Below are 144,179 nucleotides of genomic sequence, written 5' to 3' on the forward strand. Positions count from 1 at the left end.
CAGATCAAGAAGTCCCTAGTTTAAATCTGGGTGCCCTCTTCTCCAACTGTTTTACCTGTAGAAATAAATTGAAGAAAACATTTACAATCTTAGCATTTTATGTAATGAGCAACACATTTCTACATTTGAAAGACTCCTGACCATCTCCCGAAACATAGGGTAAACACCATGAAACTGTCTAGGATTTCTTCATATGATACAAGCTGTGTTTTACATTCACCCAAGTTCTACTGGTGATATTATCAGTTTGAAATAGTCCATTGGAAGCTCATATGAATGTTATAAAACTGTGGTGGAAACCAAAATTATGCCCTTAATGAAATGTATTAATTTGTACAGCTGACCAGAAGTGCACTGATGTCATTAGTTCTACAAGATCCATACAGTCACCCACTCTATCACCTTTTTAAAAAAGGGCAGTTTTCAGAATTCAAGGGTTTATGTCAGTGGTAGAGCGTACGAGTGCTTTTCAAGAAGTTCCGGTATCATGACCATATACCCTCTTCAATAGATCCTGTTAAAATGTATTTTTTTAACCCAATGCACTGTAAGAAACCATAAGATATATAATAATTTCATATACAAAACAATGAACAATTGGGTTTAACTATGCTCTTAGCACAAAATCAACAAAATGCAGTAGAGAAACAGTTACGTTTTGCAGAATTTGTGCATTGACAAAAGGTTTTTTCCAGGTTCCAAGATCTACATGTGATACGAAATGTATGAATTCTTGCAATGGAAACCTCACTGTATTTTACCAAGGCAGATAAATGACATCTTTTGTACCCCTTATACTTATAAGGAGGGTTTAGTGGCTGAAAATGCATTGCTTTGATGGTGATTGCATGTTGCTTCCACTTTGTACATATTACTGAATAAATAAAGGTGAACATTTAAGAAATTGGGTTATAACTCAGGGGTAGAGCATTTCACTGCAGATCAAGAGGTCCCTAGTTCAAATCTGGGTGCCCCCTTGTCCAACTGTTTTACCTGTAGAAATATTTTTTTAATTAAATAAATTGAAGAAAACATTTACAATCTTAGCATTTTATGTAATGAGCAACACATTTCTACATTTGAAATACTCCTGATCATCACTTGAAACATAGGGTAAACACTATTAAGCTGTTTAGGATTTCTTCATATGATACAAGCTGTGCTTTACATTCACCCAAGTTCTACTGTTGATATGATTAGTTTGAAATAGTCCATTGGAAGCTCATATGAATGTTATAAAACTGTGGTGGAAACCAATAATATGCCCTTAATGAAATGTATTAATTTGTACAGCTGACCAGAAGTGCACTGATGTCATTAGTTCTACAAGTTCCATACAGTCACCCACTCTATCACCTTTTTAAAAAAGGGCAGTTTTCAGCATTCAAGGGTTTAACTCAGTGGTAGAGCGTAGGAGTGCAGTTCAAGAAGTCCCTGTTTCATAACCATATACCCTCGTCAATAGATCCAGTTAAAATGTTTTTCAACCCAATGCACTGTAAGAAACAATAGGATATATCATCATTTCATATAAAAAAAAAATGAACAATTGGGTTTAACTATACTCTTAGCACAAAATTAACAAACTGCAGTAGAGAAGCAGTTACGTTTTGCAGAATTTGTGCATTTGACATAAGATTTTTTTCCATGTTCCAAGATCTACATGTGATACGAAATGTATGAATTCTTGCAATGGAAACCTCACTGTATTTTACCAAGGCAGATAAAGGACATCCTTCGCACCCCATATACTTATAAGGAGGGTTTGGTGGCTGAAAATGCATAGCTTTGATGGTGATTGCATGTTGCTTGCACTTTGTACATATTACTGAATTAATAAAGGTGTACTTTTCAGAGCTTGGGTATAGCTCAGTGGTAGAGCATTTGACTGCAGATCAAGAGGTCCCTAGTTCAAAACTGGGTGCCCCTTTGTTCAACTGATTTACCTGTAGAAATATTTTTTTAAATAAATTGAAGAAAACATTTACAATCTTAGCATTTTATGTAATGGGCAACACATTTCTACATTAGAAATACTCCTGATCATCTCCTGAAACATAGGGTAAACACCATGAAACTGTTTAGGATTTCTTCATATGATACAAGCTGTGTTTTACATTCACCCAAGTTCTACTGGTGATATTATCAGTTTGAAATAGTCCATTGGAAGCTCATATGAATGTTATAAAACTGTGGTGGAAACCAATAATATGCCCTTAATGAAATGTATTAATTTGTACAGCTGACCAGAAGTTCAATGATGTCATTAGTTTGACAAGTTCCATACAGTCACCCACTCTATCACTTTTTTAAAAAAGGGCAGTTTTCAGCATCCAAGGGTTTATGTCAGTGGTAGAGGGTAGGAGTGCAGTTCAAGAAGTCCCTGTTTCATAACCCTATACCCTCTTCAATAGATCCTGTTAAAATGTTTTTGAACCCAATGCACTGTAAGAAACAATAAGATATATCATCATTTCATATACAAAACAATGAACAATTGGGTTTAACTATGCTCTTAGCACAAAATCAACAAACTGCAGTAGAGAAGCAGTTACGTTTTGCAGAATTTGTGCATTTGACAAAAGTTTTTCTTCCATGTTCCAAGATCTACATGTGATACAACATGTATGAATTCTTGCAATGGAAACCTCACTGTATTTTACCAAGGCAGATAAAGGAAATCTTTTGTACCCCTTATACTTATAAGGAGGGTTTGGTGGCTGAAATTGCATTGCTTTGATGGTGATTGCATGTTGCTTCCACTTTGTACATATTACTGAATTAATATAGGGTAATATTTCAGAATTGGGGGTATAGCTCAGTGGTAGAGCATTTGACTGCAGATCAAGAAGTCCCTAGTTTAAATCTTGGTGCCCTCTTCTCCAACTGTTTTACCTGTAGAAATAAATTGAAGAAAACATTTACAATCTTAGCATTTTATGTAATGAGCAACACATTTCTACATTTGAAAGACTCCTGACCATCTCCCGAAACATAGGGTAAACACCATGAAACTGTCTAGGATTTCTTCATATGATACAAGCTGTGTTTTACATTCACCCAAGTTCTACTGGTGATATTATCAGTTTGAAATAGTCCATTGGAAGCTCATATGAATGTTATAAAACTGTGGTGGAAACCAATAATATGCCCTTAATGAAATGTATTAATTTGTACAGCTGACCAGAAGTGCACTGATGTCATTAGTTCTACAAGATCCATACAGTCACCCACTCTATCACCTTTTTAAAAAAGGGCAGTTTTCAGAATTCAAGGGTTTATGTCAGTGGTAGAGCGTACAAGTGCTTTTCAAGAAGTTCCGGTTTCATGACCATATACCCTCTTCAATAGATCCTGTTAAAATGTATTTTTTTAACATAATGCACTGTAAGAAACCATAAGATATATAATAATTTCATATACAAAACAATGAACAATTGGGTTTAACTATGCTCTTAGCACAAAATCAACAAAATGCAGTAGAGAAACAGTTACGTTTTGCAGAATTTGTGCATTGACAAAAGGTTTTTTCCAGGTTCCAAGATCTACATGTGATACGAAATGTATGAATTCTTGCAATGGAAACCTCACTGTATTTTACCAAGGCAGATAAATGACATCTTTTGTACCCCTTATACTTATAAGGAGGGTTTGGTGGCTGAAAATGCATTGCTTTGATGGTGATTGCATGTTGCTTCCACTTTGTACATATTACTGAATAAATAAAGGTGAACATTTCAGAAATTGGGTTATAACTCAGGGGTAGAGCATGTCACTGCAGATCAAGAGGTCCCTAGTTCAAATCTGGGTGCCCCCTTGTCCAACTGTTTTACCTGTAGAAATATTTTTTTAATTAAATAAATTGAAGAAAACATTTACAATCTTAGCATTTTATGTAATGAGCAACACATTTCTACATTTGAAATACTCCTGATCATCACTTGAAACATAGGGTAAACACTATCAAGCTGTTTAGGATTTCTTCATATGATACAAGCTGTGCTTTACATTCACCCAAGTTCTACTGTTGATATGATTATTTTGAAATAGTCCATTGGAAGCTCATATGAATGTTATAAAACTGTGGTGGAAACCAATAATATGCCCTTAATGAAATGTATTAATTTGTACAGCTGACCAGAAGTGCACTGATGTCATTAGTTCTACAAGTTCCATACAGTCACCCACTCTATCACCTTTTTAAAAAAGGGCAGTTTTCAGCATTCAAGGGTTTAACTCAGTGGTAGAGCATAGGAGTGCAGTTCAAGAAGTCCCTGTTTCATAACCATATACCCTCGTCAATAGATCCTGTTAAAATGTTTTTCAACCCAATGCACTGTAAGAAACAATAGGATATATCATCATTTCATATAAAAAAAAATGAACAATTGGGTTTAACTATACTCTTAGCACAAAATTAACAAACGGCAGTAGAGAAGCAGTTACGTTTTGCAGAATTTGTGCATTTGACATAAGATTTTTTTCCATGTTCCAAGATCTACATGTGATACGAAATGTATGAATTCTTGCAATGGAAACCTCACTGTATTTTACCAAGGCAGATAAAGGACATCCTTCGCACCCCATATACTTATAAGGAGGGTTTGGTGGCTGAAAATGCATAGCTTTGATGGTGATTGCATGTTGCTTGCACTTTGTACATATTACTGAATTAATAAAGGTGTACTTTTCAGAGCTTGGGTATAGCTCAGTGGTAGAGCATTTGACTGCAGATCAAGAGGTCCCTAGTTCAAAACTGGGTGCCCCCTTGTCCAACTGTTTTACCTGTAGAAATATTTTTTTAATTAAATAAATTGAAGAAAACATTTACAATCTTAGCATTTTATGTAATGGGCAACACATTTCTACATTAGAAATACTCCTGATCATCTCCTGAAACATAGGGTAAACACCATGAAACTGTTTAGGATTTCTTCATATGATACAAGCTGTGTTTTACATTCACCCAAGTTCTACTGGTGATATTATCAGTTTGAAATAGTCCATTGGAAGCTCATATGAATGTTATAAAACTGTGGTGGAAACCAATAATATGCCCTTAATGAAATGTATTAATTTGTACAGCTGACCAGAAGTTCACTGATGTCATTAGTTTGACAAGTTCCATACAGTCACCCACTCTATCACTTTTTTAAAAAAGGGCAGTTTTCAGCATTCAAGGGTTTATGTCAGTGGTAGAGGGTAGGAGTGCAGTTCAAGAAGTCCCTGTTTCATAACCCTATACCCTCTTCAATAGATCCTGTTAAAATGTTTTTGAACCCAATGCACTGTAAGAAACAATAAGATATATCATCATTTCATATACAAAACAATGAACAATTGGGTTTAACTATGCTCTTAGCACAAAATCAACAAACTGCAGTAGAGAAGCAGTTACGTTTTGCAGAATTTGTGCATTTGACAAAAGTTTTTCTTCCATGTTCCAAGATCTACATGTGATACAACATGTATGAATTCTTGCAATGGAAACCTCACTGTATTTTACCAAGGCAGATAAAGGAAATCTTTTGTACCCCTTATACTTATAAGGAGGGTTTGGTGGCTGAAATTGCATTGCTTTGATGGTGATTGCATGTTGCTTCCACTTTGTACATATTACTGAATTAATATAGGGGAATATTTCAGAATTGGGGGTATAGCTCAGTGGTAGAGCATTTGACTGCAGATCAGGAGGTCCCTAGTTCAAACCTGGGTGCCCCCTTCTCCAACTGTTTTACCTGTAGAAATAAATTGAAGAAAACATTTACAATCTTAGCATTTTATGTAATGAGCAACACATTTCTACATGTGAAAGACTCCTGATCATCTCCTGAAACATAGGGTAAACACCATTAAGCTGTTTAGGATTTCTTCATATGATACAAGCTGTGTTTTACATTCACCCAAGTTCTACTGGTGATATTATCAGTTTGAAATAGTCCATTGAAGGCTCATATGAATGTTATAAACTGTGGTGGAAACCAATAATATGCCCTTAATGAAATGTATTAATTTGTACAGCTGACCAGAAAGTGCACTGATGTCATTAGTTCTACAAGTTCCATACAGTCACCCAATCTATCACCTTTTTTAAAAAGGGCAGTTTTCAGCATTCAAGGGTTTAACTCAGTGGTAGAGTGTAGGAGTGCAGTTCAAGAAGACCCTGTTTCATAATCATATACCCTCTTCAATAGATCCTGTTAAAATGTTTTTTAACCCAATTCACTGTAAGAACCAATAAGATATATCATCATTTCATACACAAAACAATGAACAATTGGGTTTAACTATGCTCTTAGCACAAAATCAACAAACTGCAGTACAGAAGCAGTTACGTTTTGCAGAATTTGTGCATTTGACAAAAGATTTTTTTTCCATGTTCCAAGATCTACATGTGATACGAAATGTATGAATTATTGCAATGGAAACCTCACTGTATTTTACCAAGGCAGATAAAGGACATCCTTCGCAACCCTTATACTTATAAGGAGGGTTTAGTGGCTGAATTTGCATTGCTTTGATGGTGATTGCATGTTGCTTGCACTTTGTACATATTACTGAATAAATAAAGGCGAACATTTCAGAAAGGGGGTATAGCTCAGTTGTAGAGCATTTGACTGCAGATCAAGAAGTCCCTAGTTTAAATCTGGGTGCCCTCTTCTCCAACTGTTTTACCTGTAGAAATAAATTGAAGAAAACATTTACAATCTTAGCATTTTATGTAATGAGCAACACATTTCTACATTTGAAAGACTCCTGACCATCTCCCGAAACATAGGGTAAACACCATGAAACTGTCTAGGATTTCTTCATATGATACAAGCTGTGTTTTACATTCACCCAAGTTCTACTGGTGATATTATCAGTTTGAAATAGTCCATTGGAAGCTCATATGAATGTTATAAAACTGTGGTGGAAACCAATAATATGCCCTTAATGAAATGTATTAATTTCTACAGCTGACCAGAAGTGCACTGATGTCATTAGTTCTACAAGATCCATACAGTCACCCACTCTATCACCTTTTTAAAAAAGGGCAGTTTTCAGAATTCAAGGGTTTATGTCAGTGGTAGAGCGTACGAGTGCTTTTCAAGAAGTTCCGGTTTCATGACCGTATACCCTCTTCAATAGATCCTGTTAAAATGTATTTTTTTAACCCAATGCACTGTAAGAAACCATAAGATATATAATAATTTCATATACAAAACAATGAACAATTGGGTTTAACTATGCTCTTAGCACAAAATCAACAAACTGCAGTAGAGAAGCAGTTACGTTTTGCAGAATTTGTGCATTTGACAAAAGTTTTTCTTCCATGTTCCAAGATCTACATGTGATACAACATGTATGAATTCTTGCAATGGAAACCTCACTGTATTTTACCAAGGCAGATAAAGGAAATCTTTTGTACCCCTTATACTTATAAGGAGGGTTTGGTGGCTGAAATTGCATTGCTTTGATGGTGATTGCATGTTGCTTCCACTTTGTACATATTACTGAATTAATATAGGGGAATATTTCAGAATTGGGGGTATAGCTCAGTGGTAGAGCATTTGACTGCAGATCAAGAAGTCCCTAGTTTAAATCTTGGTGCCCTCTTCTCCAACTGTTTTACTTGTAGAAATAAATTGAAGAAAACATTTACAATCTTAGCATTTTATGTAATGAGCAACACATTTCTACATTTGAAAGACTCCTGACCATCTCCCGAAACATAGGGTAAACACCATGAAACTGTCTAGGATTTCTTCATATGATACAAGCTGTGTTTTACATTCACCCAAGTTCTACTGGTGATATTATCAGTTTGAAATAGTCCATTGGAAGCTCATATGAATGTTATAAAACTGTGGTGGAAACCAATAATATGCCCTTAATGAAATGTATTAATTTGTACAGCTGACCAGAAGTGCACTGATGTCATTAGTTCTACAAGATCCATACAGTCACCCACTCTATCACCTTTTTAAAAAAGGGCAGTTTTCAGAATTCAAGGGTTTATGTCAGTGGTAGAGCGTACAAGTGCTTTTCAAGAAGTTCCGGTTTCATGACCATATACCCTCTTCAATAGATCCTGTTAAAATGTATTTTTTTAACATAATGCACTGTAAGAAACCATAAGATATATAATAATTTCATATACAAAACAATGAACAATTGGGTTTAACTATGCTCTTAGCACAAAATCAACAAAATGCAGTAGAGAAACAGTTACGTTTTGCAGAATTTGTGCATTGACAAAAGGTTTTTTCCAGGTTCCAAGATCTACATGTGATACGAAATGTATGAATTCTTGCAATGGAAACCTCACTGTATTTTACCAAGGCAGATAAATGACATCTTTTGTACCCCTTATACTTATAAGGAGGGTTTGGTGGCTGAAAATGCATTGCTTTGATGGTGATTGCATGTTGCTTCCACTTTGTACATATTACTGAATAAATAAAGGTGAACATTTCAGAAATTGGGTTATAACTCAGGGGTAGAGCATTTCACTGCAGATCAAGAGGTCCCTAGTTCAAATCTGGGTGCCCCCTTGTCCAACTGTTTTACCTGTAGAAATATTTTTTTAATTAAATAAATTGAAGAAAACATTTACAATCTTAGCATTTTATGTAATGAGCAACACATTTCTACATTTGAAATACTCCTGATCATCACTTGAAACATAGGATAAACACTATCAAGCTGTTTAGGATTTCTTCATATGATACAAGCTGTGCTTTACATTCACCCAAGTTCTACTGTTGATATGATTATTTTGAAATAGTCCATTGGAAGCTCATATGAATGTTATAAAACTGTGGTGGAAACCAATAATATGCCCTTAATGAAATGTATTAATTTGTACAGCTGACCAGAAGTGCACTGATGTCATTAGTTCTACAAGTTCCATACAGTCACCCACTCTATCACCTTTTTAAAAAAGGGCAGTTTTCAGCATTCAAGGGTTTAACTCAGTGGTAGAGCATAGGAGTGCAGTTCAAGAAGTCCCTGTTTCATAACCATATACCCTCGTCAATAGATCCTGTTAAAATATTTTTCAACCCAATGCACTGTAAGAAACAATAGGATATATCATCATTTCATATAAAAAAAAATGAACAATTGGGTTTAACTATACTCTTAGCACAAAATTAACAAACGGCAGTAGAGAAGCAGTTACGTTTTGCAGAATTTGTGCATTTGACATAAGATTTTTTTCCATGTTCCAAGATCTACATGTGATACGAAATGTATGAATTCTTGCAATGGAAACCTCACTGTATTTTACCAAGGCAGATAAAGGACATCCTTCGCACCCCATATACTTATAAGGAGGGTTTGGTGGCTGAAAATGCATAGCTTTGATGGTGATTGCATGTTGCTTGCACTTTGTACATATTACTGAATTAATAAAGGTGTACTTTTCAGAGCTTGGGTATAGCTCAGTGGTAGAGCATTTGACTGCAGATCAAGAGGTCCCTAGTTCAAAACTGGGTGCCCCCTTGTCCAACTGTTTTACCTGTAGAAATATTTTTTTAATTAAATAAATTGAAGAAAACATTTACAATCTTAGCATTTTATGTAATGGGCAACACATTTCTACATTAGAAATACTCCTGATCATCTCCTGAAACATAGGGTAAACACCATGAAACTGTTTAGGATTTCTTCATATGATACAAGCTGTGTTTTACATTCACCCAAGTTCTACTGGTGATATTATCAGTTTGAAATAGTCCATTGGAAGCTCATATGAATGTTATAAAACTGTGGTGGAAACCAATAATATGCCCTTAATGAAATGTATTAATTTGTACAGCTGACCAGAAGTTCACTGATGTCATTAGTTTGACAAGTTCCATACAGTCACCCACTCTATCACTTTTTTAAAAAAGGGCAGTTTTCAGCATTCAAGGGTTTATGTCAGTGGTAGAGGGTAGGAGTGCAGTTCAAGAAGTCCCTGTTTCATAACCCTATACCCTCTTCAATAGATCCTGTTAAAATGTTTTTGAACCCAATGCACTGTAAGAAACAATAAGATATATCATCATTTCATATACAAAACAATGAACAATTGGGTTTAACTATGCTCTTAGCACAAAATCAACAAATTGCAGTAGAGAAGCAGTTACGTTTTGCAGAATTTGTGCATTTGACAAAAGTTTTTCTTCCATGTTCCAAGATCTACATGTGATACAACATGTATGAATTCTTGCAATGGAAACCTCACTGTATTTTACCAAGGCAGATAAAGGAAATCTTTTGTACCCCTTATACTTATAAGGAGGGTTTGGTGGCTGAAATTGCATTGCTTTGATGGTGATTGCATGTTGCTTCCACTTTGTACATATTACTGAATTAATATAGGGGAATATTTCAGAATTGGGGGTATAGCTCAGTGGTAGAGCATTTGACTGCAGATCAGGAGGTCCCTAGTTCAAACCTGGGTGCCCCCTTCTCCAACTGTTTTACCTGTAGAAATAAATTGAAGAAAACATTTACAATCTTAGCATTTTATGTAATGAGCAACACATTTCTACATGTGAAAGACTCCTGATCATCTCCTGAAACATAGGGTAAACACCATTAAGCTGTTTAGGATTTCTTCATATGATACAAGCTGTGTTTTACATTCACCCAAGTTCTACTGGTGATATTATCAGTTTGAAATAGTCCATTGAAGGCTCATATGAATGTTATAAACTGTGGTGGAAACCAATAATATGCCCTTAATGAAATGTATTAATTTGTACAGCTGACCAGAAAGTGCACTGATGTCATTAGTTCTACAAGTTCCATACAGTCACCCAATCTATCACCTTTTTTAAAAAGGGCAGTTTTCAGCATTCAAGGGTTTAACTCAGTGGTAGAGTGTAGGAGTGCAGTTCAAGAAGACCCTGTTTCATAATCATATACCCTCTTCAATAGATCCTGTTAAAATGTTTTTTAACCCAATTCACTGTAAGAACCAATAAGATATATCATCATTTCATAAACAAAACAATGAACAATTGGGTTTAACTATGCTCTTAGCACAAAATCAACAAACTGCAGTACAGAAGCAGTTACGTTTTGCAGAATTTGTGCATTTGACAAAAGATTTTTTTTCCATGTTCCAAGATCTACATGTGATACGAAATGTATGAATTATTGCAATGGAAACCTCACTGTATTTTACCAAGGCAGATAAAGGACATCCTTCGCAACCCTTATACTTATAAGGAGGGTTTAGTGGCTGAATTTGCATTGCTTTGATGGTGATTGCATGTTGCTTGCACTTTGTACATATTACTGAATAAATAAAGGCGAACATTTCAGAAAGGGGGTATAGCTCAGTTGTAGAGCATTTGACTGCAGATCAAGAAGTCCCTAGTTTAAATCTGGATGCCCTCTTCTCCAACTGTTTTACCTGTAGAAATAAATTGAAGAAAACATTTACAATCTTAGCATTTTATGTAATGAGCAACACATTTCTACATTTGAAAGACTCCTGACCATCTCCCGAAACATAGGGTAAACACCATGAAACTGTCTAGGATTTCTTCATATGATACAAGCTGTGTTTTACATTCACCCAAGTTCTACTGGTGATATTATCAGTTTGAAATAGTCCATTGGAAGCTCATATGAATGTTATAAAACTGTGGTGGAAACCAATAATATGCCCTTAATGAAATGTATTAATTTGTACAGCTGACCAGAAGTGCACTGATGTCATTAGTTCTACAAGATCCATACAGTCACCCACTCTATCACCTTTTTAAAAAAGGGCAGTTTTCAGAATTCAAGGGTTTATGTCAGTGGTAGAGCGTACGAGTGCTTTTCAAGAAGTTCCGGTTTCATGACCGTATACCCTCTTCAATAGATCCTGTTAAAATGTATTTTTTTAACCCAATGCACTGTAAGAAACCATAAGATATATAATAATTTCATATACAAAACAATGAACAATTGGGTTTAACTATGCTCTTAGCACAAAATCAACAAAATGCAGTAGAGAAACAGTTACGTTTTGCAGAATTTGTGCATTGACAAAAGGTTTTTTCCAGGTTCCAAGATCTACATGTGATACGAAATGTATGAATTCTTGCAATGGAAACCTCACTGTATTTTACCAAGGCAGATAAATGACATCTTTTGTACCCCTTATACTTATAAGGAGGGTTTGGTGGCTGAAAATGCATTGCTTTGATGGTGATTGCATGTTGCTTCCACTTTGTACATATTACTGAATAAATAAAGGTGAACATTTCAGAAATTGGGTTATAACTCAGGGGTAGAGCATTTCACTGCAGATCAAGAGGTCCCTAGTTCAAATCTGGGTGCCCCCTTGTCCAACTGTTTTACCTGTAGAAATATTTTTTTAATTAAATAAATTGAAGAAAACATTTACAATCTTAGCATTTTATGTAATGAGCAACACATTTCTACATTTGAAATACTCCTGATCATCACTTGAAACATAGGGTAAACACTATTAAGCTGTTTAGGATTTCTTCATATGATACAAGCTGTGCTTTACATTCACCCAAGTTCTACTGTTGATATGATTAGTTTGAAATAGTCCATTGGAAGCTCATATGAATGTTATAAAACTGTGGTGGAAACCAATAATATGCCCTTAATGAAATGTATTAATTTGTACAGCTGACCAGAAGTGCACTGATGTCATTAGTTCTACAAGTTCCATACAGTCACCCACTCTATCACCTTTTTAAAAAAGGGCAGTTTTCAGCATTCAAGGGTTTAACTCAGTGGTAGAGCGTAGGAGTGCAGTTCAAGAAGTCCCTGTTTCATAACCATATACCCTCGTCAATAGATCCTGTTAAAATGTTTTTCAACCCAATGCACTGTAAGAAACAATAGGATATATCATCATTTCATATAAAAAAAAAATGAACAATTGGGTTTAACTATACTCTTAGCACAAAATTAACAAACTGCAGTAGAGAAGCAGTTACGTTTTGCAGAATTTGTGCATTTGACATAAGATTTTTTTCCATGTTCCAAGATCTACATGTGATACGAAATGTATGAATTCTTGCAATGGAAACCTCACTGTATTTTACCAAGGCAGATAAAGGACATCCTTCGCACCCCATATACTTATAAGGAGGGTTTGGTGGCTGAAAATGCATAGCTTTGATGGTGATTGCATGTTGCTTGCACTTTGTACATATTACTGAATTAATAAAGGTGTACTTTTCAGAGCTTGGGTATAGCTCAGTGGTAGAGCATTTGACTGCAGATCAAGAGGTCCCTAGTTCAAAACTGGGTGCCCCTTTGTTCAACTGATTTACCTGTAGAAATATTTTTTTAAATAAATTGAAGAAAACATTTACAATCTTAGCATTTTATGTAATGGGCAACACATTTCTACATTAGAAATACTCCTGATCATCTCCTGAAACATAGGGTACACACCATGAAACTGTTTAGGATTTCTTCATATGATACAAGCTGTGTTTTACATTCACCCAAGTTCTACTGGTGATATTATCAGTTTGAAATAGTCCATTGGAAGCTCATATGAATGTTATAAAACTGTGGTGGAAACCAATAATATGCCCTTAATGAAATGTATTAATTTGTACAGCTGACCAGAAGTGCACTGATGTCATTAGTTCTACAAGTTCCATACAGTCACCCACTCTATCACCTTTATAAAAACAGGGCAGTTTTCAGCATTGAAGGGTTTATGTCAGTGGTAGAGCGTAGGAGTGTAGTTCAAGAAGTCCCTGTTTCATAACCATATACCCTCGTCAATAGATCCTGTTAAAATGTTTTTCAACCCAATGCACTTTAAGAAACAGTAGGATATATCATCATTTCATATACAAAACAATGAACAATTGGGTTTAACTATGCTCTTAGCACAAAATCAACAAACTGCAGTAGAGAAGCAGTTACATTTTTCAGAATTTGTGCATTTGACAAAAGATTTTTTTTCCATGTTCCAAGATCTACATGTGATACGAAATGTATGAATTCTTGCAATGGAAACCTCACTGTATTTTACCAAGGCAGATAAAGGACATCCTTCGCACCCCATATACTTATAAGGAGGGTTTGGTGACTGAAAATGCATTACTTTGATGGTGATTGCATGTTGCTTGCACTTTGTACATATTACTGAATTAATAAAGGTGAACTTTTCAGAACTGGGGTATAGCTCAGTGGTAGAGCATTCGACTGCAGATCAAGCGGTCCCTAGTTCAAATCTGGGTGCCCCCCTTGTTCAACTGTGTTACCTGTAGAAATATGTTTTTTATTAAATAAATTGAAGAAAACATTTACAATCTTAGCATTTTATGTAATGAGCAACACATTTCTACATTAGAAATACTCCTGATCATCTCCTGAAACATAGGGTAAACACCATGAAACTGTTTAGGATTTCTTCATATGATACAAGCTGTGTTTTACATTCTCCCAAGTTCTACTGGTGATATTTTCAGTTTGAAATAGTCCATCGGAAGCTCATATGAATGTTATAAAACTGTGGTGGAAACCAATAATATGCTCTTAATGAAATGTATTAATTTGTACAGCTGACCAGAAGTGCACTGATGTCATTAGTTCTACAAGTTCCATACAGTCACCCACTCTATCACCTTTTTAAAAAAGGGCAGTTTTCAGCATTCAAGGGTTTAACTCAGTGGTAGAGCGTAGGAGTGCAGTTCAAGAAGTCCCTGTTTCATAACCATATACCCTCGTCAATAGATCCTGTTAAAATGTTTTTCAACCCAATGCACTGTAAGAAACAATAGGATATATCATCATTTCATATACAAAACAATGAACAATTGGGTTTAACTATGCTCTTAGCACAAAATCAATAAACTGCAGTAGAGAAGCAGTTACATTTTGCAGAATTTGTGCATTTGACATAAGATTTTTTTCCATGTTCCAAGATCTACATGTGATACGAAATGTATGAATTCTTGCAATGGAAACCTCACTGTATTTTACCAAGGCAGATAAAGGACATCCTTCGCACCCCATATACTTATAAGGAGGGTTTGGTGGCTGAAAATGCATAGCTTTGATGGTGATTGCATGTTGCTTGCACTTTGTACATATTACTGAATTAATAAAGGTGAACTTTTCAGAGCTTGGGTGTAGCTCAGTGGTAGAGCATTTGACTGCAGATCAAGAGGTCCCTAGTTCAAAACTGGGTGCCCCTTTGTTCAACTGATTTACCTGTAGAAATATTTTTTTAAATAAATTGAAGAAAACATTTACAATCTTAGCATTTTATGTAATGAGCAACACATTTCTACATTAGAAATACTCCTGATCATCTCCTGAAACATAGGGTAAACACCATGAAACTGTTTAGGATGTCTTCATATGATACAAGCTGTGTTTTACATTCACCCAAGTTCTACTGGTGATATTATCAGTTTGAAATAGTCCATTGGAATCTCATATGAATGTTATAAAACTGTGGTGGAAACCAATAATATGCCCTTAATGAAAGGTATTAATTTGTACAGCTGACCAGAAGTGCACTGATGTCATTAGTTCTACAAGTTCCATACAGTCACCCACTCTATCACCTTTATAAAAAAAAGGGCAGTTTTCAGCATTGACGGGTTTATGTCAGTGGTAGAGCGTAGGAGTGTAGTTCAAGAAGTCCCTGTTTCATAACCATATACCCTCGTCAATAGATCCTGTTAAAATGTTTTTCAACCCAATGCACTTTAAGAAACAGTAGGATATATCATCATTTCATATACAAAACAATGAACAATTGGGTTTAACTATGCTCTTAGCACAAAATCAACAAACTGCAGTAGAGAAGCAGTTACATTTTGCAGAATGTGTGCATTTGACAAAAGATTTTTTTTCCATGTTCCAAGATCTACATGTGATACGAAATGTATGAATTCTTGCAATGGAAACCTCACTGTATTTTACCAAGGCAGATAAAGGACATCCTTCGCACCCCATATACTTATAAGGAGGGTTTGGTGGCTGAAAATGCATTACTTTGATGGTGATTGCATGTTGCTTGCACTTTGTACATATTACTGAATTAATAAAGGTGAACTTTTCAGAACTGGGGTATAGCTCAGTGGTAGAGCATTTGACTGCAGATCAAGCGGTCCCTAGTTCAAATCTGGGTGCCCCCCTTGTTCAACTGTGTTACCAGTAGAAATATTTTTTAATTAAATAAATTGGAGAAAACATTTACAATCTTAGCATTTTATGTAATGAGCAACACATTTCTACTTTAGAAATACTCCTGATCATCTCCTGAAACATAGGGTAAACACCATGAAACTGTTTAGGATGTCTTCATATGATACAAGCTGTGTTTTACATTCACCTAATTTCTACTGGTGATATTATCAGTTTGAAATAGTCCATTGGAATCTCATATGAATGTTATAAAACTGTGGTGGAAACCAATAATATGCCCTTAATGAAATGTATTAATTTGTACAGCTGACCAGAAGTGCACTGATGTCATTAGTTCTACAAGTTCCATAGAGTCACCCACTCTATCACCTTTTTTAAAAAGGGCAGTTTTCAACATTCAAGGGTTTAACTCAGTGGTAGAGCGTAGGAATGCAGTTCAAGAAGTCCCCGTTTCATAATCATATACCCTCTTCAATAGATCCTGTTAAAATGTTTTTCAACCCAATGCACTGTAAGAAACAATAAGATATATCATCATTTCATATACAAAAGAATTAAGAATTGGGTTTAACTATGCTCTTTTTTTTTTTTTTTTTTTAACTTCTTTTTATTGGTTTTACAACATAAAAGGAATGGGAGAGAACAAACAAAACAGAAACAAAAGTCCCCCTCCCATTTTCCTTTCCCCCTTCCCCCCCCTCCCTCTCCCCAAAGGCTGCCGCAGTATGTTCGTGGTCCGTTGCCGCCTCGGGGCCGGCGCCGGCCGTTGTCAAGTTCGTAGCGGAGGGGCCAGTCTCCCGGTGGCCTCCCTCCTTTCCCTGGGAATTTCCCTTGGTCTTGTCTTTGCATGTGTTTGCTGGTCTTTCCCAGTTGGAGTTGCACTGTTCAGAGTCTGCGCTGGTCACGACCTCGTCTCTCTCTTCCCGTTAGTTCTCTTCTTCTGAATTATGTAGTGCCTCCCGACGTGGGCGGTTCAATTTCATCGTTTCCTGAGTCACCTGGATCGGTAATGTCAGTCGTATCGTCCTCGCCTCCGCTGCCAAACAGGTCTTGCACCAGGGAGTTCCATGCTTGTAGTCTGGCTCCACTGTCGCTCTCTCCCCCTTGTGTAGCTCTCGCCCAGACTGCCGTCTCTGCTATTGCCCATTTTTGTAGGTCGGCCCACCATCCTTCCTTCGAGGGGCCTTCGCTCTTGTTCCATGCCATCGATATGCGGCGTTTCGCTAGTATTGTCATTAAATCCTTCATTTTTGCCACGTGTGTCATCTACCGGTGCCCCCTTGGGAACAGTCCCAATAGGTATGTTGCTGGCGTTCTTGCTGGCATCTGTATGTCTGCTGTCAACGCCTTTTCTCTCACCGTGTTCCAGAAGTCTGCTATTTGCGGGCACGACCAGAACATGTGCACCATGTCGGCCTGTTCGTCTCCGCACCGCGGGCAGCTCCGGGTTTGTCCTTCTCCCATCTTTGACATTCTCTTGGGGGTTAGATATGCTCTGTGTACTATGTATATCTGCAGTTGTCTGAACCTGGCGTTTCTGGACACCTTTTTTGCGTACATGAGGACTTTGTTCCATTCCTCGTCTTCGAAGGGTTGTTGCAGTTGCTCTTCCCACTTCATCCGTGCTGTTAGTGTTTTTTTGTTGGTGTGTCCCAGTATTTGCTCATAGAGTCTGGACACCGTATGACCTCCTTCGGATATATCGTACCATGCCTCTAGTTCCCCTTCGGTGTCCTCAGGCTCTGGCATAGTGCTCCACCTCTTCTTTATTGTCTGAACTAGGCTATTGTGCAGGATGAATTGGCCCCTGTGTACATCTTGTTCGTCCATCAGGGTCTGGAATTCAACCCACTGTCCATCACGCCACAGGTCCCCAATTTGGGCCACACCTTTGTCTTCCCATTGTGCCCTGTACGTGGTCAGGCTGGCCACTCGGGTGTCCACCAGCCCCGCCAGTGGGATATGTCTTGAGCAGGGGTCTCGTATGCCCTGTGTCTTCCAGGCTCTTTTCCATAGTGTTCGGCCTAGTTGGGCTATTTTGGGTAGGTCTTTGGCTTGGGCGGCATTGACCCATAATAATTCTCTCAGGTGGTACCTCCGGAGTGCTGGCCCAATAATTATTGCATCTATTGAGGTCTCCTCGCCCAGCCATCGCACCACAAATTGGAGTTGTGCTGCCAAATAGTAATATTCAAAATCTGGGAGTTTGATGCCCCCCCACTCATAGCTTCTCTGTAGTGTGCTTAGTGCCACCCTGTTTCGTCCCCCTCCCCATAGGAAGGTTCTCGCCATAGTGTGTAGGCGCTTGAAGAAGGGCCTTGGTATGTTGTATGGGATGTTCGTGAAGTAATATAAGAGTCGGGGTAGGACTGTCATTTTTAGTAGTGCCGCCCGGCCTATCATGCCCAACGGTAGCGTCTGCCAGAATTTCATAGCCTTTTCAATTTTGTCTAAAGCTATTTGTGTGTTACCTGCGTGTGTTTCCCTGGTGTCGTGATAGATCTCCACTCCTAGGTATTTGAAGGTGTTCGGGGCCCACGTGATGCCCAGAGGCGGTAATTGATCTGACGGCACTGCGCGTAGGCCTGCCAGGGGAAACAGCACGGATTTTTCTCTGTTGACCACTATTCCGGATAACCTACCAAACGCGCGCAGCGCCTCTAGTAAGTCCTGCAGGTGGGTGCGTGGGTTCTGTATGTAAAGGAGTATATCGTCTGCGTATATGGATATCTGGTGTGTTTCCCCGTCTATCTCTATGCCCGTGTCTTTGTAATCCGTTCTTAGGAATACTGCGAACGGCTCCAGGGCCAGGATATATAACATTGGGGACAGGGGGCATCCCTGCTTTGTGCCTCGCTCTATGCCCCATTCCCTAGAAACTTGTCTACCCGTCTTGACTCTCGCTCTCGGGTCTTTGTATAGTAGTTCTATCCATCTTGTAAACCCTTGTCCAATCCCATAGTGGGTGAGCGTTCCCAGGAGCCAGTCCCATCCCACCGAATCGAATGCTTTGATTGCATCCAGTGAGGCTACAGCACACTCCCCTCCCTCCTGGTTTGTCCTTTCTATAACATAGTGGAGTCTGCGCAGGTTCCAGGACGTGTTCCGTTCTGGCACGTACCCTGTCTGGTCCGTGTGGATCAGGGTGGGTAGCACTCTTTTCAGGCGGTTGGCTAGTGCCGCCGTCAGGATCTTGGAGTCCTGGTTTATTAGGGAAATCGGTCTATAGGAACCGCATTCGAGGGGGGGCTTGTCCGGTTTAAGGATCGGGATTATTATAGATTCTGACATACTACTCGGGAGTCTTCCTTTCTCGTATGCTTCCTCTAGTGTTTCTAGCAGTCTCGGGGCTATGTCATTTTTATATTGTTTGTAAAATTCCCCCGGGAGCCCATCTGGCCCCGGAGATTTCCCTGTCGGGAGCTGGGCGATTACCTCCGTTAGTTCCTCTACAGTGAGAGGGGCGTCTAATATTTGGGCCTGTTCCTCCGTCAATTGTGGGAGTCTAATTTCCGCGAGGGCTTCCTTCAGGTCCCCCTCCTCTGCCTCCTGGACCCTGGAGTATAAGTCCTCGTAAAACTGCGAGAACACCTCGTTTATTCCCTCTTGGGACCTTATCACCTCTCCTTTGCTGTTCTGAATTTCATTGATTGGCTCCCGCTTAGTCTCCTGCTTGGTTAGCCAGGCCAGGAGTCTGCTAGGCTTGTCCCCCTCAGCATGTAGTTTCTGTATATATTTCCCGTAGTCTAGTCGTCCCAATCTTTCCCAGGTCTCCACGCACTGTTGTCGCAGGGTGGTGAGGTTCTCTTGTTCCGCCCCCTTCTCCCCCGCTTGTCTCTCAGCCTTCTCGATTTTCCTTTCTAACTCATCTAGTTGTGCTAGGGTTTCTCGTCTGAGACCTCCCATTTTCCCCATCGCCTCCCCTCTGACTACCACCTTGAAGGCCTCCCAGACCGTTCCTGTGCTTTCCACACTACCCTCATTATGTTCAAAATAGTCTTCTATTACGCTTTGGATGTGTTCCTGGAAGCCCGCGTCCAATAATGCCTCTGCCCTCAACCTCCATGTTGGTATAGGGGCTCTCCTGTGTGTGTGCGCCCATGTGATCGTCTGGGGGGCGTGGTCAGATAGGGTTCGCGCGTGTATGTATGCCTCAGTGAATTCCCCCAGTGTCTCCTTGCCCGTAAACAGGTAGTCTATCCGTGTGAATGTCTTGTGTGGGGCACTATAATGCGTGTATCCCCTCTCTTCCCCATGTACCTTCCTCCAGACGTCCTCGAGTCCGAGCTGGTCTAGTATCTGTTGTAGTGCTCTCGCTGGCGGCGCCGCTCTCTTGTGCTTATTATCCGACCTGTCCAGCCGGGGGTCCAGTGTGCAATTATGGTCGCCTGCCCAAATCATCGTTGCATTCCTGTACGGGGCCAGCCGGGGCGGGAGCGTTCTGAAGAAGGCCGTAGCGTCGTGATTAGGGGCATAGGTGTTCACGAGGCATATCTCCCGATTTTCTAGCATCCCATGGACTACCAGGATTCTCCCTTCCGTGTCTTTCTCTTGGTTGATGAGCTGGAATGGGACGCCCGGGGCGACCCAGGTTATGACTCCTCTGGCGTAGTTGGAGTATGTTGCACTATACATCTGGCCTCCCCATTTTTTCTTTATTTTGGCCTGTTTTTCCGCCGTCAGGTGCGTCTCTTGCAACAGTGCAATGTGGGTCCTTGTTTTATTTAACCAGGTATAAATCCTTAGCCTCTTGACGTATGCGTTCATCCCCCTGACATTCCACATGACAATTCTTAAGACATCTCGGTCCTTGTGGGGACTAGCGCTTGCGGCCTGTTCTTTCCCATGGGCTCGCTCGGTGTCTTATTCTCTCGGTGTGTTCCTGCCGGGGATCTGTGTCCCTTCTTCTGGCTGTTGAGTTTTGAATCGTCCGTTCGTTTTCTCTCTCGGGTCGGTTCTCTCTCTGTTGGCCGCTCTTTGTTGTGGGCGGTCTTGCCTCGTGCTTCCCGCCAGCTTTTTGTTTGTGGGTACTGTCCCCTGAATTTGTTTTCCTTGCCGATTCTTTGTGTGTGACAACTGTTATTTCCTCTTCCGCTCTCCTCCTCTCTTTGCGGGCTTTGCCTTAACTTCCCAACTGTTATAACTGTTAACCCAAATAACGTCAACAAACGCCCAGCCTCCCCTCCTCTGCTCGGGCTCCACCGCTTTCCAGGTGCCGCTTTTTCCTCCTCGGCCTTGCCTGTCGCGGCGTAGTGTCTTGAAACTGACACTATAAACATTGTTTTTACTGGGGCTTCTCTGTGGGTCTTGGCGGTTCCCTCTCCCCGAGTCTTGTGCTCCCTTTGTAAGTCTCTTTACTGTGGGCTTTTCAACTTGGTGGCTGTCGGTTGCTCCTTTTCGTTACTTCCCGGTAGGGCATCTCTACCGTCTTGTTCTTGCTCCTGTAGCGTTGGGTATACTTGTCGTGCCCGGTTCTAGTCTCTATTTTGCTGGGGGTGGTTTCTGTTTCGCTCGTTCCTCTCTGCCGACTGTGGAATCCCACGCTGGTCCATCCACTCCTGGGCGTCGGTCGTTGTCTCGAAGATCTGTGTTTTTCCGTCATGCAGTATTTTTAGTTTGGCTGGATACAGCAGCATGAATTTCACCCCTGCCGCTCGAAGGCGCTCTTTGGTCTGCCAGAACTGGGCTCTCTGCTTTTGCACAAGTACCGTATAGTCTGGATATATCGTTATCCTGGCCCCGTTCCTTGTGATGTTCCCTCCTTCTCTCGAGAAAGTCAGGATTTTTTCCCTATCCTTAAAGTTCATAATTTTTGCGATCATTGGTCTTGGTGGTGCTCCTGGGCGCGGTCTTCTAGTCAGCGCCCGGTGTGCCCTTTCTACCACGAAGCCTTGGGATAGGGTCTCTGCTCCCACTTCTTGGATCAGGAGGTTCTCTATGTAGTTCGTGGGGTCCCTTCCTTCCTCCCCCTCTGGCAGCCCCACTATTCGTACGTTGTTGCGCCGGGCCCTGCCTTCTGCGTCTTCAGCTCTGCGTTCTAGTATATTAATTCTTTCCAGTGCTTCCGACATTTGTGTTCGCGAGGCGGACACTTCCACTGAGTTACTCTGTGCTTGTTGTTCCACTGTTGTCATCCTTTCCGCCAGGTTTCTCGTATCTTGTCTAAGAAGTCCCACAACTACCATCACTGCGTCTAACTTGCCTTCTATCGACGTCTTTAACGCCCCTATGGCTTCCAGTATGCTGCTTTCCACTTGCCTGATCTCTCCTTGCGTGGCGTATGACTCCGGCGTGTCTTTCTCCCCAGCCCCTGGCTGCTGGTCGTCGTTCTTCCGGGTGAATGTCTCCATGACTGTTTGTCTCCCTCTGCCGCTTTTAGGCTTGTCTGGCATGTTAGTACCCACTGCTCTTGGCCTGTAGTTGGGCCCTATTCAGTCTGGTTTCGTTTGTGCTTCAGTGGGTCCTTGCTCAATTCCCACACTCGCTTCCACTCTTCCTGCGTGTGTTACCTTTTCATTAAGCGATTTCTCTCTGTGTCTTTACCCTCTTTGTCCGTTTGCCGTGTCTCTCTCCGGTGTTCTCTTCCCTCTCGCTTTTGGGTGGTTGGAGTCTGTGCCTTGCGTGAGGCGGCTCTTCCCCCAGCTTCTGCCTGTGTGGGGGGGGGTCTGTTTGTGCTGGGTGGATTTGTGGTTTGTAGTGACTGTTACGTTCTCTCCCCCGCTTGCTGGTTATCTGTGAGGCAGCTGGTTGGGGTGGTGTCCGGGTCTATATGTAATTCTTTTGCTCTCCTCGTTACTACGGCGGCTACCTTCTTCTCTTATGTCGTCTCTGTTAGGTCTCGGGTTTCCTGACCCGCCCCGCGGTATGTCTCTTGTTCCCTGGGCCTGGTTCCTGTGTCTCGGCGTTACCTCCCTGCTCGGGATCTCCCGCTGCTTTGCCGGCTCTGCTAGTCACCTCTGCGGCAGGGAAGGGCTCTTCTTCGGTTCGATCTGTGGGCCGCTTCCTGTCCGTGGGTCTCGGCGCCTTCTTCCTTCCCCGTTTGGTGTCGCGCTGTTTCTGTAGTGCTGTCTCGGGCTTCTCTTCCTGTTGCTGCCGTCGGTGCCTTGTCTCGCTGCCGGTCGGGTGATGCTCCGATCCTGCTTGGGCTGGGCGTTGATCTGCTGTCTCCCTCGGTTCCGCTCCGGACTGGCAGGTTAGGGCTCTTCTTCAACGATCCGATCTGTGGGCTGCCTCGTATTCTTCCCTGCTTCTCCTATCGGGTTCCGCTGCTGCTGCTACGCACCTCCGCGTTGGCAGGGGGAGGGTTGTTTTGGGTCTAGTCTGTGGGCCGCCTCTCGTTCTCCGCTGTCTCTCCTCTCGAGGTCCCTCGTTGCACTGCTGGGTCTCCGTCGTTGCTGCTCACTTCCGTGTCGGTCGGGAGAGGCTCTTCTGCGGTCCGGCCTATGGATCGCTCTTCGCTCTCCGTTTCTTCTCGTTGTGGGATCCCTCGTTGCTCTGCTGCTGCTCACCTCCGCTTCGACGCGAGGGAATCTGCCTCGGTTCAGTCTGTAGGCCGCTTTCGATCCGTTCTGCCTCGCCTTCCGGGCTCTCCGGTTGTTCTGATGGGCCTCCGCCGCTTCTACACTCCTCCGCGTCAGGGGAGGGCTCTCTTGGTCCGGTCCACGGGTCGTCTCCCAGTCTCCGCCGCCTCGTCTCTCGGGGTCCTGCGTCGCTCTGTTGGCTCTCCGCCGTTGACGCTCACCTCCGCTCTTCTGGGGCTCGGTCTGTGGGTCGCCCCTCGCCTCCGCTGCCTCACCGCTCAGGTTCTTTCGTTGTTCCGCTAGGCCCCCGCTGCCGCTGCTCGTCTCCGCATCGGCTGGGGAAAGCTGTTCTCCAGCTCCGGTCCGTGGGCCGCTTCCTGTTCTTGAGCCGCGCCGTCTTCACCTTCTCCGGGTCGGTGTCGCGCGGCTATCTCTGCAGTTGGCGTCTCGGATTTCTGCCACTCTGGTGGTATTTCGGTCCTGCCTGCGCTGGATGTTAATCAGCTATCTCGCCCGGTTCTACTCCTTCCCTTCGGCCTTCTTCGTGTGTTGAGACGCGGGTCTCTTTTTCAGCGCTGCGCGCCCGCCATTTTGTTGGTGGTGCCGCGCGTCTCTGTCTCTTCTCGTTTTCGCTCTTCTGGCCTCCGTTTTTCGTCGGGTCTTCTCCCGTGTGTGCCTTGGGTCTTCCGACGCCTTTCCCTGGCGTTTGTTTGGGTTTTTTTTTTCCTAATATACGCCTTTCTCAGGATCTTTGGTCGGATCTGGTGGGAGCCTCTCGGAGTCTGCTCACTCTCGCATGGCCGCCAAGCCACGCCCCCGGGTTTAACTATGCTCTTAGCACAAAATCAACAAACTGCAGTAGAGAAGCAGTTACATTTTGCAGAATTTGTGCATTTGACAAAAGATTTTTTTTCCATGTTCCAAGACCTACATGTGATACGAAATGTATGAATTCTTGCAATGGAAACCTCACTGTATTTTACCAAGGCAGATAAAGGACATCCTTTGCACCCCATATACTTATAAGGAGGGTTTGGTGGCTGAAAATGCTTTGCTTTGATGGTGATTGCATGTTGCTTCCACTTTGTACATATTACTGAATAAATAAAGGTGAACATTTCAAAAATGGGGGTATAGCTCAGGGGTAGTGCATTTCACTGCAGATCAAAAGGTCCCTAGATCAAATCTGGGTGCCCCCTTGTCCAACTGTTTTACCTGTAGAAATATGTTTTTAATTAAATAAATGGAAGTAAACATTTACAATCTTAGCATTTTATGTAATGAGCAACACATTCCTACATTTGAAATACTCCTGATCATCTCCTGAAACATAGGGTAAACACTCTTAAGCTGTTTAGGATTTCTTCATATGATACAAGCTGTGTTATACATTCACCCAAGTTCTACTGGTGATATTATCAGTTTGCAATAGTCCATTGGAAGCTCATATGAATGCTATAAAACTGTGGTGGAAACCAATAATATGCCCTTAATGAAATGTATTAATTTGTACAGCTGACCAGAAGTGCACTGATGTCATTAGTTCTACAAGTTCCATAGAGTCACCCACTCTATCACCTTTTTTAAAAAGGGCAGTTTTCAACATTCAAGGGTTTATGTCAGTGGTAGAGCGTAGGAGTGTAGTTCAAGAAGTCCCTGTTTCATAACCATATACTCTCTTCAATAGATCCTGTTAAATGTTTTTCAACCGAATGCACTGTAAGAAACAATAAAATATATCATCATTTCATATACAAAACAATGAACAATTGGGTTTAACTATGCTCTTAGCACAAAATCAACAAAATGCAGTAGAGAAACAGTTACGTTTTGCAGAATTTGTGCATTTGACAAAGTTTTTTTTCCATGTTCCAAGATCTACATGTGATACGAAATGTATGAATTCTTGCAATGAAAACCTCACTGTATTTTACCAAGGCAGATAAAGGACATCTTTTGTACCCCTTATACTTATAAGGAGGGTTTGGTGGCTGAAAATGCATTGATTTGATGGTGATTGCATGTTGCTTCCACTTTGTACATATTACTGAATAAATAAAGGTAAACATTTCAGAAATGGGGGTATAGCTCAGGGGTAGTGCATTTCACTGCAAATCAAAAGGTCCCCAGTTCAAATCTAGGTGCCCCCTTGTCCAACTGTTTTACCTGTAGAAATATTTTTTTAATTAAATAAATGGAAGTAAACATTTACAATCTTAGCATTTTATGTAATGAGCAACACATTTCTACATTTGAAATACTCCTGATGATCGCCTGAAACATAGGGTAAACACCATTAAGCTGTTTAGGATTTCTTCATATGATACAAGCTGTGTTATACATTCACCCAAGTTCTACTGGTGATATTATCAGTTTGCAATAGTCCATTGGAAGCTCATATGAATGCTATAAAACTGTGGTGGAAACCAATAATATGCCCTTAATGAAATGTATTAATTTGGACAGCTGACCAGAAGTGCACTGATGTCATTAGTTCTACAAGTTCCATAGAGTCACCCACTCTATCACCTTTTTTAAAAAGGGCAGTTTTCAACATTCAAGGGTTTATGTCAGTGGTAGAGCGTAGGAGTGTAGTTCAAGAAGTCCCTGTTTCATAACCATATACTCTCTTCAATAGATCCTGTTAAATGTTTTTCAACCCAATGCACTGTAAGAAACAATAAGATATATCATCATTTCATATACAAAACAATGAACAATTGGGTTTAACTATGCTCTTAGCACAAAATCAACAAAATGCAGTAGAGAAACAGTTACGTTTTGCAGAATTTGTGCATTTGACAAAGTTTTTTTTCCATGTTCCAAGATCTACATGTGATACGAAATGTATGAATTCTTGCAATGAAAACCTCACTGTATTTTACCAAGGCAGATAAAGGACATCTTTTGTACCCCTTATACTTATAAGGAGGGTTTGGTGGCTGAAAATGCATTGATTTGATGGTGATTGCATGTTGCTTCCACTTTGTACATATTACTGAATAAATAAAGGTAAACATTTCAGAAATGGGGGTATAGCTCAGGGGTAGTGCATTTCACTGCAAATCAAAAGGTCCCCAGTTCAAATCTAGGTGCCCCCTTGTCCAACTGTTTTACCTGTAGAAATATTTTTTTAATTAAATAAATGGAAGTAAACATTTACAATCTTAGCATTTTATGTAATGAGCAACACATTTCTACATTTGAAATACTCCTGATGATCGCCTGAAACATAGGGTAAACACCATTAAGCTGTTTAGGATTTCTTCATATGATACAAGCTGTGTTATACATTCACCCAAGTTCTACTGGTGATATTATCAGTTTGCAATAGTCCATTGGAAGCTCATATGAATGCTATAAAACTGTGGTGGAAACCAATAATATGCCCTTAATGAAATGTATTAATTTGTACAGCTGACCAGAAGTGCACTGATGTCATTAGTTCTACAAGTTCCATAGAGTCACCCACTCTATCACCTTTTTTAAAAAGGGCAGTTTTCAACATTCAAGGGTTTATGTCAGTGGTAGAGCGTAGGAGTGTAGTTCAAGAAGTCCCTGTTTCATAACCATATACTCTCTTCAATAGATCCTGTTAAATGTTTTTCAACCCAATGCACTGTAAGAAACAATAAGATATATCATCATTTCATATACAAAACAATGAACAATTGGGTTTAACTATGCTCTTAGCACAAAATCAACAAAATGCAGTAGAGAAACAGTTACGTTTTGCAGAATTTGTGCATTTGACAAAGTTTTTTTTCCATGTTCCAAGATCTACATGTGATACGAAATGTATGAATTCTTGCAATGAAAACCTCACTGTATTTTACCAAGGCAGATAAAGGACATCTTTTGTACCCCTTATACTTATAAGGAGGGTTTGGTGGCTGAAAATGCATTGCTTTGATGGTGATTGCATGTTGCTTGCACTTTGTACATATTACTGAATTAAATAAAGGGGAATTTTTCAGTAATGGGGGTATAGCTCAGTGGTAGAGCATTTGACTGCAGATCAAGAGGTCCCTAGTTCAAATCTGGGTGCCCCCCTTGTTCAACTGTTTTACCTGTAGAAATATTTTTTTAAATAAATTGAAGAAAACATTTACAATCTTAGCATTTTATGTAATGAGCAACACATTTCTACATTTGAAATACTCCTGATCATCTCCTGAAACATAGGGTAAACACCATTAAGCTGTTTAGGATTTCTTCATATGATACAAGCTGTGTTGTGCATTCACCCAAGTTCTACTGGAGATATTATCAGTTTGAAATAGTCCATTGGAAGCTCATATGAATGTTATAAAACTGTGGTGGAAACCAATAATATGCCCTTAATGAAATGTATTGATTTGTACAGCTGACTAGAAGTGCACTGATGTCATTAGTTCTACAAGCTCCAAACAGTGACCCACTCTATCACCTTTTTAAAAAAGGGCAGTTTTCAGCATTCAATGGTTTAACTCAGTGGTAGAGCGTAGGAGTGCAGTTCAAGAAATCCCTGTTTCATAACCATATACCTTCTTCAATAGATCCTGTTAAAATGTTTTTCAACCCAATGCACTGTAAGAAACAATAAGATATATAATCATTTCATATACAAAACAATGAACAAATGGGTTTAACTATGCTCTTAGCACAAAATCAACAAACTGCAGTGGAGAAGCAGTTCCGTTTTGCAGAATTTGTGCATTTCACAAATGTTTTTTTTCATGTTCCAAGATCTACATGTGATACAAAATGTATGAATTCTTGCAATGGAAACCTCACTGTATTTTACCATGGCAGATAAAGGACATCTTTTCTACCCCTTATTCTTATAAGGAAGGAGGGTTTGGTGGCTGAAATTGCATTGCTTTGATGGTGATTGCATGTTGCTTCCACTTTGTACATATTACTGAATATATAAAGGTGAACATTTCAGAAAGGGGGGTATAGCTCAGTGGTAGAGCATTTTACTGCAGATTAAGAGGTCCCTAGTTCAAATCAGGGTGCCCCCTTATCCAACTGTTTTACCTGTAGAAATAAATTGAAGAAAACATTTACAATCTTAGCATTTTATGTAATGAGCAACACATTTCTACATTTGAAATACTCCTGATCGTCTCCTGAAAGATAGGGTAAACACCATTAAGCTGTTTAGGATTTCTTCATATGATACAAGCTGTGTTTTACATTCACCCAAGTTCTACTGGTGATATTATCAGTTTGAATTAGTCCATTGGAAGCTCATATGAATGTTATAAAACTGTGGTGGAAACCAATAATATGCCCTTAATGAAATGTATTACTTTGTACAGCTGATCAGAAGTGCACTGATGTCATTAGTTCTACAAGTTCCATACAGTCACCCACTCTATCACCTTTTTAAAAAAGGACAGTTTTCAGCATTCAAGGGTTTAACTCAGTGGTAGAGCGTAGTAGTGCAGTTCAAGAAGTCCCTGTTTCATAACCATATACCCTCTTCAATAGATCCTGTTAAAATGTTTTTCAACCTAATGCACTGTAAGAAACAATAGAATATATCATCATTTCATATACAAAACAATGAACAATTGGGTTTAACTATGCTCTTAGCACAAAATCAACAAACTGCAGTAGAGAAGCAGTTACGTTTTGCAGAATTTGTGCATTTGACAAAAGATTTTTTTCCATGTTCCAAGATCTACATGTGATATGAAATGTATGAATTCTTGCAATGGAAACCTCACTGTATTTTAACAAGGCAGATAAAGGACATCTTTTGTACCCCTTATACTTACAAGGAGGGTTTGGTGGCTGAAAATGCATTGCTTTGATGGTGATTGCATGTTGCTTCCACTTTGTACATATTACTGAATAAATAAAGGTGAACATTTCAGAACTGGGGGTATAGCTCAGTGGTAGAGCATTTGACTGCGGGTCAAGAGGTCCCTAGTTCAAATCTGGGTGCCCCTGTGTCCAACTGCTTTACCTGTAGAAAGAAATTGAAGAAAACATGTACAATCTTAGCATTTTATGTAATGAGCAACACATTTCTACATTTGAAATACTCCTGATCATCTCCTGAAACATAGGGTAAACACCATTAAGCTGTTTTGGATTTCTTTGTATGATACAAGTTGTGTATTACATTCACCCAAGTTCTACTGGTGATATTATCAGTTTGAAATAGTCCATTGGAAGCTCATATGAATGTTATAAAACTGTGGTGAAAACCAATAATATGCCCTTAATGAAATGTATTAATTTGTACAGCTGACCAGAAGTGCACTGATGTCATTAGTTCTACAAGTTCCATACAGTCACCCACTCTATCACCTATTTAAAAAAGGGCAGTTTTCAGCATTCAAGGGTTTATGTCAGTGGTAGAGCATAGGAGTGCAGTTCAAGAAGTCCCTGTTTCATAACCATATACCCTCTTCAATAGATCCTGTTAAGAGGTTTTTCAACCCAATGCATTGTAAGAAACAATAAGATATATCATCATTTCATATACAAAACAATGAACAATTGGGTTTAACTATGCTCTTAGCACAAAATCAACAAACTGCAGTAGAGAAGCAGTTACGTTTTGCAGAATTTGTGCATTTGACAAAACTTTTTTTCCATGTTCCCAGATCTACATGTGATACGAAATCTATGAATTCTTGCAATGGAAACCTCACTGTATTTTACCAAGGCAGATAAAGGACATCTTTTGTACCCCTTATACTTACAAGGAGGGTTTGGTGGCTGAAAATGCATTGCTTTGATGGTGATTGCATGTTGCGTGCACTTTGTACTTATTTCTGAATACCTAAAGGAGAACAGTTCGGAAATGGGGCTAAAGCTCAGTTGTAGAGCATTTGACTGCAGATCAAGAGGTCCCTAGTTCAAATCTGGGTGCCCCCTTGCCCAACTGTTTTACCTGTAGAAATAAATTGAAGAAAACATTTACAATCTTAGCATTTTATGTAATGAGCAACACATTTCTACATTTGAAATACTCCTGATCATCTCCTGAAACATAGGGTAAACACCATTAAGCTGTTTAGGATTTCTTCATATGATGCAAGCTGTGTTGTACATTCACCCAAGTTCTACTGGTGATATTATCAGTTTGAAATAGTCCATTGGAAGCTCATATGAATGTTATACAACTGTGGTGGAAACCAATACTATGCCCTTAATGAAATGTATTGATTTGTACAGATGACCAGAAGTGCACTGATGTCATTAGTTCTACAAGTTCCATAAAGTCACCCACTCTATCACCTTTTTAAAAAAGGGCAGTTTTCAGCATTCAAGGGTTTAACTCAGTGGTAGAGCGTAGGAGTGCAGTTCAAGAAGTCCCTGTTTCATAACCATATACCCTCTTCAATAGATCCTGTTAAAATGTTTTTCAACCCAATGCACTGTAAGAAACAATAAGATATATCATCATTTCATATACAAAACAATGAACAATTGGGTTTAACTAAGCTCTTAGCACAAATTCAACAAACTGCAGTAGAGAAGCAGTTACGTTTTGCAGAATTTGTGCATTTGACAAAACTTTTTTTCCATGTTCCCAGATCTACATGTGATACAAAATGTATGAATTCTTGCAATGGAAACCTCACTGTATTTTACCAAGGCAGATAAAGGACATTTTTTCTACCCCTTATTCTTATAAGGAGGGTTTGGTGGCTGAAATTGCATTGCTTTGATGGTGATTGCATGTTGCTTCCACTTTGTACATATTACTGAATAAATAAAGGTGAACATTTCAGAAAGGTGGGTATAGCTCACTGGTAGAGCATTTGACTGCAGATCAAGAAGTCTCTAGTTCAAATCTGGGTGCCCCTTTGTCCAACTGTTTTACCTGTAGAAATAATTTGCAGAAAACATTTACAATCTTAGCATTTTATGTAATGAGCAACACATTTCTACATTTGAAATACTCCTAATCATATCCTGAAACATAGGGTAAACACCATTAAGCTGTTTAGGATTTCTTGTTATGATACAAGCTGTGTTTTACATTCACCCAAGTTCTACTGGTGATATGATCAGTTTGAAATAGTCCATTGGAAGCTCATATGAATGTTATAAAACTGTGGTGGAAACCAATAATATGCCCTTAATGAAATGTATTAATTTGTACAGCTGAACAGAAGTGCACTGATGTCATTAGTTCTACAAGTTCCATAGAGTCACCCACTCTAACACCTTTTTCAAAAAGGGCAGTTTTCAGCATTCCAGGGTTTAACTCAGTGGTAGAGCATAGGAGTGCAGTTCAAGAAGTCCCTGTTTCATAACCATATACCCTCGTCAATAGATCCTGTTAAAATGTTTTTCAACCCAATGCACTGTAAGAAACAATAAAATATATCATCATTTCATATACAAAACAATGAACAATTGGGTTTAACTATACTCTTAGCACAAAATCAACAAACTGCAGTAGAGAAGCAGTTACATTTTGCAGAATTTGTGCATTTGACAAAAGATTTTTTTTCCATGTTCCAAGATCTACATGTGATACGAAATGTATGAATTCTTGCAATGGAAACCTCACTGTATTTTACCAAGGCAGATAAAGGACATCCTTCGCACCCCATATACTTATAAGGAGGGTTTGGTGGCTGAAAATGCATTGCTTTGATGGTGATTGCATGTTGCTTGCACTTTGTACATATTACTGAATTAATAAAGGTGAATTTTTCAGAACTGGGGGTATAGCTCAGTGGTAGAGCATTTGACTGCAGATCAAGAGGTCCCTAGTTCAAATCTGGGTGTCCCCTTGTTCAATTGCTTTACCTGTAGAAATATTTTTTTCATTAAATAAATTGAAGAAAACATTTACAATCTTAGCATTTTATGTAATGAGCAACACATTTCTACATTTGAAATACTCCTGATCATCTCCTGAAACATAGGGTAAACACCATGAAACTGTTTAGGATTTCTTCATATGATACAAGCTGTGTTTTACATTCACCCAAGTTCTACTGGTGATATTATCAGTTTGAAATAGTCCATTGGAAGCTCATATGAATGTTATAAAACTGTGGTGGAAACCAATAATATGCCCTTAATGAACTGTATTAATTTGTACAGCTGACCAGAAGTGCACTGATGTCATTAGTTCTACAAGTTCCATACAGTCACCCACTCTATCACCTTTTTTAAAAAGGGCAGTTTTCAACATTGAAGGGTTTATGTCAGTGGTAGAGCGTAGGAGTGTAGTTCAAGAAGTCCCTGTTTCATAACCATATACCCTCTTCAATAGATCGTGTTAAAATGTTTTTCAACCCAATGCACTGTAAGAAACAATAGGATATATCATCATTTCATATACCAAAAAATGAACAATTGGGTTTAACTATGCTCTTAGCACAAAATCAACAAACTGCAGTAGAGAAGCAGTTACATTTTGCAGAATTTGTGCATTTGACAAAAGATTTTTTTCCATGTTCCAAGATCTACATGTGATACGAAATGTAGGAATTCTTGCAATGGAAACCTCACTGTATTTTACCAAGGCAGATAAAGGACATCCTTCGCACCCCATATACTTATAAGGAGGGTTTGGTGGCTGAAAATGCATTGCTTTGATGGTGATTGCATGTTGCTTGCACTTTGTACATATTACTGAATTAATAAAGATGGACTTTTCAGAACTGGGGGTATAGCTCAGTGGTAGAGCATTTGACTGCAGATCAAGAGGTCCCTAGTTCAAATCTGGGTGTCCCCTTGTTCAACTGTTTTACCTGTAGAAATATTTTTTTATTAAATAAATTGAAAAAAACATTTACAATCTTAGCATTTTATGTAATGAGCAACACATTTCTACATTTGAAATACTCCTGATCATCTCCCGAAACATAGGGTAAACACCATGAAACTGTTTAGGATTTCTTCTTATGATACAAGCTGTGTTTTACATTCACCCAAGTTCTACTGGTGATATGACCAGTTTGAAATAGTCCATTGGAAGCTCATATGAATGTTATAAAACTGTGGTGGAAACCAATAATATACCCTTTATGAAATGTATTAGTTTGTACAGCTGACCAGAAGTGCATTGATGTCATTAGTTCTACAGGTTCCATACAGTCACCCACTCTATCACCTTTTTAAAAAAGGGCAGTTTTCAGCATTCAAGGGTTTAACTCAGTGGTAGAGCATAGGAGTGCAGTTCAAGAAGTCCCTGTTTCACAAGCATATACCCTCGTCAATATATCCTGTTAAAATCTTTTTCAACCCAATGCACTGTAAGAAACAATAGGATATATCATCATTTCATATACAAAACAATGAACAATTGGGTTTAACTATGCTCCTAGCACAAAATCAACAAACTGCAGTAGACAAGCATTTACATTTTGCAGAATTTGTGCATTTGACAAAAGATTTTTTTTCCATGTTCCAAGATCTACATGTGATACGAAATGTATGAATTCTTGCAATGGAAACCTCACTGTATTTTACCAATGCAGATAAAGGACATCCTTCGCACCCCATATACTTATAAGGAGGGTTTGGTGGCTGAAAATGCATTGCTTTGATGGTGATTGCATGTTGCTTGCACTTTGTACATATTACTGAATTAATAAAGGTGAATTTTTCAGAACTGGTGGTATAGCTCAGTGGTAGAGCATTTGACTGCAGATCAAGAGGTCCCTAGTTCAAATCTGGGTGCCCCCTTGTTCAACTGTTTTACCTGTAGAAATATTTTTTTAATTAAATAAATTGAAGAAAACATTTACAATCTTAGCATTTTATGTAATGAGCAACACATTTCTACATTTGAAATACTCCTGATCATATCCTGAAACATAGGGTAAACACCATGAAACTGTTTAGGATTTCTTCATATGATACAAGCTGTGTTTTACATTCACCCAAGTTCTACTGGTGATATTATCAGTTTGAAATAGTCCATTGGAAGCTCAAATGAATGTTATAAAACTGTGGTGGAAACCAATAATATGCCCTTAATGAACTGTATTAATTTGTACAGCTGACCAGAAGTGCACTGATGTCATTAGTTCTACAAGTTCCATACAGTCACCCACTCTATCACCTTTTTAAAAAAGGGCAGTTTTCAACATTGAAGGGTTTATGTCAGTGGTAGAGCGTAGGAGTGTAGTTCAAGACGTCCCTGTTTCATAACCATATACCCTTTTCAATAGATCCTGTTTAAATGTTTTTCAACCCAATGCACTGTAAGAAACAATAGGATATATCATCATTTCATATACAAAAAAATGAACAATTGGGTTTAACTATGCTCTTAGCACAAAATCAACAAACTGCAGTAGAGAGGCAGTTACATTTTGCAGAATTTGTGTATTTGACAAAAGATTTTTTTTCCATGTTCCAAGATCTACATGTGATACGAAATGTATGAATTCTTGCAATGGAAACCTCACTGTATTTTACCAAGGCAGATAAAGGACATCCTTCGCACCCCATATACTTATAAGGAGGGTTTGGTGGCTGAAAATGCATTGCTTTGATGGTGATTGCATGTTGCTTGCACTTTGTACATATTACTGAATTAATAAAGGTGGACTTTTCAGAACTGGGGGTATAGCTCAGTGGTAGAGCATTTGACTGCAGATCAAGAGATCCCTAGTTCAAATCTGGGTGTCCCCTTGTTCAACTGTTTTACCTGTAGAAATATTTTTTTATTAAATAAATTGAAAAAAACATTTACAATCTTAGCATTTTATGTAATGAAGCAACACATTTCTACATTTGAAATACTCCTGATCATCACCTGAAACATAGGGTAAACACCATTAAGCTGTTTAGGATTTCTTCATATGATACAAGCTGTGTTTTACATTCACCCAATTTCTACTGGTGATATGATCAGTTTAAAATAGTCCATTGGAAGCTCATATGAATGTTATAAAACTGTGGTGGAAACCAATAATATGCCCTTAATGAAATGGATTAATTTGTACAGCTGACCAGAAGTGCACTGATGTCATTAGTTCCACAAGTTCCATAGAGTCACCCACTCTATCACCTTTTTAAAAAAGGGCAGTTTTCAACATTCAAGGGTTTATGTCAGTGGTAGAGCGTAGGAGTGTAGTTCAAGAAGTCCCTGTTTCATAACCATATACCCTCTTCAATAGATCCTGTTAAAATGTTTTTCAACCCAATGCACTGTAAGAAACAATAGGATATATCATCATTTCATATACAAAACAATGAACAATTGGGTTTAACTATGCTCTTAGCACAAAATCAACAAACTGCAGTAGACAAGCATTTACATTTTGCAGAATTTGTGCATTTGACAAAAGATTTTTTTTCCATGTTCCAAGATCTACATGTGATACAAAATGTATGAATTCTTGCAATGGAAACCTCACTGTATTTTACCAAGGCAGATAAAGACATCCTTCGCACCCCATATACTTATAAGGAGGGGTTGGTGGCTGAAAATGCATTGCTTTGATGGTGATTGCATGTTGCTTGCACTTTGTACATATTACTGATTTAATAAAGGTGAACTTTTCATAACTGGAGGTATAGCTCAGTGGTAGAGCATTTGACTGCAGATCAAGAGGTCCCTAGTTCAAATATGGGTGCCCCCTTGTTCAACTGTTTTACCTGTAGAAATATTTTTTTAATGAAATAAATTGAAGAAAACATTTACAATCTTAGCATTTTATGTAATGAGCAACACATTTCTACATTTGAAATACTCCTGATCATCTCCTGAAACATAGGGTAAACACCATTAAGCTGTTTAGGATTTCTTCATATGATACACGCTGTGTTTTACATTCACCCAAGTTCTACTGGTGATATGATCAGTTTAAAATAGTCCATTGGAAGCTCATATGAATGTTATAAAACTGTGGTGGAAACCAATAATATGCCCTTAATGAAATGTATTAATTTGTACAGCTGACCAGAAGTGCACTGATGTCATTAGTTCTACAAGTTCCATACAGTCACCCCCTCTATCACCTTTTTAAAAAAGGGCAGTTTTCAGCATTCAAGGGTTTATGTCAGTGGTAGAGCGTAGGAGTGTAGTTCAAGAAGTCCCTGTTTCATAACCATATACCCTCTTCAATAGATCCTGTTAAAATGTTTTTCAACCCAATGCACTCTAAGAAACAATAGGATATATCATCATTTCATATACAAAACAATGAACAATTGGGTTTAACTATGCTCTTAGCACAAAATCAACAAACTGCAGTAGACAAGCATTTACATTTTGCAGAATTTGTGCATTTGACAAAAGATTTTTTTTCCATGTTCCAAGATCTACATGTGATACCAAATGTATGAATTCTTGCAATGGAAACCTCACTGTATTTTACCAAGGCAGATAAAGGACATCCTTCGCACCCCATATACTTATAATGAGGGTTTGGTGGCTGAAAATGCATTGCTTTGATGGTGATTGCATGTTGCTTGCACTTTGTACATATTACTGAATTAATAAAGGTGAACTTTTCAGAACTGGGGGTATAGCTCAGTGGTAGAGCATTTGACTGTAGATCAAGAGGTCCCTAGTTCAAATCTGGGTGCCCCCTTGTTCAACTGTTTTACCTGTAGAAATATTTTTTTAATTAAATACATTGAAGAAAACATTTACAATCTTAGCATTTTATGTAATGAGCAACACATTTCTACATTTGAAATACTCCTGATCATCTCCTGAAACATAGGGTAAACACCATGAAACTGTTTAGGATTTCTTCATATGATACAAGCTGTGTTTTACATTCACCCAAGTTCTACTGGTGATATTATCAGTTTGAAATAGTCCATTGGAAGCTCATATGAATGTTATAAAACTGTGGTGGAAACCAATAATATGCCCTTAATGAACTGTATTAATTTGTACAGCTGACCAGAAGTGCACTGATGTCATTAGTTCTACAAGTTCCATACAGTCACCCACTCTATCACCTTTTTAAAAAAGGGCAGTTTTCAATATTGAAGGGTTTATGTCAGTGGTAGAGCGTAGGAGTGTAGTTCAAGAAGTCCCTGTTTCATAACCATATACCCTCTTCAATAGATCCTGTTAAAATGTTTTTCAACCCAACGCACTGTAAGAAACAATAGGATATATCATCATTTCATATACAAAAAAATGAACAATTGGGTTTAACTATGCTCTTAGCACAAAATCAACAAACTGCAGTAGAGAAGCAGTTACATTTTGCAGAATTTGTGCATTTGACAAAAGATTTTTTTTCCATGTTCCAAGATCTACATGTGATATGAAATGTATGAATTCTTGCAATGGAAACCTCACTGTATTTTACCAAGGCAGATAAAGGACATCCTTCGCACCCCATATACTTATAAGGAGGGTTTGGTGGCTGAAAATGCATTGCTTTGATGGTGATTGCATGTTGCTTGTACTTTGTACATATTACTGAATTAATAAAGGTGAATTTTTCAGAACTGGGGGTATAGCTCAGTGGTAGAGCATTTGACTACAAATCAAGAGGTCCCTAGTTCAAATCTGGGTGCCCCCTTGTTCAACTGTTTTACCTGTAGAAATATTTTTTTAAATAAATTGAAGAAAACATTTACAATCTTAGCATTTAATGTAATGAGCAACACATTTCTACATTTGAAATACTCCTGATCATCTCCTGAAACATAGGGTAAACACCATGAAAATGTTTAGGATTTCTTCATATGATGCAAGCTGTGTTTTACATTCACCCAAGTTCTACTGGTGATATTATCAGTTTGAAATAGTCCATTGGAAGCTCATATGAATGTTATAAAACTGTGGTGGAAACCAATAATATGCCCTTAATGAACTGTATTAATTTGTACAGCTGACCAGAAGTGCACTGATGTCATTAGTTCTACAAGTTCCATACAGTCACCCACTCTATCACCTTTTTAAAAAAGGGCAGTTTTCAGCATTCAAGGGTTTAACTCAGTGGTAGAGCATAGGAGTGTAGTTCAAGAAGTCCCTGTTTCATAACCATATACCCTCTTCAATAGATCCTGTTAAAATGTTTTTCAACCCAATGCACTGTAAGAAACAATAGGATATATCATCATTTCATATACAAAACAATGAACAATTGGGTTTAACTATGCTCTTAGCACAAAATCAACAAACTGCAGTAGAGAAGCAGTAACATTTTGCAGAATTTGTGCATTTGACAAAAGATTTTTTTCCATGTTCCAAGATCTACATGTGATACGAAATGTATGAATGCTTGCAATGGAAACCTCACTGTATTTTACCAAGGCAGATAAAGGATATCCTTCGCACCCCATTTATAAGGATGGTTTGGTGGCTGAAAATGCATTGCTTTGATGGTGATTGCATGTTGCTTGCACTTTGTACATATTACTGAATTAATAAAGGTGAACTTTTCCGAACTGGGGGTATAACTCAGTGGTAGAGCATTTGACTGCAGCTCAAGAGGTCCCTAGTTCAAATCTGGGTGTCCCCTTGTTCAACTGTTTTACCTGTAGAAATATTTATTTTATTAAATAAATTGAAGAAAACATTTACAATGTTACCATTCTATGTAATGAGCAACACATTTCTACATTTGAAATACTCCTGATCATCACCTGAAACATAGGGTAAACACCATTAAGCTGTTTAGGATTTCTTCATATGATACAAGCTGGGTTTTACATTCACCCAAGTTCTACTGGTGATATGATCAGTTTGAAATAGTCCATTGGAAGCTCATATGAATGTTATAAAACTGTGGTGGAAACCAATAATATGCCCTTAATGAAATGTATTAATTTGTACAGCTGACCAGAAGTGCACTGATGTCATTAGTTCTACAAGTTCCATAGAGTCACCCACTCTATCACCTTTTTAAAAAGGGCAGTTTTCAACATTCAAGGGTTTATGTCAGTGGTAGAGCGTAGGAGTGCAGTTCAAGAAGTCCCTGTTTCATAACCATATACCCTCTTCAATAGATCCTGTTAAATGTTTTTCAACCCAATGCACTGTAAGAAACAATAGGATATATCATCATTTCATATACAAAACAATGAACAATTGGGTTTAACTATGCTCTTAGCACAAAATCAACAAACTGCAGTAGAGAAGCAGTTACATTTTGCAGAATTTGTGCATTTGACAAAAGATTTTTTTTCCATGTTCCAAGATCTACATGTGATACGAAATGTATGAATGCTTGCAATGGAAACCTCACTGTATTTTACCAAGGCAGATAAAGGATATCCTTCGCACCCCATTTATAAGGATGGTTTGGTGGCTGAAAATGCATTGCTTTGATGGTGATTGCATGTTGCTTGCACTTTGTACATATTACTGAATTAATAAAGGTGAACTTTTCCAAACTGGGGGTATAGCTCAGTGGTAGAGCATTTGACTGCAGATCAAGAAGTCCTTAGATCAAATCTGGGTGCCCCCTTGTTCAACTGTTTTACCTGTAGGAAAAAAACATTTACAATCTTAGCATTTTATGTAATGAGCAACACATTTCTACATTTGAAATACTCCTGATCATCTCCTGAAACATAAGGTAAACACCATGAAACTGTTTAGGATTTCTTCATATGATACAAGCTGTGTTTTACATTCACCCAAGTTCTACTGGTGATATTATCAGTTTGAAATAGTCCATTGGAAGCTCATATGAATGTTATAAAACTGTGGTGGAAACCAATAATATGCCCTTAATGAACTGTATTAATTTGTACAGCTGACCAGAAGTGCACTGATGTCATTAGTTCTACAAGTTCCATACAGTCACCCACTCTATCACCTTTTTAAAAAAGGGCCGTTTTCAGCATTGAAGGGTTTAACTCAGTGGTAGAGCGTAGGGATGCAGTTCAAGAAGTCACTGTTTCATAACCATATACCCTCTTCAATAGATCCTGTTAAAATGTTTTTCAACCCAATGCACTGTAAGAAACAATAAAATATATCATCATTTCATATACAAAACAATGAACAATTGGGTTTAACTATACTCTTAGCACAAAATCAACAAACTGCAGTAGAGAAGCAGTTACATTTTGCAGAATTTGTGCATTTGACAAAAGATTTTCTTTCCATGTTCCAAGATCTACATGTGATACGAAATGTATGAATTCTTGCAATGGAAACCTCACTGTATTTTACCAAGGCAGATAAAGGACATCCTTCGCACCCCATATACTTATAAGGAGGGTTTGGTGGGTGAAAATGCATTGCTTTGATGGTAATTGCATGTTGCTTGCACTTTGTACATATTACTGAATTAATAAAGGTGAATTTTTCAGAACTGGGGGTATAGCTCAGTGGTAGAGCATTTGACTGTAGATCAAGAGGTCCCTAGTTCAAATCAGGGTGCCCCCTTGTTCAACTGTTTTACCTGTAGAAATATTTTTTTAATTAAATAAATTGAAGAAAACATTTACAATCTTAGCATTTTATGTAATGAGCAACACATTTCTACATTTGAAATACTCCTGATCATATCCTGAAACATAGGGTAAACACCATGAAACTGTTTAGGATTTCTTCATATGATACAAGCTGTGTTTTACATTCACCCAAGTTCTACTGGTGATATTATCAGTTTGAAATAGTCCATTGGAAGCTCATATGAATGTTATAAAACTGTGGTGGAAACCAATAATATGCCCTTAATGAACTGTATTAATTTGTACAGCTGACCAGAAGTGCACTGATGTCATTAGTTCTACAAGTTCCATACAGTCACCCACTCTATCACCTTTTTAAAAAAGGGCAGTTTTCAATATTGAAGGGTTTATGTCAGTGGTAGAGCGTAGGAGTGTAGTTCAAGAAGTCCCTGTTTCATAACCATATACCCTCTTCAATAGATCCTGTTAAAATGTTTTTCAACCCAACGCACTGTAAGAAACAATAGGATATATCATCATTTCATATACAAAAAAATGAACAATTGGGTTTAACTATGCTCTTAGCACAAAATCAACAAACTGCAGTAGAGAAGCAGTTACATTTTGCAGAATTTGTGCATTTGACAAAAGATTTTTTTTCCATGTTCCAAGATCTACATGTGATACGAAATGTATGAATTCTTGCAATGGAAACCTCACTGTATTTTACCAAGGCAGATAAAGGACATCCTTCGCACCCCATATACTTATAAGGAGGGTTTGGTGGCTGAAAATGCATTGCTTTGATGGTGATTGCATGTTGCTTGTACTTTGTACATATTACTGAATTAATAAAGGTGAATTTTTCAGAACTGGGGGTATAGCTCAGTGGTAGAGCATTTGACTACAAATCAAGAGGTCCCTAGTTCAAATCTGGGTGCCCCCTTGTTCAACTGTTCTACCTGTAGAAATATTTTTTTAAATAAATTGAAGAAAACATTTACAATCTTAGCATTTAATGTAATGAGCAACACATTTCTACATTTGAAATACTCCTGATCATCTCCTGAAACATAGGGTAAACACCATGAAAATATTTAGGATTTCTTCATATGATGCAAGCTGTGTTTTACATTCACCCAAGTTCTACTGGTGATATTATCAGTTTGAAATAGTCCATTGGAAGCTCATATGAATGTTATAAAACTGTGGTGGAAACCAATAATATGCCCTTAATGAACTGTATTAATTTGTACAGCTGACCAGAAGTGCACTGATGTCATTAGTTCTACAAGTTCCATACAGTCACCCACTCTATCACCTTTTTAAAAAAGGGCAGTTTTCAGCATTCAAGGGTTTAACTCAGTGGTAGAGCATAGGAGTGTAGTTCAAGAAGTCCCTGTTTCATAACCATATACCCTCTTCAATAGATCCTGTTAAAATGTTTTTCAACCCAATGCACTGTAAGAAACAATAGGATATATCATCATTTCATATACAAAACAATGAACAATTGGGTTTAACTATGCTCTTAGCACAAAATCAACAAACTGCAGTAGAGAAGCAGTAACATTTTGCAGAATTTGTGCATTTGACAAAAGATTTTTTTCCATGTTCCAAGATCTACATGTGATACGAAATGTATGAATGCTTGCAATGGAAACCTCACTGTATTTTACCAAGGCAGATAAAGGATATCCTTCGCACCCCATTTATAAGGATGGTTTGGTGGCTGAAAATGCATTGCTTTGATGGTGATTGCATGTTGCTTGCACTTTGTACATATTACTGAATTAATAAAGGTGAACTTTTCCAAACTGGGGGTATAGCTCAGTGGTAGAGCATTTGACTGCAGCTCAAGAGGTCCCTAGTTCAAATCTGGGTGTCCCCTTGTTCAACTGTTTTACCTGTAGAAATATTTATTTTATTAAATAAATTGAAGAAAACATTTACAATGTTACCATTTTATGTAATGAGCAACACATTTCTACATTTGAAATACTCCTGATCATCACCTGAAACATAGGGTAAACACCATTAAGCTGTTTAGGATTTCTTCATATGATACAAGCTGGGTTTTACATTCACCCAAGTTCTACTGGTGATATGATCAGTTTGAAATAGTCCATTGGAAGCTCATATGAATGTTATAAAACTGTGGTGGAAACCAATAATATGCCCTTAATGAAATGTATTAATTTGTAGAGCTGACCAGAAGTGCACTGATGTCATTAGTTCTACAAGTTCCATACAGTCACCCACTCTATCACCTTTTTAAAAAAAGGGCAGTTTTCAGCATTCAAGGGTTTAACTCAGTGGTAGAGCATAGGAGTGCAGATCAAGAAGTCCCTGTTTCATAAGCATATACCCTCGTCAATAGATCATGTTAAAATGTTTTTCAACCCAATGCACTGTAAGAAACAATAGGATATATCATCATTTCATATAAAAAACAATGAACAATTGGGTTTAACTATACTCTTAGCACAAAATCAACAAACTGCAATAGAGAAGCAGTTACGTTTTGCAGAATTTGTGCATTTGACAAACGTTTTTTTTCCATGTTCCAAGATCTACATGTGATACGAAATTTATGAATTCTTGCAATGGAAACCTCACTGTATTTTACCAAGGCAGATAAAGGACATTTTTGTACCCCTTATACTTATAAGGAGGGTTTGGTGGCCGAAAATGCATTGCTTTGATGTTGATTGCATGTTGCTTGCATTTTGTACATATTACTGAATTAATAACGATGAACTTTTCAGAACTGGGGGTATAGCTCAGTAGTAGAGCATTTGACTGCAGATCAAGAGGTCCCTAGTTCAACTCTGGGTGCCCCTTGTTCAACTGTTTTACCTGTAGAAATATTTATTTTATTAAATAAATTGAAGAAAACATTTACAATCTTAGCATTTTATGTAATGAGCAACACATTTCTACATTTGAAATACTCCTGATCATATCCTGAAACATAGGGTAAACACCATGAAACTGTTTAGGATTTCTTCATATGATACAAGCTGTGTTTTACATTCACCCAAGTTCTACTGGTGATATTATCAGTTTGAAATAGTCCATTGGAAGCTCATATGAATGTTATAAAACTGTGGTGGAAACCAATAATATGCCCTTAATGAACTGTATTAATTTGTACAGCTGACCAGAAGTGCACTGATGTCATTAGTTCTACAAGTTCCATACAGTCACCCACTCTATCATCTTTTTAAAAAAGGGCAGTTTTCAATATTGAAGGGTTTATGTCAGTGGTAGAGCGTAGGAGTGTAGTTCAAGAAGTCCCTGTTTCATAACCATATACCCTCTTCAATAGATCCTGTTAAAATGTTTTTCAACCCAACGCACTGTAAGAAACAATAGGATATATCATCATTTCATATACAAAAAAATGAACAATTGGGTTTAACTATGCTCTTAGCACAAAATCAACAAACTGCAGTAGAGAAGCAGTTACATTTTGCAGAATTTGTGCATTTGACAAAAGATTTTTTTTCCATGTTCCAAGATCTACATGTGATACGAAATGTATGAATTCTTGCAATGGAAACCTCACTGTATTTTACCAAGGCAGATAAAGGACATCTTTTGTACCCCTTATACTTATAAGGAGGGTTTGGTGGCTGAAAATGCTTTGCTTTGATGGTGATTGCATGTTGCTTGCACTTTGTACATATTACTGAATTAATAAAGGTGAACTTTTCCAAACTGGGGGTATAGCTCAGTGGTAGAGCATTTGACTGCAGCTCAAGAGGTCCCTAGTTCAAATCTGTGTGCCCCCTTGTTCAACTGTTTTACCTGTAGAAATATTTTTTTAAATAAATTGAAGAAAACATTTACAATCTTAGCATTTAATGTAATGAGCAACACATTTCTACATTTGAAATACTCCTGATCATCTCCTGAAACATAGGGTAAACACCATGAAAATGTTTAGGATTTCTTCATATGATGCAAGCTGTGTTTTACATTCACCCAAGTTCTACTGGTGATATTATCAGTTTGAAATAGTCCATTGGAAGCTCATATGAATGTTATAAAACTGTGGTGGAAACCAATAATATGCCCTTAATGAACTGTATTAATTTGTACAGCTGACCAGAAGTGCACTGATGTCATTAGTTCTACAAGTTCCATACAGTCACCCACTCTATCACCTTTTTAAAAAAGGGCAGTTTTCAGCATTCAAGGGTTTAACTCAGTGGTAGAGCATAGGAGTGTAGTTCAAGAAGTCCCTGTTTCATAACCATATACCCTCTTCAATAGATCCTGTTAAAATGTTTTTCAACCCAATGCACTGTAAGAAACAATAGGATATATCATCATTTCATATACAAAACAATGAACAATTGGGTTTAACTATGCTCTTAGCACAAAATCAACAAACTGCAGTAGAGAAGCAGTAACATTTTGCAGAATTTGTGCATTTGACAAAAGATTTTTTTCCATGTTCCAAGATCTACATGTGATACGAAATGTATGAATGCTTGCAATGGAAACCTCACTGTATTTTACCAAGGCAGATAAAGGATATCCTTCGCACCCCATTTATAAGGATGGTTTGGTGGCTGAAAATGCATTGCTTTGATGGTGATTGCATGTTGCTTGCACTTTGTACATATTACTGAATTAATAAAGGTGAACTTTTCCAAACTGGGGGTATAGCTCAGTGGTAGAGCATTTGACTGCAGCTCAAGAGGTCCCTAGTTCAAATCTGGGTGTCCCCTTGTTCAACTGTTTTACCTGTAGAAATATTTATTTTATTAAATAAATTGAAGAAAACATTTACAATGTTACCATTTTATGTAATGAGCAACACATTTCTACATTTGAAATACTCCTGATCATCACCTGAAACATAGGGTAAACACCATTAAGCTGTTTAGGATTTCTTCATATGATACAAGCTGGGTTTTACATTCACCCAAGTTCTACTGGTGATATGATCAGTTTGAAATAGTCCATTGGAAGCTCATATGAATGTTATAAAACTGTGGTGGAAACCAATAATATGCCCTTAATGAAATGTATTAATTTGTAGAGCTGACCAGAAGTGCACTGATGTCATTAGTTCTACAAGTTCCATACAGTCACCCACTCTATCACCTTTTTAAAAAAAGGGCAGTTTTCAGCATTCAAGGGTTTAACTCAGTGGTAGAGCATAGGAGTGCAGATCAAGAAGTCCCTGTTTCATAAGCATATACCCTCGTCAATAGATCATGTTAAAATGTTTTTCAACCCAATGCACTGTAAGAAACAATAGGATATATCATCATTTCATATAAAAAACAATGAACAATTGGGTTTAACTATACTCTTAGCACAAAATCAACAAACTGCAATAGAGAAGCAGTTACGTTTTGCAGAATTTGTGCATTTGACAAACGTTTTTTTTCCATGTTCCAAGATCTACATGTGATACGAAATTTATGAATTCTTGCAATGGAAACCTCACTGTATTTTACCAAGGCAGATAAAGGACATTTTTGTACCCCTTATACTTATAAGGAGGGTTTGGTGGCCGAAAATGCATTGCTTTGATGTTGATTGCATGTTGCTTGCATTTTGTACATATTACTGAATTAATAACGATGAACTTTTCAGAACTGGGGGTATAGCTCAGTAGTAGAGCATTTGACTGCAGATCAAGAGGTCCCTAGTTCAACTCTGGGTGCCCCTTGTTCAACTGTTTTACCTTTAGAAATATTTATTTTATTAAATAAATTGAAGAAAACATTTACAATCTTAGCATTTTATGTAATGAGCAACACATTTCTACATTTGAAATACTCCTGATCATATCCTGAAAATAGGGTAAACACCATGAAACTGTTTAGGATTTCTTCATATGATACAAGCTGTGTTTTACATTCACCCAAGTTCTACTGGTGATATTATCAGTTTGAAATAGTCCATTGGAAGCTCATATGAATGTTATAAAACTGTGGTGGAAACCAATAATATGCCCTTAATGAACTGTATTAATTTGTACAGCTGACCAGAAGTGCACTGATGTCATTAGTTCTACAAGTTCCATACAGTCACCCACTCTATCATCTTTTTAAAAAAGGGCAGTTTTCAATATTGAAGGGTTTATGTCAGTGGTAGAGCGTAGGAGTGTAGTTCAAGAAGTCCCTGTTTCATAACCATATACCCTCTTCAATAGATCCTGTTAAAATGTTTTTCAACCCAATGCACTGTAAGAAACAATAGGATATATCATCATTTCATATACAAAACAATTGGGTTTAACTATGCTCTTAGCACAAAATCAACAAACTGCAGTAGAGAAGCAGTTACATTTTGCAGAATTTGTGCATTTGACAAAAGATTTTTTTTCCATGTTCCAAGATCTACATGTGATACGAAATGTATGAATTCTTGCAATGGAAACCTCACTGTATTTTACCAAGGCAGATAAAGGACATCCTTCGCACCCCATATACTTATAAGGAGGGTTTGGTGGCTGAAAATGCATTGCTTTGATGGTGATTGCATGTTGCTTCCACTTTGTACATATTACTGAATTAATAAAGGTGAACTTTTCCAAACTGGGGGTATAGCTCAGTGGTAGAGCATTTGACTGCAGCTCAAGAGGTCCCTAGTTCAAATCTGGGTGTCCCCTTGTTCAACTGTTTTACCTGTAGAAATATCTTTTTAATTAAATAAATTGAAGAAAACATTTACAATCTTAGCATTTTATATAATGAGCAACACATTTCTACATTTGAAATACTCCTGATCATATCCTGAAACATAGGGTAAACACCATGAAACTGTTTAGGATTTCTTCATATGATACAAGCTGTGTTTTACATTCACCCAAGTTCTACTGGTGATATTATCAGTTTGAAATAGTCCATTGGAAGCTCATATGAATGTTATAAAACTGTGGTGGAAACCAATATTATACCCTTAATGAACTGTATTAATTTGTACAGCTGACCAGAAGTGCACTGATGTCATTAGTTCTACAAGTTCCATACAGTCACCCACTCTATCACCTTTTTAAAAAAGGGCAGTTTTCAACATTGAAGGGTTTATATCAGTGGTAGAGCGTAGGAGTGTAGTTCAAGAAGTCCCTGTTTCATAACCATATACCGTCTTCAATAGATCCTGTTAAAATGTTTTTCAACCCAATGCACTGTAAGAAACAATAGGATATATCATCATTTCATATACAAAAAAATGAACAATTGGGTTTAACTATGCTCTTAGCACAAAATCAACAAACTGCAGTAGAGAAGCAGTTACATTTTGCAGAATTTGTGTATTTGACAAAAGATTTTTTTTCCATGTTCCAAGATCTACATGTGATACGAAATGTAGGAATTCTTGCAATGGAAACCTCACTGTATTTTACCAAGGCAGATAAAGGACATCCTTCGCACCCCATATACTTATAAGGAGGGTTTGGTGGCTGAAAATGCTTTGCTTTGATGGTGATTGCATGTTGCTTGCACTTTGTACATATTACTGAATTAATAAAGGTGAACTTTTCCAAACTGGGGGTATAGCTCAGTGGTAGAGCATTTGACTGCAGCTTAAGAGGTCCCTAGTTCAAATCTGGGTGTCCCCTTGTTCAACTGTTTTACCTGTAGAAATATTTATTTTATTAAATAAATTGAAGAAAACATTTACAATGTTACCATTTTATGTAATGAGCAACAAATTTCTACATTTGAAATACTCCTGATCATCACCTGAAACATAGGGTAAACACCATTAAGCTGTTTAGGATTTCTTCATATGATACAAGCTGTGTTTTACATTCACCCAAGTTCTACTGGTGATATGATCAGTTTGAAATAGTCCATTGGAAGCTCATATGAATGTTATAAAACTGTGGTGGAAACCAATAATATGCCCTTAATGAAATGTATTTAATTTGTAGAGCTGACCAGAAGTGCACTGATGTCATTAGTTCTACAAGTTCCATACAGTCACCCACTCTATCACCTTTTTAAAAAAAAAGGGCAGTTTTCAGCATTCAAGGGTTTAACTCAGTGGTGGAGCATAGGAGTGCAGTTCAAGAAGTCCCTGTTTCATAAGCATATACCCTCGTCAATAGATCCTGTTAAAATGTTTTTCAACCCAATGCACTGTAAGAAACAATAGGATATATCATCATTTCATAAAAAAAACAATGACCAATTGGGTTTAACTATACTCTTAGCACAAAATCAACAAACTGCAATAGAGAAGCAGTTACGTTTTGCAGAATTTGTGCATTTCACAAACGTTTTTTTTCCATGTTCCAAGATCTACATGTGATACGAAATTTATGAATTCTTGCAATGGAAACCTCACAGTATTTTACCAAGGCAGATAAAGGACATTTTTGTACCCCTTATACTTATAAGAAGGGTTTGGTGGCCGAAAATGCATTGCTTTGAAGGTGATTGCATGTTGCTTGCATTTTGTACATATTACTGAATTAATAAAGATGGACTTTTCTGAACTGGGGGTATAGCTCAGTGGTAGAGCATTTGACTGCAGATCAAGAGGTCCCTAGTTCAAATCTGGGGGTCCCCTTGTTCAACTGTTTTACCTGTAGAAATATTTTTTTATTAAATAAATTGAAGAAAACATTTACAATGTTACCATTTTATGTAATGAGCAACAAATTTCTACATTTGAAATACTCCTGATCATCTCCTGAAACATAGGGTAAACACCATGAAACTGTTTAGGATTTCTTCATATGATACAAGCTGTGTTTTACATTCACCCAAGTTCTACTGGTGATATTATCAGTTTGAAATAGTCCATTGGAAGCTCATATGAATGTTATAAAACTGTGGTGGAAACCAATAATATGCCCTTAATGAACTGTATTAATTTGTACAGCTGACCAGAAGTGCACTGATGTCATTAGTTCTACAAGTTCCATACAGTCACCCACTCTATCACCTTTTTAAAAAAGGGCAGTTTTCAACATTGAAGGGTTTATGTCAGTGGTAGAGCGTAGGAGTGTAGTTCAAGAAGTCCCTGTTTCATAACCATATACCCTCTTCAATAGATCCTGTTAAAATGTTTTTCAACCCAATGCACTGTAAGAAACAATAGGATATATCATCATTTCATATACAAAAAAATGAACAATTGGGTTTAACTATGCTCTTAGCACAAAATCATCAAACTGCAGTAGAGAAGCAGTTACATTTTGCAGAATTTGTGCATTTGACAAAAGATTTTTTTTCCATGTTCCAAGATCTACATGTGATACGAAATGTAGGAATTCTTGCAATGGAAACCTCACTGTATTTTACCAAGGCAGATAAAGGACATCCTTCGCACCCCATATACTTATAAGGAGGGTTTGGTGGCTGAAAATGCATTGCTTTGATGGTGATTGCATGTTGCTTGCACTTTGTACATATTACTGAATTAATAAAGATGGACTTTTCAGAACTGGGGGTATAGCTCAGTGGTAGAGCATTTGACTGTAGATCAAGAGGTCCCTAGTTCAAATCTGGGTGTCCCCTTGTTCAACTGTTTTACCTGTAGAAATATTTTTTTATTAAATAAATTGAAAAAAACATTTACAATCTTAGCATTTTATGTAATGAGCAACACATTTCTACATTTGAAATACTCCTGATCATCTCCTGAAACATAGGGTAAACACCATGAAACTGTTTAGGATTTCTTCATATGATACAAGCTGTGTTTTACATTCACCCAAGTTCTACTGGTGATATGACCAGTTTGAAATAGTCCATTGGAAGCTCATATGAATGTTATAAAACTGTGGTGGAAACCAATAATATACCCTTTATGAAATGTATTAATTTGTACAGCTGACCAGAAGTGCATTGATGTCATTAGTTCTACAAGTTCCATACAGTCACCCACTCTATCACCTTTTTAAAAAAGGGCAGTTTTCAGCATTCAAGGGTTTAACTCAGTGGTAGAGCATAGGAGTGCAGTTCAAGAAGTCCCTGTTTCATAAGCATATACCCTCGTCAATATATCCTGTTAAAATGTTTTTCAACCCAATGCACTGTAAGAAACAATAGGATATATCATCATTTCATATACAAAACAATGAACAATTGGGTTTAACTATGCTCCTAGCACAAAATCAACAAACTGCAGTAGACAAGCATTTACATTTTGCAGAATTTGTGCATTTGACAAAAGATTTTTTTTCCATGTTCCAAGATCTACATGTGATACGAAATGTATGAATTCTTGCAATGGAAACCTCACTGTATTTTACCAAGGCAGATAAAGGACATCCTTCGCACCCCATATACTTATAAGGAGGGTTTGGTGGCTGAAAATGCATTGCTTTGATGGTGATTGCATGTTGCTTCCACTTTGTACATATTACTGAATTAATAAAGGTGGACTTTTCAAAACTGGGGGTATAGCTCAGTGGTAGAGCATTTGACTGCAGATCAAGAGGTCCCTAGTTCAAATCTGGGTGTCCCCTTGTTCAACTGTTTTACCTGTAGAAATATTTTTTTAATTAAATAAATTGAAGAAAACATTTACAATCTTAGCATTTTATATAATGAGCAACACATTTCTACATTTGAAATACTCCTGATCATATCCTGAAACATAGGGTAAACACCATGAAACTGTTTAGGATTTCTTCATATGATACAAGCTGTGTTTTACATTCACCCAAGTTCTACTGGTGATATTATCAGTTTGAAATAGTCCATTGGAATCTCATATGAATGTTATAAAACTGTGGTGGAAACCAATATTATACCCTTAATGAACTGTATTAATTTGTACAGCTGACCAGAAGTGCACTGATGTCATTAGTTCTACAAGTTCCATACAGTCACCCACTCTATCACCTTTTTAAAAAAGGGCAGTTTTCAACATTGAAGGGTTTATGTCAGTGGTAGAGCGTAGGAGTGTAGTTCAAGAAGTCCCTGTTTCATAACCATATACCCTCTTCAATAGATCCTGTTAAAATGTTTTTCAACCCAATGCACTGTAAGAAACAATAGGATATATCATCATTTCATATACAAAAAAATGAACAATTGGGTTTAACTATGCTCTTAGCACAAAATCAACAAACTGCAGTAGAGAAGCAGTTACATTTTGCAGAATTTGTGTATTTGACAAAAGATTTTTTTTCCATGTTCCAAGATCTACATGTGATACGAAATGTAGGAATTCTTGCAATGGAAACCTCACTGTATTTTACCAAGGCAGATAAAGGACATCCTTCGCACCCCATATACTTATAAGGAGGGTTTGGTGGCTGAAAATGCATTGCTTTGATGGTGATTGCATGTTGCTTGCACTTTGTACATATTACTGAATTAATAAAGGTGAATTTTTCAGAACTGGCGGTATAGCTCAGTGGTAGAGCATTTGACTGCAGATCAAAAGGTACCTAGTTCAAATCTGGGTGCCCCCTTGTTCAACTGTTTTACCTGTAGAAATATTTTTTTAATTAAATAAATTGAAGAAAACATTTACAATCTTAGCATTTTATGTAATGAGCAACACATTTCTACATTTGAAATACTCCTGATCATATCCTGAAACATAGGGTAAACACCATGAAACTGTTTAGGATTTCTTCATATGATACAAGCTGTGTTTTACATTCACCCAAGTTCTACTGGTGATATTATCAGTTTGAAATAGTCCATTGGAAGCTCATATGAATGTTATAAAACTGTGGTTGAAACCAATAATATGCCCTTAATGAACTGTATTAATTTGTACAGCTGACCAGAAGTGCACTGATGTCATTAGTTCTACAAGTTCCATACAGTCACCCACTCTATCACCTTTTTAAAAAAGGGCAGTGTTCAACATTGAAGGGTTTATGTCAGTGGTAGAGCGTAGGAGTATAGTTCAAGAAGTCCCTGTTTCATAACCATATACCCTCTTCAATAGATCCTGTTAAAATGTTTTTCAACCCAATGCACTGTAAGAAACAATAGGATATATCATCATTTCATATACAAAAAAATGAACAATTGGGTTTAACTATGCTCTTAGCACAAAATCAACAAACTGCAGTAGAGAAGCAGTTACATTTTGCAGAATTTGTGCATTTGACAAAAGATTTTTTTTCCATGTTCCAAGATCTACATGTGATAGGAAATGTATGAATTCTTGCAATGGAAACCTCACTGTATTTTACCAAGGCAGATAAAGGACATCCTTCGCACCCCACATACTTCTAAGGAGGGTTTGGTGGCTGAACATGCATTGCTTTGATGGTGATTGCATGTTGCTTGCACTTTGTACATATTACTGAATTAATAAAGGTGGACTTTTCAAAACTGGGGGTATAGCTCAGTGGTAGAGCATTTGACTGCCGATCAAGAGGTCCCTAGTTCAAATCTGGGTGTTCCCTTTTTCAACTGTTTTACCTGTAGAAATATTTTTTTAATTAAATAAATTGAAGAAAACATTTACAATCTTAGCATTTTATGTAATGAGCAACACATTTCTACATTTGAAATACTCCTGATCATATCCTGAAACATAGGGTTAACACCATGAAACTGTTTAGGATTTCTTCATATTATACAAGCTGTGTTTTACATTCACCCAAGTTCTACTGGTGATATTTTCAGTTTGAAATAGTCCATTGGAAGCTCATATGAATGTTATAAAACTGTGGTGGAAACCAATAATATACCCTTTATGAAATGTATTAATTTGTACAGCTGACCAGAAGTGCATTGATGTCATTAGTTCTACAAGTTCCATACAGTCACCCACTCTATCACCTTTTTAAAAAAGGGCAGTTTTCAACATTGAAGGGTTTATGTCAGTGGTAGAGCGTAGGAGTGTAGTTCAAGAAGTCCCTGTTTCATAACCATATACCCTCTTCAATAGATCATGTTAAAATGTTTTTCAACCCAATGCACTGTAAGAAACAATAGGATATATCATCATTTCATATACAAAAAAATGAACAATTGGGTTTAACTATGCTCTTAGCACAAAATCAACAAACTGCAGTAGAGAAGCAGTTACATTTTGCAAAATTTGTGGATTTGACAAAAGATTTTTTTTCCATGTTCCAAGATCTACATGTGATACGAAATGTATGAATTCTTGCAATGGAAACCTCACTGTATTTTACCAAGGCAGATAAAGGACATTTTTGTACCCTTTATACTTATAAGGAGGGTTTGGTGGCCGAAAATGCATTGCTTTGATGGTGATTGCATGTTGCTTGCATTTTGTACATATTACTGAATTAATAACGATGAACTTTTCAGAACTGGGGGTATAGCTCAGTAGTAGAGCATTTGACTGCAGATCAAGAGGTCCCTAGTTCAACTCTGGGTGCCCCTTGTTCAACTGTTTTACCTGTAGAAATATTTATTTTATTAAATAAATTGAAGAAAACATTTACAATGTTACCATTTTATGTAATGAGCAACACATTTCTACATTTGAAATACTCCTGATCATCTCCTGAAACATAGGGTAAACACCATGAAACTGTTTAGGATTTCTTCATATGATGCAAGCTGTGTTTTACATTCACCCAAGTTCTACTGGTGATATTATCAGTTTGAAATAGTCCATTGGAAGCTCATATGAATGTTATAAAACTGTGGTGGAAACCAATAATATGCCCTTAATGAACTGTATTAATTTGTACAGCTGACCAGAAGTGCACTGATGTCATTACTTCTACAAGTTCCATACAGTCACCCACTCTATCACCTTTTTAAAAAAGGGCAGTTTTCAACATTGAAGGGTTTATGTCAGTGGTAGAGCGTAGGAGTGTAGTTCAAGAAGTCCCTGTTTCATAACCATATACGCTCTTCAATAGATCCTGTTAAAATGTTTTTCAACCCAATGCACTGTAAGAAACAATAAAATATATCATAATTTCATATACAAAACAATGAACAATTGGGTTTAACTATACTCTTAGCACAAAATCAACAAACTGCAGTAGAGAAGCAGTTACATTTTGCAGAATTTGTGCATTTGACAAAAGATTTTTTTTCCATGTTCCAAGATCTACATGTGATACGAAATGTATGAATTCTTGCAATGGAAACCTCACTGTATTTTACCAAGGCAGATAAAGGACATCCTTCGCACCCCATATACTTATAAGGAGGGTTTGGTGGCTGAAAATGCATTGCTTTGATGGTGATTGCATGTTGCTTGCACTTTGTACATATTACTGAATTAATAAAGATGGACTTTTCAGAACTGGGGGTATAGCTCAGTGGTAGAGCATTTGACTGCAGATCAAGAGGTCCCTAGTTCAAATCTGGGTGTCCCCTTGTTCAACTGTTTTACCTGTAGAAATATTTTTTTATTAAATAAATTGAAGAAAACATTTACAATGTTACCATTTTATGTAATGAGCAACACATTTCTACATTTGAAATACTCCTGATCATCTCCTGAAACATAGGGTAAACACCATGAAACTGTTTAGGATTTCTTCATATGATACAAGCTGTGTTTTACATTCACCCAAGTTCTACTGGTGATATTATCAGTTTGAAATAGTCCATTGGAAGCTCATATGAATGTTATAAAACTGTGGTGGAAACCAATAATATGCCCTTAATGAACTGTATTAATTTGTACAGCTGACCAGAAGTGCACTGATGTCATTAGTTCTACAAGTTCCATACAGTCACCCACTCTATCACCTTTTTAAAAAAGGGCAGTTTTCAACATTGAATGGTTTATGTCAGTGGTAGAGCGTAGGAGTGTAGTTCAAGAAGTCCCTGTTTCATAACCATATACCCTCTTCAATAGATCCTGTTAAAATGTTTTTCAACCCAATGCACTGTAAGAAACAATAGGATATATCATCATTTCATATACAAAAAAATGAACAATTGGGTTTAACTATGCTCTTAGCACAAAATCAACAAACTGCAGTAGAGAAGCAGTTACATTTTCCAGAATTTGTGCATTTGACAAAAGATTTTTTTTCCATGTTCCAAGATCTACATGTGATACGAAATGTAGGAATTCTTGCAATGGAAACCTCACTGTATTTTACCAAGGCAGATAAAGGACATCCTTCGCACCCCATATACTTATAAGGAGGGTTTGGTGGCTGAAAATGCATTGCTTTGATGGTGATTGCATGTTGCTTGCACTTTGTACATATTACTGAATTAATAAAGATGGACTTTTCAGAACTGGGGGTATAGCTCAGTGGTAGAGCATTTGACTGTAGATCAAGAGGTCCCTAGTTCAAATCTGGGTGTCCCCTTGTTCAACTGTTTTACCTGTAGAAATATGTTTTATTAAATAAATTGAAAAAAACATTTACAATCTTAGCATTTTATGTAATGAGCAACACATTTCTACATTTGAAATACTCCTGATCATCTCCTGAAACATAGGGTAAACACCATGAAACTGTTTAGGATTTCTTCATATGATACAAGCTGTGTTTTACATTCACCCAAGTTCTACTGGTGATATGACCAGTTTGAAATAGTCCATTGGAAGCTCATATGAATGTTATAAAACTGTGGTGGAAACCAATAATATACCCTTTATGAAATGTATTAATTTGTACAGCTGACCAGAAGTGCATTGATGTCATTAGTTCTACAAGTTCCATACAGTCACCCACTCTATCACCTTTTTAAAAAAGGGCAGTTTTCAGCATTCAAGGGTTTAACTCAGTGGTAGAGCATAGGAGTGCAGTTCAAGAAGTCCCTGTTTCATAAGCATATACCCTCGTCAATATATCCTGTTAAAATGTTTTTCAACCCAATTCACTGTAAGAAACAATAGGATATATCATCATTTCATATACAAAACAATGAACAATTGGGTTTAACTATGCTCCTAGCACAAAATCAACAAACTGCAGTAGACAAGCATTTACATTTTGCAGAATTTGTGCATTTGACAAAAGATTTTTTTTCCATGTTCCAAGATCTACATGTGATACGAAATGTATGAATTCTTGCAATGGAAACCTCACTGTATTTTACCAAGGCAGATAAAGGACATCCTTCGCACCCCATATACTTATAAGGAGGGTTTGGTGGCTGAAAATGCATTGCTTTGATGGTGATTGCATGTTGCTTGCACTTTGTACATATTACTGAATTAATAAAGGTGAATTTTTCAGAACTGGCGGTATAGCTCAGTGGTAGAGTGTTTGACTGCAGATCAAGAGGTCCCTAGTTCAAATCTGGGTGTCCCCTTTTTCAACTGTTTTACCTGTAGAAATATTTTTTTAATTAAATAAATTGAAGAAAACATTTACAATCTTAGCATTTTATGTAATGAGCAACACATTTCTACATTTGAAATACTCCTGATCATATCTTGAAACATAGGGTAAACACCATGAAACTGTTTAGGATTTCTTCATATGATACAAGCTGTGTTTTACATTCACCCAAGTTCTACTGGTGATATTATCAGTTTGAAATAGTCAATTGGAAGCTCATATGAATGTTATAAAACTGTGGTGGAAACCAATAATATGCCCTTAATGAACTGTATTAATTTGTACCGCTGACCAGAAGTGCACTGATGTCATTAGTTGTACAAGTTCCATACAGTCACCCACTCTATCACCTTTTTAAAAAAGGGCAGTTTTCAACATTGAAGGGTTTATGTCAGTGGTAGAGCGTAGGAGTGTAGTTCAAGAAGTCCCTGTTTCATAACCATGTACCCTCTTCAATAGATCATGTTAAAATGTTTTTCAACCCAATGCACTGTAAGAAACAATAGGATATATCATCATTTCATATACAAAAAAATGAACAATTGGGTTTAACTATGCTCTTAGCACAAAATCAACAAACTGCAGTAGAGAAACAGTTACATTTTGCAGAATTTGTGCATTTGACAAAAGATTTTTTTTCCATGTTCCAAGATCTACATGTGATACGAAATGTATGAATTCTTGCAATGGAAACCTCACTGTATTTTACCAAGGCAGATAAAGGACATCCTTCGCACCCCATATACTTATAAGGAGGGTTTGGTGGCTGAAAATGCATTGCTTTGATGGTGATTGCATGTTGCTTGCACTTTGTACATATTACTGAATTAATAAAGGTGGACTTTTCAAAACTGGGGGTATAGCTCAGTGGTAGAGCATTTGACTGCAGATCAAGAGGTCCCTGGTTCAAATCCAGGTGTCCCCTTGTTCAACTGTTTTACCTGTAGAAATATTTTTTTAATTAAATAAATTGAAGAAAACATTTACAATCTTAGCATTTTATGTAATGAGCAACACATTTCTACATTTGAAATACTCCTGATCATATCCTGAAACATAGGGTTAACACCATGAAACTGTTTAGGATTTCTTCATATGATACAAGCTGTGTTTTACATTCACCCAAGTTCTACTGGTGATGTTATCAGTTTGAAATAGTCCATTGGAAGCTCATATGAATGTTATAAAACTGTGGTGGAAACCAATAATATGCCTTTAATGAACTGTATTAATTTGTACAGCTGACCAGAAGTGCACTGATGTCATTAGTTCTACAAGTTCCATACAGTCACCCACTCTATCACCTTTTTAAAAAAGGGCAGTTTTCAACATTGAAGGGTTTATGTCAGTGGTAGAGCGTAGGAGTGTAGTTCAAGAAGTCCCTGTTTCATAACTATATACCCTCTTCAATAGATCCTGTTAAAATGTTTTTCAACCCAATGCACTGTAAGAAACAATAGGATATATCATCATTTCATATACAAAAAAATGAACGATTGGGTTTAACTATGCTCTTAGCACAAAATCAACAAACTGCAGTAGAGAAGCAGTTACATTTTGCAGAATTTGTGCATTTGACAAAAGATTTTTTTTCCATGTTCCAAGATCTACATGTGATACGAAATGTATGAATTCTTGCAATGGAAACCTCACTGTATTTTACCAAGGCAGATAAAGGACATCCTTCGCACCCCATATACTTATAAGGAGGGTTTGGTGGCTGAAAATGCATTGCTTTGATGGTGATTGCATGTTGCTTGCACTTTGTACATATTACTGAATTAATAAAGATGGACTTTTCAAAACTGGTGGTATAGCTCAGTGGTAGAGCATTTGACTGCAGATCAAGAGGACCGTAGTTCAAATCTGGGTGTCCCCTTGTTCAACTGTTTTACCTGTAGAAATATTTTTTTATTAAATAAATTGAAAAAAACATTTACAATCTTAGCATTTTATGTAATGAGCAACACATTTCTACATTTGAAATACTCCTGATCTTCTCCTGAAACATAGGGTAAACACCATGAAACTGTTTAGGATTTCTTCATATGATACAAGCTGTGTTTTACATTCACCCAAGTTCTACTGGTTATATGACCAGTTTGAAATAGTCCATTGGAAGCTCATATGAATGTTATAAAACTGTGGTGGAAACCAATAATATGCCCTTTATGAAATGTATTAATTTGTACAGCTGACCAGAAGTGCATTGATGTCATTAGTTCTACAAGTTCCATACAGTCACCCACTCTATCACCTTTTTAAAAAAGGGCAGTTTTCAGCATTCAAGGGTTTAACTCAGTGGTAGAGCATAGGAGTGCAGTTCAAGAAGTCCCTGTTTCATAAGCATATACCCTCTTCGATAGATCCTGTTAAAATGTTTTTCAACCCAATGCACTGTAAGAAACAATAGGATATATCATCATTTCATATACAAAAAAAATGAACAATTGGGTTTAACTATGCTCTTAGCACAAAATCAACAAACTGCAGTAGAGAAGCAGTTACATTTTGCAGAATTTGTGCATTTGACAAAAGATTTTTTTTTTCATGTTCCAAGATCTACATGTGATACGAAATGTATGAATTCTTGCAATGGAAACCTCACTGTATTTTACCAAGGCAGATAAAGGACATCCTTTGCACCCCATATACTTATAAGTAGGGTTTGGTGGCTGAAAATGCATTGCTTTGATGGTGATTGCATGTTGCTTCCACTTTGTACATATTACTGAATTAATAAAGGTGAACATTTTAGAAATGGGGGTATAGATCAGGGGTAGAGCATTTCACTGCAGGACAAAAGGTTCCTAGTTCAAATCTGGGTGCCCCCTTGTCCAACTGTTTTACCTGTAGAAATATTTTTTTAATTAAATAAATTGAAGTAAACATTTAGAATCTTAGCATTTTATGTAATGAGCAACACATTTCTACATTTGAAATACTCCTGATCATCACCTGAAATATAGGGTAAACACCACTAAGCTGTTTAGGATTTCTTCATATGATAAAAGCTGTGTTTTACATTCACCCAGGTTCTACTGGTGATATGATCAGTTTGAAATAGTCCACTGGAAGCTCATATGAATGTTATAAAACTGTGGTGGAAACCAATAATATGCCCTTAATGAAATGTATTAATTTGTACAGCTGACCAGAAGTGCACTGATGTCATTAGTTCTACAAGTTCCATAGAGTCACCCACTCTATCACCTTTTTTAAAAAGGGCAGTTTTCAACATTGAAGGGTTTATGTCAGTGGTAGAGCATAGGAGTGTAGTTCAAGAAGTCCCTGTTTCAGAACCATATACCCTCTTCAATAGATCCTGTTAAAATGTTTTCCAACCCAATGCAATGTAAGAAACAATAGGATATATCATCATTTCTTATAAAAAACAATGAAGTATTGGGTTTAACTATGCTCTTAGCACAAAATCGACAAACTGCAGTAGAGAAGCAGTTACATTTTCCAGAATGTGTGCATTTGACAAAAGATTTTTTTCCATGTTCCAAGATCTACATGTGATACGAAATGTATGAATTCTCGCAATGGAAACCTCACTGTATTTTACCAAGGCAGATAAAGGACATCCTTCGCACCCCATATACTTATAAGGAGGGTTTGGTGGCTGAAAATGCATTGCTTTGATGGTGATTGCATGTTGCTTGCACTTTGTACATATTACTGAATTAATAAAGGGGAAAAACTTCAGAACTGGGGGTATAGCTCAGTGGTAGAGCTTTTGACTGCAGATCAAGAGGTCCCTAGTTCAAATCTGGGTGCCCCCTTGATCAACTGTTTTACCTGTAGAAATATTTTTTTAACTAAATAAATTGAAGAAAACATTTACAATCTTAGAATGTTATGTAATGAGCAACACATTTCTACATTTGAAATACTCCTGATCATCTCCTGAAACATAGGGTAAACACCATGAAACTGTTTAGGATTTCTTCATATTATACAAGCTGTGTTTTACATTCACCCAAGTTCTACTGGTGATATTATCAGTTTGAAATAGTCCATTGGAAGCTCATATGAATGTTATAAAACTGTGGTGGAAACCAATATTATGCCCTTAATGAAATGTATTAATTTGTACAGCTGACCAGAAGTGCACTGATGTCATTAGTTCTACAAGTTCCATACAGTCACCCACTCTATCACCTTTTTAAAAAAGGGCAGTTTTCAGCATTCAAGGGTTTAACTCAGTGTTAGAGCATAGGAGTGCAGTTGAAGAAGTCCCTGTTTCATAACCATATACCCTCGTCAATAGATCCTGTTAAAATGTTTTTCAACCCAATGCACTGTAAGAAACAATAGGATATATCATCATTTCATATAAAAAAACAATGAACAATTGGGTTTAACTATACTCTTAGCACAAAATCAACAAACTGCAGTAGAGAAGCAGTTACATTTTGCAGAATTTGTGCATTTGACAAAATATTTTTTTTCCATGTTCCAAGATCTACATGTGATACGAAATGTATGAATTCTTGCAATGGAAACCTCACTGTATTTTACCAAGGCAGATAAAGGACATCTTTTGTACCCCTTATACTTATAACGAGGGTTTGGTGGCTGAAAATGCATTGCTTTGATGGTAATTGCATGTTGCTTTCACTTTGTACATATTACTGAATAAATAAAGGTGAACATTTCAGAAATGGGGGTATAGCTCAGGGGTAGAGCATTTCACTGCAGATCAAAATGTCCCTAGTTCAAATGTGGGTGCCCCCTTGTCCAACTGTTTTACCTGTAGAAATATTTTTTTAATTGAATAAATTGAAGTAAACATTTACAATCTTAGCATTTTATGTAATGAGCAACACATTTCTACATTTGAAATACTCCTGATCATCACCTGAAACATAGGGTAAACACCATTAAGCTGTTTAGGATTTCTTCATATGATACAAGCTGTGTTTTACATTCACCCAAGTTCTACTGGCGATATGATCAGTTTAAAATAGTCCATTGGAAGCTCATATGAATGTTATAAAACTGTGGTGGAAACCAATAATATGCCCTTAATGAAATGGATTAATTTGTACAGCTGACCAGAGGTGCATTGATGTCATTAGTTCCACAAGTTCCATAGAGTCACCCACTCTATCACCTTTTTAAAAAAGGGCAGTTTTCAACATTCAAGGGTTTATGTCAGTGGTAGAGCGTAGGAGTGTAGTTCAAGAAGTCCCTGTTTCATAACCATATACCCTCTTCAATAGATCCTGTTAAAATGTTTTTCAACCCAATGCACTGTAAGAAACAATAGGATATATCATAATTTCATATACAAAACAATGAACAATTGGGTTTAACTATGCTCTTAGCACAAAATCAACAAACTGCAGTAGACAAGCATTTACATTTTGCAGAATTTGTGCATTTGACAAAAGATTTTTTTTCCATGTTCCAAGATCTACATGTGATACGAAATGTATGAATTCTTGCAATGGAAACCTCACTGTATTTTACCAAGGCAGGTAAAGGACATTCTTCGCACCCCATATACTTATAAGGCGGGTTTGGTGGCTGAAAATGCATTGCTTTGATGGTGATTGCATGTTGCTTGGGCTTTGTACATATTACTGAATAAATAAAGGTGAACATTTCAGAAATGGGGGTATAGCTCAGGGGTAGAGCATTTCACTGCAGATCAAAATGTCCCTAGTTCAAATGTGGGTGCCCCCTTGCCCAACTGTTTTACCTGTAGAAATATTTTTTTATTAAATAAATTGAAAAAAACATTTACAATCTTAGCATTTTATGTAATGAGCAACACATGTCTACATTTGAAATACTCCTGATCATCTCCTGAAACATAGGGTAAACACCATGAAACTGTTTAGGATTTCTTCATATGATACAAGCTGTGTTTTACATTCACCCAAGTTCTACTGGTGATATGACCAGTTTGAAATAGTCCATTGGAAGCTCATATGAATGTTATAAAACTGTGGTGGAAATCAATAATATGCCCTTTATGAAATGTATTAATTTGTACAGCTGACCAGAAGTGCATTGATGTCATTAGTTCTACAAGTTCCATACAGTCACCCACTCTATCACCTTTTTAAAAAAGGGCAGTTTTCAGCATTCAAGGGTTTAACTCAGTGGTAGAGCATAGGAGTGCAGTTCAAGAAGTCCCTGTTTCATAAGCATATACCCTCGTCAATATATCCTGTTAAAATGTTTTTCAACCCAATGCACTGTAAGAAACAATAGGATATATCATCATTTCATATACAAAACAATGAACAATTGGGTTTAACTATGCTCCTAGCACAAAATCAACAAACTGCAGTAGACAAGCATTTACATTTTGCAGAATTTGTGCATTTGACAATAGATTTTTTTTCCATGTTCCAAGATCTACATGTGATACGAAATGTATGAATTCTTGCAATGGAAACCTCACTGTATTTTACCAAAGCAGATAAAGGACATCCTTCGCAACCCATATACTTATAAGGAGGGTTTGGTGGCTAAAAATGCATTGCTTTGATGGTGATTGCATGTTGCTTGCACTTTGTACATATTACTGAATTAATAAAGGTGAATTTTTCAGAACTGGGGGTATAGCTCAGTGGTAGAGCATTTGACTGCAGATCAAGAGGTCCCTAGTTCAAATCTGGGTGCCCCCTTGTTCAACTGTTTTACCTGTAGAAATATTTTTTTAATTAAATAAATTGAAGAAAACATTTACAATCTTAGCATTTTATGTAATGAGCAACACATTTCTACATTTGAAATACTCCTGATCATATCCTGAAACATAGGGTAAACACCATGAAACTGTTTAGGATTTCTTCATATGATACAAGCTGTGTTTTACATTCACCCAAGTTCTACTGGTGATATTATCAGTTTGAAATAGTCCATTGGAAGCTCATATGAATGTTATAAAACTGTGGTGGAAACCAATAATATGCCCTTAATGAACTGTATTAATTTGTACAGCTGACCAGAAGTGCACTGATGTCATTAGTTCTACAAGTTCCATACAGTCACCCACTCTATCACCTTTTTAAAAAAGGGCAGTTTTCAACATTGAAGGGTTTATGTCAGTGGTAGAGCGTAGGAGTGTAGTTCAAGAAGTCCCTGTTTCATAACCATATACCCTCTTCAATAGATCCTGTTAAAATGTTTTTCAACCCAATGCACTGTAAGAAATAATAGGATATATCATCATTTCATATACAAAAAAATGAACAATTGGGTTTAACTATGCTCTTAGCACAAAATCAACAAACTGCAGTAGAGAAGCAGTTACATTTTGCAGAATTTGTGCATTTGACAAAAGATTTTTTTTCCATGTTCCAAGATCTACATGTGATACGAAATGTATGAATTCTTGCAATGGAAACCTCACTGTATTTTACCAAGGCAGATAAAGACATCCTTCGCACCCCACATACTTATAAGGAGGGTTTGGTGGCTGAAAATGCATTGCTTTGATGGTGATTGCATGTTGCTTGCACTTTGTACATATTACTGAATTAATAAAGGTGAACTTTTCAGAACTGGGGGTATAGCTCAGTGGTAGAGCATTTGACTGCATATCAAGAGGTCCCTAGTTCAAATCTGGGTGCCCCCTTCTTCAACTGTTTTACCTGTAGAAATATTTTTTTAATTAAATAAATTGAAGAAAACATTTACAATCTTAGCATTTTATGTAACGAGCAACACATTTCTACATTTGAAATACTCCTGATCATCTCCTGAAACATAGGGTAAACACCATGAAACTGTTTAGGATTTCTTCATATGATACAAGCTGTGTTTTACATTCACCCAAGTTCTACTGGTGATATTATCAGTTTGAAATAGTCCATTGGAAGCTCATATGAATGTTATAAAACGGTGGTGGAAACCAATAATATGCCCTTAATGAAATGTATTAATTTGTACAGCTGACCAGAAGTGCACTGATGTCATTACTTCTACAAGTTCCATACAGTCACCCACTCTATCACCTTTTTAAAAAAGGGCAGTTTTCAACATTGAAGGGTTTATGTCAGTGGTAGAGCGTAGGAGTGTAGTTCAAGAAGTCCCTGTTTCATAACCATATACCCTCTTCAATAGATCCTGTTAAAATGTTTTTCAACACAATGCACTGTAAGAAACAATAGGATATATCATCATTTCCTATACAAAACAATGAACAATTGGGTTTAACTATGCTCTTAGCACAAAATCAACAAACTGCAGTAGACAAGCATTTACATTTTGCAGAATTTGTGCATTTGACAAAAGATTTTTTTTCCATGTTCCAAGATCTACATGTGATACGAAATGTATGAATTCTTGCAATGGAAACCTCACTGTATTTTACCAAGGCAGATAAAGGACATCCTTCGCACCCCATATACTTATAAGGAGGGTTTGGTGGCTGAAAATGCATTGCTTTGATGGTGATTGCATGTTGCTTGCACTTTGTACATATTAATGAATTAATAAAGGTGAATTTTTCAGAACTGGGGGTATAGCTCAGTGGTAGAGCATTTGACTGCAGATCAAGAGGTCCCTAGTTCAAATCTGGGTGCCCCCTTGTTCAACTGTTTTACCTGTACAAATATTTTTTTAATTAAGTAAATTGAAGAAAACATTTACAATCTTAGCATTTTACGTAATGAGCAACACATTTCTACATTTGAAATACTCCTGATCATCTCCTGAAACATAGGGTAAACACCATGAAACTGTTTAGGATTTCTTCATATGATACAAGCTGTGTTTTACATTCACCCAAGTTCTACTGGTGATATGATCAGTTTGAAATAGTCCATTGGAAGCTCATATGAATGTTATAAAACTGTGGTGGAAACCAATAATATGCCCTTAATGAAATGAATTAATTTGTACAGCTGACCAGAAGTGCATTGATGTCATTAGTTCTACAAGTTCCATACAGTCACCCACTCTATCACCTTTTTAAAAAAGGGCAGTTTTCAGCATTCAAGGGTTTAACTCAGTGGTAGAGCATAGGAGTGCAGTTCAAGAAGTCCCTGTTTCATAAGCATATACCCTCGTCAATATATCCTGTTAAAATATTTTTCAACCCAATGCACTGTAACAAACAATAGGATATATCATCACTTCATATACAAAACAATGAACAATTGGGTTTAACTATGCTCTTAGCACAAAATCAACAAACTGCAGTAGACAAGCATTTACATTTTGCAGAATTTGTGCATTTGACAAAAGATTTTTTTCCATGTTCCAAGATCTACATGTGATACGAAATGTATGAATTCTTGCAATGGAAACCTCACTGTATTTTACCAAAAAAGATTAAGGACATCTTTTGTACCCCTTATACTTATAAGGAGGGTTTGGTGGCTGAAATGCTTTGCTTTGATGGCGATTGCATGTTGCTTGCACTTTGTACATATTACTGAATTAATAAAGGTGAACTTTTCAGAAATGGGGGTATAGCTCAGTGGTAGAGCATTTGACTGCAGATCAAGAGGTCCCTAGTTCAAATCTGGGTGTCCCCTTGTTCAACTATTTTACCTGTAGAAATATTTTTTTAATTAAATAAATTGAAGTAAACATTTACAATCTTAGCATTTTATGTAATGAGCAACACATTTCTACATTTGAAATACTCCTGATCATCACCTGAAACATAGGGTAAACACTATTAAGCTGTTTAGGATTTCTTCAAATGATACAACCTGTGTTTTACATTCACCCAAGTTCTGATGGTGATATTATCAGTTTGAAATAGTCCATTGGAAGCTCATATGAATGTTATAAAACTGTGGTGGAAACCAATAATATGCCCTTAATGAAATGCATTAATTTGTACAGCTGACCAGAAGTGCACTGATGTCATTAGTTCTACAAGTTCCATACAGTCACCCACTCTATCACCTTTTTAAAAAAGGGCAGTTTTCAGCATTCAAGGGTTTAACTCAGTGGTAGAGCATAGGAGTGCAGTTCAAGAAGTCCCTGTTTCATAAACATATACCCTCTTCAATAGATCCTGTTAAAATGTTTTTCAACCCAATGCCTTGTAAGAAACAATAGGATATATCATCATTTCATATACAAAACAATGAACAATTGGGTTTAACTATGCTCTTAGCACAAAATCAACAAACTGCAGTAGAGAAGCAGTTACATTTTGCAGAATTTGTGCATTTGACAAAAGATTTTTTTTCCATGTTCCAAGATCTACATGTGATACGAAATGTATGAATTCTTGCAATGGAAACCTCACTGTATTTTACCAAGGCAGATAAAGGACATTCTTCGCACCCCTTATACTTATAAGGAGGGTTTGGTGGCTGAACATGCATTGCTTTGATGGTGATTGCATGTTGCTTCCACTTTGTACATATTACTGAATAAATAAAGGTGAATATTTCAGAAATGGGGGTATAGCTCAGGGGTAGAGCATTTCACTGCAGATCAAGAGGTTCCTAGTTCAAATCTGGGTGCCCCCTTGTTCAACTGTTTTACCTGTAGAAATATTTTTTTTATTAAATAAATTGAAGAAAACATTTACAATCTTAGCATTTTATGTAATGAGCAACACTTTTCTACATTTGAAATACTCTTGATCATCTCCTGAAACATAGGGTAAACACCATGAAACTGTTTAGGATTTCTTCATATGATACAAGCTGTGTTTTACATTCGCCCAAGTTCTACTGGTGATATTATCAGTTTGAAATAGTCCATTGGAAGCTCAAATGAATGTTATAAAACTGTGGTGGAAACCAATAATATGCCCTTAATGAACGGTATTAATTTGTACAGCTGTCCAGATGTGCACTGATGTCATTAGTTCTACAAGTTCCATACAGTCACCCACTCTATCACCTTTTTAGAAAAGGGCAGTTTTCAGCATTCAAGGGTTGAACTCAGTGGTAGAGCGTAGGAATGCAGTTAAAAAGGTCACTGTTTCATAACCATATACCCTCTTCAATAGATCCTGTTAAAATGTTTTTCAACCCAATACACTGTAAGAAACAATAAGATATATCATCATTTCATATACAAAACAATGAACAATTGGGTTTAACTATGCTCTTAGCACAAAATCAACAAACCGCAGTAGAGAAGCAGTTACATTTTGCAGAATTTATGCATTTGACAAAAGATTTTTTTTCCATGTTCCAAGATCTACATGTGATACCAAATGTATGAATTCTTGCAATGGAAACCTCACTGCATTTTACCAAGGCAGAAAAAGGACATCCTTCGCACCCCATATACTTATAAGGAGGGTTTGGTGGTTGAAAATGCATTGCTTTGATGGTGATTGCATGTTGCTTGCACTTTGTACATATTACTGAATTAATAAAGGAGAACTTTTCAGAACTGGCCGTATAGCTCAGTAGTAGAGCATTTGACTGCAGATCAAGAGGTCCCTAGTTCAACTCTGGGTGCCCTTTGTTCAACTGTTTTACCTGTAGAAATATTTTTTTTATTAAATAAATTGAAGAAAACATTTACAATGTTAGCATTTTATGTAATGAGCAACACATTTCTACATTTGAAATACTCCTGATCATCACCTGAAACATAGGGTAAACACCATTAAGCCGTTTAGGATTTCTTTGTATGATACAAGCTGTGTTTTACATTCACCCAAGTTCTACTGGTGATATGATCAGTTTGAAATAGTCCATTGGAAGCTCATATGAATGTTATAAAACTGTGGTGGAAACCAATAATATGCCCTTAATGAAATGTATTAATTTGTACAGCTGACCAGAAGTGCACTGATGTCATTAGTTCTACAAGTTCCATACAGTCACCCACTCTATCACCTTTTTAAAAAAGGGCAGTTTTCAGCATTCAAGGGTTTAACTCAGTGGTAGTGCATAGGAGTGCAGTTCAAGAAGTCCCTGTTTCATAAGCATATACCCTCGTCAATAGATCCTGTTAAAATGTTTTTCAACCCAATGCACTGTAAGAAACAATAGGATATATCATCATTTCATATAAAAAACAATGGAACATTGGGTTTAATTATACTCTTAGCACAAAATCAACAAACTGCAGTAGAGAAGCAGTTACGTTTTGCAGAATTTGTGCATTTGTCAAACGTTTTTTTTTCATGTTCCAAGATCTACATGTGATACGAGATGTATGAATTCTTGCAATGGAAACCTCACTGTATTTTGCCAAGGCAGATAAAGGACATTTTTGTACCCCTTATACTTATAAGGAGGGTTTGGTGGTTGAAAATGCATTGCTTTGATGGTGATTGCATGTTGCTTGCACTTTGTACATATTACTGAATTAATAAAGATGGACTTTTCAGAGCTGGCCGTATAGCTCAGTAGTAGAGCATTTGACTGCAGATCAAGAGGTCCCTAGTTCAACTCTGGGTGCCCTTTGTTCAACTGTTTTACCTGTAGAAATATTTTTTTATTAAATAAATTGAAGAAAACATTTACAATGTTAGCATTTCATGTAATTAGCAACACATTTCTACATTTGAAATACTCCTGATCATCTCCTGAAACATAGGGTAAACACCATGAAACTGTTTAGGATTTCTTCAAATGATACAAGCTGTGTTTTACATTCACCCAAGTTCTACTGGTGATATTATCAGTTTGAAATAGTCCATTGGAAGCTCATATGAATGTTATAAAACTGTGGTGGAAACCAATAATATGCCCTTAATGAAATGTATTAATTTGTACAGCTGACCAGAAGTGCACTGATGTCATTAGTTCTACAAGTTTCATACAGTCACACACTCTATCACCTTTTTAAAAAAGGGCAGTTTTCAACATTCAAGGGTTTATGTCAGTGGTAGAGCGTAGGAGTGTAGTTCAAGAAGTCCCTGTTTCATAACCATATACCCTCTTCAATAGATCCTGTTAAAATGTTTTTCAACCCAATGCACAGTAAGAAACAATAAGATATATCATCATTTCATATAAAAAACAATGGAACATTGGGTTTAACTATGCTCTTAGCACAAAATCAACAAACTGCAGTAGAGAAGCAGTTACATTTTGCAGAATTTGTGCATTTGACAAAAGATTGTTTTTCCATGTTCCAAGATCTACATGTGATACGAAATGTATGAATTCTTGCAATGGAAACCTCACTGTATTTTACCAAGGCAGATAAAGGACATCTTTTGTACCCCTTATACTTATAAGGAGGGTTTGGTGGCTGGAAATGCATTGCTTTGATGGTGATTGCATGTTGCTTTCACTTTGTACATATTACTGAATAAATAAATGTAAACATTTCAGAAATGGGGCTATAGCTCAGGGGTAGAGCATTTCACTGTGGATCAAAAGGTCCCTAGTTCAAATCTAGGTGCCCCCTTGTCCAACTGTTTTACCTGTAGAAATGTGTTTTTAATTAAATAAATTGAAGTAAACATTTGCAATCTTAGCATTTTATGTAATGAGCAACACATTTCTACATTTGAAATACTCCTCATCATCACCTGAAACATAGGGTAAGCATTAAGCTGTTTAGGATTTCTTCATATGATACAAGCTGTGTTTTACATTCACCCAAGTTCTACTGGTGATATTATCAGTTTGACATAGTCCATTGGAAGCTCATATGAATGTTATAAAACTGTGGTGGAAACCAATAATATGCCCTTAATGAAATGTATTAATTTGTACAGCTGACCAGAAGTGCACTGATGTCATTAATTCTACAAGTTCCATACAGTCACCCACTCTAACACCTTTTTTTAAAAAGGGCAGTTTTCAGCATTTAAGGGTTTAACTCAGTGGTAGAGCATAGGAGTGGAGTTCAAGAAGTCCCTGTTTCATAACCATATACCCTCTTCAATAGATCCTGTTAAAATGTTTTTCAACCCAATGCACTGTAAGAAACAATAGGATATATCATCATTTCATATACAAAACAATGAACAATTGGGTTTAACTATGCTCTTAGCACAAAATCAACAAACTGCAGTAGAGAAGCAGTTACATTTTGCAGAATTTGTGCATTTGACAAAAGATTTTTTTTCCATGTTCCAAGATCTACATGTGATACGAAATGTATGAATTCTTGCAATGGAAACCTCACTGTATTTTACCAAGGCAGATAAAGGCCATTCTTCGCACCCCTTATACTTATAAGGAGGGTTTGGTGGCTGAACATGCATTGCTTTGATGGTGATTGCATGTCGCTTCCACTTTGTACATATTACTGAATAAATAAAGGTGAATATTTCAGAGATGGGGATATAGCTCAGGGGTACAGCATTTCACTGCAGATCAAAAGGTCCCTAGTTCAAATCTGGTTGCCCCCTTGTCCAACTGTTTTACCTGTAGAAATATTTTTTTAATTAAATAAATTGAAGTAAACATTTACAATCTTAGCATTTTATGTAATGAGCAACACATTTCTACATTTGAAATACCCCTGATCATCAACTGAAACATAGGGTAAACACCATTAAGCTGTTTAGGATTTCTTCATATGATACAAGCTGTGTTTTACATTCACCCAAGTTCTACTAGTGATATTACCAGTTTGAAATAGTCCATTGGAAGCTCATATGAATGTTATAAAACTGTGGTGGAAACCAATAATATGCCCTTAATGAAATGTATTAATTTGTACAGCTGACCAGAAGTGCACTGATGTCATTAGTTCTACAAGTTCCATACAGTCACCCACTCTATTACCTTTTTAAAAAAGGGCAGTTTTCAGCATTCAAGGGTTTAACTCAGTGGTAGAGCATAGGAGTGCAGTTCAAGAAGTCCCTGTTTCATAAGCATATACCCTCGTCAATAGATCCTCTTAAAATGTTTTTCAACCCAATGCACTGTAAGAAACAATAGGATATATCATAATTTCATATAAAAACAATGAAAAATTGGGTTTAACTATACTCTTAGCACAAAATCAACAAACTGCAGTAGAGAAGCAGTTACGTTTTGCAGAATTTGTGCATTTGACAAACGTTTATTTTCCATGTTCCAAGATCTAGATGTGATACGAAATTTATGAATTCTTGCAATGGAAACCTCACTGTATTTTACCAAGGCAGATAAAGGACATCCTTTGCACCCCATATACTTATAAGGAGGGTTTGGTGGCTGAAAATGCATTGCTTTGATGGTGATTGCATGTTGCTTCCACTTTGTACATATTTCTGAATAAATAAAGGTGAATATTTCAGAAATGGGGGTGTAGCTCAGGGGTAGAGCATTTCACTGCAGTTCAAAAGGTCCCTAGTTCAAATCTGGGTGCCCCTTGTTCAACTGTTTTACCTGTAGAAATATTTTTTTTATTAAATAAATTGAAGAAAACATTTACAATCTTAGCATTTTATGTAATGAGCAACACATTTCTACATTTGAAATACTCCTGATCATCTCCTGAAACATAGGGTAAACACCATTAAGCTGTTTAGGATTTCTTCATATGATACAAGCTGTGTTTTACATTCACCCAAGTTCTACTGGTGATATTATCAGTATGAAATAGTCCATTGGAAGCTCATATGAATGTTATAAAACTGTGTTGGAAACCAATAATATGCCCTTAATGAACTGCATTAATTTGTAGAGCTGTCCAGAAGTGCACTGATGTCATTAGTTCTACAAGTTCCATACAGTCACCCACTCTATCACCTTTTTAAAAAAGGGCAGTTTTCAACATTCAAGGGTTCAACTCAGTGGTAGAGCGTAGGAATGCAGTTCAAAAAGTCCCTGTTTCATAACCATATACCCTCTTCAATAGATCCTGTTAAAATGTTTTTCAACCCAATGCACTGTAAGAAACAATAAGATATATCATCATTTCATATACAAAACAATGAACAATTGGGTTTAACTATGCTCTTAGCACAAAATCAACAAACTGTAGTAGAGAAGCAGTTACATTTTGCAGAATTTATGCATTTGACAAAAGATTTTTTTTCCATGTTCCAAGATCTACATGTGATACGAAATGTATGAATTCTTGCAATGGAAACCTCACTGTATTTTACCAAGGCAGATAAAGGACATTTTTGTACCCCTTATACTTATAAGGAGGGTTTGGTGGCTGAAAATGCATTGCTTTGAGGTGATTGCCTGTTGCTTGCACTTTGTATATATTACTGAATTAATAAAGGTGAACATTTCAGAACTGGGGGTATAGCTCAGTGGTAGAGCATTTGACTGCAGATCAAGAAGTTCCCTAGTCCAAATCTGGGTGCCCACTTGTTCAACTGTTTTACCTGTAGAACATTTTTTTTAATTAAATAAATCGAAGAAATCATTTACAATCTTAGCATTTTATGTAATGAGCAACACATTTCTACATTTGAAATATTCCTGATTATCTCCTGAAACATAGGGTAAACACCATGAAACTGTTTAGGATTTCTTCATATGATACAAGCTGTGTTTTACATTCACCCAGGCACTACTGGTGATATTATCAGTTTGAAATAGTCCATTGGAAGCTCATTTGAATGTTATAAAACTCTGGTGGAAACCAATAATATTCCCTTAATTAAATGTATTAATTTGTACAGCTGACCAGAAGTGCACTGATGTCATTAGTTCTACAAGTTCCATACAGTCACCCACTCTATCACCTTTTTAAAAAAGCGCAGTTTTCAGCATTCAAGGGTTTAACTCAGTGGTAGAGCATAGGAGGGCAGTGCAATAAGTCCCTGTTTCATAAGCATATGCCCTCGTCAATAGATCCTGTTAAAATGTTTTTCAACCCAATGCACTGTAAGAAACAATAGGATATATCATCATTTCATATAAAAAACAATGAACAATTGGGTTTAACTATACTCTTAGCACAAAATCCACAAACTGCAGTAGAGAAGCAGTTACGTTTTGCAGAATTTGTGCATTGGACAAACGTTTTTTTTCCATGTTCCAAGATCTACATGTGATACGAAAGGTATGAATTCTTGCAATGGAAACCTCACTGTATTTTACCAAGGCAGATAAAGGACATTTTTGTACCCCTTATACTTATAAGGAGGGTTTGGTGGCTGAAAATGCATTGCTTTGATGGTGATTGCATGTTGCTTGCACTTTGTACATATTACTGAATTAATAAAGGTGGACTTTTCAGAACTGTGGGTATAGCTCAGTAGTAGAGCATTTGACTGCAGATCAAGAGGTCCCTAGTTCAACTCTGGGCGCCCCCTTGTCCAACTGTTTTACCTGTAGAAATATTTTTTTTATTAAATAAATTGAAAAAAACATTTACAATGTTAGCATTTTATGTAATGAGCAACAAATTTCTACATTTGAAATACTCCTGATCATCTCCTGAAACATAGGGTAAACACCATTAAACTGTTTAGGATTTCTTCATATGATATAAGCTGTGTTTTACATTCACCCAAGTTCTACTGGTGATATTATCAGTTTGAAATAGTCCATTGGAAGCTCATATGAATGTTATAAAACTGTGGTGGAAACCAATAATATGCCCTTAATGAAATGTATTAATTTGTAGAGCTGACCAGAAGTGCACTGATGTCATTAGTTCTACAAGTTCCATACAGTCACCCACTCTATCACCTTTTTAAAAAAGGGCAGTTTTCAGCATTCAAGGGTTTAACTCAGTGGTAGAGCATAGGAGTGCAGTTCAAGAAGTCCCTGTTTCACAACCATATACCCTCGTCAATAGATCCTGTTAAAATGTTTTTCAACCCAATGCACTCTAAGAAACAATAGGATATATCATCATTTCATATAAAAAACAATGAACAATTGGGTTTAACTATGCTCTTAGCACAAAATCAACAAACTTCAGTAGAGAAGCAGTTACATTTTGCAGAATGTGAGCATTTGACAAAAGATTTTTTTTCCATGTTCCAAGATCTACATGTGATACGAAATGTATGAATTCTTGCAATGGAAACCTCACTGTATTTTACCAAGGTAGATAAAGGACATCCGTTGCACCCCTTATACTTATAAGGAGGGTTTGGTGGCTGAACATGCATTGCTTTGATGGTGATTGCATGTTGCTTCCACTTTGTACATATTACTGAATAAATAAAGGTGAACATTTCAGAAATGGGGGTATAATTTAGGGGTAGAGCATTTCACTGCAGATCAAAAGGTCGCTAGTTTAAATCTGGGTGCACCCTTGTCCAACTGTTTTACCTGTAGAAATATTTTTTTATTAAATAAATTGAAGAAAACATTTACAATGTTAGCATTTTATGTAATGAGCAACACATTTCTACATTTGAAATACTCCTGATCATCTCCTGAAACATAGGGTAAACAACATGAAACTGTTTAGGATTTCTTCATATGATACAAGCTGTGTTTTACATTCACCCAAATTCTACTGGTGATATGATCAGTTTGAAATAGTCCATTGGAAGCTCATATGAATGTTATAAAACTGTGGTGGAAACCAATAATATGCCCTTAATGAAATGTATTAATTTGTAAAGCTGACCAGAAGTGCACTGATGTCATTAGTTCTACAAGTTCCATACAGTCACCCACTCTATCACCTTTTTAAAAAAGGGCAGTTTTCAGCATTCAAGGGTTTAACTCAGTGGTAGAGCATAGGAGTGCAGTTCAAGAAGTCCCTGTTTCATAACCATATACCCTCGTCAATAGATCCTGTTAAAATGTTTTTCAACCCAATGCACTGTAAGAAACAATAGGATATATCATCATTTCATATAAAAAACAATGAACAATTGGGTTTAACTATACTCTTAGCACAAAATCAACAAACTGCAGTAGAGAAGCAGTTACATTTTGCAGAATTTGTGCATTTGACAAAAGATTTTTTTTCCATGTTCCAAGATCTACATGTGATACGAAATGTATGAATTCTTGCAATGGAAACCTCACTGTATTTTACCAAGGCAGATAAAGGACATCCTTCGCACCCCATATACTTATATGAGGGTTTGGTGGCTGAAAATGCATTGCTTTGAGGTGATTGCCTGTTGCTTGCACTTTGTATATATTACTGAATTAATAAAGGTGAACATTTCGGAACTGGGGGTATAGCTCAGTGGTAGAGCATTTGACTGCAGATCAAGAAGTTTCCTAATTCAAATCTGGGTGCCCACTTTTTCAACTGTTTTACCTGTAGAACATTTTTTTTAATTAAATAAATCGAAGAAAACATTTACAATCTTATCATTTTATGTAATGAGCAACACATTTCTACATTTGAAATATTCCTGATCATCTCCTGAAACATAGGGTAAACACCATGAAACTGTTTAGGATTTCTTCATATGATACAAGCTGTGTTTTACATTCACCCAGGTTCTACTGGTGATATTATCAGTTTGAAATAGTCCATTGGAAGCTCATATGAATGTTATAAAACTCTGGTGGAAACCAATAATATTCCCTTAATGAAATGTATTAATTTGTACAGCTGACCAGAAGTGCACTGATGTCATTAGTTCTACAAGTTCCATACAGTCACCCACTCTATCACCTTTTTAAAAAAGGGCAGTTTTCAGCATTCAAGGGTTTAACTCAGTGGTAGAGCGTAGGAGTGCAGTTCAAGAAGTCCCTGTTTCATAACCATATACCCTCGTCAATAGATCCTGTTAAAATGTTTTTCAACCCAATGCACTGTAAGAAACAATAGGATATATCATCATTTCATATAAAAAACAATGAACAATTGGATTTAACTATGCTCTTAGCACAAAATCATCAAACTGCAGTAGAGAAGCAGTTACGTTTTGCAGAATTTGTGCATTTGACAAAAGTTTTTTTTCCATGTTCCAAGATCTACATGTGATACGAAATGTATGAATTCTTGCAATGGAAACCTCACTGTATTTTACCAAGGCAGATAAAGGACATCCTTCGCACCCCATATAATTATAAGGAGGGTTTGGTGGCTGAAACTGCATTGCTTTGATGGTGATTGCATGTTGCTTGCACTTTGTACATATTACTGAATTAATAAAGGTGAACATGTCAGAAGTGGGGGTATAGCTCAGTGGTATAGCATTTGACTGCTGATCAAGAGGTCAACTAGTTCAAATGTGGGTGCCCCCTTGTTCAACTGTTTTACGTGTAGAAATATTTTTTAAATTAGATAAATTGAAGAAAACATTTACAATCTTAGCATTTTATGTAATGAGCAACACATTTCTACATTTGAAATACTCCTCATCATCTCCTAAAACATAGGGTAAACACCATGAAACTGTTTAGGATTTCTTCGTATGATACAAGCTGTGTTTTACATTCACCCAAGTTCTATTGGTGATATTATCAGTTTGAAATAGTCCATTGGAAGCTCATATGAATGTTATAAAACAGTGGTGGAAACCAATAATTTGCCCTTAATGAAATGTATTAATTTGTACAGCTGACCAGAAGTGCACGGATGTCATTGTACTACAAGTTCCCTACAGTCACCCACTCTCTCACCTTTTTAAAAAAGGGCAGTTTTCAACATTCAAGGGTGTATGTCAGTGGTAGAGCGTAGGAGTGTAGCTCAAGAAGTCCCTGTTTCATAACCATATACCCTCTTCAATAGATCCTGTTAAAATGTTTTTCAACCCAATGCACTGTAAGAAACAATAGGATATATCATCATTTCATATACAAAACAATGAACAATTGGGTTTAACTATGATCTTAGCACAAAATCAACAAACTGCAGTAGAGAAGCAGTTACATTTTGCAGAATTTGTGCATTTGACAAAAGATTTTTTTTCCATGTTCCAAGATCTACATGTGTTACGAAATGTATGAATTCTTGCAAAGGAAACCTCACTGTATTTTACCAAGGCAGATAAAGGACATCCTTCGCACCCCATATACATATATGAGGGTTTGGGTGCTGAAAATGCATTGCTTTGATGGTGATTGCCTGTTGCTTGCACTTTGTATATATTACTGAATTAATAAAGGTGAATATTTCAGAACTGGGGGTATAGCTCAGTGGTAGAGCATTTGACTGCAGATCAAGCGGTACCCTAGTTCAAATCTGGGTGCCTGCTTGTTCAGCTGTTTTACCTGTAGAAAAATGTTTTTAATTAAATAAATTGAAGAAAACATTTACAATCTTAGCATTTTATGTAAAGAGTAACACATTTCTACATTTGAAATATTCCTGATCATCTCCTGAAACATAGGGTAAACACCATGAAACTGTTTAGGATTTCTTCATATGATACAAGCTGTGTTTTACATTTACCAAAGTTCTACTGGTGATATTATCAGTTTGAAATAGTCCATTGGAAGGTCATGTGAATGTTATAAAACTGTGGTGGAAACCAATAATATGCCCTAAATGAAATGTATTAATTTGTACAGCTGACCAGAAGTGCACTGATGTCATTAGTTCTACAAGTTCCATACAGTCACCCACTCTATCACCTTTTTAAAAAAGGGCAGTTTTCAGCATTCAAGGGTTTAACTCAGTGGTAGAGCGTAGGAGTGCAGTTCAAGAAGTCCCTTTTTCATAACCACATACCCTCGTCAATAGATACTGTTAAAATGTTTTTCAACCCAATGCACTGTAAGAAACAATAGGATATATCATCATTTCATATAAAAAACAATGAAAAATTGGGTTTAACTATGCTCTTAGCACAAAATCAACAAACTTCAGTAGAGAAGCAGTTACATTTTGCAGAATTTGTGCATTTGACAAAAGATTTGTTTTCCATGTTCCAAGATCTACATGTGACACGAAATGTATGAATTCTTGCAATGGAAACCTCACTGTATTTTACCAAGGCAGATAAAGGACATCCTTCGCACCCCATATACTTATAAGGAGGGTTTGGTGGCTGAAAATGCATTGCTTTGATGGTGATTGCATGTTGCTTGCACTTTGTACATATTACTGAATTAATAAAGGTACACATTTCAGAACTAGGGGTATAGCTCAGTGGTAGAGCATTTGACTGCAGTTCAAGAGGTCCCTAGTTCGAATTTGGGTGCCCCCTTGTCCAACTGTTTTACCTGTAGAAATATTTTTTTAATTAAATAAATTGAAGAAAACATTTACAATCTTAGCATTTTATGTAATGAGCAACACATTTCTACATTTGAAATATTCCTGATCATCTCCTGAAACATAGGGTAAACACCATGAAACTGTTTAGGATTTCTTCATATGATACAAGGTGTGTTTTACATTCACCCAAGTTCTACTGGTGATATTATCAGTTTGAAATAGTCCATTGGAAGCTCATATGAATGTTATAAAACTGTGGTGGAAACCAATAATATGCCCTAAATGAAATGTATTAATTTGTACAGCTGACCAGAAGTGCACTGATGTCATTAGTTCTACAAGTTCCATACAGTCACCCACTCTATCACCTTTTTAAAAAAGGGCAGTTTTCAGCATTCAAGGGTTTAACTCAGTGGTAGAGCGTAGGAGTGCAGTTCAAGAAGTCCCTGTTTCATAACTATATACCCTCGTCAATAGATCCTGTTAAAATGTTTTTCAACCCAATGCACTGTTAGAAACAATAGGATATATCATCATTTCATATACAAAACAATTAACAATTGGGTTTAACTATGCTCTTAGCACAAAATCAACAAACTGCAGTAGAGAAGCAGTTACATTTTGCAGAATTTGTGCATTTGACAAAAGATTTTTTTTCCATGTTCCAAGATCTACATGTGTTACGAAATGTATGAATTCTTGCAATGGAAACCTCACTGTATTTTACCAAGGCAGATAAAGGACATCTTGTGTACCCCTTATAGTTATAAGGAATGTTTGGTGGCTGAAAATGTATTGCTTTGATGGTGATTGCATGTTGCTTCCACTTTGTACATATTACTGAATTAAAATAGGTGAACATTTCAGAATTGGGGGTATAGCTAGTGGTAGAGCACTTGACTGTAGATCATGAGGTCCTTAGTTCAAATCTGGCTGCCCCCATGTCCAACCTTAAATTGAAGAAAATATTTGCAATCTTATCATTTTATGTAATGAGCAAAACATTTCTACATTTGAAATACTCCTGATCATCTCCTGAAACATAGGGTAAACACCATTATGCTGCATGATTCTATTCAGTATGGACAGTTGTGAGTGACTTCTTCGTATGATACAAGCTGTGTTTTACATTTACCCAAGTTCTACTGGTGATATTATCAGTTTGAAATAGTCCGCTGGAAGCTCATATGAATGTTATAAAACTGTGGTGGAAACCAATAATATGCCCTGTTGGGTATTTTGTGGATATTTGGGGCTTTGCTGTATTTTCTTACCGCCAAAATACCTTTAGCAATAATCACTCTCTGTATTCATATTGGGTCACACATGACAATAATACATTGCATTATTTCAGAATTCAGACCCATTTAGATGATGTGCGCGGTAGTTTGCGTGGTTGGTTGGTAAAGTGGTTGGTTTATTTGTGGCCCCAATATCCAACATCCCTTGTTTTTTATCTAGATTGTTCTTGATCACTAGAGAGACCTCAGGCCTACATTTTAGGGATACCACATTTTCAGTGTTAGTGTTGTGTGGCACCATGGGCTATTGTGGTATTTTTGTGGTAATTTCCACTACCTTGTATATGGTAGGGAACTATGTCCAGAGAGTCTCTCTTCCCGTTGACTCATGTACCTCCAACAGGCTATGCTACAAACAGTCACTCACAACTGTCCATACTGAATAGAATCATGCACACATCTGTTTTAAAATGACAATTGCACTGTTTGAAAATCTACCCACGTTTAAACCTTTTCCCATGCAAAATGAAAGAGAGAAATAATACACACTAGCTATCTGTTTTCAAATATTTTTGTATTATAGAAATTTCTTTTAAACACAGTTTAATTTTTTTTATAGAAATAAATGAAATGGTACAACATTATTTGTGATAAATGAACAGAGAGCTGCGAGAATATATTCAATTGGACTGAGACTCCCTTTAATAAACTGACTGAACAGTTTCGCACACTTTCGCACAGCTCCCACTCGCTTCTATAATTACCTTATCTGTACAGCATGAGTTTTCTCCGGCTATTCTCTTTCTGAATTTGGCTCCCTTGAAAATCAACCCCAGTGAGAACAAGCGTCTGCCGTTCTCAAACCGGGGTTATTGCCTGGAACTCTCAGCTTTTGCAGCAGGAATGCCCCAGCCAGTAAAAGACCCTTCTCCCAGCTCTGCCAGATCTCGATTGTTCTCCCCCTCTCCTCAAGCTTCTCCAGCAAAGTTCTAATCACAGCCTCTAGCATGATACTTGCTATGACGCTGCTCCAATCAGAATCAATCATATCATCTCCTCCCTCACTACACAATGGCTCACTTCTACAGTGGCAATTGTAACAAACTGATTTCCTGTTCCTTCGAGCTCTTTGCTTCCTGTAGTTATGTGGACAGAGCAGCAGAGAAAAAAAAATGAATGTGCGTTTAAAAGTTCACTTTCAGAGTAGGCCTAATTCTGCAGTGGAGACACATTTTTATTAGTGGGTTATGTTAAATGAAGTTTTATTAGTCAGTTAGTTATTAATAAGGTTAGTTATTAATTTTCAAATGTGTCTCTTTCGCCACATAGGCATTTCAGGTGATAAATAGTGTGCATTTTGAATGTGAACATGTGTGCTTTTAACTGTAAAAATAGATTTGCATCTTATATGTAAAAATCGTTTTTGACTGAATAGCCTGTCTTTACTTATATGTCCATGTTACTCTGGCAACACATATAGCAATGCACCACACCCATGTGGTGGTGCTGCATCAAAAAAAATACTACCTGTGCAGTAGTGCTGTACTCTGTGCTGTAACACGCCAAATATCCTTACATACCCTCCTTTTGTTTTTAGAACTTGGCTACGATCCAAGCCAATTCCTAAAAACAACTTGTTCTTTTTTCTTTTAAAATGCATGTGTATTGGGATATCTTTCTCTTCCTGATGTAGCTACTAAAATCAGTAACATTTTCATTTTTACTGATAGCACAATCAACCATCCACCCATGATTAGCACCAGGACAGCCAAACCCACTATTGAGCGTTCCCCCCAGGTTCCCCAATTAAATCTTTCCACTTCTATTATCCCCAGATTACTAATTGTAATATTGTTTTTTTCTCAAATTAATTTTTATAACATGTCTTTTTTTGTGATTCAATAAATATTCCACATCCGGATCTATTGGAAAAGTATCCCTTTGAAAAAATCGATATTTTCCACTTGGCTTTCCCAAACATCATTTGTTACATGAAACAATGTTAACCCCCCAATTGACACAATTGTATCCTTTGGAACCTGTAAATAAAAAACATTATATTTCACCTGTTTAACCACGTATGTTCCATGGTTTAAATGTACTACCGTCATGTTCTTTAAACAGGTGCTGACCAACCATTTACCTCTGACCATCTTAGCCTGTGCCAGTTCTTCACTCCCCATATTACTAATAATCACTTCACATCCTTATGATATACTTTGGTCAGATTTCAAACCACAAACAGCATCTGTGGCATCAGGAACAAACGGTTTACCTGGACACATATAATTTTGTTCTTTAAATTTGACACATGTTTCCAGGTTTGGTATTAAATAAACTTCAGGTTCCCATGACTGAAATGCCACCACTTCTGGAGTCTTAATCTTAATAAATGTGTCCTCTTGCCAAAATCCCACGTTGTGTACCCACTTCGTTTGATAAATAAGTTCAGGAGCTACATATGGGATGCATAGCAAAAATCCGATCTCTAGTCTTTCCAAGTCCACGTATAACGGCATTGCATTACCCATTTCAAATGCAATTTTTACCTGTATTATATCAATTTCCCTCCTGGTCAATCTTTCTATCATTTGACGAATAATATCCTGCGAAACAAAATACAAGGGGATATGTCCTTGAATCAATTGTGAAACTGCAGTTTGAACTTCTCTCATATAATTTGTTAATAGTCTATCAACAGGACTCATTATGTTCAATATTTCATTCAAAGTTCTGTCATGCTTAAGTATTATTTTAGTCCCCCGTTGCATCACATCTGCTTGTTCATTTAGAATGATTGCAGTTTCATTTATGAATCTTACTTGTTCATCCAGTCCCCCTCTAATCCCATCTAATGTTTTTTGTATTATTTATAGGTCAATACTCAGTTGTTGCGCTTTAGTACTCAGTGTTCCTACCGAAATAGAATTGGCTGTTGATATTGTGGTACCTATTATGGCTCCAACTATAGACATTACCAATGATATCGCGCGCATCACTGCACCTCTCTTTCCTCTCCTCTTCTTAATGTCTGCTGAATTCACAAATGTTTTCTCCAACTGCATTAATATATCTCTTATTGACTGCTTTGTGTCCCCTTTTCTTATTTCCAGCCACTCTTTAGTCTGTTCAATCTTAATTCCGGTATTGTTCAAATGTTTTTCAATCAAAATCTCAGGATTCAATGGTATGTAGATATTTTGGAAAATCATCCTTCTATCACTCATGATGAATCCTGGTGCCTCTTCCACCGCGATACCAGATGCTGGTCCAGGTTCAATGACAACCTGTGCTTCTGAATTCTTGAAGATCCCTCCAAATATCATCATCATTAACCATATCATCGGTATCATCTTCAATGCTGATCGCTTTACAGCCTTGGTCTTCACCCCTCTTTGGGGCTTTCCCGGAATCCGTCCATGTGGGCTCCAGGACTCCATTGTCTCCCGTGACCTCCGGTATAAATAGTTAATGTTCTAAACCAAAATAGAAAAGAAACAGATTAAGTATATTGCACAATACTAACTTCACCCTTTTTCCAAAAATAAAACATGCTTGGTAAAAACATTTCGTTTTTTTTTTTTTTTTTTTTCTGAAATTAAACACAAGTTAAAAAGAAAACAAGCATATATAAAACAGCATTCAATATTTAATACATTTTCTCTCTGCACACCAACCATGAGCTTCGATTATATTTATTTATCTATTTATTTATTTATTTATTTATTTATTTATTTATTTTCTTATTTTATATTATATACTTTTACATATATTACAGTGTTTGTGTGCCATTATAACAATCAACTTTTTAACTTCTCTGTCACTGCCTCCTGATTGTATCTGTCGGGGGGAAATCCTGCCGGGGTCGGCCGGGCCGTCCGCAGACCTCCGGGCAGGGAGGCCCTAACTCCTTCCGTATATCCCAGATGAAATAGAGTATGAGACACACACAAGAAGCAAGGTGACTCTGCTGTTTATTAAACAAAAACGGCAGGGGTGGGTCAAGGATCGTACGTGTCCGTCCTGACACACACACAATCGTGGGGCTCGCAGGCCCTTTTTACCTTAGTATGACGCGCTACTTGCGTCACCTTAGAAAGTTAGCAAAAAACCTATCGCCACTCTTAATTGGTTGCTCGAGTGGTAGGGTTAGTATAGCATACGTATAGAGAACAATATTAGTGGACAAGGGTTAGTCAGGTGATATACTGGGTTGTCCCTACAATTAGATACATGAGAATTGTTACATGAAGACTCCTGATGATTGGTCAATGTTAATGGCATCAGTGATAAGAGCCCCATGTTCTGATTGGGGCGCCCGCAAGCTTCCCAGCCTGGGACCATCGCTGTTCCCAGCTCTCGGTGTACCTGTCATTTGCAACAATGTTTCACTATGAGTACGTGCAGACAATGTGAGGACTTATTCATGAGCGAGAAGGCCGACTACTCCCACTGTCGCAGATGTCCATTGAGCCTTTTAAGTGTGTCTGCCTGTGTCTTGTACCGAAGGATCCAGACGCCTTCTTTCTCCTGGGCTTGGCATCCTGTCAAGTTCAGATTGGTCACGTGAGGTGGGACCGTGTTTGAGGCAGACTTCTGCACAATTAATATTGTTTTTCCACTGTGTGCCTGGTTTAATTTGCAGGTGTGACTTTAACGTTGGTGCGCGGCGTGCGAGGTTGCAACATCGTGCCCTTGATGGTCTGCTTTCGGAATGTGGGTTTGCAACATTGCGACCTTGGCTGTCTGCTTTCACCGGGCTCATTCTGCAGGATCAGCAACATGACTCTTGTTCTTTTAACGTCCATGGAAGCTCTTGCTTGCGGCCTACTTAGGCCTGGTGTATAGGTGGAACCGTTTGGTGCACAGGCGCTTTAGGTTATAGTATCATATTGTCTTATAACCAGTATCGTGTCTTCGTTATATTTCTCATTATGGCACCTGGGTTTAGGAGAAGCGTAAGCAAGCTTTTTAGATGAGTTCATGATGCGTCTTGCGTTTTTGCATTTTGAGAGCCTATGTGAAAAATAATAAAGATGCACGTCCGTGAGTATGTCTGTCGCCTACGTCATAGCACTGAGTGTATTCTTCGTGTAGATTGGTGCGGGAGTGTCCAGTGTGTATATTTGCACAGGTGTGCTGACCGTTGGCTAGGTCGTCATGGCATCTCTAACGACGTGTAGGTTTTAATCTAGTTGATCCGTGCCGCAGGTGTCGGCATGGGCAGGGCGTGCTGCTGGGCAGGCAGATGGACACATCCGTATGTTCCTGTACCAGGGTATTTGGTCGTCTGGTAGATGGGCAAACTCTTCTCGTGGCGGGTGCCTGGGCCGTGATCCTTTAGGCCAGGCGCGAGAGGGGAAGGACTGGAGCCTGTTTTTCCATTCTCCCACTTCAGTCCCCCCTCTGGTCGACTTGTCGACCACAAACATATCCTTTTCGTTATCTCCTCTTTCTCTCCATATTTTAGTTATTCCTCCTAAATGTCCATAGTGGTTAACATGATCTTCAAATGACCAGTACATATATTCACATGTTCCTCCAGGAGTACAGTATACCCATTTCCCAATGTAACTCCTGGGGTTTCTTGGGTTCTCGATCTTCACCGATGGTGGGTCCAGGTGGTTGGTGATGATCTGGTTGCGCAATTTCTCTCTCTCTTGTATTATTATGCCTGTGTGTTGGCTGTCATCTGCTGGCATCAAGGGGTGCATACCGACCATTTCAAGCAACTCGTCGGTGGTGCGTGCCTTCCGGGCCTTCCAAAATCTTATTATGATCAGTGTAGCTCCAGCCAAAATAGTACAACCAACTATGATTTTCAGTCCATCTGACAGCCAAGATGGCATCCATGACCATAATAGCGAAAACCAGCTCTCATCCTTTTTTACACCATTACTTTCATCCATCATTTTGGAGTGCATCTGCGCCAATTGTTAAACTGCTTCTGTCAGTGTACCATTGTCAGCATCGTTGGCAGGAATGAACGTGCAGCATGATTGTCCTATCTTTGCGCTGACTCCTCCTTCCATGGCTGTGAGGAGGTCCAATACATATCTGTTCTGGAGTGCTACCATCCTTACAGCTCGCAGCTCCTCTTTTATTGCGTTGAATCCATTTACTGTAGAATTGATGGTCATCATTAGTTCCCATCTAGTTATCTGGAGCCATTTTGCGTTTGCGTAAACCTGCAGTCCCGGATGTATTATTGAGGAGAAGAACATTGCTGCTCTGCCGAATAGTCTGTGTTCTGGCGGAATTGAAGTGAGTGCCGTTTCCGACCTTCCCCATAGGTAATTTCCAGTCAGAGGTTCTCCTTGTCTTTTCCTTCTATTTAGGACGGTATTATTGCCATTGGTCCTGTTCCCTTGCTCCACCTGAGGTGGTGCAGATCTCTTCTTTCTCTTGTCCCCTTCATCCATTTTGGGAAAGTTCGCCACATTCACATGCTTCTTGGGTACCACTAGTGATGGTACATTGACGTGCACCATCGTGCACACACCATTCCACAGAGGGAGCAGTGTGTGGTATGCCTTTTCTCCACAGGCCCAGTAATGGTCCATTATCACTGCTGTTCCTGCTCCCCCCTCAGGTAACTCCATCACGCTTGCACAGTTGGTGTTGTATCCTACGTCCACCTTTCCTTTATGTTGGTAGCATACCTTAGGCGCAGTCTGTTATGGGTCGTCGTTCACCCCCCTCTGTGTGCAAAACCCAGCCACCTGCACCTCTAGCACTTCGACTTCCTAGTGCAACTACCAGAATGAAGGGGAGATTTGTTGCGCTCCCCAAAAGAATTCGGCATTATGCTGCCCCATTTCATGCACGATGGCAGCTGCCGTGGAAGTTAGCAAATCGTAAACTACATTCCCCAGAAAACCTGGCTCCGTACGGTAGTTTGCCGGTAGAGCCTCGCATTGGCTTGCCCCGCCTCTCTCACTGATGTAGTCCATGGAGGCAGCCAGGGCGCCGCTTCTGTTTACAGCTACTCCCGGCATTTAGAAGTTCCATCTTCAATTGCTAAACCTCCTTGTTCTTACGGATTCGACTCGGACTGTTTACTGGACCCTCTATTTTTGGAATACCCTTATTGAACTGCCTTCCCGTGTACCGAACCTGTTTTTGCTTCACGGACCCCGCTAGAAAAAGTTTGTCTTTGTTATTGCCTGCCTGTGTACCGAAAACCGATTTTCTGCTGGACTTCTTTTCTACGCGCTTTTGCCATAGTCCCTGTCCGCTAGTGTACCAGACCTTGCCTCCCTTCGACTTACCTATCTCAGGAATAGCCATCCCGACTGGTTGTTCTGCATCGCACCAGACCTTACCTGCCTTCCACTTACCTTCCCTGGAACTACCATCCCGACTGGTTGTTGTCATCATTCTTCGTTCATCAGTGGTAAGACTTTCTGCTTCACAAACGGAACATTTGGAATGCACCTGTTTAATCCGTGCACTCAAGGACGCTCTGCAGCTGTGCACCATCCCGAATCCAGTGCGACTCTCGTGCCGCCCGGGTATTAGCATCCTACTACTAACATTTCCTTTTTCTTATTTTATCCCTGTCGTTGTGTTCTAAGCTACTCAAATCCTCCATTCATTCTCCACTGGTAAGATCCTGTCCACCTCTTGAATTGTGTCATAGTTTAAGCCAGTTAAATACTAAGTCTTGTTATATTCCTAGGTGATTCCCGGATTGTGCTGTTCTTCTATCCTACACGGGGAAAAAGCCCAGGTATTCCATCAGTTAGTAAGGCTTACAGGGGACAACTGTTACCTTCGTATTACTCACTTGTTGTTCTTCCTTTACAGCCTGGTTCGTGGCGGTGCACTTTCTCCCCGCCCTTCTGGGTGATCAGTCCCCTTGTCTGGTTAAATACAGCAAGTGGTCATATCATTTTGAAGGTCTTATTCCCTCACAGAGAGGAGGCTTGGGTAGAGGCCCTACCCAAAGCTCTTCAAGCAACTTCCTGGGTTTTAGATACTCCCCGGTTCCACGCACTCATCTCACCGGTGAGTAACAAAAACAGAAGCCATGGATGAAGCTGATCCTTTGGCTGCTTTGTTTCGTTTGGTGTCTGAGTTACGATCTGACATGACATTAGCTCATGACGCCATGCATCAAAGGATCGACAGCTTACGGAGTATTCAAACCCCCCCGACACTCGGGGTAGACATGGCGGGTGCGGCCGCTTCAGGTTCTGGTCTACCTTCAGCTTCCGCCTCTGGGTTTTCTGCGACCCCGGTTTTGATGGCCACTCAATTCCCGTTGGCCCCTCCGGAACGCTTTACGGGAGATCCAAAGCAATATCGGACCTTCATGAATCAATGCAAATTGCATTTTTTGTGTCGGCCCACCACCTTTCCAAACTCCACCACCAAGGCAGCCTTTATTCTTTCCCATCTCGGGGGTACAGCGGCTGCGTGGGCCAACCCTTTACTTGAGTCCAACAGCTACGTCCTCTATGACTGTGACAAACTCATATTGGCCATGAATAAGGTTTTTGATAACCGTTACAAATCTCAAGCATCTGACCTGGAGTTGTTGAGTCTACGACAAGGCTCTTCTTCTCTTTTTTATTATCTAACCAGATTCAATCAGCTAGCTGCTGAGACAGACTGGCCTGAAGAGAAGAAATCAGCCGTATTCTACCAGGGGTTGTCCGAAGAATTAAAAGACATCCTAGCCACAGTACCGGTCGTTCCGACCTCCTTCGGTGAATTATTAGACTTGGTGTTGCAAATAGATGCCCGAAGGTCTGAAAGAAGAGGAGAACGTAAAACATCAATCCTTACCCCCATTCCAGCAGATGTAGTTACTCCTCCTGCTCTGACTCCAGAACCCATGCAGATAGGGGCGGTGAGGGGTCCTTTGACTCAGGCCCAACGTGAATATCGACGTTCACATAATTTGTGCATGTATTGTGGTTCTTCAGAACACCAATTGAAAGACTGTCCCAAAAGACCGGTCAAAAAGGCGGGAAACGCCAAATCCCGGCGATAGATAGAGTCCCTACGCCGGGAGTGTCTTCTTTGGACTCACAGGGTTTTTTGTCTGCTCCTGTCAGTCTTCCTGTGTTATTTACCACGGCCGAAGACGCTACGTTCCCCTCCTTGGCTATTATAGATTCCGGAGCTACGGGGAACTATAAGGACTTTGACTACGCTGGAAAAAACAAAGTGTCCATTCTACCAAAGGCTCAACCCGAGAGGGTCCATACTGTGGACGGTACAACTTTGGTATCCGGTTTGCTTACACAGAATACTTCCCTTGTCAGCATGAAGACCGAAGACGGACATGTTGAATCGATGTCATTCGATCTAATCAAAGCTCCTCAATATCAGGTCATATTGGGTATTCCATGGTTGCAACACCACAACCCTGCTATTGATTGGGTAAAGAAAAGTGTTCGATTCCCTTCTTTGGAGTGTAATGAAAACTGTTTTCAGGATACATATGTATGCCCGGAGTCTTCCTGTCAAGCTCTGGTGGCTTCCTTGTCTGTCATAGGTGCCATCGTTCGTGACACTAGTAAAGACATCCCTCCTGAATACGAATCCTTTCGGGATGTGTTCGATAAGGGCAGGGCAGATCGATTGCCGCCTCATAGGCCCTATGATTGTCCAACAGACCTGTTACCTGGGGCCAAGATACCAGCCAGAAGAGTCTATTCCCTTACCTTACCAGTAGACAAGGTTCTGAAAGAATACATAGATAAAGCCTTGGCCACGGGCTTTATTAGGCCTTCCAAATCCCCAGCGGCATCTCCATTATTCTTTGTCCCTAAGAAGGAGGGGGACCTGCGCACTTGTATAGATTACAGGGCATTGAATAATGTTACGGTAAAAAATCAGTACCCTCTTCCGTTGATATCAGTGCTTCTAGATCAACTTGGTTCGTCAGTGATGTTCACTAAACTTGACCTCAGGGGGGCCTATAATCTCGTTCGGATTAGAGCAGGGGACGAGTGGAAGACTGCCTTTAAGACACGTTATGGCTTGTTCGAATACTTAGTGATGCCGTTTGGACTTTGTAATGCCCCGGCCACCTTCCAGGCCTTCATGAATGACATCTTCCATGACTATCTGGATCAATTTGTCATAATTTATCTAGATGATATCCTTATCTACTCATCCTCTATGAAAGATCACTGCGTACATGTGCGTCTTGTGTTACAGAGGTTGAGGGAGAACCACCTGTACGTCAAGGCAGAGAAGTGTGTATTTAATTCCGCCGAGGTGGAATTTCTTGATTATGACTTGACCAGTCGTGGCATTCGTATGAGTCACTCTAAGGTTAGAGCGATTCTGGAATGGCCCGTTCCTGCTTCAGTTAAAGCACTGCAGTCCTTCTTGGGGTTCTCCAATTTTTATCGACGTTTCATCCATTCATTCTCATCGATCTCTTCTCCTTTAATAGCACTGACCAGCTCCAAGAAACCATATGCATGGAATCTGGAGGCACAGCGGGCCTTTGAAATCCTGAAGACCGCCTTTTCGACAGCACCGGTCTTGCAACACCCGGACCCTCTCCTTCCCTTCCTAGTGGAGGCAGACGCCTCTGGTTCAGCTGTTGGGGCAGTGTTGTCACAAGAATGTCCCGATTCAGGAGAAATCCATCCAGTGGCATATTTTTCCAGAAAATTGACCCCTTATGAACGCAATTATCCTATCACAGAACGTGAGTTATTAGCCATCAGAGATGCCTTTGCGGAATGGCGTCATCATCTGTTGGGGGCCCGTCATCAGGTTACTGTTTATTCGGATCATCGTAGCCTCCTTGCCTTCAAATCTATGAAGTGCCTTACGGCCCGACAAGCTCGTTGGCATCTTTTCTTTTCCCAGTTTAACTTTGTCATCACATATAGACCGGCTCGCCTCAATGCCTGTGCTGACGCTCTTTCAAGGTTATTCCACGGTTCCTGTGTTTCTAAGGCTGATCGTCCCCTGCTGTTACCTGAAAGGGTGGTCTGTGCCTGCACTCCTCAGCCTTCGCTCCGTGCCCTTATATCATCTTGGGTGACCTCAAATGATGAGGAATGTGAATCATTAAATCTCGACATCGTACAAGGCTTGCCTTATATCCAGGGTCGTCTCTTTATACCTCCTGGAGAAGCACGTCTTCGAGCTTTAGCCTGGTCACACGATTCCTTGATGGCGGCCCATCCGGGGCAGCAAAAGACGTTGGAGGCACTGCGCCGTTGGGCTTGGTGGCCGTCGATGTCCAGGGATATCATCGATTACGTGGCCTCTTGCTCAGTATGTGCTCAATGCAAAGTCTCGAGATCCAAGTCTGTGGGCCTTTTGCGACCCCTTCCGGTGCCACATAAACCATGGTATATGGTTTCCATGGATTTCATCGTGGATCTGCCTCCTCTAAGCGGTTATGATACCGTCTGGGTTGTCATCGACTACTTCTCCAAGATGGCTCTGTTTGTTCCCTGCTCGGGGTTACCTTCAGCCCCCCTCCTGGCTTCTTTGTTTCTCAAGCATGTCTTTCGTTTCTTTGGACTTCCCTCTATCATAGTTTCGGACCGCGGCCCTCAGTTTACTTCTCGCTTTTGGAGGGCTTTGACTTCTTCACTGCACATTGACGATCGTTTCAGCTCTGCATACCATCCACAAACCGATGGACAGACTGAGAGGGCTAACGCCACTCTGGAACAGTTCCTCCGATGCCTGTGTCTCCAATTTCAGTCTACCTGGTTAGAGACGCTCGCCACTGCCGAATTTGCCTACAATAATTCGGTACACTGTGCCTCGGGTGTATCACCGTTTTTTGCCTTGTATGGATTCCATCCACGTTCTTTGCCCTTGGATCCGGCACTCCCCATTGACAACCCGGCCGCTCAGGCTTGTGTAAGAGAATTGGACTCAGTCCGTAGGGGAGTTCGATCCCATCTTCTACTTGCGCAGGAGAGAGCGAAAAGATACGCTGACCGGCATAGGACTGCAGCTCCTGAATACAAAGTGGGCATGAAGGTTTGGCTGTCTACACGTAATCTACGTATTCCTGGCAGACGTATGCTGCTACCGAAGTTTGTGGGTCCTTTTCCCATTACGAAGGTTTTGAATCCTGTGGCAATGCGTCTTTCTTTGCCAACTTCACGGAAACTGCATCCTGTTTTCCACGTCAGTCTCCTCAAGCCTTGCCTTCCTTCCACGCGCCTACCTACGCGACCTTGCGCTATTCGCGTGGATGGCGAAGATGAATATGAGGTTGCTGATATATTGACTTCCAACTCTGCAGGGGTCGGCCCTTTTATCTGGTCGATTGGAAGGGGTATGGTCCTGAGGATAGGTCTTGGGAACCCTTGTGTAACATCCACTCACCTGTACTCCTGCGTCGTTTCCATGCCCGCAAGGGGTTGCCGCTGTCTTTGGGGGCGGATGCTGTTATGGGTCGTCGTTCACCCCCCTCTGTGTGCAAAACCCAGCCACCTGCACCTCTAGCACTTCGACTTCCTAGTGCAACTACCAGAATGAAGGGGAGATTTGTAGCGCTCCCCAAAAGAATTCGGCATTATGCTGCCCCATTTCATGCACGATGGCAGCTGCCGTGGAAGTTAGCAAATCGGAAACTACATTCCCCAGAAAACCTGGCTCCGTATGGTAGTTTGCCAGTAGAGCCTCGCATTGGCTTGTCCCGCCTCTCTCACTGATGTAGTCCATGGAGGCAGCCAGGGCGCCGCTTCTGTTTACAGCTACTCCGGCATTTAGAAGTTCCATCTTCAATTGCTAAACCTCCTTGTTCTTACGGATTTGACTCGGACTGTTTACTGGACCCTCTATTTTTGGAATACCCTTATTGAACTGCCTTCCCGTGTACCGAACCTGTTTTTGCTTCACGGACCCCGCTAGAAAAAAATTGTCTTTGTTATTGCCTGCCTGTGTACCGAAAACCGATTTTCTGCTGGACTTCTTTTCTACGCGCTTTTGCCATAGTCCATGTCCCCTAGTGTACCAGACCTTGCCTGCCTTCGACTTACCTATCTCAGGAATAGCCATCCCGACTGGTTGTTCTGCATCGCGCCAGACCTTACCTGCCTTCCACTTACCTTCCCTGGAACTACCATCCCGACTGGTTGTTGTCATCATTCTTCGTTCATCAGTGGTAAGACTTTCTGCTTCACAAACGGAACATTTGGAATGCACCTGTTTTATCCGTGCACTCAAGGACGCTCTGCAGCTGTGCACCATCCCGAATCCAGTGCGACTCTCGTGCCGCCCGGGTATTAGCATCCTACTACTAACATTTCCTTTTTCTTATTTTATCCCTGTCGTTGTGTTATAAGCTACTCAAATCCTCCATTCATTCTCCACTGGTAAGATCCTGTCCACCTCTTGAATTGTGTCATAGTTTAAGCCAGTTAGATACTAAGTCTTGTTATATTCCTAGGTGATTCCCGGATTGTACTGTTCTTCTATCCTACGGGGGGAAAAAGCCCAGGTATCCCATCAGTTAGTAAGGCTTACAGGGGACAACTGTTACCTTCGTATTACTCACTTGTTGTTCTTCCTTTACAGCCTGGTTCGTGGCGGTGCGCTTTCTCCCCTCCCTTCTGGGTGATCAGTCCCCTTGTCTGGTTAAATACAGCAAGTGGTCATATCATTTTGAATGTCTTATTCCCTCACAGAGAGGAGGCTTGGGTAGAGGCCCTACCCAAAGCTCTTCAAGCAACTTCCTGGGTTTTGGATACTCCCCGGTTCCACGCACTCATCTCACCGGTGAGTAACACAGTCAGCGGCAGTATTGTTATTGGGTCTTCATCCGTCTCTATCCACGTGAGCATGGGCACGTACTTGATCCAAGTCATCCAACATCTGTGGTTGTGTGCCTTGATAGTTGAGATAGTTTCCTTTGTTACCATGTTGCTGCCAATCACTCCTATCTCCCAATTGTTGTCCAAGTACACCTTCCCCGTTATCGTCACCAGTGGCCTCTCCCAGCATCCTAGTTTACCAGGAGCTTCAGTGGCGTACCAATCACATGGTAAATACTGCAGTGTTACTTTCTTTGTTTCCCCTTTTGCAGGCCCACTTGTTATGTATCTGAATGCTTCAGCATGTAAACTGCTCTTGTGGTAACTCAAATAAGTCTTGAGGAAGTTGTTTTCGTATGGGTATGAGTCTCGTGTTTTCCACACCATATGCACCACTGTCCCTTGAAATCTTCCTTTTGTTTGGAACAGTGCCAAGTATATTATGCATCGTGCTGTCTTTTCATCTATTTCTGCGGCAACAAATGTTCGGGGAGCGCTCATGGCATATGGTATTAATGAGCAAACGTAGCAGCTGTCTTCTGTTGTCTGCTTACCGATGCGGGTCATGTGTTGGTACCATATGTTGTTTGAGACGTGTGCTGAATCTTGTATATAATTATCAATACCTTTATTATCTGAGTATGTGCTGCGTTTAACTCTATTTTGCTTGTGTGTAATATTACTAGTATCACCTGACGTAACACCTGTTGCAGCTGGGGATGGGGGTGTATTAGGTTTGGGTACAGCAATAATATTGATAGCACAGCTGTACTGCCATACAGAGGCAGCCAAGAACCCGGTGATCATCAAAATCCCTATTATTTTTATTACATATGCTAATTTCACCGGCATTTTGCTCTTACCTTGCTGCGGTCCGGCAGCGTATTCTTGCGATGTTAAAGTTGCCCACCTGAAAATTCTCAATATGATGGTTATTAAATGTTAGTTGTTGTTATTTAAGCTCTCCCTATCAAATAGTCATTCAGTGCCCAGGCGAAGAGCTGTTCCCACGCTATTCTAAGCGTTCTATCTCTTAGGACAGGCAAGTATGGGTGGAGGTGGGGCATTGAATATTCTATGGCCAAGAGGAATGCTGTGTAGTAGACACGTACCCTTCTCCTTTTCAGGTACGTTGGCCTTTTTACTTCATATACAAATTGGTGTGACAATTCTTCTGGGTAGTTATCGTCTGAGGGTACCATCTACTCCTGGGCAGTGAATTTGTTAGTTATCTATTTTCTTAGCAGTACAATAATACGCAGTTCCTGCATGTGCGAGAGAAAAGAAAAGAGAGCATTCACGTGTTTACATGTGTACTTGTGCAACAAAATGTTCTTTAGTTCAGTTATTACTTGTAGTGGGGGTAGGGGTCAATGGGCAGGGGGGTTGGGCTCAACTGGCGGAAGTATTTTTACTCTTTGAGCGTGTGACCATGGGGTGGGCAGTATGGGGATCACCCTTTTCTTCTTCAGTTATTGTCTCTGGGGAATCTGGGGATTGACAGGGTATGGGAACACTTGGGTCGTTGGCTGTGGTAGAACTTTCTTCCTCCGTTGGTGATGTTGTTGCTGTTCTCCCAATGGACCTGTCGGTGGTGCTGGGGCGGGTCTGGAGTTTGTAGATCTTTACATCGTGTAGGTGGTTCCAGGCACGCTTGTCCTGTAGCTTTACTGCTCTCGTTGATACCTCCTCTACCAGATGGGGGCCAGTAAATCGTGCACTATTCCATTTCCTATTGAAATTGCGAAGTAGTACGTGGTCACCTTTAGCAACTTTACACAGTCTTTCCTTTTCCAATTCTTTATCCGCGTCTTCTTGTTGATTGCTGTTAGACCCGCCCCGTGTGCGCTCGAGCTGTTGAGACACAAACACTACACTAGTAATCAAAGAAGACACATATTGGTACATTTCATCACCAAGAACACTTGCTGTGCTTTCGTGGTCGGTAAATGCTCTTGATGTTGGCGTTAGGGGAAGGCGCATTTGACGTCCGGTAACCACCTCGTGTGGGGTGAGGTGGTGGTCGGACCCTGGTCTATTCCTTAGCTCAAATAGGGCTAATGGAAGGCAATATAACAACTCTTCTTTGTTGTTTGCTGTATCTTTGCAATTGCCTCCTTTAATAGGCCATTCAGGCGTTCACATACACCGTTGGCCTGTGGGTGGTATGCACATGCAAATTTATGCTTTATGTTCAGCAAGGAGGTGATGTGCTGGAACATTTCATTTGCGAAATGTGGGCCATTGTCTGACCTTAACACTTCGCACACTCCCCACCTTGGGAAGACCTCCCTCACTAGGAATTTAGCTGCTCTAAATGCATCTGGGTGTGAACAGGGCCCTGCTTCAATCCACCTAGAGAATGGGCATACTACTACAATCATATACCTATTTCCTTGACATATGTTGATCATATCAACATAGTCAATATGGAGATGCCGGAAAGGTCCCTCTGGCCGGGGTATAGTACCTCTTACCACCTTTAGAGTATGGCCGGCCTGTTGATATGTGAGACAATTACTGATAAAATTTGACACATGAGAATTTAACTCGGGGCAGAACCAGTCTTCCCTAATTCGTGCTGCAATTACTTCCTTGCCTGTGTGGGCTGGATGATGTAGTTGGCTCAGGGCAGTGTTCAAAAGTGCCAATGGTATTACAACCTTTCCAGTGCCACCCTGGTGCCATAGTGCGTCAGTTGGTGACATTGTGCATCCTCTTTTTACCCATATTTCTTTTTCGGCCATTGGTGCAGCCGCTTGTAGCTCCATAATCTGCGTGGCTGGGAGATGGGTGTACCCTTCTCTTATCAACATCTCCTTAGCCATTCCCCTCCCTCTCCCTCTCTGTGACTCTGGGGGGTTCCATATCTCACCAAAGTATGCAGCATACTTCGCATGTGCGTCTGCTGCTGCATTCCCCTTTGAGACGTGGTCTTCACCATTGGTGTGTGCGGTGCATTTTACTAAAGCTAATTCTTGGGGGTCATTTATTACTTCAATCAGTTCAGCCAATAAGAGAGCATGTTGCACTGGGGTGCCATCAGCTCTCCTAAACCCTCTTCTTCTCCATTTCGACAGCCCTGAGTGGACAGTGGATGTAACATATGCGCTGTCGGAGTATATGGTCACTCGTTTGTCAAAGCTTTCCTTCAATGCCAAGATCAGTGCAACTAATTCCGCTGCTTGAGCGGAGTAATGCTGTGGTAATTGTACACATTTTATTGCCACACACACCGGTACCTCCATCATTTTTACCACTGCTGCCCCGGTTCTCCTTATACCATCCCTTTGATCGATAGTTGATGACCAATCAATAAATAAGAGCTCACCACCCTCCAGTGCGTTTTCTTCAACCTTTCTAGTAAATGAGTACATTTCAGTTATTTCCGTACAGTCATGGGCATAATCTCCCTCCTCAATTACTTCTGCTAGGAACCTTGCAGGGTTGACCGTGCTACATCTAACAATTGATAGTTCAGCTCTGGATAAAATGATCTCATAACCTGATGCCCTCTGCGTGGTTAGGGTGGACTTAGGTTTATTCAATATCGCAAATAGTGCATGTTCCACAAACAGTGTAGTTGGGCACCCCATGGTGATTGCTGATGCCTTTTCCACCGCAAAAGCAGCTGCGGCGAGACCTTGTTCGCAAGGGAAGTGACCTAACATCACAGGATCTAAGTGGCCGCTGTAAAATGCTACTGGTTTGTAGCCCATGCTTGTTTTTTGAGCCAACACTGCTTTCATTACTGCTGAGTCGCAATGTGAAAATATAAAAAATTGTCGCTCATAGTTTGGGGATGCCAGTACTGGAGCAGTTGATATCGCATCTTTCAATTCATCAAAAGCCTCTTTCATTTCCATCGTCCACCCCAGCTTTTTCTCCCCTTTATTAGCTTCCCTTAACGCCTCAAGCAGGGCTCCTATGTACGAACTGTAATCAAATACCCACGCTCTACAGTAGTTGCACAGCCCCAGGAACTGCTGCAGTTCCCTCACAGTTTGTGGCATTGGAGTGTTTGAAATGGCCTGTGCTCTTTGTGGTGCAATCTTTCTTCCATGTTGGGATATAAACTCACCAATGTAAAGTACCTGTTCTTGACAGTACTGTATATTTTCCATGTCTACCTTGTAGCCTTTTTCAGCCAATATTGTCAACATCTTTAAGGAGTCCTCTCTGCATGTTCTTTCGTTTGTACTGCAAATTATTATGTCATCCACATACTGCAACACTGTGCTTTCCACTTCAATGTTACCCAAATCCATCTGTATTACTCTGTTGAAAATTGAGGGTGATTCGCAATACCTTTGTGGCAATCTATTGTGCTTCCACTTTGTGTTTCTGTAAGTGAAGCTCGTCAGATCTTGTGAGTCTGGGTGTAATGGTATTGAGAAAAAAGCATTTTTAAGGTCGATCACTGTAAATGTGATGCCTCTGCTGGAATGCCACACAATATCGTGGCCGGGTTTGCTGCTACAGGATATTCCGCTTCTACTATGTTGTTCAACGGCCTGAGATCCTGTATGAAGCACCAAGACCCCCCTTTAGCCTTGCGCACAGGGTACACAGCCGTGTTACATGGTGATTCCGAGGGGACCAATATCCCATTATTTATAAGGGCCATTATGGTTTCATATATGCCCTCATCTGCCTCTTTTGACAGTGGGTACTGTTTTACTCTGGGGAGTATTGCACCTTTTTTCAATTTTATCCTTACTCCCCCTATACTTTTTATGCACCCCACGTCAGAGGGGCCAGTAGTCCACAATGATTTGGGTACCTTTGACATATCCTCCTTAAAGAAGGGGACTGGGGTGCATGCGGATGCCTCAAGTGCCATTGCAATTTTCTGTGCTACTTGTTTGTAAGCCACTCTTAGCCATATTTCCACACTCATCATAAACACCATTTCACCTTCTTCCTTTTCATCTGAAAACAGCTCCTCATCTGACACCTGGGTGAGCCTACATCCTTCTGCTAATGCTATCACGGCCCTCCATGCTCTTCCTTCTCTGTCTTGGGCATGTACAGCAATGTAATCAGCTGTTGCAATAATGCTCTCAATGTCCATTAGGACCACCTTTCCTTCTGGTTCATTAACAGGTGTTTCTGGTCTGAACAGATAAGCTGCTGGCCTCCTCCATATTTTCCCGTCTATCCCTGGCATCCATGCAATTGCCATATCTGTTCCATACTGGAATAGTTCGCCATCTACTGGCTCCGCCCTAATCGCTGTCTGTCCGCAGTATGCTTGCATAATCTGTCATGCTGTGAGCATGTTAATCCCTGGAGTAGAGCAAATTATGCCGTCCTCAGTATAGGTCATATTCAACCTGTTCATTATGTCCCTCCCCAGTATATTTACTGGTGAGGCACTATAATATAGAAGTGGAACTGACAGATCATAATCTCCAATAGATAAGGGAATGTTATCAGTAAAGGGAACCAACCCTCTAGCCCCAGAGAATCCTTGGGTGTTCATGGCTTCGCCTGACATCTTAAATTTACCTTCCCTTATGCAGGACCGGGTTGCCCCGGTGTCAACAAGGAATGATAATTTTTTGTCACCTATCCTTACCTCTATGCGTGGCTCCTCCGCACTATTAGGTGTTACTGACAGGATGGGACACACCAAGGCCGTCTGTGGGCAGTCCTATTGAGGGTACAATGATTGGCCATTTCCTGTGTAAGGGTTGTGTCCCAAGACCGTCACCCTACCCAGTTGTGTTTGTTGTGCTTGGGGGTGTTGTGTCATCGCTACCTGTTGTTGTGGCAGTGAATATGTCTGTGGCTGTTGTTGTGTTATTTGTTGTTGTTGTTCATTTCCCTGTTGCAACGGCTGCTGTTTTTGTAGGCCCTGCTGTTCCTGTGAGGGCCTTGGTTGTCCCTGTTCACTCCATGATGGTGTTCCTGGTCTAACTCTACACGTGCGTGACATGTGCCCCAATAGTCCACAACTCCAACACACCGGTGGTTCCCTACTCTGCCATGGGAAGCTCCCTGTGTTGTCCTGGTATACTGGTTGCCCTGTGGGGTAGGGATTTCTAAGTCCTCCCCCCTGTTGTTGGGTGTTATATCCGTATCCTCTCCCCCTCATAAATCCTCCTCTCCCCCTGTTATAATTATAATACCCAACTCCCGCCATTGTATGTCCTCCTCCCATGTTGGTCGTGTATGGTAGTTTTGGCGGCGCCTGTTGTGTTACATTCTGTGAAGGTGGTATTTGGGCGGAATCTGGTGCAGCCACTACTTGTGTGGGGCTTTGGGTCATTGTTGTGGGCGTAGTTATTAGTGCCCCTTCCATTGTGTATTTAGTAAGTTTTTTCTGTACTAGTTTAGCCTCTTCCGTTTTCCTGTCCTCTTCCTTTTGTTTCATTTTTCCTTGCCATGTCCTGCAATGATGCACTATAGTCAGTTGTATTTCTGGCCATGGTTTTGCTTCCATTCCCACTACTTTCTTTAGTTGTTTCTGAACTCCTTCTGGGAGCCCTTGTACTAGTATATGATAGAATATTGCTGGTGTTTTATCCCATTGCTCTCTAGTTTCCATGTGCCACTTCTCTTGGATCTCCTGGATATAATCAACAGAGTCTTCATTCTCACGCATCTTGCGTGAGGTAATTGCTCCTATGTCTGATGTGTCTGGGTACTGTACCCTCAGTGCCTGCCATAGTGCATGTCTGCAGTTTGCGAATGGTGCCCCATCATGCAATGTGTTTGTTATTGTTACCCCATGGAATCCCGCTCTCTTCCAAATGTCATCCGCTCTATCCCCTAATATTGATATTAACAGGCCCTTTACATCTCCTACTGCCAGTTTCTGTCCTGCGGTGTGTTTTTCCATTTCATATATCCACTTACCCGCACCTCCACTTAATGATGGGAGCCTGCATTTTATATTTTCTTTATCGCTATGCTTCCAAGGGACATACTGCGGTCTAACCCCTCCTCTCTCTAAAGGTGGCATTAGGTTATGTCTCGTTTCACCCTTTGTGTTCCATAATATCGAGTCCTCACACCCTTCCTCCTCTTCCCTTTCTTCTACATCTTCAATTTCGTCCGTATTTCCCCTGCTCGTAACTCTTTCTTCTCCATCTTTTCCCCTTCTCCCATCTTTTCCTGTATTTAATGTGGGCATGTGTATTCGTCTTTCCTGCCTGCGACTAGGGAGGTCTCTAAGTCGACATGCATAGGGTGTCAGTTCATCTGTGAAGGGCGCGAGTTTTATTTTGCGTAACGAGCGTGAGGTGGTTGAGCATGTAGGGTGCGATGGGGGAGGGCGTGATGGGGATGGGGATGGTGCTGCCTCATGTGTCTGTCTTTCCACTATTCCTCGCTCTCCCTCCTCACTTCTCTCCAGCTCATCTTTTCTCCTACTGATCCATGGTGAGTCTGTGTTGGTCCGGGTGATGTATAGTTTATCTAAACTTTCCATTTCACTGTTTCTTCCTTCCTTCTCCACTCCTTCTTCTTCCTCACTACAAAAGTCAGTCATAAACGGCAACCCCCACTCGGTCTTTTTCCCCTTGATCGTTACTGTTTGTAAGTCTATTAGGTCCAGTTCTCCTGCGTCTCCTTTATCAACCGCTCCCCTTTGTGCTGATGTTGTTGCTACTTCTGTGTTTCTATATACATCCCCCCATGCTCCACTCTCCCTTCTCCTATCTTCGCTTTCTCCTTCATTTCTCTCCACCATCTCCCTACTATTTTCCTCCCTTTTCCTTTTTAATTCCTCCATTACTTCACTTCTCATCTGTTCTAGTATTCTTTCATCCACCTTCTTCCTTTCCCATTTCACCCTTTCTCTTTCTACTATACTCTCTATCACCCTCCCTTCTTCGTATTTCTTAGTTGTTTCTGATAGTAACCTCCTCTTCCACATTGCCATTTCTTTTTCTTTTTCTTCTTCTTCCCTTTTCTTTTCTCGCAGTACTACTCTTGATACCCTTTCTGCTGCTGCTTTTACCCTTTCAGCTTCTCTCCTTTGCTCCTCCGTTCGTTCCCGTATTTTCTCCAATTCGTTCTTACCTTCTTTCCTTTTCCTCGCTCTCTCTCTCTCTCCTCCCTCTCAAGCTGATTGATCAATTCATTCTGCTCATCCCTTAATTTTGCTAGTGTTCCTCCAAAATCTCTCCCTTTTGTCGTAACAGCTCATCCCCCCTCATTTCACTCTCCCTTGCATTATCCTCGTCTGTTTTCTTTACTACCTCCTTCTCTTCTCCTGTTAATGAACCTCGTAATTTTAATAATATCTGTGCAGCTACCCACTCATCATTTCCTATTTCCACAGTCTGATCTTCTCCAGTCCTGTCATGACCACTGCTTCCAAGGAGTCAGGACCAACCCAACACCCTTGGAAGCAGGCTCATAACATATACCATCAGCGCCAGCCAGTCCCAATGGGGACCCTTTGGACCCTGTCCTGGCACCGGTGGTGCCAGGCTCATAAAATGGACCAGTCCCGGCACAGGAAGCGCCGGGCTCATAACAAGTGTGAAAGTGCTTGGGTGGACCTACCTGCAGCAGACCATGCTGCTTACTTACCAGCAGAATGATGTTTCATTCTCCTCTGGCAGGGACTACTTTTTCTTCTGGGTGGGGCAGGCACCACTCCCTGGATCATTGATGCTGGAATCCTTCTGGAAGCAGGAACTCTTTTTTCCTGGGCGAGGCTGAGGAAGGAGACACCTAAGCACTCCTGTGGGCTATTTAAACCACACCCGATTGGTGCAACGTGCTTCGCGTTATTCTGCATCTGCAGCAGGACCCTCACCATGTCAGCTCCAGGGAATCTTCAGCTCCGGATCCTGTGAATAAGAAAATTACCTGCTGGAACCAATCTGCAGTCTTCAGCAACTCCTGCAAAAACAAAAGGCACAGGTTAGGCAAAAGCAAGGTTGGCGCTTCAACATACCCGATCCATCGGCAGCATCCAAGGCGTTTTTTCTGCATTTCTCGTCCGGCATCGGGCCTGCAAAGACAAAGAACATTGGTTACTAACGCTTAGTTGCAAAACGACTTACCTGCATTACGCTCGCCTCAACTCTGCTCGCGCCGCATTCCATCACCTGTAAAGACAAAAGGAGACATTAAGGTGCATTCTACAGCCCTAGAGCAGCCTTTCTTCTTACGTGCCATCCTATTCTCCACCTTCTTGCTTTATTCCTTGCCACGAACCGGGAGGGCATCTTCTTTGGCATCGGCAGCAACTGAAAAGGAAAAAGACATAGACATTATAAGAGAGCAATCTAAAAAGAACTTTAATACTTACAAGTCACGCTCGTGCAGCAAACGGCGGCATCACTCTCAAATCACCCTCTGCAATCAAGAGGCTGAACTCGAATCCAGTGAAGTAACTGGACCCAGCGCCCCTGCACAAGACGCAGGATGGAGAGCCCGGCATTCACCTATTTAAGGTGAGCGCGACTACAACCCAGTACCACGGGGAGAGAGGGAGAGAGGGGCTTGGAACTTCTCCCAGCCTTCCAGCCACTAATACCTAGATTTTCTACTTGCAGACACCTCACCCTTCGGGTCAAATTTTCAGTGAAGAAGGGGCCTAATCCGGGAGCCAAACGAATCCTACGCCTAACGCTGAAGACGGCTTCACCGCCCAGTCAAGACCCGCGCCTCCGAGGGAATCAGGTGAGTGTTACAAGTCCGCCCCTCCCCTGCTGGCATTTTCCTATGAGCCACATCTGGTGGAGGGCTGTATGCCGGGTTCGAGTATCCCTCAGCCGCCCTTAACTGTCCTCTTTCTATTTCTCCTAATTCTCTTAAAGGGTACAACCCCCCTCCCTCTGTTTTCACTCCCTTTGCTATGGGTATCTCGTTGCTCGGTTCCTTTTTTATCTCATCTGTTTTATTATTCTTTTCTCCTCCCTCTCCTCTGTTCCTCGTGTTCTTTGGGTCCTCACTCCCCTGTTTCCCATCCTCTCCTTCCTCCTTAATCTCTTTTTCTTCCGGTATTTTCCCCATAGTGAACATTCCATTTGGTCCTGGTCGGGACCCCTGGAACATCCTCCATAAGTTAAACACTTCCACGTGGTTTGCCAACTTCTTCCCTTTATATGTATTGTGCATATGGTTTAATAGCGAATGTTGGGCATATGGATCGAAGCTACCATTAGGCGGCCACGGTATTAGCATTTTGTTATCCGTCCCCTCGGTCCATTCTATGCTATACTTAATCAGTTTCTCCCTATGGGGTGGCAGTGTTGTGCATATGTGTTGTAGTGGGGTAGAGAGGGTGTTCCCCCACCCTCCCGATCCTGTCCCGTATGACATAGTAGCGCTCCACTTGCTACCCTTCCCCTATCTGGTAGCAATTTATCTCACTAGTAGTTTACAATATACAGCCTTATATTGTTACCTGGCCCCGTAAGTTTGGGGACTTACGATAGTCCGCTAAGGAAAATTATAAAAAATATAGTATGTTACATTTGTATATTTTCTTCTGTCTTTCTTTCTTTCTACAACACCCTTACAGCCCCCTGCGGCCGAGGCGCACGTAGCCCCCTGCGGCTGCGTACCCCTTTATGGCGTTCTTATACAGTTGTCCTACTTTCACGTGCTCCTCCCCCTTCTACACTTTGCCGTGGCCGGCGTTCTCCGTGCGCAGCCACGTCCCCCGTTTCGCCTTTCCCCGATCAACTCATTACCATTTATCTCCGTTTCCACTCCCTTACCACAGTTCTCTTCCCCACCACTCTCAAGACGAAGATTCCTTGTGCTCGCGATATCCTATGAAAGCCCTACTGGTGACGTCACCGATCTCTTCGAGCTACTGATAAGTTCTTTATATATTCTTTAAGTTCAAAATACACTTGCAATCTACCCCCGTTAACCCTACAGCTGTCTTCCTGTCACTCCTGGAACAAGGTAATCAAATCAATAATATAATCGGACTGCGCACACTGCGTCGCCTCGCGTGTGATACGCCCCTCGACAGGAGGGCTTAACCAGCCAATTATCTTCCATATTAGGCAACTAACTAGCTACCGCCTACAGGGAAACATCATCTATCTATCGGGTTTCCTGCTTGAACAATAGGGATCCTCATCTACTCATTGATCAATAAATGCCAAATCGTAGGAAACCACACACACCCACCCTTGCACGTAGTCGCTACCTAGGCCAATCAGTTTCTACGAGCGGCCGCACGTGATGTTTTCGTGCTCCGCCCCCCTCTCTCGCGTAACGTAGTCGACTGCTCTCGCACTTGTTCGACTACCATTCATTCTATTTCCAACACTAAGTTGTCAAACCTTCGCCGCGCACCTCTGCAACACCTCCCGCCTCCCGTATTTAATTCCTCCCCCCTCCCTCACAATTTCACATTGCTTGTTGTGCGTGGCATGCTCACCAAGTTCTCTTGATGCGGGGCCGCTCGACTGCGTGCACCCCTCCAAGCGGCTCGTCACCTCCCCTCGTCTGGACCACGTCTGGACACTTGCAAACCGCGGGCGGGATACTTCTCAACCGGCTCCCGAGGGCCAATATCCGGATTGCGCTGTCCGGTCTTCTCGCAGCTCTGCGATGGTCCTGTAGTCCTCAGAAGGGGGCGACGGCAGAGGGGGCCGCGCCGCCGGGCCTCCTCGCAACTGGAGTGCCTGGAAAAAGTAAAAAAATAAAAAGGCGGATCTTAAACAGATCTCAGCAGTGCCTCCAACTTGTCGGGGGGAAATTCTGCCGGGGTCGGCCGGGCCGTCCGCAGACCTCCGGGCAGGGAGGCCCCATCTCCTCCCGTATATCCCAGATGAGATAGAGTATGAGACATACACAAGAAGCAAGGTGACTCTGCTGTTTATTAAACAAAAACGGCAGGGATGGGTCAAGGATCGTACGCGTCCGTCCTGACACACACACAATCGTGGGGCTCGCAGGCCCTTTTTACCTTAGTATGACGCGCTACTTGCGTCACCTTAGAAAGTTAGCAAAAAACCTATCGCCACTCTTAATTGGTTGCTCGAGTGGTAGGGTTAGTATAGCATACGTATAGAGAACAATATTAGTGGACAAGGGTTAGTCAGGTGATATACTGTGTTGTCCCTACAATTAGATACATGAGAATTGTTACATGAAGACTCCTGATGATTGGTCAATGTTAATGGCGTCAGTGATAAGAGCCCCATGTTCTGATTGGTGCGCCCGCGAGCTTCCCAGCATGGGACCATCGCTGTTCCCAGCTCTCGGTGTACCTGTCATTTGCAACAATGTTTCACTATGAGTACGTGCAGACAATGTGAGGACTTATTCATGAGCGAGAAGGCCGACTACTCCCACTGTCGCAGATGTCCATTGAGCCTTTTAAGTGTGTCTGCCTGTGTCTTGTACCGAAGGATCCAGACGCCTTCTTTCTCCTGGGCTTGGCATCCTGTCAAGTTCAGCTTGGTCACGTGAGGTGGGACCGTGTTTGAGGCAGACTTCTGCACAATTAATATTGTTTTTCCACTGTGTGCCTGGTTTAATTTGCAGGTGTGACTTTAACGTTGGTGCGCGGCGTGCGAGGTTGCAACATCGTGCCCTTGATGGTCTGCTTTCGGAATGTGGGTTTGCAACATTGCGACCTTGGCTGTCTGCTTTCACCGGGCTCATTCTGCAGGATCAGCAACCTGACTCTTGTTCTTTTAACGTCCATGGAAGCTCTTGCTTGCGGCCTACTTAGGCCTGGTGTATAGGTGGAACCGTTTGGTGCACAGGCGCTTTAGGTTATAGTATCATATTGTCTTATAACCAGTATCGTGTCTTCGTTATATTTCTCATTATGGCACCTGGGTTTAGGAGACGCGTAAGCAAGCTTTTTAGATGAGTTCATGATGCGTCTTGCGTTTCTGCATTTTGAGAGCCTATGTGAAAAATAATAAAGATGCACGTCCGTGAGTATGTCTGTCGCCTACGTCATAGCACTGAGTGTATTCTTCGTGTAGATTGGTGCGGGAGTGTCCATTGTGTATATTTGCACAGGTGTGCTGACCGTTGGCTAGGTCGTCATGGCATCTCTAACGACGTGTAGGTTTTAATCTAGTTGATCCGTGCCGCAGGTGTCGGCATGGGCAGGGCGTGCTGCTGGGCAGGCAGATGGACACATCCGTATGTTCCTGTACCAGGGTATTTGGTCGTCTGGTAGATGGGCAAACTCTTCTCGTGGCGGGTGCCTGGGCCGTGATCCTTTAGGCCAGGCGCGAGAGGGGAAGGACGGGAGCCTGTTTTTCCATTCTCCCACTTCATATCCATTTATTTTCTCTTTTTGTGTTCAAGGGACTTTATGTTGTATTGTGTGCATCAGTGGGTAGTAGCCCCAGGGCTTTCTGTTTCTACATGCTCAAGCCGCCTGATCTCGTGTCTGGGATGGCATGGTTTGATCTGATTTACATGGACAAACTGCTCTATCGCCGTTTCACCTTCATTTTTCAAAATTGTATAAACCACAGGAGAGACCTTATCTATAATTCGAAATGGCCCCTGCCAGGCTGCTAGAAATTTAGAATTTTTCTGTTTACTTTTTCCAAAATGAAACTTGTACACCTGATCCCCTACACTGTATTCCTTTACTGATGTCTTTTTATCATAATAAGACTTTGCACTGTCAGCAGCTCTTTCCAGATTTCTCTGCACAAAAGCAAATGCATGTTGCAAATGCCTCCTCATTTCATCAATATATTCATGAACTGTGGATGCACTCACAAGTGTTTGCTCATGTTTTCTGTATAGTAGGTGTTGTGGTAACACCATTTTCCTACCTGTCAAGACCTCATGGGGGCTAACACCTGTTGCTTTGACAGGAGTTGATCTGATTGCCATCAAAACCAACGGTAAACGTAAATCCCAGCTGGAACCTGCTTCTGCCACGAATTTCTTTAAAATATCCACAACAGACCTATTGCTTCGTTCAACTCCACTTGAAGAGACCGCCCGATATGCAATATGTAGTTTTCTTTTCACACCCAGTATTTGCCATACCTTACTCGTTAGAATACTTGTGAAATGACTTCCTCTGTCTGACTCAATTCTTTGTGGCAACCCAAACCTTGAGAACACATGGTTCACCAGCAATGTGGCTGCTGTTTGCGCAGTACAATCTGGTGCAGGAATGCATTCAATCCACTTTGACATCAAACATACCACACTTAAAATATAACGGTTTCCTCTGCTCGACCTTTTTAAAGGCCCTACATAGTCTATTTGCAAATCTGACCATGGAAGAGTTAGGCCTCTTTTCATTAATGGGACTCTATGCATTGGTGAAGCAGCTTTAAATTGGGCGCATACTAGACACCCTCTAGTATATAATTCCACATCTTGGGACATATGTGGCCAGTAAGCATAATCTTTCAGTATTTCCAATGTTTTTTGTGAACCTCTATGGCCTGCAGTTATGGCATCATGTGCATGGTGTAGCATTAGCCCTCTGAATGAAAGGGGTACCACCCACTGTATTTGTCCTGTTATGGACTCTGTAATCTAATTCGTGTTTTGTTCTTTAATAGCACCCTCAACTCTTCTTTTCCCATACAATCATTTTCTGTTAAAGGATTTTGTTCAGGATCTATCAAATGATTATAATAGATTCCCAAAATTCGATCATTCTTTTGTGCCTCAATCAAATCTTGGTCTGGCGTGTCATGACTCCACTGTACCACTGGTTGATCTACCTCCTTTGGTGCTTTAGAACGTGTTACTGCATCAATTTTTATTCCACCCATTAAATAATCAATAGGTAGCAATTCTCCCATCACAGCCCCAATCTTAGCCAGGTGGTCTGCCTTATCATTTCCCTCCTTATCCTCTCCTGGTGTTTTTAAATGCCCACGAATTTTTCTCCAGTATATTGTTAAATTATTCTCTGACACCAATTTGTCTATGGCTTGTATCATTTTTCCATGTTTAAGTGGCTTTTTGTTGTATGTAACCATGCCTCTTGCTTTCCAACCAGGCAAATACTCCACAAAGCTATTCCGTGCATAGTCAGAATCAGTCACCAGGACAATTTCACTGAACTTTTTATCAACTGCAGTAGTAATTGCTTTATAAATGGCTGCCAATTCCGCCACCTGACTGCTCCTATCTCCAATCCTCATCCCTATACTGGGGACGCCTTCACATTTCAACCAGACATTTCCTATTCCTGCCACTAATTGTTTATTACGGTCATTTTCAATGTGAAAAGCACAACCATCCACATATACAGTTGGCAAATCCTTGCATGTTTTTTCATCAAAAGCTTTGTGTGGTGATTGTTCAAATTCCTGCAAACTAGTTTCCACTTCCATTTCATTTGGTATTTGTTCAGCTGCGCAGTCATGTAAGTCAGCTAACCCTTGAGCAATTGGGTTCTTTTTATTTTGTCCATATCTCACTTCTACAGGAAAACCTTGTAATGCCAGCGTCCATGAAGTGAATCTGGACTGCGCTAGATTACCTGATCTAATTCTTTTACTCTCTAAAAATTGCAAAGGTTGATGATTTGTTTCAATAATCACCTTTTCTCCCTGAACAATGGGGCGGAAATGTTGTTGCGCCCACACAGTGGTTAATAGGGCCTTTTCACATTCATTAAATTTCATTTCAACTTGGGACAATGCCTTACTTGCACAGGCAATGGTTTTGTGATTCAAATCGTGTTTTTGTGATAAGACTGCTGACATACAATGTTCAGAAAAACCTATTTCTATAAAGAAATCCCTGTACTTTATGGGATATGCCAAACATGGTGCCTTTACAAGACATTACTTTAATTTAGCCACTGCATCAGACTGCTCTTTTTCCCATTTCCAGGGAGTATTCAGTTTAAGCAGTTTAGTCAATGGTTGAGTGATTTCTGCATAATTTTCAATGAACTTTCTGTTATAGCCTGTCATCCCTAATAAACTTTTTACTCCTTTCACATTTTTAGGATCTTTTAATCTTTGTATGGCCTCTATTTTCTTCTTTTGTGGATTTAGCCCATGTTCAGTCACTTCATGCCCTAGAAAGTTCACTTTTTTCTTGCACCATTGTGCTTTTTGCAAAGATACTTTGGCGCCTGCTTTCTGCAATTGGCCAAGCACATGTCTTATTTCATCAAAATGGCTTTTCAGGCTTTCATTTTTTATCAGGACATCGTCCACGTAAACTATTGTTCCTCTTTCCGCTGCATCTGGCATGGCATTTCTCAAAAATATGCCAAATTCACTCCCACTATTGATGTACCCGAACTGAGCTCTAAGCCAGGCGTATTGAGTCCTGTCAAATGTAAAGGAAAATAAATGTTGTATCTCCTCTGCCAATGGCACGCACCAATATCCAGAGGTGAGATCTTATGTGGTAAATACTTTTGAACCATGTACCTGAGCTAGGCCCTGATCAAGGAATGGCAGTGGCCATCTAGATACTGGTACTCTTTTATTTAACTCTCTCAAGTCTGCACATAGCCGCCATTGACCATTTGGCTTTAACACACCTAAAATAGGTGTATTCGATGTGCTATGAATGGGCCTGATGATTCCCCGCGATTCCAAATTTTTAATAATCTCTGCCAATGATTCTAAACATGCCAGCGGTAGTCTATACTGGCGTACAAACACTGGGCTTCTGCTACACCCTTCTGGTAGTGTGGCCACATGTATATCAGTTAAACCACAATCATAAGCATCTTTTGCAAATACATCCTTAAACTCCATAAATATCTCCCTCAGATTGTCGCTATCCTCATTGCTGTCACACGCATCTGCTAAGGAGATCTGCTCTTCTACCATTTTGGAAAATTCTGGAAAATCTTCTGGTAAGGGAATCTCGGCGCTTTCCTCTAACTGTGTGGCTGTGTCTTTTTGTAAAGCTGCCACTTTTAAATATTTTGGCATATCAGCTTCCACTTCAATGGGCTGATTTTCTGTTTCATTTTCATTTAAATTAATATTATGCAATCCTCTTGATGGCAGCACACTGTCTCATTTGAATCATAAGGATACACAGAATGAATTTTAAATATTCCTTTGGGCTGGGAGTCCAGGTGTTCTGGCAACTCACCCTTGGCATCTACATACTTTTCAGGGATATTTTCAATCACCATGTTATTTAAATCTGCCGTATAATGTGATTTTTGTATGGCCATTCCTAATGGGGTGTTTTTCTCTAAATGAATATCCTGACAACCTTTATTATTTACCATAATTTTTACAGATCCTTCACCAATATCTACCAATGTAATGTATTCATAATCCAGGCCTTGCTGTTTTATGGATTCATTCAGGCATACAAATGCATCAGAGTCTTTCATCTGCTCTCCATTTTTGCATTTCAGTGTTATTGCAAACTGTTTTGTAAATGCAGGAATAATAGTATCTTTCCTCATTTGTAATTCAATTGCATAAGAAACCAGTTGTGCACAATGATAAGCCCTTCTTTTGTCTTCAAATTCAGGTGCCGGACCACCTAGGCGTGACCATTTTTTTGATTAAGGAAATCTAACACCATACACATTCTGTGCATGATGTCATTGCCCATGTAAAATTCATTTTGTGCTCCACTCACTATCCATACATTATGGTAAATTGTTTTCTGCCCAATGCTAATTTTAAGCATGCATCTGCCTGCAATTCGGTTTTTAAAGTCTGGACTGTCCAACCCAGAAACATATTGGTTTTTAATCCTAAATTTCGGGATTTCTTCCCTCTCCATTATTTTTTGCAACAATTTCTCATTAATGAAACTCCTTTCATGTCCAAGCGCTAAAGTGCCTTTTATTGTTTTAAAATAGTCATTTATACCAACATGAATCCATGGTTGCTCATCTTCCATGTGTATTTCTGCCAGAGTGGTAATGTGTTTTTCTGAATCTGTTTTAGGAGCAATATTCTGTTTGCATGTTTTCTCTTTTAAATAAAAACATAATGTGTGCTCATCTATGGCAGTCTGCCAATTTTTCCTTGGGTCCAAGTATATTTGTACAGGTAGTTTTTCATTGTCGCTCTGCATTTTGTCTTGACACATTAATATAACAGTGACACTAGGTATGCAACTATTCTGGAGATATACCTCCACAGCATCATTTGTTTTGGCAACGGTGTGACATTCATTTATGTTGCTGTTTTGTGATTTTAGTTTCTTAGGCCTCAATGGTTTTTTGGTTAAGGACCACAGCACTCCATTCACCCCATCTATGAGAGGAGACAATCTTTTCAAGCAACCTGTCCCCATCAGAAATGGAATTTCACAAATAGATGTGATCAATACCTCTTGTTTCATTCTGTGCTTTCCTATTTTTATGTCAACCTCAGTTACACCTATGATGGGCACCTCCTCCCCATTAAAGTTATGCACTGGACCTTGATTTTCCTTCACTGTGATCTGACTCTGTGGGGATCTCCCTTCATTGATACTCTTTACCAGCTCCTTGGACATAATTGTGGCCTGTGTGCCAGTGTCAATCATAGCAAAGGTGTGGCATTTTTCTTCTACAGTGATGGGTGCATAATATTTGTGCTCAACTTCCTCTAATATACATAAGAAGTGTGAATTCTTACTGATTTCAGGGCTCACCTTTCTCAGGCCTTTTTCACTTTTGGCTAAGCACATTGGTAAATGGAAAGACATGTTTCCCTCCTTTTTACCCATTTCTGCGCGAGAGACTTTATTCATTTCTCCATGATCAGAGGTTTTTTGGAGTGTGGCCACTGTTCGCCCATCCATCTGGGTAACATCAGAGACCACACTACAACCTTCCAACTGAACATGTGTAACAACATCATTCAGCAATTTGTCATTTTTTAATTCTGTGCATTTGTGATCATTTAGTGTGATACCAGCCCTTTCAGCCTCTTCAAAAATATGTGGCTCAAAGAATTCTTCAGGTGATTGACTTGTACCCTCCATTTGAGTATACCCTTTTTCTGCCTGTGTTTGGTCATTGTTTTGCTTGCCCAGGGAAGGAGCTATAGCATCCCCACTTACTCCCTGTTCACTGGTATTTCCCATGCATGAGTCATTTTTCTTAAATCTGTCCCTTTGTTCTTTTGGAATTCCTAATGTTTCTTTTTCATTTGTGCAAATCTTTACTGTTTTATTTAGCTCCAGGTTAAACCGTACCTCTTTTTTAGAAGTATTTGCACTTTCTGTCACATGTTCATTTACTGGCACTTTCATTTTTAATTCATTAGGCATCTCAGAGTCGTTAAGCAAAATTATATCAGAGCAATCTGTCATTTTGGCACTGCAGTTATCATGAGTACTTAGTCACTTTTCGGAAGCCCCCCGGTCATTGCTATGGCCATCAGCCCCCTCTTTGGAAGGTTGTTTTTGCGCTGTGTAGAGCTTTACTATTTGCTCAGCTAACATTTTCACTTGGGCCTCAAGGCACTGGAACCTTTCCATCTCTCTAGAATCCTCTTTCTGTGGCCTAGGTCGATATTGGTTGTTTTCCCCCTGATTGGATCTATTCTGATACCTCTCAGGTGATTGATGTCGGTTGGGATGGTTTCTGAACTCTTGATTCATTTGTGGAGGGGAGCGGGGTGCACCCATCCTTTGATTATAGTCCCCTGGTGGGGAATCATTGTACTGACGTGGATTGTAGTTCATGTTTTGCCTCATGTCCTGTCTCTCAGATTGTGGGTACTGGCCCCTATGTTGATTTCCATTATCAGTAAATCGATCCACATATCGGGGTCTATCCTGATTACCATATATCATGGTGTTGGGATCAAATCTGCTCTGTGTCCCCAATGACTGGTAGGGACCATCATTTCTTTGATCTTGATTTTGTCTCTGGTTATTGTTCATACCTGCCATATCAGGCCGATATCCTACCCGGGGTCTGTCCCTTAAATAACTAGGGCTGATGTAGCTCTCCCTATTACTAGGATCATGTGATTGGAACATTGGTACAGGAAATGGCGATCTTTGTTGATTACCCCTTTGTTCAGGTGTCACATTATTTTTACCTTGGCTTTGAGCAGACTCAAGGGACATTTTGGCTGACCTGATTTCCATTACTGTGGCTGAGGGTTCTTTGGATTTAGGTCTAGTATCTTTCATTTTATCACTTTCTCTACCCTGACAATAGAGTACCTCATATAGTTTTGTGCTTTGATGTACAATCCATTCAAGGGACTTGTCACGGTCAAATTCACGGACCAATTCGGATATGATGTCTTTCTGTAGCCCATAGAAGTATGCAGTTTTAAACTCATTGGAATTTGGGTCAAAAGATACATCAAAGCGAGAAAATGCTCTTTTTAAGTCTTGTAAAAATTGGCGAGGGGATGTATTAGGTCCAGCAGTGATTGTGTAAGCGACTTTCTTTGCCTCCTGCAATGACTGAAAAGGAGAAAAATGACGCCTAATTTCTTTTTCAAACTCCACCCAGGTCATATTCTGCTGTTCATTTAATCCCCTTATGATGCTGGCCGTCGGGGCATCTAAAGTTAAATGAAAATATTGCCTGTACTGTTCCTTAGGTATCTGGAGTGCTTTAAAAATGTCATGCACCTCTTCTAAATGATCCTCAATGCAGCATTCACCTCCCTTTTTAAATGGTTTGATCAGGGCTTTTTTGGATTTCATTATTTTTATGGGGCTACTTGTTGCAATGCATGGAATTGCACTACTTTGTGATTCAATCCTGTTTTCAGGTGTATGAGATTGGTGGCTGCCCCCAATGGGAGTATCAAATCCCCCAAGGGCGCTGCAACCAAGTTCAGTCACCGGCCCAGTCACTGGAGCACTAGCTCTTTGGGCAGAACTGAATTCACCTCCACTCCATTGAATGTGGTACCCTGCCGCCTCTCCTGGGACTTGGGAATGCACATTTGCTGTTCTAAGTCCTTACACTTTTTAAGGAGTCTGTTTGCTTCATTTTGCAAATAGTTGTTTTCATCACTCATCTTGAAAATCAACCCCAGTGAGAACAAGCGTCTGCCGTTCTCAAACCGGGGTTATTGCCTGGAACTCTCAGCTTTTGCAGCAGGAATGCCCCAGCCAGTAAAAGATCCTTCTCCCAGCTCTGCCAGATCTCGATTGTTCTCCCCCTCTCCTCAAGCTTCTCCAGCAAAGTTCTAATCACAGCCTCTAGCATGATACTTGCTATGACGCGGCTCCAATCAGAATCAATCATGTCATCTCCTCCCTCACTACACAATGGCTCACTTCTACAGTGGCAATTGTAACAAACTGATTTCCTGTTCCTTCGAGCTCTTTGCTTCCTGTAGTTATGTGGACAGAGCAGCAGAGAAAAATAAATGAATGTGCGTTTAAAAGATCACTTTCAGAGTAGGCCTAATTCTGCAGTGGAGACACATTTTTATTAGTGGGTTATGTTAAATGAAGTTTTATTAGTCAGGTTAGATATTAATAAGGTTAGTTATTAATTTTCAAATGTGTCTCTTGCAACACAGGCATTTCAGGTGAAAAATAGTGTGCATTTTGAATGTGCACATGTGTGCTTTTAACTGTAAAAATAGATTTGCATCTTATATGTAAAAATTGTCTTTGACTGAATAGCCTGTCTTTACTTATATGTCCATGTTACTCTGGCAACACATATAGCAATGCACCACACCCATGTGGTGGTGCTGCATCAAAAAAAATGCTACCTGTGCAGTAGTGCTGTACTCTGTGCTGTAACACGACAAATATCCTTACAACCCTTAATGAAATGTATTAATTTGTACAGCTGACAAGAAAGTGCACTGATGTCATTAGTTCTACAAGTTCCATACAGTCACCCACTCTATCACCTTTTTAAAAAAGGGCAGTTTTCAACATTCAAGGGTTTATGTCAATGGTAGAGCGTAGGAGTGCAGTTCAAGAAGTTCCTGTTTCATAACCATATACCCTCTTCAATAGATCATGTTAAATGTTTTTCAACCCAATGAACTGTAAGAAACAATAGGATATATCATCATTTCATATACAAAACAATGAACAATTGGGTTTAACTATGCTCTTAGCACAAAATCAACAAACTGCAGTAGAGAAGTAGTTACATTTTGCAGAATGTGTGCATTTGACAAAAGATTTTTTTTCCATGTTCCAAGATCTACATGTGATACGAAATGTATGAAATCTTGCAATGGAAACCTCACTGTATTTTACCAAGGCAGATAAAGGACATCTTGTGTACCCCTTATACTTATAAGGAGGGTTTGGTGACTGAAAATGCATTGTTTTCATGGTGATTGCATCTTATTTCCACTTTGTACATCATACTGAATAAATACAGGTGAACATTTAAGATCTGGGGGTATAGCTCAGTGGTAGAGCATTTAACTTCAGCTCAAGAGGTCCCTAATCCAAATCTGGGTGACCCCTTGTCCAACTGTTTTACCTGTAGAAATATTTTTTCAATTAAATAAATTGAAGAAAACATTTACAATCTTAGCATTTTATGTAATGAGCAACACATTTCTACATTTGAAATACTCCTGATCATCTCCTGAAACATAGGGTAAACACCATTATGCTGTTTATGATTTCTTCGTATGATACAAGCTGTGTTTTACATTTACCCAAGTTCTACTGGTGATATTATCAGTTTGAAATAGTCCATTGGAAGCTCATATGAATGTTATAAAACTGTGGTGGAAACCAATAATATGCCCTTAATGAAATGTATCAATTTGTACAGCTGACCAGAAGTGAACTGATGTCATTAGTTCTACAAGTTCCATACAGTCACCCACTCTATCACCTTTTTAAAAAAGGTCAGTTTTCAGCATTCAAGGGTTTATGTCAGTGGTAGAGCGTAGGAGTGCAGTTCAAGAAGTCCCTGTTTTATAACCATATACCCTCATCAATAGATCCTGTTAAAATGTATTTTTTAACCCAATGAACTGTAAGAAACAATACAATATATCATCATTTCATATACAAAACAATGAACAATTGGGTTTAACTATGCTCCTAGCACAAAATCAACAAAATGCAGTAGAGAAGCAGTTACGTTTTGCAGAATTTGTGCATTTGACAAACGTTTTTTTCCATGTTCCAAGATCTACATGTGAGACAAAATGAATGAATTTTTGCAATGGAAACCTCACTGTATTTTACCAAGGCAGATGAAGGACATCTTTTGTACCCCTTCTACTTATAAGGAGGGTTTGGTGGCTGAAAATGCATTGCTTTGATGGTGATTGCATGTTGCTTGCACTTTGTACATATTACTAAATAAATAAAGATGAACATTTTAGACCTGTCGGTATAGCTCAGTGGTAGTGCTTTTGACTGCAGATCAAGAGGTCCCTAGTTCAAATCTGGGTGCCCCCTTGTCCAATTGTTTTACCTGTAGAAATATTTTTTTTATTAAATAAATTGAAGAAAACATTTACAATCTTAGCATTTTATGTAATGAGCAACACATTTCTACATTTGAAATACTACTGATCATCTCCTGAAACATAGGGTAAACACCATTAAGCTGTTTCAGATTTCTTTGTATGATACAAGCTGTGTATTACATTCACCCAAGTTCTACTGGTGATATTATCAGTTTGAAATATTCCATTGGAAGCTCATATGAATGTTATAAAACTGTGGTGGAAACCAATTATATGCCCTTCATGAAATGTATTAATTTGTACAGCTGACCAGAAGTACACTGATGTCATTAGTTCTACAAGTTCCATACAGTCACGCACTCTATCACTTTTTTAAAAAAGGGCAGTTTTCAGCATTCAAGGGTTTATGTCAGTGGTAGAGGCTAGGCGTGCAGTTCAAGAAGTCCCTGTTTCATAACCATATACCCTCTTCAATAGATCCTGTTAAAATGTTTTTCAACCCAATGCACTGTAGGAAAAAATAAGATATATCACCATTTCATATACAAAACAATGAAAAATTGGGTTTAACTATGCTCTTAGCACAAAATCAACAAACTGCAGTAGAGAAGCAGTTACGTTTTGCAGAATTTGTGCATTTGAGAAAAGATTTTTTTCCATGTTCCAAGATCTACATGTGAAACGAAATGTATGAATTCTTGCAATGGAAACCTCACTGTATTTTACCAAGGCAGATAAAGGACATCTTTTGTACCCCTTATACTTATAAGGAGGGTTTGGTGGCTGAAAATGCATTGCTTTGATGGTGATTGCATGTTGCTTCCACTTTGTACATATTACTGAATAAATAAAGGTGAACATTTCAAAAATGTGGGTATAGCTCAGTGGTAGTGCATTTCACTGCAGATTAAGAGGTCCCGAGTTCAAATCTGGGTTCCCCCTTGTCCAACTGTTGTACCTGCAGAAATATTTTTTTGATTAAATAAATTGAAGAAAACATTTACAATCTTAGCATTTTATGTAATGAGCAACACATTTCTACATTTGAAATACTCCTGATCATCTCCTGAAACATAGGGTAAACACCATTAAGCTGTTTATGATTTCTTCATATGATACAAGCTGTGTTTTACATTCACCCAAGTTCTACTGTGATATTATCAGTTTGAAATAGTCCATTGGAAGCTCATATGAATGATATAAAACTGTGGTGGAAACCAAAAATATGCCCTTAATGAAATGTATTAATTTTTACAGCTGACCAGAAGTGCACTGATGTCATTAGTTCTACAAGTTCCATACAGTCACCCACTCAATCACCTTTTTAAAAAAGGGCAGTTTTCAGCATTCAAGGGTTTAACTCAGTGGTAGAGCGTAGGAGTGCAGTTCAAGAAGTCCCTGTTTCATAGCCATATACCCTCTTCAATAGATCCTGTTAAAATGTTTTTGAACCCAATGCACTGTAAGAAACAATAAGATATATCATAATTTCATATACAAAACAATGAAAAATTGGGTTTAACTATGCTCTTAGCACAAAATCAACAAACTGCAGTAGAGAAGCAGTTACGTTTTGCAGAATTTGTGCATTTGACAAACGTTTTTTTTCGATGTTCCAAGATCTACATGTGATACGAAATGTATGAATTCTTGCAATGGAAACCTCACTGTATTTTACCAAGGCAGATAAAGGACATCTTTTGTACCCCTTATACTTATAAGGAGGGTTTGGTGGCTGAATTTGCATTGCTTTGATGGTGATTGCATGTTGCTTGCACTTTGTACATATTACTTAATTGATAAAGGAGAATGTTTCAGAACAGTGGGTATAGCTCAGTGGTAGAGAATTTGACTGCAGATCAAGAGGTCCCTAGTTCAAATCTGGGTGCCCCCTTGTCCAACTGTTTTACCTGTAGAAATATTTTTTAAATTAAATAAATTGAAGAAAACATTTAAAATTTTAGCATTTTATGTAATGAGCAACACATTTCTACATTGGAAATACTCCTGATCATCTCCTGAAACATAGGGTAAACACCATGAAACTGTTTAGGATTTCTTCATATGATACAAGCTGTGTTTTACATTCACCCAAGTTCTACTGGTGATATTATCAGTTTGAAATAGTCCATTGGAAGCTCATATGAATGTTATAAAACTGTGGTGGAAACCAATAATATGCCCTTAATGAAATGTATTAATTTGTACAGCTGACCAGAAGTGCACTGATGTCATTAGTTCTACAAGTTCCATACAGTCACCCACTCTATCACCTTTCTTAAAAAGGGCAGTTTTCAGCATTCAAGGGTTTAACTCAGTGGTAGAGCGTAGGAGTGCAGTTCAAGAAGTCCCTGTTTCATAACCATATACCCTCTTCAATATATCCTGTTAAAATGTTTTTCAACCCAATGCACTGTAAGAAACAATAAGATATATCATCATTTCATATACAAAACAATGAACAATTGGGTTTAACTATGCTCTTAGCACAAAATCAACAAACTGCAGTAGAGAAGCAGTTACGTTTTGCAGAATTTGTGCATTTGACAAAAGTTTTTGTTCCATGTTCCAAGATCTACATGTGATACGAAATGTATGAATTCTTGCAATGGAAACCTCACTGTATTTTACCAAGGCAGATAAAGGACATCTTTTGGACCCCTTATACTTATAAGAAGGGTTTGGTGGCTGCATTTGCATTGCTTTGATGGTGATTGCATGTTGCTTGCACTTTGTACATATTACTGAATTGATAAAGGAGAATGTTTCAGAACAGTGGGTATAGCTCAGTGGTAGAGAATGTGACTGCAGATCAAGAGGTCCCTAGTTGAAATCTGGGTGCCCCCTTGTCCAACTGTTTTACCTGTAGAAATATTTTTTAAATTGAAGAAAACATTTACAATCTTAGCATTTTCTGTAATGAGCAACACATTTCTACATTGGAAATACTCCTGATCATCTCCTGAAACATAGGGTAAACACCATGAAACTGTTTAGGATTTCTTCATATGATACAAGCTGTGTTTTACATTCACCCAAGTTCTACTGGTGATATTATCAGTTTGAAATAGACCATTGGAAGCTCATATGAATGTTATAAAACTGTGGTGGAAACCAATAATATGCCCTTAATGAAATGTATTAATTTGTACAGCTGACCAGAAGTGCACTGATGTCAATAGTTCTACAAGTTCCATACAGTCACCCACTCTATCACCTTTTTTAAAAAGGGCAGTTTTCAGCATTCAAGGGTTTAACTCAGTGGTAGAGCGTAGGAGTGCAGTTCAAGAAGTCCCTGTTTCATAACCATATACCCTCTTCAATAGATCGGGTTAAAATGTTTTTCAACCCAATGCACTGTAAGAAACAATAAGATATATCATCATTTCATATACAAAACAATGAAAAATTGGGTTTAACTATGCTGTTAGCACAAAATCAACAAACTGCAGTAGAGAAGCAGTTACGTTTTGCAGAATTTGTGCGTTTGACACAAGTTTCTGTTCCATGTTCCAAGATCTACATGTGATACGAAATGTATGAATTCTTGCAATGGAAACCTCACTGTATTTTACCAAGGCAGATAAAGGACATCTTTTGGACCCCTTATACTTATAAGGAGGGTTTGGTGACTGAATTTGCATTGCTTTGATGGTGATTGCATGTTGCTTGCACTTTGTACATATTACTGAATTGATAAAGTGGAATGTTTCAGAACAGTGGGTATAGCTCAGTGGTAGAGAATTTGACTGCAGATCAAGAGGTCCTTAGTTCAAATCTGGGTGCCCCCTTGTCCAACTGTTTTACCTGTAGAAATATTTTTTAAATTAAATAAATTGAAGAAAGCATTTACAATCTTAGCATTTTATGTAATGAGCAACACATTTCTACATTGGAAATACTCCTGATCATCTCCTGAAACATAGGTTAAACACCATGAAACTGTTTAGGATTTCTTCATATGATACAAGCTGTGTTTTACATTCACCCAAGTTCTACTGGTGATATTATCAGTTTGAAATAGTCCATTGGAAGCTCATATGAATGTTATAAAATTGTGGTGGAAACCAATAATATGCCCTTAATGAAATGTATTGATTTGTACAGCTGACCAGAAGTGCACTGATGTCATTAGTTCTACAAGCTCCATACAGTGACCCACTCTATCACCTTTTTAAAAAAGTGCAGTTTTCAGAATTCAATGGTTTACCTCAGCGGTAGAGCGTAGGAGTGCAGTTCAAGAAGTCCCTGTTTCATAACCATATACCCTCTTCAATAGATCCTGTTAAAATGTTTTTCAACCCAATGCACTGTAAGAAACAATAAGATATATCATCATTTCATATACAAAACAATGAACAATTGGGTTTAACTATGCTCTTAGCACAAAATCAACAAACTGCAGTAGAGAAGCAGTTACATTTTGCAGAATGTGTGCATTTGACAAAAGATTTTTTTTCCATGTTCCAAGATCTACATGTGATACGAAATGTATGAATTCTTGCAATGGAAACCTCACTGTATTTTACCAAGGCAGATAAAGGACATCTTTTGTACCCCTTATACTTATAAGGAGGGTTTGGTGGCTGAAAATGCATTGCTTTGATGGTGATTGCATGTTGCTTCCACTTTGTACATATTACTGAATAAATAAAGGTGAACATTTCAGAACTGGGGCTATAGCTCAGTGGTAGAGCATTTGACTGCAGATCTAGAGAAGAGGTCCCTAGCTCAAATCTAGGTGCCCCCTTGTCCAGCTCTTTTACCTGTAGAAATATATTTTTAAATAAATTGAAGAAAACATTTACAATCTTAGCATTTTATGTAATGAGCAACACATTTCTACATTTGAAATACTCCTGATCATCTCATGAAACATAGGGTAAACACCATTAAGCTGTTTCCAATTTCTTCATATGATAAAAGCTTTGTTTTACATTCACCCAAGTTCTACTGGTGATATTATCAGTTTGAAATAGTCCATTGGAAGCTCATATGAATGTTATAAAACTGTGGTGGAAACCAATAATATGCCCTTAATGAAATTTATTAATTTGTACAGCTGACCAGAAGTGCACTGATGTCATTATATCTACAAGTTCCATACAGTCACCCACTCTATCACTTTTTTAAAAAAGGACAGTTTTCAGCATTCAAGGGTTTATGTCAGTGGTAGAGGGTAGGAGTGCAGTTCAAGAAGTCCCTGTTTCATAACCATATACCCTCTTCAATAGATCCTGTTAAAATGTTTTTCAACCCAATGCACTGTAAGAAACAATAAGATATATCATCATTTCATATACAAAACAATGAACAATTGGGTTTAACTATGCTCTTAGCACAAAATCAACAAACTGCAGTAGAGAAGCAGTTACATTTTGCAGAATTTGTGCATTTGACAAAAATGTTTTTTCCATGTTCCAAGATCTACATGTGATACGAAATCAATGAATTCTTGCAATGGAAACCTCACTGTATTTTACCAAGGCAGATAAAGGACATCTTTTGTACCCCTTATACTTATAAGGAGGGTTTGGTGGCTGAAAATGCATTGCTTTGATGGTGATTGCATGTTGCTTCCACTTTGTACATATTACTGAATAAATAAAGGTGAACTTTTCAGAACTGGGGCTATAGCTCAGTGGTAGAGCATTTGACTGCAGGTCTAGAGAAGAGGTCCCTAGCTCAAATCTAGGTGCCCCCTTGTCCAGCTCTTTTACCTGTAGAAATATATTTTTAAATAAATTGAAGAAAACATTTACAATCTTAGCATTTTATGTAATGAGCAACACATTTCTACATTTGAAATACTCCTGATCATCTCATGAAACATAGGGTAAACACCATTAAGCTGTTTCCAATTTCTTCATATGATAAAAGCTTTGTTTTACATTCACCCAAGTTCTACTGGTGATATTATCAGTTTGAAATAGTCCATTGGAAGCTCATATGAATGTTATAAAACTGTGGTGGAAACCAATAATATGCCCTTAATGAAATTTATTAATTTGTACAGCTGACCAGAAGTGCACTGATGTTATTATATCTACAAGTTCCATACAGTCACCCACTCTATCACTTTTTTAAAAAAGGACAGTTTTCAGCATTCAAGGGTTTATGTCAGTGGTAGAGGGTAGGAGTGCAGTTCAAGAAGTCCCTGTTTCATAACCATATACACTCTTCAATAGATCCTGTTAAAATGTTTTTCAACCCAATGCACTGTAAGAAACAATAAGATATATCTTCATTTCATGTACAAAACAATGAACAATTGGGTTTAACTATGCTCTTAGCACAAAATCAACAAACTGCAGTAGAGAAGCAGTTACATTTTGCAGAATTTGTGCATTTGACAAAAATGTTTTTTCCATGTTCCAAGATCTACATGTGATACGAAATGTAAGAATTCTTGCAATGGAAACCTCACTGTATTTTACCAAGGCAGATAAAGGACATCTTTTGTTCCCCTTATACTTATACGGAGGGTTTGGTGGCTGCAAATGCATTGCTTTGATGGTGATTGCATGTTGCTTCCACTTTGTACATATTACTGAATAAATAAAGGTGAACATTTCAGAAATGGGGGTACAGCTCAGTGGTAGAGCATTTTACTGCAGATTAAGAGGTCCCTAGTTCAAATCTGGGTGCCCCCTTGTTTAACTGTTTTAACTGTAGAAATATTTTTTTAATTAAATAAATTGAAGAAAACATTTACAATCTTAGTATTTTATGTAATGAGCAACACATTTCTACATTTGAAATACTCCTGATCATCTCCTGAAACATAGGGTAAACACCATTAAGCTGTTTCGGATTTCTTTGTATGATACAAGCTGTGTATTACATTCACCCAAGTTCTACTGGTGATATTATCAGTTTGAAATATTCCATTGGAAGCTCATATGAATGTTATAAAACTGTGGTGGAAACCAATAATATGCCCTTCATGAAATGTATTAATTTGTACAGCTGACCAGAAGTACACTGATGTCATTAGTTCTACAAGTTCCATACAGTCACCCACTCTATCACTTTTTCAAAAAAGGGCAGTTTTCAGCATTCAAGGGTTTATGTCAGTGGTAGAGGGTAGGAGTGCAGTTCAAGAAGTCCCTGTTTCATAACCATATACCCTCTTCAATAGATCCTGTTAAAATGTTTTTCAACCCAATGCACTGTAAGAAACAATAAGATATATCATCATTTCATATACAAAACAATGAAAAATTTGGTTTAACTATGCTCTTAGCACAAAATCAACAAACTGCAGTAGAGAAGCAGTTACCTTTTGCAGAATTTGTGCATTTGAGAAAAGATTTTTTTCCATGTTCCAAGATCTACATGTGATACGAAATGTATGAATTCTTGCAATGGAAACCTCACTGTATTTTACCAAGGCAGATAAAGGACATCTTTTCTACCCCTTATACTTATAAGGAGGGTTTGGTGGCTGAAATTGCATTGCTTTGATGGTGATTGCATGTTGCTTGCACTTTGTACATATTACTGAATACATAAAGGTGAACATTTCAGAAAGGGGGATATAGCTCAGTGGTAGAGCATTTGACTGCAGATCAAGAGGTCCCTAGTTCAAATCTGGGTGACCCCTTGTCCAGCTCTTTTACCTGTAGAAATATATTTTTAAATAAATTGAAGAAAACATTTACAATCTTAGCATTTTATGTAATGAGCAACACATTTCTACATTTGAAATACTCCTGATCATCTCATGAAACATAGGGTAAACACCATTAAGCTGTTTCCAATTTCTTCATATGATAAAAGCTTTGTTTTACATTCACCCAAGTTCTACTGGTGATATTATCAGTTTGAAATAGTCCATTGGAAGCTCATATGAATGTTATAAAACTGTGGTGGAAACCAATAATATGCCCTTAATGAAATTTATTAATTTGTACAGCTGACCAGAAGTGCACTGATGTCATTATATCTACAAGTTCCATACAGTCACCCACTCTATCACTTTTTTAAAAAAGGACAGTTTTCAGCATTCAAGGGTTTATGTCAGTGGTAGAGGGTAGGAGTGCAGTTCAAGAAGTCCCTGTTTCATAACCATATACCCTCTTCAATAGATCCTGTTAAAATGTTTTTCAACCCAATGCACTGTAAGAAACAATAAGATATATCATCATTTCATATACAAAACAATGAACAATTGGGTTTAACTATGCTCTTAGCACAAAATCAACAAACTGCAGTAGAGAAGCAGTTACATTTTGCAGAATTTGTGCATTTGACAAAAATGTTTTTTCCATGTTCCAAGATCTACATGTGATACGAAATCAATGAATTCTTGCAATGGAAACCTCACTGTATTTTACCAAGGCAGATAAAGGACATCTTTTGTACCCCTTATACTTATAAGGAGGGTTTGGTGGCTGAAAATGCATTGCTTTGATGGTGATTGCATGTTGCTTCCACTTTGTACATATTACTGAATAAATAAAGGTGAACTTTTCAGAACTGGGGCTATAGCTCAGTGGTAGAGCATTTGACTGCAGGTCTAGAGAAGAGGTCCCTAGCTCAAATCTAGGTGCCCCCTTGTCCAGCTCTTTTACCTGTAGAAATATATTTTTAAATAAATTGAAGAAAACATTTACAATCTTAGCATTTTATGTAATGAGCAACACATTTCTACATTTGAAATACTCCTGATCATCTCATGAAACATAGGGTAAACACCATTAAGCTGTTTCCAATTTCTTCATATGATAAAAGCTTTGTTTTACATTCACCCAAGTTCTACTGGTGATATTATCAGTTTGAAATAGTCCATTGGAAGCTCATATGAATGTTATAAAACTGTGGTGGAAACCAATAATATGCCCTTAATGAAATTTATTAATTTGTACAGCTGACCAGAAGTGCACTGATGTTATTATATCTACAAGTTCCATACAGTCACCCACTCTATCACTTTTTTAAAAAAGGACAGTTTTCAGCATTCAAGGGTTTATGTCAGTGGTAGAGGGTAGGAGTGCAGTTCAAGAAGTCCCTGTTTCATAACCATATACACTCTTCAATAGATCCTGTTAAAATGTTTTTCAACCCAATGCACTGTAAGAAACAATAAGATATATCATCATTTCATATACAAAACAATGAACAATTGGGTTTAACTATGCTCTTAGCACAAAATCAACAAACTGCAGTAGAGAAGCAGTTACATTTTGCAGAATTTGTGCATTTGACAAAAATGTTTTTTCCATGTTCCAAGATCTACATGTGATACGAAATGTAAGAATTCTTGCAATGGAAACCTCACTGTATTTTACCAAGGCAGATAAAGGACATCTTTTGTTCCCCTTATACTTATACGGAGGGTTTGGTGGCTGCAAATGCATTGCTTTGATGGTGATTGCATGTTGCTTCCACTTTGTACATATTACTGAATAAATAAAGGTGAACATTTCAGAAATGGGGGTACAGCTCAGTGGTAGAGCATTTTACTGCAGATTAAGAGGTCCCTAGTTCAAATCTGGGTGCCCCCTTGTTTAACTGTTTTAACTGTAGAAATATTTTTTTAATTAAATAAATTGAAGAAAACATTTACAATCTTAGCATTTTATGTAATGAGCAACACATTTCTACATTTGAAATACTCCTGATCATCTCCTGAAACATAGGGTAAACACCATTAAGCTGTTTCGGATTTCTTTGTATGATACAAGCTGTGTATTACATTCACCCAAGTTCTACTGGTGATATTATCAGTTTGAAATATTCCATTGGAAGCTCATATGAATGTTATAAAACTGTGGTGGAAACCAATAATATGCCCTTCATGAAATGTATTAATTTGTACAGCTGACCAGAAGTACACTGATGTCATTAGTTCTACAAGTTCCATACAGTCACCCACTCTATCACTTTTTTAAAAAAGGGCAGTTTTCAGCATTCAAGGGTTTATGTCAGTGGTAGAGGGTAGGAGTGCAGTTCAAGAAGTCCCTGTTTCATAACCATATACCCTCTTCAATAGATCCTGTTAAAATGTTTTTCAACCCAATGCACTGTAAGAAACAATAAGATATATCATCATTTCATATACAAAACAATGAAAAATTTGGTTTAACTATGCTCTTAGCACAAAATCAACAAACTGCAGTAGAGAAGCAGTTACCTTTTGCAGAATTTGTGCATTTGAGAAAAGATTTTTTTCCATGTTCCAAGATCTACATGTGATACGAAATGTATGAATTCTTGCAATGGAAACCTCACTGTATTTTACCAAGGCAGATAAAGGACATCTTTTCTACCCCTTATACTTATAAGGAGGGTTTGGTGGCTGAAATTGCATTGCTTTGATGGTGATTGCATGTTGCTTGCACTTTGTACATATTACTGAATACATAAAGGTGAACATTTCAGAAAGGGGGATATAGCTCAGTGGTAGAGCATTTGACTGCAGATCAAGAGGTCCCTAGTTCAAATCTGGGTGACCCCTTGTCCAACTGTTTTACCTGTAGAAATAAATTGAAGAAAACTTTTACAATCTTAGCATTTTATGTAATGAGCAACACATTTCTACATTTGAAATACTCCTGATCATCTCCTGAAACACAGTGTAAACACCATTAAGCTGTTTAGGATTTCTTCATATGATACAAGCTGTGTTTTACATTCACCCAAGTTCTACTGGTGATATTATCAGTTTGAAATAGTCCATTGGAAGCTCATATGAATGTTATAAAACTGTGGTGGAAACCAATAATATGCCCTTAATGAAATGTATTAATTTGTACAGCTGACCAGAAGTGCACTGATGTCATTAGTTCTACAAGTTCCATACAGTCACCCACTCTATCACCTTTTTAAAAAAGGGCAGTTTTCAGCATTCAAGGGTTTAACTCAGTGGTAGAGCGTAGGAGTGCAGTTCAAGAAGTCCTTGTTTCATAACCATATACCCTCTTCAATATATCCTGTTAAAATGTTTTTCAACCCAATGCACTGTAAGAAACAATAAGATATATCATCATTTCATATACAAAACAATGAACAATTGGGTTTAACTATGCTCTTAGCACAAAATCAACAAACTGCAGTAGAGAAGCAGTTACGTTTTGCAGAATTTGTGCATTTGACAAAAGTTTTTGTTCCATGTTCCAAGATCTACATGTGATACGAAATGTATGAATTCTTGCAATGGAAACCTCACTGTATTTTACCAAGGCAGATAAAGGACATCTTTTGGACCCCTTATACTTATAAGAAGGGTTTGGTGGCTGCATTTGCATTGCTTTGATGGTGATTGCATGTTGCTTGCACTTTGTACATATTACTGAATTGATAAAGGAGAATGTTTCAGAACAGTGGGTATAGCTCAGTGGTAGAGAATGTGACTGCAGATCAAGAGGTCCCTAGTTCAAATCTGGGTGCCCCCTTGTCCAACTGTTTTACCTGTAGAAATATTTTTTAAATTGAAGAAAACATTTACAATCTTAGCATTTTCTGTAATGAGCAACACATTTCTACATTGGAAATACTCCTGATCATCTCCTGAAACATAGGGTAAACACCATGAAACTGTTTAGGATTTCTTCATATGATACAAGCTGTGTTTTACATTCACCCAAGTTCTACTGGTGATATTATCAGTTTGAAATAGACCATTGGAAGCTCATATGAATGTTATAAAACTGTGGTGGAAACCAATAATATGCCCTTAATGAAATGTATTAATTTGTACAGCTGACCAGAAGTGCACTGATGTCAATAGTTCTACAAGTTCCATACAGTCACCCACTCTATCACCTTTTTTAAAAAGGGCAGTTTTCAGCATTCAAGGGTTTAACTCAGTGGTAGAGCGTAGGAGTGCAGTTCAAGAAGTCCCTGTTTCATAACCATATACCCTCTTCAATAGATCGGGTTAAAATGTTTTTCAACCCAATGCACTGTAAGAAACAATAAGATATATCATCATTTCATATACAAAACAATGAACAATTGGGTTTAACTATGCTCTTAGCACAAAATCAACAAACTGCAGTAGAGAAGCAGTTACGTTTTGCAGAATTTGTGCGTTTGACACAAGTTTCTGTTCCATGTTCCAAGATCTACATGTGATACGAAATGTATGAATTCTTGCAATGGAAACCTCACTGTATTTTACCAAGGCAGATAAAGGACATCTTTTGGACCCCTTATACTTATAAGGAGGGTTTGGTGACTGAATTTGCATTGCTTTGATGGTGATTGCATGTTGCTTGCACTTTGTACATATTACTGAATTGATAAAGTGGAATGTTTCAGAACAGTGGGTATAGCTCAGTGGTAGAGAATTTGACTGCAGATCAAGAGGTCCTTAGTTCAAATCTGGGTGCCCCCTTGTCCAACTGTTTTACCTGTAGAAATATTTTTTAAATTAAATAAATTGAAGAAAGCATTTACAATCTTAGCATTTTATGTAATGAGCAACACATTTCTACATTGGAAATACTCCTGATCATCTCCTGAAACATAGGTTAAACACCATGAAACTGTTTAGGATTTCTTCATATGATACAAGCTGTGTTTTACATTCACCCAAGTTCTACTGGTGATATTATCAGTTTGAAATAGTCCATTGGAAGCTCATATGAATGTTATAAAATTGTGGTGGAAACCAATAATATGCCCTTAATGAAATGTATTGATTTGTACAGCTGACCAGAAGTGCACTGATGTCATTAGTTCTACAAGCTCCATACAGTGACCCACTCTATCACCTTTTTAAAAAAGTGCAGTTTTCAGAATTCAATGGTTTACCTCAGCGGTAGAGCGTAGGAGTGCAGTTCAAGAAGTCCCTGTTTCATAACCATATACCCTCTTCAATAGATCCTGTTAAAATGTTTTTCAACCCAATGCACTGTAAGAAACAATAAGATATATCATCATTTCATATACAAAACAATGAACAATTGGGTTTAACTATGCTCTTAGCACAAAATCAACAAACTGCAGTAGAGAAGCAGTTACATTTTGCAGAATGTGTGCATTTGACAAAAGATTTTTTTTCCATGTTCCAAGATCTACATGTGATACGAAATGTATGAATTCTTGCAATGGAAACCTCACTGTATTTTACCAAGGCAGATAAAGGACATCTTTTGTACCCCTTATACTTATAAGGAGGGTTTGGTGGCTGAAAATGCATTGCTTTGATGGTGATTGCATGTTGCTTCCACTTTGTACATATTACTGAATAAATAAAGGTGAACATTTCAGAACTGGGGCTATAGCTCAGTGGTAGAGCATTTGACTGCAGATCTAGAGAAGAGGTCCCTAGCTCAAATCTAGGTGCCCCCTTGTCCAGCTCTTTTACCTGTAGAAATATATTTTTAAATAAATTGAAGAAAACATTTACAATCTTAGCATTTTATGTAATGAGCAACACATTTCTACATTTGAAATACTCCTGATCATCTCATGAAACATAGGGTAAACACCATTAAGCTGTTTCCAATTTCTTCATATGATAAAAGCTTTGTTTTACATTCACCCAAGTTCTACTGGTGATATTATCAGTTTGAAATAGTCCATTGGAAGCTCATATGAATGTTATAAAACTGTGGTGGAAACCAATAATATGCCCTTAATGAAATTTATTAATTTGTACAGCTGACCAGAAGTGCACTGATGTCATTATATCTACAAGTTCCATACAGTCACCCACTCTATCACTTTTTTAAAAAAGGACAGTTTTCAGCATTCAAGGGTTTATGTCAGTGGTAGAGGGTAGGAGTGCAGTTCAAGAAGTCCCTGTTTCATAACCATATACCCTCTTCAATAGATCCTGTTAAAATGTTTTTCAACCCAATGCACTGTAAGAAACAATAAGATATATCATCATTTCATATACAAAACAATGAACAATTGGGTTTAACTATGCTCTTAGCACAAAATCAACAAACTGCAGTAGAGAAGCAGTTACATTTTGCAGAATTTGTGCATTTGACAAAAATGTTTTTTCCATGTTCCAAGATCTACATGTGATACGAAATGTAAGAATTCTTGCAATGGAAACCTCACTGTATTTTACCAAGGCAGATAAAGGACATCTTTTGTTCCCCTTATACTTATACGGAGGGTTTGGTGGCTGCAAATGCATTGCTTTGATGGTGATTGCATGTTGCTTCCACTTTGTACATATTACTGAATAAATAAAGGTGAACATTTCAGAAATGGGGGTACAGCTCAGTGGTAGAGCATTTTACTGCAGATTAAGAGGTCCCTAGTTCAAATCTGGGTGCCCCCTTGTTTAACTGTTTTAACTGTAGAAATATTTTTTTAATTAAATAAATTGAAGAAAACATTTACAATCTTAGCATTTTATGTAATGAGCAACACATTTCTACATTTGAAATACTCCTGATCATCTCCTGAAACATAGGGTAAACACCATTAAGCTGTTTCGGATTTCTTTGTATGATACAAGCTGTGTATTACATTCACCCAAGTTCTACTGGTGATATTATCAGTTTGAAATATTCCATTGGAAGCTCATATGAATGTTATAAAACTGTGGTGGAAACCAATAATATGCCCTTCATGAAATGTATTAATTTGTACAGCTGACCAGAAGTACACTGATGTCATTAGTTCTACAAGTTCCATACAGTCACCCACTCTATCACTTTTTTAAAAAAGGGCAGTTTTCAGCATTCAAGGGTTTATGTCAGTGGTAGAGGGTAGGAGTGCAGTTCAAGAAGTCCCTGTTTCATAACCATATACCCTCTTCAATAGATCCTGTTAAAATGTTTTTCAACCCAATGCACTGTAAGAAACAATAAGATATATCATCATTTCATATACAAAACAATGAAAAATTTGGTTTAACTATGCTCTTAGCACAAAATCAACAAACTGCAGTAGAGAAGCAGTTACCTTTTGCAGAATTTGTGCATTTGAGAAAAGATTTTTTTCCATGTTCCAAGATCTACATGTGATACGAAATGTATGAATTCTTGCAATGGAAACCTCACTGTATTTTACCAAGGCAGATAAAGGACATCTTTTCTACCCCTTATACTTATAAGGAGGGTTTGGTGGCTGAAATTGCATTGCTTTGATGGTGATTGCATGTTGCTTGCACTTTGTACATATTACTGAATACATAAAGGTGAACCTTTCAGAAAGGGGGATATAGCTCAGTGGTAGAGCATTTGACTGCAGATCAAGAGGTCCCTAGTTCAAATCTGGGTGACCCCTTGTCCAGCTCTTTTACCTGTAGAAATATATTTTTAAATAAATTGAAGAAAACATTTACAATCTTAGCATTTTATGTAATGAGCAACACATTTCTACATTTGAAATACTCCTGATCATCTCATGAAACATAGGGTAAACACCATTAAGCTGTTTCCAATTTCTTCATATGATAAAAGCTTTGTTTTACATTCACCCAAGTTCTACTGGTGATATTATCAGTTTGAAATAGTCCATTGGAAGCTCATATGAATGTTATAAAACTGTGGTGGAAACCAATAATATGCCCTTAATGAAATTTATTAATTTGTACAGCTGACCAGAAGTGCACTGATGTCATTATATCTACAAGTTCCATACAGTCACCCACTCTATCACTTTTTTAAAAAAGGACAGTTTTCAGCATTCAAGGGTTTATGTCAGTGGTAGAGGGTAGGAGTGCAGTTCAAGAAGTCCCTGTTTCATAACCATATACCCTCTTCAATAGATCCTGTTAAAATGTTTTTCAACCCAATGCACTGTAAGAAACAATAAGATATATCATCATTTCATATACAAAACAATGAACAATTGGGTTTAACTATGCTCTTAGCACAAAATCAACAAACTGCAGTAGAGAAGCAGTTACATTTTGCAGAATTTGTGCATTTGACAAAAATGTTTTTTCCATGTTCCAAGATCTACATGTGATACGAAATCAATGAATTCTTGCAATGGAAACCTCACTGTATTTTACCAAGGCAGATAAAGGACATCTTTTGTACCCCTTATACTTATAAGGAGGGTTTGGTGGCTGAAAATGCATTGCTTTGATGGTGATTGCATGTTGCTTCCACTTTGTACATATTACTGAATAAATAAAGGTGAACTTTTCAGAACTGGGGCTATAGCTCAGTGGTAGAGCATTTGACTGCAGGTCTAGAGAAGAGGTCCCTAGCTCAAATCTAGGTGCCCCCTTGTCCAGCTCTTTTACCTGTAGAAATATATTTTTAAATAAATTGAAGAAAACATTTACAATCTTAGCATTTTATGTAATGAGCAACACATTTCTACATTTGAAATACTCCTGATCATCTCATGAAACATAGGGTAAACACCATTAAGCTGTTTCCAATTTCTTCATATGATAAAAGCTTTGTTTTACATTCACCCAAGTTCTACTGGTGATATTATCAGTTTGAAATAGTCCATTGGAAGCTCATATGAATGTTATAAAACTGTGGTGGAAACAAATAATATGCCCTTAATGAAATTTATTAATTTGTACAGCTGACCAGAAGTGCACTGATGTTATTATATCTACAAGTTCCATACAGTCACCCACTCTATCACTTTTTTAAAAAAGGACAGTTTTCAGCATTCAAGGGTTTATGTCAGTGGTAGAGGGTAGGAGTGCAGTTCAAGAAGTCCCTGTTTCATAACCATATACACTCTTCAATAGATCCTGTTAAAATGTTTTTCAACCCAATGCACTGTAAGAAACAATAAGATATATCATCATTTCATATACAAAACAATGAACAATTGGGTTTAACTATGCTCTTAGCACAAAATCAACAAACTGCAGTAGAGAAGCAGTTACATTTTGCAGAATTTGTGCATTTGACAAAAATGTTTTTTCCATGTTCCAAGATCTACATGTGATACGAAATGTAAGAATTCTTGCAATGGAAACCTCACTGTATTTTACCAAGGCAGATAAAGGACATCTTTTGTTCCCCTTATACTTATACGGAGGGTTTGGTGGCTGCAAATGCATTGCTTTGATGGTGATTGCATGTTGCTTCCACTTTGTACATATTACTGAATAAATAAAGGTGAACATTTCAGAAATGGGGGTACAGCTCAGTGGTAGAGCATTTTACTGCAGATTAAGAGGTCCCTAGTTCAAATCTGGGTGCCCCCTTGTTTAACTGTTTTAACTGTAGAAATATTTTTTTAATTAAATAAATTGAAGAAAACATTTACAATCTTAGCATTTTATGTAATGAGCAACACATTTCTACATTTGAAATACTCCTGATCATCTCCTGAAACATAGGGTAAACACCATTAAGCTGTTTCGGATTTCTTTGTATGATACAAGCTGTGTATTACATTCACCCAAGTTCTACTGGTGATATTATCAGTTTGAAATATTCCATTGGAAGCTCATATGAATGTTATAAAACTGTGGTGGAAACCAATAATATGCCCTTCATGAAATGTATTAATTTGTACAGCTGACCAGAAGTACACTGATGTCATTAGTTCTACAAGTTCCATACAGTCACCCACTCTATCACTTTTTTAAAAAAGGGCAGTTTTCAGCATTCAAGGGTTTATGTCAGTGGTAGAGGGTAGGAGTGCAGTTCAAGAAGTCCCTGTTTCATAACCATATACCCTCTTCAATAGATCCTGTTAAAATGTTTTTCAACCCAATGCACTGTAAGAAACAATAAGATATATCATCATTTCATATACAAAACAATGAAAAATTTGGTTTAACTATGCTCTTAGCACAAAATCAACAAACTGCAGTAGAGAAGCAGTTACCTTTTGCAGAATTTGTGCATTTGAGAAAAGATTTTTTTCCATGTTCCAAGATCTACATGTGATACGAAATGTATGAATTCTTGCAATGGAAACCTCACTGTATTTTACCAAGGCAGATAAAGGACATCTTTTCTACCCCTTATACTTATAAGGAGGGTTTGGTGGCTGAAATTGCATTGCTTTGATGGTGATTGCATGTTGCTTGCACTTTGTACATATTACTGAATACATAAAGGTGAACATTTCAGAAAGGGGGATATAGCTCAGTGGTAGAGCATTTGACTGCAGATCAAGAGGTCCCTAGTTCAAATCTGGGTGACCCCTTGTCCAGCTCTTTTACCTGTAGAAATATATTTTTAAATAAATTGAAGAAAACATTTACAATCTTAGCATTTTATGTAATGAGCAACACATTTCTACATTTGAAATACTCCTGATCATCTCATGAAACATAGGGTAAACACCATTAAGCTGTTTCCAATTTCTTCATATGATAAAAGCTTTGTTTTACATTCACCCAAGTTCTACTGGTGATATTATCAGTTTGAAATAGTCCATTGGAAGCTCATATGAATGTTATAAAACTGTGGTGGAAACCAATAATATGCCCTTAATGAAATTTATTAATTTGTACAGCTGACCAGAAGTGCACTGATGTCATTATATCTACAAGTTCCATACAGTCACCCACTCTATCACTTTTTTAAAAAAGGACAGTTTTCAGCATTCAAGGGTTTATGTCAGTGGTAGAGGGTAGGAGTGCAGTTCAAGAAGTCCCTGTTTCATAACCATATACCCTCTTCAATAGATCCTGTTAAAATGTTTTTCAACCCAATGCACTGTAAGAAACAATAAGATATATCATCATTTCATATACAAAACAATGAACAATTGGGTTTAACTATGCTCTTAGCACAAAATCAACAAACTGCAGTAGAGAAGCAGTTACATTTTGCAGAATTTGTGCATTTGACAAAAATGTTTTTTCCATGTTCCAAGATCTACATGTGATACGAAATCAATGAATTCTTGCAATGGAAACCTCACTGTATTTTACCAAGGCAGATAAAGGACATCTTTTGTACCCCTTATACTTATAAGGAGGGTTTGGTGGCTGAAAATGCATTGCTTTGATGGTGATTGCATGTTGCTTCCACTTTGTACATATTACTGAATAAATAAAGGTGAACTTTTCAGAACTGGGGCTATAGCTCAGTGGTAGAGCATTTGACTGCAGGTCTAGAGAAGAGGTCCCTAGCTCAAATCTAGGTGCCCCCTTGTCCAGCTCTTTTACCTGTAGAAATATATTTTTAAATAAATTGAAGAAAACATTTACAATCTTAGCATTTTATGTAATGAGCAACACATTTCTACATTTGAAATACTCCTGATCATCTCATGAAACATAGGGTAAACACCATTAAGCTGTTTCCAATTTCTTCATATGATAAAAGCTTTGTTTTACATTCACCCAAGTTCTACTGGTGATATTATCAGTTTGAAATAGTCCATTGGAAGCTCATATGAATGTTATAAAACTGTGGTGGAAACCAATAATATGCCCTTAATGAAATTTATTAATTTGTACAGCTGACCAGAAGTGCACTGATGTTATTATATCTACAAGTTCCATACAGTCACCCACTCTATCACTTTTTTAAAAAAGGACAGTTTTCAGCATTCAAGGGTTTATGTCAGTGGTAGAGGGTAGGAGTGCAGTTCAAGAAGTCCCTGTTTCATAACCATATACACTCTTCAATAGATCCTGTTAAAATGTTTTTCAACCCAATGCACTGTAAGAAACAATAAGATATATCATCATTTCATATACAAAACAATGAACAATTGGGTTTAACTATGCTCTTAGCACAAAATCAACAAACTGCAGTAGAGAAGCAGTTACATTTTGCAGAATTTGTGCATTTGACAAAAATGTTTTTTCCATGTTCCAAGATCTACATGTGATACGAAATGTAAGAATTCTTGCAATGGAAACCTCACTGTATTTTACCAAGGCAGATAAAGGACATCTTTTGTTCCCCTTATACTTATACGGAGGGTTTGGTGGCTGCAAATGCATTGCTTTGATGGTGATTGCATGTTGCTTCCACTTTGTACATATTACTGAATAAATAAAGGTGAACATTTCAGAAATGGGGGTACAGCTCAGTGGTAGAGCATTTTACTGCAGATTAAGAGGTCCCTAGTTCAAATCTGGGTGCCCCCTTGTTTAACTGTTTTAACTGTAGAAATATTTTTTTAATTAAATAAATTGAAGAAAACATTTACAATCTTAGCATTTTATGTAATGAGCAACACATTTCTACATTTGAAATACTCCTGATCATCTCCTGAAACATAGGGTAAACACCATTAAGCTGTTTCGGATTTCTTTGTATGATACAAGCTGTGTATTACATTCACCCAAGTTCTACTGGTGATATTATCAGTTTGAAATATTCCATTGGAAGCTCATATGAATGTTATAAAACTGTGGTGGAAACCAATAATATGCCCTTCATGAAATGTATTAATTTGTACAGCTGACCAGAAGTACACTGATGTCATTAGTTCTACAAGTTCCATACAGTCACCCACTCTATCACTTTTTTAAAAAAGGGCAGTTTTCAGCATTCAAGGGTTTATGTCAGTGGTAGAGGGTAGGAGTGCAGTTCAAGAAGTCCCTGTTTCATAACCATATACCCTCTTCAATAGATCCTGTTAAAATGTTTTTCAACCCAATGCACTGTAAGAAACAATAAGATATATCATCATTTCATATACAAAACAATGAAAAATTTGGTTTAACTATGCTCTTAGCACAAAATCAACAAACTGCAGTAGAGAAGCAGTTACCTTTTGCAGAATTTGTGCATTTGAGAAAAGATTTTTTTCCATGTTCCAAGATCTACATGTGATACGAAATATATGAATTCTTGCAATGGAAACCTCACTGTATTTTACCAAGGCAGATAAAGGACATCTTTTCTACCCCTTATACTTATAAGGAGGGTTTGGTGGCTGAAATTGCATTGCTTTGATGGTGATTGCATGTTGCTTGCACTTTGTACATATTACTGAATACATAAAGGTGAACATTTCAGAAAGGGGGATATAGCTCAGTGGTAGAGCATTTGACTGCAGATCAAGAGGTCCCTAGTTCAAATCTGGGTGACCCCTTGTCCAACTGTTTTACCTGTAGAAATAAATTGAAGAAAACTTTTACAATCTTAGCATTTTATGTAATGAGCAACACATTTCTACATTTGAAATACTCCTGATCATCTCCTGAAACACAGTGTAAACACCATTAAGCTGTTTAGGATTTCTTCATATGATACAAGCTGTGTTTTACATTCACCCAAGTTCTACTGGTGATATTATCAGTTTGAAATAGTCCATTGGAAGCTCATATGAATGTTATAAAACTGTGGTGGAAACCAATAATATGCCCTTAATGAAATGTATTAATTTGTACAGCTGACCAGAAGTGCACTGATGTCATTAGTTCTACAAGTTCCATACAGTCACCCACTCTATCACCTTTTTAAAAAAGGGCAGTTTTCAGCATTCAAGGGTTTAACTCAGTGGTAGAGCGTAGGAGTGCAGTTCAAGAAGTCCCTGTTTCATAACCATATACCCTCGTCAATAGATCCTGTTAAAATGTTTTTCAACCCAATACACTGTAAGAAACAATTAGATATATCATCATTTCATATACAAAACAATGAACAATTGGGTTTAACTATGCTGTTAGCACAAAATCAACAAACTGCAGTAGAGAAGCAGTTACGTTTTGCAGAATGTGTGCATTTGACAAAAGTTTTTTTTTCATGTTCCAAGATCTAAATTTATGAATTCTTGCAATGGAAACCTCACTGTATTTTACCAAGGCAGATAAAGGAAATCTTTTCTACCCCTTATTCTTATAAGGAGGGTTTGGTAGCTGAAATTGCATTGCTTTGATGGTGATTGCATGTTGCTTCCACTTTGTACATATTACTGAATACATAAAGGTGAACATTTCAGAAAGGGGGGTATAGCTCAGTGGTAGAGCATTTGACTGCAGATCAAGAGGTCCCTAGTTCAAATCTGGGTGCCCCCTTGTCCAACTGTTTTACCTGTAGAAATAAATTGAAGAAAACATTTACAATCTTAGCATTTTATGTAATGAGCAACACATTTCTACATTTGAAATACTCCTGATCATCTCCTGAAACACAGGGTAAACTCCATTAAGCTGTTTAGGATTTCTTCATACGATACAAGCTGTGTTTTACATTCACCCAAGTTCTACTGGTGATATTATCAGTTTGAAATAGTCCATTGGAAGCTCATATGAATGTTATAAAACTGTGGTGGAAACCAATAATATGCCCTTAATGAAATGTATTAATTTGTACAGCTGACCAAAAGTGCACTGATGTCATTAGTTCTACAAGTTCCATACAGTCACGCACTCTATCACCTTTTTAAAAAAGGGCAGTTTCCAGCATTCAAGGGTTTAACTCAGTGGTAGAGTGTAGGAGTGCAGTTCAAGAAGTCCCTATTTCATAACCATATACCCTCTTCAATAGATCCTGTTAAAATGTTTTTCAACCCAATGCACTGCAAGAAACAATAAGATATATCATCATTTCATATACAAAACAATGAACAATTGGGTTTAACTATGCTCTTTGCACAAAATCAACAAACTGCAGTAGAGAAGCAGTTACGTTTTGCAGAATTTGTGCATTTGACAAAAGTTTTTTTTCATGTTCCAAGATCTACATGTGATACGAAATGTATGAATTCTTGCAATGGAAACCTCACTGTATTGTACCAAGGCAGATAAAGGACATCTTTTGTACCCCTTATACTTATAAGGAGGGTTTGGTGGCTGAAATTGCATTGCTTTGATGGTGATTGCATGTTGCTTCCACTTTGTACATATTACTGAATAAATAAAGGTGAACATTTCAGAAATGGGGTATAGCTCAGTGGTAGAGCATTTGACTGCAGATGAGTCAAATGGAAACCTCACTGTATTTTACCAAGGCAGATAAAGGACATCTTTTGTATCCCTTATACTTATAAGGAGGGTTTGGTGGCTGAATTTGCATTGCTTTGATGGTGATTGCATGTTGCTTGCACTTTGTACATATTACTGAATTGATAAAGGAGAATGTTTCAGAACTGGGGGTATAGCTCAGTGGTAGAGAATTTGCCTGGAGATCAAGAGGTTCCTAGTTCAAATCTGGGTGCCTGTTAGGTTTTGATCTGCCCCTGTCCATGGTATGTGTGCTTGTGTCATAGCTGGAGTGTTGATCTAGAATGTTTGAACTGGAACCAGCATGAATGTTCTACTGTGCTGTGAGTGTTCCTAGAGAAACAGTTGGGACCTGGCACTGAATGGAAGAGGGGGCCGGTGGATGTCTCTCCCTGCCTATGTACTCTACCTTTTTACCCTCATGTACTTACCTGTAGACTTAACCCAGTAAAGACCATATGTAACCCATGTACGGCTCCGTCTGGATACTTTGCTCCGAAGCATTAACTTAACATTGGCGACGAGGATTTGGCTTTCGGGAGGTCGGCTGGAAATGGAGTGCAGATGAAGGCACATCAGAGGTGATATGGAGACAAGGGGCGCATGCAGCAGGGAGAAGCAGGCAGAACACCAGAGGAGACATCCACCGGCCACCCCAAGCTGTCCCCTGGACCCAAGGTGAGCGTGCCCCGTGTGCCAGAGCTGGGAGTGAACTGTGCAAGTGTTAATTATATCGGAGCTGGGCCTTGCATCTCAGGGGGCAGTGAACTGCGGCGGTCCCAGAGGCCAGCTGGCGTAGAGGTCCGGCGCAGCTGGTGCTATCCTAATGGGGAGAAAGACTGTATTATGCGGGCACTTACCTCTTCATTGCTGGCTGCTCTTCTTCTGGGCCGTGGTGCGTGCGGTCCGGGCGGTTGCGTTCTTGGGATGGCCTGCGCAGTGCCGGGTGGGGCTTGGAGACTGGGTCCACTGCGGCGGTTCAGGACGACGGTTGGAGCGAAGCACTCCTTCCGTGGCCGCCCCGCCACCATAATGGTGACGTCAACTGGATGCTGGGGGAGTTGGCGATTGTGTCTCAGGTGGAATGGTCCCTCCGGCATTCCAGGACCGGCAGCGCAGTGATCGCGCAAAGCAGGAAGCATTGAAGGTTAGAAAAGAGGACCTTCCAACGTGGGCGCAGCGTGCCCTGGTTCCGGGTTTCACACAGAAGTGAACGTTGGACATTGAACGCTCTGCCAGCCAGCGGCTGCATGATTGGTTAATGTACTGCATTCATGAGGAACTTTGCCTACCGGAGTTTCCAGGCTATTTAGTGAGGCGCAGGATGTTGTCTTTAATTTTTTTCTTCGGTGGATTTTGCCGACGGGAAAAAAAAAAAAAGTAAAAAAGAAGAAAGGACATTTTTTTTTTAACACTCGTGTCGTTGCAGAGATCAACTCAAGGACACGTCGCAGAGTCGTGGGGAAGTTTCGGCGAACACAACGTCTAAAATGGAAGTAAAGTGGCGAATCCGGACATGCAGTGATGTGCACAAACTGTTGGAGGAACTGCATTCTGTACTTAAGCATCGGGAGTTATTTATGGGGGTCGCAGTGATTTGAACATGGTTATGTCAATCCATTTATGGAATGTGTATTTGGCACTGTTGTTTGGCAAGTTAGTATGACAATTCTGTCAATTGCAGACTGAATAATCACATGTGTTAATTTTGCATTATTTCCATTTTTGGGTCTAATTCGTTCCACTGATATGTTATGGGAAGGACAGAGTAATATGACAATTTGAAGTGGCATTATGATTTGTTAGAGAGAGTATGTTTGGGAGATATGTGACATGGTTTGGCACATCAGGTGTCAGCAGTCTGGCATAGTAGGTGCCATTGGTTTGGCATGGGTTGTGCCATGGTTGGCATGTTAGATGCTATTCGTTTGGCATAGGTTCTGTATTAGTGCACAAGAAGTGCCATTTGTTCGGCATACCTGTGCCACAGTTTGCTTTGGTGATGCCATTGTTTTAGGATAGTATATAGGATAGTCTGGCATAGGATGTGCATTAGAGGTGCATGTGAGTTGTCATTGGTTAGTAGCTATTTGGGCATACTAGATGCCATCATGGTTATGTGGTTAGGTGTAATGTTTAGTTGCACACAACAATGTTAAAATGTTGGGTGTTGTGCAAAACAACTGCTGTATTACTTAAAGTAAAGTAAATGCAATTGTGGTTACATCTGATGCACTATATGTTCAACTAATTTTTCTTCCACAGGTACACACAAATGTAATGTATGTTTAACCAAATATTTGGTGCAGCCATCGTGTCGGCGTGAGTTTAAAAAATGCTCTGCTGATTGTTTTCTGCTTATTGGGGTCTTGCGTTTCTGTCAAAAGGAAAGAGGCGGATTTGTATTGCTGTGATGTTATCCTAAAGTGTTATTGTGGTATTAAGATTGATAAAGGATTAAAATGTCATGTGAGGCCTGTTAGACCGTTTCGTTGCAAAATTGTTGCTAGGACTTTCAGGGTTGTGTGACTGTGAGAGGTTGGATGTGATGGTTGTCGTGGCCTCTGTTTCAGTTTCTCGTGTGTGACATGATGTATTGCATTATGTATGTTATTTTGGCTAACCACATTTTCATTCACAGGTTCATCAAACACAAAGGACTTTGTAGGGTAAAGAAGATGGACTCGGTAGTAGTGTTGAACTCTCGCTTACCATTCTTATACCCTCAATTTATCTTTACTTGTATAGTAAGAGACTTGTGGTGAGTGAAGTGGTTGTATTGTGGTGGTAACAATATTCTAGTTTGGGTGGGATGTGTGGTCCCGGAAAAAGGTTCTGGTTCTGGTTGAACTGGTGTCCTTCGCACTAGGTGCATCCTGATATTTGGTGTTTTGGTGGGATGCATGGTCCCGGTAAAAGGTTCTGGTTCTGGTTGAACTGGTGTCCTTCGCACTAGGTGCATCCTGATATTTGGTGTTTTGGTGGGATGCATGGTCCCGGTAAAAGGTTCTTGTTCTGGGTGAACTGGTATCCTTCGCACTAGGTGCATTCTGACTATTGTGTGTCAGTGGGATGTATGGTCCCGGTAAAAGGTTCTTGTTCTGGGTGAACTGGTATCCTTCGCACTAGGTGCATTCTGACTATTTGTGTGTCAGTGGGATGTATGGTCCCAGTAATAGGTTCTGGTTCTGGTAGAACTGGTATCCTTCGCACTAGGTGCATTTGGTGTGATAGTGTATTGGGATGTGTGTCCCGCTCACGCTACTTTGGGAGCGTGAAACATTATTTGTAGAAATTTGTATCCTGTGTTGGTGGAAACAGTTGGAAGTGATTAACTTCTTATGGTGTCCTTGTACACCTTGTTAAGGGTTTATGGACGATGATAGTATGGTATCTGAGTTGTTTGGTTTGGTTTGGTTTTGAGAATGAGGGCTGGTTCCCTAGTAATAGACGTCTGTGGTGGGGCCCGCTGCAGAGTTGATGAATGTCCATGGTTGGTGCTTAGCTATTTATAGGTATAGTGAAGTTAGCAAATGTTTGCTCTGAGCAGTCGCTTGGCTGGTAGAGTTGTATTGAGGAGGATTAGACCCCTGTGGTCATTATCGAATTTTGTTCGGAGCAATTGTGCATCTTTTCCCTGTGTTTTTATCCTGTTGTTGTCTGCTTATATAGGGGGAAGATGTGTTAGGTTTTGATCTGCCCCTGTCCATGGTATGTGTGCTTGTGTCATAGCTGGAGTGTTGATCTAGAATGTTTGAACTGGAACCAGCATGAATGTTCTACTGTGCTGTGAGTGTTCCTAGAGAAACAGTTGGGACCTGGCACTGAATGGAAGAGGGGGCCGGTGGATGTCTCTCCCTGCCTATGTACTCTACCTTTTTACCCTCATGTACTTACCTGTAGACTTAACCCAGTAAAGACCATATGTAACCCATGTACGGCTCCGTCTGGATACTTTGCTCCGAAGCATTAACTTAACAGTGCCCCCTTGTCCAAATGTTTTACCTGTAGAAATAAATTGAAGAAAACATTTACAATCTTAGCATTTTATGTAATGAGCAACACATTTCTACATTTGAAATACTCC

The 144,179-nt window shown here is 38.8% G+C and overlaps 28 non-coding genes across 28 annotated transcripts; all 28 read left to right on the forward strand.

The window, feature by feature from the left end:
* Positions 1–5,650: 5,650 nt before the first annotated feature.
* TRNAC-GCA (transfer RNA cysteine (anticodon GCA)) lies at positions 5,651–5,722 on the forward strand. The gene has a single exon. It is a non-coding gene; the product is annotated as a tRNA-Cys (tRNA).
* A 4,648-nt stretch (positions 5,723–10,370) lies between these two features.
* TRNAC-GCA (transfer RNA cysteine (anticodon GCA)) lies at positions 10,371–10,442 on the forward strand. The gene has a single exon. It is a non-coding gene; the product is annotated as a tRNA-Cys (tRNA).
* Positions 10,443–27,635: 17,193 nt separating this feature from the next.
* TRNAC-GCA (transfer RNA cysteine (anticodon GCA)) lies at positions 27,636–27,707 on the forward strand. The gene has a single exon. It is a non-coding gene; the product is annotated as a tRNA-Cys (tRNA).
* Positions 27,708–29,525: 1,818 nt separating this feature from the next.
* On the forward strand, positions 29,526–29,597 carry TRNAR-GCG (transfer RNA arginine (anticodon GCG)). The gene has a single exon. It is a non-coding gene; the product is annotated as a tRNA-Arg (tRNA).
* Positions 29,598–32,335: 2,738 nt separating this feature from the next.
* TRNAC-GCA (transfer RNA cysteine (anticodon GCA)) lies at positions 32,336–32,407 on the forward strand. The gene has a single exon. It is a non-coding gene; the product is annotated as a tRNA-Cys (tRNA).
* An 881-nt stretch (positions 32,408–33,288) lies between these two features.
* TRNAC-GCA (transfer RNA cysteine (anticodon GCA)) lies at positions 33,289–33,360 on the forward strand. The gene has a single exon. It is a non-coding gene; the product is annotated as a tRNA-Cys (tRNA).
* Positions 33,361–34,241: 881 nt separating this feature from the next.
* On the forward strand, positions 34,242–34,313 carry TRNAC-GCA (transfer RNA cysteine (anticodon GCA)). The gene has a single exon. It is a non-coding gene; the product is annotated as a tRNA-Cys (tRNA).
* Positions 34,314–35,195: 882 nt separating this feature from the next.
* TRNAC-GCA (transfer RNA cysteine (anticodon GCA)) lies at positions 35,196–35,267 on the forward strand. The gene has a single exon. It is a non-coding gene; the product is annotated as a tRNA-Cys (tRNA).
* A 1,835-nt stretch (positions 35,268–37,102) lies between these two features.
* TRNAY-GUA (transfer RNA tyrosine (anticodon GUA)) lies at positions 37,103–37,174 on the forward strand. The gene has a single exon. It is a non-coding gene; the product is annotated as a tRNA-Tyr (tRNA).
* An 882-nt stretch (positions 37,175–38,056) lies between these two features.
* On the forward strand, positions 38,057–38,128 carry TRNAC-ACA (transfer RNA cysteine (anticodon ACA)). The gene has a single exon. It is a non-coding gene; the product is annotated as a tRNA-Cys (tRNA).
* Positions 38,129–41,832: 3,704 nt separating this feature from the next.
* TRNAC-ACA (transfer RNA cysteine (anticodon ACA)) lies at positions 41,833–41,904 on the forward strand. Its single transcript has one exon. It is a non-coding gene; the product is annotated as a tRNA-Cys (tRNA).
* An 873-nt stretch (positions 41,905–42,777) lies between these two features.
* On the forward strand, positions 42,778–42,849 carry TRNAC-GCA (transfer RNA cysteine (anticodon GCA)). The gene has a single exon. It is a non-coding gene; the product is annotated as a tRNA-Cys (tRNA).
* A 2,779-nt stretch (positions 42,850–45,628) lies between these two features.
* On the forward strand, positions 45,629–45,700 carry TRNAC-GCA (transfer RNA cysteine (anticodon GCA)). Its single transcript has one exon. It is a non-coding gene; the product is annotated as a tRNA-Cys (tRNA).
* Positions 45,701–47,526: 1,826 nt separating this feature from the next.
* Positions 47,527–47,598, forward strand: TRNAC-GCA (transfer RNA cysteine (anticodon GCA)). The gene has a single exon. It is a non-coding gene; the product is annotated as a tRNA-Cys (tRNA).
* An 882-nt stretch (positions 47,599–48,480) lies between these two features.
* On the forward strand, positions 48,481–48,552 carry TRNAC-GCA (transfer RNA cysteine (anticodon GCA)). Its single transcript has one exon. It is a non-coding gene; the product is annotated as a tRNA-Cys (tRNA).
* Positions 48,553–49,436: 884 nt separating this feature from the next.
* Positions 49,437–49,508, forward strand: TRNAC-GCA (transfer RNA cysteine (anticodon GCA)). Its single transcript has one exon. It is a non-coding gene; the product is annotated as a tRNA-Cys (tRNA).
* Positions 49,509–50,389: 881 nt separating this feature from the next.
* Positions 50,390–50,461, forward strand: TRNAY-GUA (transfer RNA tyrosine (anticodon GUA)). Its single transcript has one exon. It is a non-coding gene; the product is annotated as a tRNA-Tyr (tRNA).
* An 881-nt stretch (positions 50,462–51,342) lies between these two features.
* Positions 51,343–51,414, forward strand: TRNAC-GCA (transfer RNA cysteine (anticodon GCA)). Its single transcript has one exon. It is a non-coding gene; the product is annotated as a tRNA-Cys (tRNA).
* Positions 51,415–55,156: 3,742 nt separating this feature from the next.
* TRNAC-GCA (transfer RNA cysteine (anticodon GCA)) lies at positions 55,157–55,228 on the forward strand. Its single transcript has one exon. It is a non-coding gene; the product is annotated as a tRNA-Cys (tRNA).
* Positions 55,229–56,109: 881 nt separating this feature from the next.
* TRNAY-GUA (transfer RNA tyrosine (anticodon GUA)) lies at positions 56,110–56,181 on the forward strand. Its single transcript has one exon. It is a non-coding gene; the product is annotated as a tRNA-Tyr (tRNA).
* Positions 56,182–58,015: 1,834 nt separating this feature from the next.
* TRNAC-GCA (transfer RNA cysteine (anticodon GCA)) lies at positions 58,016–58,087 on the forward strand. The gene has a single exon. It is a non-coding gene; the product is annotated as a tRNA-Cys (tRNA).
* Positions 58,088–60,878: 2,791 nt separating this feature from the next.
* On the forward strand, positions 60,879–60,950 carry TRNAC-GCA (transfer RNA cysteine (anticodon GCA)). The gene has a single exon. It is a non-coding gene; the product is annotated as a tRNA-Cys (tRNA).
* Positions 60,951–63,740: 2,790 nt separating this feature from the next.
* On the forward strand, positions 63,741–63,812 carry TRNAC-GCA (transfer RNA cysteine (anticodon GCA)). Its single transcript has one exon. It is a non-coding gene; the product is annotated as a tRNA-Cys (tRNA).
* Positions 63,813–64,693: 881 nt separating this feature from the next.
* On the forward strand, positions 64,694–64,765 carry TRNAC-GCA (transfer RNA cysteine (anticodon GCA)). The gene has a single exon. It is a non-coding gene; the product is annotated as a tRNA-Cys (tRNA).
* Positions 64,766–65,647: 882 nt separating this feature from the next.
* Positions 65,648–65,719, forward strand: TRNAC-GCA (transfer RNA cysteine (anticodon GCA)). The gene has a single exon. It is a non-coding gene; the product is annotated as a tRNA-Cys (tRNA).
* An 880-nt stretch (positions 65,720–66,599) lies between these two features.
* TRNAC-GCA (transfer RNA cysteine (anticodon GCA)) lies at positions 66,600–66,671 on the forward strand. Its single transcript has one exon. It is a non-coding gene; the product is annotated as a tRNA-Cys (tRNA).
* A 3,739-nt stretch (positions 66,672–70,410) lies between these two features.
* TRNAH-GUG (transfer RNA histidin (anticodon GUG)) lies at positions 70,411–70,482 on the forward strand. The gene has a single exon. It is a non-coding gene; the product is annotated as a tRNA-His (tRNA).
* Positions 70,483–139,093: 68,611 nt separating this feature from the next.
* TRNAC-GCA (transfer RNA cysteine (anticodon GCA)) lies at positions 139,094–139,165 on the forward strand. Its single transcript has one exon. It is a non-coding gene; the product is annotated as a tRNA-Cys (tRNA).
* Positions 139,166–144,179: the final 5,014 nt, after the last annotated feature.

This window comes from Ambystoma mexicanum, chromosome 4q, assembly GCF_040938575.1.
Source record: "Ambystoma mexicanum isolate Mex_15411 chromosome 4q, UKY_AmexF1_1, whole genome shotgun sequence".
Taxonomy (NCBI): domain Eukaryota; kingdom Metazoa; phylum Chordata; class Amphibia; order Caudata; family Ambystomatidae; genus Ambystoma; species Ambystoma mexicanum.